The sequence below is a fragment of the Hyla sarda genome, chromosome 7, assembly GCF_029499605.1.
Source record: "Hyla sarda isolate aHylSar1 chromosome 7, aHylSar1.hap1, whole genome shotgun sequence".
Taxonomy (NCBI): domain Eukaryota; kingdom Metazoa; phylum Chordata; class Amphibia; order Anura; family Hylidae; genus Hyla; species Hyla sarda.
In genome coordinates this window covers 84,675,444-84,819,622 of record NC_079195.1, presented here as the reverse complement: position 1 = coordinate 84,819,622, position 144,179 = coordinate 84,675,444, and the positions used below count along the sequence as shown (strand labels likewise).

Genomic DNA, 144,179 nt, shown 5'->3' with positions numbered 1-144,179 from the left:
ATTAAACTTTGGTGTAATGCTTATCACTATGACTAAAGGCTATGACTTACACAAGGAAGAAGTGAGACAACATTCAATTTACCATTAAATACCAGTTAGTGGATTTTATTGATAACCAAGCAATGAGCCATTGACATAGAAACCAATGTATCTCTTCTGATGAGCAACGCTTTTGTGTTTCTCTGGCTGTCCACCTCTCGCCCGAAGAGGAACAGGAAATAAAGTTATTATGTTGCTACTTATAGTTATTTTTATGTATCATGTAATTTTTAGCACTTACTATAAACTTAGCAGTTTATTTCCTAGTAAGACTTAATAAAGACAATCATTTATTGTGTTCAAACAGTATTATTCCTGTAATGTTAATCCTGAAGAAGGAAAAACAACCTCTATAAGGTAATAATCATTATGATTTTGGGGGAAAAAAATTCTAAATATGGGCTTTAAAAATCTAAATCACTGGAATAATGAATACAACAGTGAGTTAGTTATTTTACATCTTTGTCTTAGTAAACAAGTTTCATACCAAAGAAAGAATGCACGAAATAAAGCACATCACATAGTCAAAAGGTATCAACACAGGGTATTAGGGACAATGCAATGATTTATATGAAGAAAATGAAAGCCTTAGTTGTGTGGTGAAGACATCAGAACCCCTCACGAGCATCCCATATAATGGATCAATTTGTATTAATACCTTAATTTATGTCATAAACCACCTGCACCCTTTCACTGGTGGACATAACAGAGTCTGAAGATAAAGATAAGAAAGCCGATTGGGGTAGAAAATCAACTACTTCTTCAACTTAGGGTAGTATTAAGAAAGGGAAACCAATGCCTGATGCGACTAAATAGATTGTCAATTGTTTAGGAAGCCAGGGCAGGGCTGCATCAATGTTTACTGGATTGTTAATGCAGCCGTTTACTAACATTATTGTCAGCCACATATACCCTATTACATGGGAGATAAACGGCTGAAGAGCGATGGTTTGTAATCCTTCTTAAAAGATGTGATCAGTTGACGAACAAGCTTGTTTGCTCATCAACTGGGCGTATTATACAGGACAATTTTGGCCTGTTCAGACAACAATCACAATGTGTAATATGTAACTTTATGACAATTGTCAAACATATGGCCCAAAAATAAGTGTGACCGTGAGCATCTTTATACTACATGAAGACATCTCCACTCATTATTAAAGGAGCCCCAGCACATGTCAAGGACAGATTCAGCGACTGGACACCCATATACTGTAATTTGGTCAATACTTTGACCACATTATTCAGAGAGAGCATGGGATATCTTAAGCTGATTGTGTGGTCAAAGGGCCAAGCTTATAGGACAGTGACCATTTCTGCAGGATGTGTTCCAAAAGTTGAAATAAACGGGGGAAAAGGAAGCATAGTCTGGTTGTGATAAGCCTGATGCCAGGGTGTGCCAAGGGAGTAAGCATAGGCAATAAGGATATTTATTACCTTGTACATCTCAGCTACTTAAAACAGATATCTTTACTTTATTGGTGTTGTAAGGACTATTGTTTTTCTTCTCTTTTACATAAGTTTATCAAAAGTAAAGGTTTACTTTTTGTTCGACAAACTCCTATTCAGTTTGCTAATTGTTAATACCAGGAGGTCAGGGTCATTTTCTAGAATTAATGGTATAATAACTCTTATCAAGAAGAAAGGATACACTCCAGCTCACCCCAATGGATGCCCAGTTGCGTGACAGACAGGAGCAGACCTCTCCGTAAACAATATAGAAGAGAAAGTGGAGTCCAGCGCAGTAGGTCTGGTAAAATTGCTTGATTCTATATTTAGATACACAAGGGTACAGGTGACGCGTTTCGGATGTCACGCAGCCTTAGTCATATAATTATTGTACAAAAAATGAACCCTTATATAGGGAGCGGAAGGGGAGGAAGCCTCCCTGATGCAAACAGGTGCATCAAACAGTATATTCTCCACCCCCTTTACCCTCCCCACTGTTATAAACACACATGTATAAAAATTTTATACAAACATCTAAAGCTGTGAATATAAAACAAAACACGCATCCACATGATCAAATCAAACCATGTATATATACACAAAGTCACATGAAGAAATAGATAGAGAATGTAGGCGAAACATCCTATAATCTCTCCATCACAGCGTCTTGGAGTATATTGTCAACACACCATATATTGCATACCAACCCATGGCTCCATTGCTCTTACACTTCTTATCATGCATAATTCCCTACATTTAAAATAATTTGGTGTGCCTGTGCCCAATGTTATCAATAGTTGAGGCTTAAGTCCTGCCTCCTATTCAAACCAAACGGGTGTCTGGTATCTAATTTCATGATCCAATAGACATCACGGTCTAGGATATTCTGCCTGACATCTCCGCCCCAAGTTGGTGGGATAACACATTTGTTCCCCTGAACAGTGAGTGATGCCCAACTCCCGCCATGCATGTCAATGCAATGTTTTGTAACCATGGATACTTAGTGGGAGTTAAAATGTGGCACATCGGACAGATGTTTCCTTATCCTCACCTTCAGGGGACCTGACGTGCATCCCACATATTGCACGCGGCAGGGTTCACAAGAGAACATATATATAACCCCAACTGTATTACAGTTAATCAACTGCTTCATCTGATACCGATCTCCTATACTGAAAGAAAAAAACTCAGAACCATTTTTCATTAGTGTGCAACAAGTACATCGGCTGTGCCCACATTTAAAAGATCCATGCGTGCCCAACCAAGTAGGTGTTGAAGGCTTTTTCTCCCTAAAAAGACTGGGTGATAACATCTGACCCAGTATTTTTGCCCATCTAGCAACACATTTATGGCCATTCTTAAAGACTTCCCTGTATGCTCTATAACCACTAATCATAGGTAAATATCTGTTGATGATATCACATACTTGTCTACATTATTGACTATACTGAGTTGAAAAGACTATGGGTTTCTGTGTTTCTTTAACCTTAGGACAATTATGTATAAGACGCTGTCTGTCCCTACCCTCTGCCCTCCTAATCGCTCGATCTATGCTCCACTTCGGGTACCCTCTCTTCACCAAACGTTCGCCAATATTTTTAGATTATCAAAATCACTTTTAGATTATCAATTCCTTCTATACTTAACCATTTCTCCCACAGGGAGATTATAAACCCCTTAAGGACCATGGACGTACACGTATGTCTAAGCACCCTGGTAGTTAAGTACCAAGGATGTACGCGTCCGTCCGTGGGAATTTCGGTCCCTGCCGTGTGTCGGGCGGGGACCGAACCGGGGTGACTGCTGATATCGATCAGCAGTCACCCCGCGCAAATGCCCAGGGGGGTCATCAAACCCCCCCCCCCCATGTCGGCGATCGCCGCAAAATGCAAGTGAATTCACACTTGCGATTTGTGGCGATTCCGGTGACCTGCTGACCCGGAGATACATGGTGATCACCTCCTGTATCTATGGAGAGGTGGCGATTTCGTCCCCCCTCCCCAGGATCGCTGCTATTGGCCGGACCAATAGTTCGGCCAATAGTAGCCGGCAGGGGAGGGGTTAATGGCATCTTCCCGCAGCTCCCACGGCTGGCTGAGTTCAGTTAGCGGTCAGAGCTGCTGGAGGAAGCCAGGGACCCCCTTTGCCGAGATCGGAGCCCCCTCAGAAGAAAAGAAGCTCCCATTGAGCAGGGACAGAATAAAACCCAGGGAAAGGTAGGATAAAAAAAGTGAAAGTAAAAAGAAAGTTAAAAATTTTTTCCCTCGAAGCGGACGCAGTATGGCGTGAAGCTCTACAAACTTTGTGAGAGTACCTCCGGGTACACTTACAAGTTTAGAGTATATGAGGGACGAGATTCCCGTATTGAACCCCCAGATTGTTCCCCCACTCTGGGTGTTAGCGGGAAAATCGTTTGGGACCTTGTGCACCCATTGCTGGATAAGGGTTACCCCGTGTACGTGGACAACTTTTATACCAACATCCCTTGCCAGATCCACGTCCGCTTGTGGGACCGTGCGGAAAAACCAGAGAGGCCTCCCTCTAAATTTGATCCAGACACCTATGCCCAAGGGTGAGTCCTGTGCCCTTACCAATGAAAACCTGTTGCTGGTCAGGTATAAGGATAAGAGGGATGTCCTTATGCTGACCACTATTCATGGTAACGGCAGCTCACCCGTCCCTGTGCGAGGTACCACAACAACAGTCCTCAAGCCCTATTGTTTTCTGGACTACAATCGGTATATGGGGGGAGTTGATCTTTCTGATCAAGTCCTCAAGCCATACATGGCCATGCGGAAAACACGTGTATGGTGCAAGAAAGTTGCGGTCTACTTGGTACAGGCTGCCATGTACAACTATTTTGCACTGTACCAGAATGCTGGCAACACAGGGACATACCTTCAGTTCCAAGAAAAAGTCCTAAAGGTCCTGATCTTTGGCGACCAGGAAAGAGCAGGCCGGACTTCCCAAGGAACTGAAGTAATAGGTTCCAGGATCGTCCCAGGCCAACACTTTCCAGGTGAGGTCCCCCACACTGGAAAGAAGGGATGAACCCAGAAAAGATGCAGAGTGTGTTACAAGAGGGGGATTCGGAAGGATACCACCACTCAATGTGACACTTGCCCCGATCATCCGGGCCTCTGCATTGAGGATTGCTTCAGGGAGTATCACACTTCAATGGAGTACTAAATTTTCCCTCTTCATTTTAATTTTCCATAATTTGACCCCTATGTATCAAGTCCAGAGTACATTCCAAGTTTTAACACCACTAAATTGCCCCAAAAACTCTTTTATAAAAAAAAAAACATGATAAGACCTCTGGGGGTATTTTTTCCAAAAATGGACCATTAGTCACTGAGTCACTATCATCGGGGACTTTTTATGTTGCCTCAAATGTGCAGCACTCTCTCTCTCCACCTGAGCGGGGTTCGCATTTGAGTCAACAGGTTAGGGACAGCCACACACATCACATTCCCAGAATGATGATTCAGAGCATAGGGTTTGGGGTGGGCATATTTTTTTTTGTTTTGGTTATGCTCTGGGTCATCATTCTGGGAACATAATCTGTTTTATAATTTTATGTCCCACTGTACCCCATTTTAGTTATTTAGTGTACCCCAGTTATTTACCCCATGTAATGCCCCTTGAGGGGGGGTCCCACTGTTCTGGCTCCATAGGCAGCAATGCAACAGCTCAAAGACCCTGACTGTGATCACATGATAAACTGACCAAATAAGCATAAAAAGAGATTCTCTGAATTTTTATGTTATTTTTAAAGGTAAATACTTAGAGTCATGGCCTTTTTATACCTTAAAGATCACGAATAGCTCCTATAAATACCTTTAAAGATAATTGCACCTTAAGCCTTAAGACAAATGAATGGTTACTGAGAAGTCTGGCTGTGCCCAAATGTCTTACATGTTGCTAGTGATAGATGTGATTAATACCTTAAAACTGTTCTACATTTTTATTGCAGTACTACTAATAAACACTGGCCATTAGACATTAAAATGACATGTCTTTCAATGCTTTCTTCTTTGGATTTTTTCTGGGACTTAGAGGGTAAACTAAAAAGTGCCAAGTCAGAGGGTTTATTGTGTTTCTCATTATCATGAAGAACACCAGATAATTCTTCAGCTATGTATTTGCATCAGCAGAGTTGGGAACTTTTGTAATTCATTAGTGCAGTTTTAACTTAACAAGATAAGAAGTTAAGAAACGAATGTAAATATTGGACAAAAGCTTAGCCCACATTTCATTACAACTATTGACTAGGGTGTGAGTGGATCAAGAATTAACAATATCTGTGGGTTAAGTGAAGGAGACTGATATGGATTGTTAAATTTTTAAAGTAGTTATATAAATAATCATTTTAATTTAGTATGGTTTATCACTATAGGGGAAATGAAGTGCAAGAATGCCAGCATTATCTAACCTAATTGTTTAATACCTTATCTTGCCATGCCCTGTATAGAAAGATTTGCTCTTGGCAGGTGACCCCCTAACTGGCTAAAAGAGGGAAATCCCAAGCATAGAACCACCCTTCTGTACATCTATATGTCATATTAAAGTGGTTGGTGCCAGAAAGTTAAACAGATTTGTAAATTACTTCTATTTAAAAATCTTATTCCGGTACTTATCAGCTGCTGTATACTACAGAGGAAGTTCTTTTCTTTTTGAATTTCTTTTCTGTCTGACCACAGTGCTCTCTGCTGACACCTCTGTCCATGTCAGGAACTGCATAGGTTTGCTATGGGGAATTGTTCCTGCTCTGGACAATTCCTGACACGGACAGAGCTGTCTGCAGAGAGCACGGTGGTCAGACAGAAAAGAACTACACAACTTCCTGTAGAGCATACAGCAGCTGATAAGTACTAGAATGATTAAAGGGGTACTCCGCCCCTAGACATCTTATCCCCTATCCAAAGGATAGGGGAAAAGATGTCAGATCGCCGGGGTCACGCTGCTGGGGACCCCGGGGATCGCTGCTGCAGCACCCCGCTATCATTACTGCGCAGAGCGAGATCGCTCTGCACGTAATGACGGGCAATACAGGGGCCGGAGCATCGTTACGTCACGGCTCAGCCCCTTGTGACATCATGGCCCGACCCTGTCAATACAAGTCTATGGGAGGGGGCGTTTCGCCCCCTGCCATAGACTTGCATTAAGGGGATGGGCCGTGATGTCATGAGGGGCGGAGCCATGACATCACGCTGCTCTGGCCCCTGTATCGCCCGTCATTACGCACAGAGCGAACTCGCTCTGTGCAGTAATGATGGCAGGGTGCCGCAGCGGCGATCCCCGGGGTCTCCAGCAGCGGGACTGCGGCGATGTAACATCTTATCCCCTATCCTTTGGATAGGGGATCAGATGCCAGGGGCATCTTTTTGGTACCAGTTGATTAAAAAAAAAAAAAATTCCATCGGAGTACCCCTTTAACACAACCCCTTTAAACATCAGTTAATTTTTTTTTTAGGAAAGAGCAATTTTGTTCATTAGATATTTAGATCCTTATTTGCAGTCACCATCCATGTAGATTGTAAGCCCTTGCGAGCATGGCCCTCTTTTTCTCCATATCAGTCTGTGTCATATCCACTGTACACGTGTCTGGTTTATGTATGTTTACCCCTTAACATATGTAGAGTGCCCTGTAACCAAGGGTGCAATAAAAATAAATAATAATAATAATAATAACAACAATAATTAAATAATAATTAGTAATATTGTATAGATACGGTTTCTCACATTCTTTAAGGTCCAGATTTGAAGTCACAATGCTTCACTTTCAGCACAGATTAAAACAAATCTTCTGAAATTTCTTTATGACAGTCGATTTGGATTTGGCCATACAGTACATATTTGCTGTACCAGGTGTAGAGCACATACGGCATTGCCACTCATCTGAGGACCACTCAATGTACAGCATAGGGCACCATGGACAATATGTGCAGGGACTCAAAGGTAGGACTCCCGGCTCTTGTACACTCACTTTACAGCAAAGCATACATTGTATGCCTCGCCAATCACATATACTCATATACATTGAGTGGATGCACACATTCCTAATGCCGGGTATTCTGTGACTGGACCAGCAACTGCTAACTGGGCATTGAGGTAAACAGTATTTTCTTTGCCACTCATCGTATAGGACTCATGCCTCCTGCAGTTTGCCAGAAATACATATTAAATTATTTTAGAAATTTTGGAACAAATTTTAGTAGTTAAGAATTAATATGCTCATCTCTAGTCCAGATTTATGACCTATAATGATATTTTCCTACCATCGCCCTCAATATTCTGTGTTTGTGTTTACATGGTGATATGTTTTTATGCCTTACTTTACAATAAACAAGACAATACCTATCCATGAGGCATTTTTTCAAGTAAAAAAGTTTATGTGAAAAGTGCTCAACTAAACTGATAAAATACATCTGGGGACATTTATCAACGTTGCTTTGGTAAGCAAGTTCTGTAGGCATTTTTTTTCTTGCTTTTGGTTTTGCTTATAAATTTGGTTTACATAAGCAAAAACCAATAAATCGCTTTTGAACACCATTTTTTTTTTTACCACACATAAATAAAAAATAATAAATGACTTCAGAACACCAATTTGCAGCTTTGAAAAAATTTGCGATCGATATATATATATATATATATATATATATATCTATATATATATATATATTTATATGTGTGTGTGTGTGTGTTCTTTACATTTTTGTTATCACTTTTTTTCCCCTAAATGTACTAACTAATTTTTTTATATTTTTTTTACTTCTCATTTCAAATCCCTGTGTGGTGTATCCTGTGGATTACTTTAGTTTCAGAGGAGTACGGTGACCAGTGTTTTTTTTTTTGTTTAATGTTAATAAAATGGTTAACAAGGGCTTTTGGCGTTTAATTTTTTTTTTGGAATAAATTTTTTTTATGTGTTGTGTTTTTTTTTTTCCCACAGTGGAAGGGATTCCTTACTAAGCCGGGCTTAATGTTAGCCACAAAAACAGCTAGCACTACCCCAGTACCCACCGCCACAGGAGTTCAGGGAGGAGCTAGTACCAACAGGCCCGGTGCGTCAAAATTGCGCTCCTGGGATTAGGTGGTAACAGGCTGGCGTTATTTAGGCTGGGGAGGGCCAGTAACAATGGTCCTCGCCCACCCAGGTAATGTCAGGCTGTTGCTGCTTGGTTGGTATTTGGCTGAGAATAAAAATAGGGGGAACCTTATGCTTTTTTTTGCATAAATAATTAAATATATATATATATATATATATATATAAACACATAGGGTTGCCCCTATTTTTATTTTTAGCCAAATACCAACCAAGCAGCAACAGCCTGACATTACCAGGGTGGGCGAGGACCATTGTTACTGGCCCGCCCCAGCCTAAATAATGCCAGCCTGTAACTGCCTATTCCCAGGAGCACCATTTTTTACGCTCCAGGTATGTTGGTACCGACTCTTCACAACACCCCTGTGGCGGTGGGTAGCGGGGTAATAATTGGGGGTTAGCACTAACTGTTTTTGGGGCTAACACTAAGCCCAGGCTTAGTAATGGACCCCGTCTATAAGACAGCTTCCACTACTAAGCCTGTCAACTAAATAAAAAAAACACAACACATTTAAAAAAAAAATAATTCCAAAAAAACACTCCCCCACAAGCCCCTGTTAACCATTTTATTAACATTAAACAGAATGAAAAAAAAAAAAAAACACTTGTCATCGGCGCAGTACACCGAATCCTAAGTAGTCCACAGGATACACAGATCTGAAATGAGAGAAGAAAAAAAAAAAGAAAAATAGGTTAAATGGGGAACTCCGGTGGAAAACTTTTTTTTTTTTTTTTGTTAATCAACTGGTGCCAGAAAATTAAACAGATTTGTAAATTGCTTCTATTCAAAAATCTTAATCCTTCCAGTACTTATTAGCTGCTGAATACTACAGAAGAAATTATTTTCTTTTTGGAACACAGTGCTCTCTGCTGACATCATGATCACAGTGCTCTCTGCTGACATCTCTGTCCATTTTAGGAACTGCCCAGAGCAGCATATGTTTTCTATGGGGATTTTCTCCTACTCTGGACAGTTCTTAAAATGGACAGAGGTGTCAGCAGAGAGCACTGTGATCATGATGTCCGCAGAGAGCTCTGTGTTTCAAGAAAGTAAAAAATGTCCTCTGTAGTGTTCAGCAGCTAATAAGTACTGGAAGGATTAAGATTTTTTAATAAAAGTAATTTACAAATCTGTTTAACTTTCTGGCACAAGTTGATAAAAAAAAAAGTACCCCTTTAATACATGTATTGTCATCTGCCCGCGCATCTCCCGTGACGCACGACCACAACTCCTAGCATGCCCTTACAGGAAGGACATGCTGGGAGTTGTAGCCATGTGGTGTGGGAGATGTGCGGGCTTTTTTTTTCTCATTTCAGATCTGTGTATCCTGTGGACTACTTCGGATTCGATGGACTGTGATGATGACTAGCGTAGTTGTCACCCGCCCCACAACTACAACTCCCAGCATGCACTTACAGTAAGGGCATGCTGGGAGTTGTAGTTGTGCAGCAGAGGACAGGTGACAAGCTTGTCACCCACCCCCGCTGCACAACTACAACTACCAGCATGTCCTTACTGTTAATCAGTGTCCCCGTCATTAAGTTAGGGTAGTGGGGATAGAATCAGATGGAACCTGGGTGGCTGCAGAGTGATGCCAGCCCGGTCTCCTTTGTACAGTTGTTAAATCATATTTCCCGCTGGAGCTGTGATCAAGGCTGCCAGTGGAAAATATAAAAATTTGCTCTCCAAAGCCATTTTGTAAGCCAGCTCCGAGCTGGCTTACATTTACCCTGTTTTGGAGGGGTTGCGACTTTTTGTACAAGTTTTGCACTTGATAAATCCCTGACCACTGCAAAGTGAAAAATAAAATGTACTTTCATAGGCTTTTGTAGCTTTTTGCTTACAGCCAAAAGTTGCACAAAAATTTGCTTAGGTGCTAATGAGACTTTTTGTGCTTTTGTAAGCAAAAAAAGAGCTCTAAATCCCTTGATAAATGTCCCCCATTATTCATATATAACATGTGAGTGTAAGTTGAGCTTTTAGGTATTTATGAAAGCTTACTGCTCTTTAGTAGTATACAAGAATATATCTAAAAAAAAAAACTGACGTAACATTGCAGATAGATAGCTTTGTGCCTCCAGTTTTTATGAAAAACGGTGTCTCTATAATAACAGACCTATAAAAAAGCCTTGTGTGTAGCCTGAACCTGCAGGTCTATCCATCTATCCACTACTGCTATCCACTATGCTTTCCTACCTAAGTGTGTGTTAGTACACATAGAAGGGAGAATGACTGCCAGGCCAGACTACAGAGAGTTTGCTTGTAGTCTGTTACCATGGAAACACGTAGGTCTGTACAGGGTCTGTAGATACAAAATGATTATGGCCCTCATTTACTAAGAAAATCGGGTTGTAAGTCTATCTTGCTTTCTTACCCGACTGCTTTTTTCCCCTGGTATTTATTATTATGTCGCATCCTGTTTGTCGCACGTGGGTTTTGTTGGTTTTGGTTTCCAACTCCTCTGAGCTGTCGGGAAAAAATCCACAACAATTCAACAAATTCAGGTTGGGAACCTTAATAAATACGTGGGAAAGCTCAGAAATGTCGGGTAACGCCCCTTTTTCGGGTTTGGGAGAATCCACATCGGGTCCGTCGGGAAAAAATGTCGCATCGTGTCGCAGACTGGCGCACGATGTCTGCGACATGGCGCAGACAAAGATGCGACAAAAAAAACCGACAAAAGAGGTCGGGTTTAGAATAGTAAATGAGGGCCTATGTGTTTTCAGTTTAATTATTTTCAGGTTTGCTTCATTTTTTATTTAGATATTTTAGAACAACAACAATTAAATGCAACTATATTTCTAATTGGCTCTTACTTTATGTAATTGGGCCTCAAACATCAGTATGTTCACAGTCCTGTTCACACTTGTGGGATAATCTCATGAAAAATTCTATGGCCCAGATTTATCAAACTGTGTGAGAGAAAAAGTGGAGTGATTTCCCCACAGCAACCAATCACAGTTCAGGTTTCACTTTACCTCAGATCGTTAGCTGAGATGTGATTGGTTGCTGTGGGAAAATCACTCCACTTTTTCTCTCATGCAGTTTGATAAATCTGGGCCTATGTGTATTTACAAGTGGATTTATGACGGATGTGCAGTGGATATGTTGAATTGGGTTATGGCTGTGTTCAGACCAGGATAATATGGTCTTTATTTCTGTAGACCCTTTACTGTTCAGATTTTTTCAAGACATGTGAACAGGATTAGAAAACCCCCATTTACTTGTGTAGATATAGAATGTTAGCAGATTTGATGATGATTTGTGTGAAGAATTATTGCCTAAATCAATATTAAATACTGATGGCTGAATACTTAGATGCATGAAGTGCCCCCTGGCAGTCGAAAGGCAGCACTTTGGCTTATCACATGGTTACAGCAATAGGTGAACTTCTCATGACTTGCATAGTTGTGTAATTGGATTATTTCTTTTTTGAAACCTTCTGCCTCTTACTAAGTTTCTTAGGATAAACTTCTTCTGCCAAGTTTTTACAGAGACCCTTGTTGCACTGTGTCAAAGAAGAGGGTTGTCCAGCATAACAGTATAGAATGCTAAATGTCTTTATTCGGAAACCAACATATCAAGGAGGGCATGTACAGGAGCAGTAAACACCTGACGTGTTTCACACTAAATACTCTTAATCATAGAGTGCACTCTGTGATTAACGGGGTACTCCACCCCTAGACATCTTTTCCTTTATAAAAAGGATAGGGGATAAGATGTCTGATCGTGGGGGGTCCTGCCACTGGGACCCCCACAATCACAGCTGTGGCACCCCAGACATCCACTGCATGGAGCAAACTTCGCTCCATGCCAGATGACTGGCAATGTGGGTGGAGGCTTGTGACAGTTGTCATGCCCCCTCCCATAGACTTGCATTGAGGGAGCGTGGCCGTGACATCACAAGCGGGGCGCGGCCGTGACGTCACAAGCCTCCTGCGCTGCACCCGCTGCAACAGGGAGATCCAGGGGTCCCCAGCGGCGGTACCCCCACGATCAGGCATCTTATCCCCTATGTTTTGGATAGGGGATAAGATTTCTAGGGGCGGAGTACCCCTTTAAGGGCATCTAGCGAGAAACCCGTCAGGTGTTTACTGCTCCTGTACATGGCCTCCTTGATATATTGATTCCTGAATAAAAAAAAAAACATTTAGCATTCTACACTGTGGTGCTTGACAATGCTCTTTTTTGACATTTGTTGCTGCACCGGATCGGACCAGGTGAGCTGTTTTTCCATTCAAGTTTGACTTTTTTTCTCGGTGGCCCTGATTTACTATTATGATCCCTACCTGCTTTGTCGGGTTGTGAGCCAATATGTGGCACAAATTGTGCATATTCCAGAATTTGTGGCACAATGTGTCAAAATAAGTCTACAAACCAAAAGGCGCATGGCCGGCCAGAAAGTGGGCATGATTGCAAGAAAAAGGGGCATGTTCTCACAATCTGACTTATTTACTATTGTATTCACACAAAATCCTATGACTAAATGGTTGGAAATTCCATTCAAGAAAAAACTAGTCAGAAATGTCCTGACCTCTGTGCCCCATAGTAAATAGAGTGGAAACATGCAAGTCTGAAACAACATTTTACACTAATAAAAACCCCACTCTAAGTAAAGCTAGCCACATATAGAGCCTGTAACTAATGCAATGCATTGCCTTTATGGGCGCACTCTAATTGGAAACAGTAGTGTCACTTACTGCGGTCACATACACTAGTATAGTATTTGGCCAGTAAATAAACATAGGTTGATCAAAATGAAACTGCAATTTAAAGGGGTTCTCCCACCCTAGACATCTTATCCCCTATCCAAAGGATAGGGGATAAGATGTCTGATCGCGGGGGTGCCGCTGCTGGGCACCCCCGCAATGTTGCATGCGGCACCCACCTGTTTCTTGTCCGGAAGTGCTGGAGGGTCTCGGTCGCGACCACGGGAACGGAAGTCCGTTAGGACTCCGCCCCCGTGGGACGTCAAGCCCCGTCACCTCAATGCAAGTCTATGAGAGGGGGCGTGATGGCTGTCACGCCCCCTCCCATTGACTTGCATTGTGGTGACGGGGCGTGACGTCACACGGGGGGCGGAGTCCTGATGTCACAGACTTCTGTTCCCGTGCTCGCGACCCCAGCGGCAGGACCCCCTTTGGATAGGGGATAAGATGTCTAGGGTGGGAGAACCCCCTTTAAACTACTAAAAACCTGAAAACAATGAATTCTAGAAACTTATGGAGTCCTATAGTATAACTAAGGAATCATTTTCTCAAACAAGGTATAAATCACTGCATCTTCTAAAGCATTTAAAATACGTTAAAACTTTTAGGAAGTTTCAGGCTTTCTGATTTATTTCACTAGAGCAGAAGTGAGTGCATTTATTTCTGGTTGTCACTGCATAATCTATGGAAATCTCATTTCCTAGAAGACAAAAACTAATATACTGCTTACATGAATTTTTACTTTAGCTTTACAAAATAAATCATTCCTTATTCTCTGATAAGAGAAATACTGGCCCAAGTCTAAAATTCTCCCACAAACACATTTATAAATGGGTACAGAAGAGTTATGCCAAAGGCAAGAAAAAACTTATAGCAGGGAAGCCAGGTCCATTATTCAAATTTCTCCAGGTATAGCCCATAAGTCACCTGATCATCTTCTGTGGTCCTATACATAACAGCTAGTGAATAAAGAGAACAGATAGTACAGGGACGGCCATTTGTTTTCTTATACTATGCTGATTGTTACAGATGGCATAGGGCAGGGATTTGCATAAGACCTTCATATACCAGGATATTACATTCAGGTTTTTCACTTGTTTATCTGAGAATTTGTTTATTTTGCACGTGATAAGCCTTTGTCAATAGGTAAAGTAGAAAGCTCTGGTGGGGCTCAGTGTGAATACAACAATGGCAATGGAGCATATCACAAGGGTAAGTATCTTTTTTTGTGACACACCTACCAACAGGTCCAGATTTCATGACTATTTTATTATTATTATTATTCATCCCCAAAGACAAGTGCAGTGTCCTATTGCATGTGCTGCAGGACTTATGTATTGATTTTCAGACTTTTTTATGTCTTATTTCGATGTTTATTTTTATTGCTTCATTGTTCTTGTGATATCTTGTACTCTGCATATATAATATTTACTGCATCAGAGTGAGGGAGCCCTATTCACTTACATAGGACCATAGCTTAAAGGGGTACTCTGGCGCTTAGACATCATATCCCCTATCCAAAGGATAGGGGATAAGATGCCTGATCGCGGGGGTCCCACCGCTGGAGGCCAACCATGTGACACAGGTTGTAATGGTATTGTATTCACTTACAGTATATGATCTGCAAAGCCTGGTTAATAACCGATTAGGATGCACCTGTGCTGTTGCATGTAGATTCCATATATATGTACAGTTACTTTATTATATAGATGGATATGTGCAATGTTATTAAACAAGCAATTATATTTTAAGCAACACAGTAATGGTTTGAAAGAATAAAGTCATATTTGAAAGAAATGATGAAATAGTGAACATTCTCCAGGTTATATAAGGCAACATGCTAGATTTGCCGTCTTACCAGTTGAGTACATGAAGATAATATGTAAACAAGCTCATTCTTGGTCAATGTTTCTATCCTCACATGGTCTTTTGCGGAGTCTGAACCTTAGAGCTTGGCTATTTTTTTCACTTCTAGTTACTGGTGGGTATATAGATTACCTGCTTAATGTTTACCACATTGACCTCAATATAGCCTCAGTATTGCTGACTTGGTATCTGTCTGGGCTATATAAAGTGATCCTGTTTGCACTGATAGTGAGAAGACAAGTTAAATAGGAAGGTTTCAGTGTTTGCCCTTCTCACGGCTCCACTGACATTATAAGCAGGAACGTTTAATGTATCCAATCCTTTATAAATAGAAGGCTGATGCCATGTGTGCCGATAGTACACTGTCATATCCTTACAATGGCAAAGGAATAGAGAGGGCGCTACCTAGCGCATTACCACTAAAAGCCAGGGTGAACAGAGGTAATTACAATGCTCACCCAGATTGTTACACTCGCCAAGTGTAACAATGGAAAAAAACTTGTGTGTAAGTATGCCGGCAGCCGGTCCACCTTCAGATAGATGAACAAAGAACACAAGGAGCCTCCAAGGAGGTGGCGGACATCAGGAGGCGCTGGACACACTCGGAGGGTAGAAACAACTTTAAGTTGTTTCTACCCTCCGAGTGTGTCCAGCGCCTCCTGATGTCCGCCACCTCCTTGGAGGCTCCTTGTGTTCTTTGTGCATATATCCTTACAATGAGGATACAGGTGCCATGATGCCTGTCTTCTGGGCTTTTTATATACACACTATCATTAGCTCCTTCGTTGAAGATTTAGGCCCTGATTTACTAGGAGTGGAGTATAGTTTTCTTTGTGGGTTTTAATTCTCTACAATTTTTTTTCCACGGTATTTACTAAGGTTTGCTTTTTTTTTACACATGCTCTGATCTGTCTGGTTTTCCTCAGCTCAAATTCAGAACATTTGCTGTGGAAACCTTAGTAAATATGTAGGGTTTTTGTGAAAATGTCGGTGACCACGCCCCTTTTCCTAATGGCCATGCCCCCTTTTCAGGTTTTCTTAGTAAAATAGAGAGTTAGTTGGGTATTTTCAATTCTGCAGCAAATTCTGTCACAGGCAGAATTTCTGGCGCACAACCCGACAAAACATGTTGGTTTTGCAATAGTAAATGAGGGCCTTAGTCTACATCTGGTGTGTGTCCTGTTAGTAACATTTGTTTCTTGTGCTTTATTAAATACAAAAATCACCCATAAAGATTACCAGTCATTATTTTTGAAGTTGCTGAGATAAAAACTATTCTATTTAATGTTCTCTGTATTAAGAAGAAATGATAGACAATAGGAAAACTTTTTATATTCAAGTCAATGTTCCCAGCCTTGCATCTTAAAGGGGTAGTCCGGTGAAAAACTTTTTTTTTAATCAACTGGTGCCAGAAAGTTAAACAGATTTGTAAATTACTTCTATTAAAAAAATCTTAATCCTTCCTGTACTTATTAGCTGCTGAATACTACAGCGGAAATTATTTTCTTTTTGAAACACAGAGCTGTCTGCTGACATCATGAGGACAGTGCTCTCTGCTGACATCTCTGTCCATTTTAGGAACTGTCCAGAACAGCATATGTTTGCTATGGGGATTTCCTTTTACTCTGGACAGTTCCTAAAATGGACAGAGATGTCAACAGACAGCTCTGTGTTTCAAACGGAAAAGAGACAAATTATACATACCATGCTGCTTCTTCATGGCTTGTGATTCTGCACAGTGATTCCTCTTTCCTAGTAACTTCAATTACATACGGTAACTGGAGTCATACTGCTCTTCTCTAATCATTTTTGCTTATGATACAGATATGGTGGAGAAGATATTAAGCACAGTCAGAACCAGAGGAGAAGATCGAGCTCAAGTTTGGACACAAAATGCATTTCAAAATTGGATGAATGTCTTCTTTAGTTTTATAGAAAGGAATTATGGGGTTGTCTAATACTGGCGTTTATATTATCTAAAAAGTCAGACTGGTTGACTAAAATAAAACAAGCTTTCCTTACCTCCCCACAGAGTCAAAGGTTTATTCCAGCTTTATACATCTTATCTCCTATTAAAAGGATAGGGGATAAGATGTATGATAGCAGGGGACCCGCCGCAGTCACGCCCCCTCCCATAGACATGAATAGAGGGGGTGTGACATGACATCACTAGGGGCGTGGCCATTATGTCACATCCCCGTCTCAGAGGCAGTTCCCAGCACAGAATGTAGGGGGCTGCACCGAGATCACGGGGGTCCTCAGCGGTGGGACCCCTGCGATCATACATCTTATCCCTTATCCTTTGGACAGGGGATAAGATGTATAAAGCCGAAATATCCCTTTAAAAGGACAGGTCTCAGCTTCTTTTTATCACTGTCACACCATTAGACAGATTAAATCTTTTTGGGCCATATCTCAGGAAAACTGTGTAACATAACCACCAACAACAAAAGGGCAGATTAGCTGATAGAAAATGTCAGTTTGATGTAGGGTAAATTTTTCTGGAAAGAAATTACAATAGGGAACAAAAGTGGCTTCTTGGAAAGAACCCAGCACAAACTGGCTAACTTACACAGTGGAGACGTCACTATTTGGAGACGTCATATCAATCAACTAAGGGAACCGAATACAGAAAAAAGTTTTGTACCTGCCTAATATTCTGTTCCACTTTCCATCCATACCAGTATCTTGTCTGAAAAATTGCCTGTTGTATCAGGTACTGAATCTACCTTCTCATCACAGATATAAGTTTCTCATTCTGAGAGTCCTTTAGGTGTTTTTTATGTAAACTCTAGGTAGGTTTCTATGTGTCTTTTACTGAGGAGACAATAATTATGAAAGAAAAAACAGAAAGGAGGATAGGAGGAGTGCAGCTATAGGTCCCGTTCTCAGCTGGCATAGACGGTCTAAGGAAATAGTAGATCAGGGAGTGGAATTCTCCCAAAAGAATAGGTGTCTTTGGTGGCGCTCTCCTCCGAGAGGTAGGCGTCTGAATTGGGGCAATAAACCGACCAAAACGGACGGAAAAAAAAGTCAGTTTTGGTCGGTTTATTGCCCCAATTCAGACACCTACCTCTTGTAGGAGAGCGCCACCAAAGACACCTATTCTTTTGGGAGAATTCCTCACCCTGATCTACTATTTTACTGAGGAGAGGCTTCTTTCTAGCCACCCTGCCATTAGGCCAAGATTGTGGAGTGAATCCAAAAGCCCCATATCAATCAGTCATCTTCCCCACCATATTCCAACATCTGGATATTAGAACTGTTGTTGGTAGTTTTGCTACATGTCCATATTTCAAAGTCTCTAAGATGGTGTTATCATCATGACCTTTAGCATTCTTCTTTTTTTTTTTTTGTTATCAAATATTGCACAAAACCATTATTATCACCTTTCTGAATATAACTCAATTGGGTTGCAAGGAAGTATATACTAATATTTGCAAGAGACATTTCCCTTTTTTCTTTGGAAATACATAGGGTATCTAGTATAATTCACAGCCTTTTCCTCCCACATATTCGATCATTAATGGGCGCTGTCCCATATCAAAGCTTTTAAATTTGTAAAGGAGCAACAAAAAACTTTTACAATTCACATGTATTAAAAAATAAATGCATTTTTTAAATATACATTAAATATACAAACCTATAGGTATGTATATAAAATCCAGGACGTTTGAGAGGGACAAGCAGAAGAAGCAGTGATCTGATTGGTAGTGTTGCTCGCGAATATTCGCAATTCGAATTTTATTCGCGAATATCGCATATTCGCGAATTCGCGAATATTCGCGAATATAGCACTATATATTCGCAATTGTTTTTTTTTGTTTTCTTCCCAGCACACATCACAGTGATCATCCCTCTCTGCTTCCAGCTTGGGTGGTGTATAGAAGGCTCTAATACAGGGGTCCTCAAACTTTTTAAACGGGGGCAAGTTCACGGTCCCTCAGACTATAGATAACAAAACATGAATAAATTCCTATGCACACTTACATATCTTATTAGTGGACTACCACTTTAAGTACGCAGCACGGTTCACCCCACATTAGGTTGGCAGTATAGATCCCCCACATTAGGTTGTAGTTCCCACACATTAGGGTTGGCAGTACAGTTCCCCCACATTAGGGTTGGCAGTACAGTTCCCCCACATTAGGATTGGCAGTACAGTTCCCCCACATTAGGGTTGGCAGTACAGTTCCCCCACATTAGGGTTGGCAGTACAGTTCCCCCACATTAGGTGCAGTACAGTTCCCCCACATTAGGTGCAGTACAGTTCCCCCACATTAGGTGCAGTACAGTTCCCCCACATTAGGTGCAGTACAATTCCCCCACATTAGGTGCAGTACAATTCCCCCACATTAGGTGCAGTACAATTCTCCCACACTAGGTGCAGTACAATTCCCCCACATTAGGTGCAGTACAATTCCCCCACATTGGGTACAGTACAGTTCCCCCACATTAGGTGCAGTACAGTTCCCCCACATTAGGTGCAGTATAATGTTCCCCCACATTAGGTGCAGTATAATGTTCCCCAACATTAGGTGCAGTATAATGTTCCCCAACATTAGGTGCAGTGTATTGTTTCCCCACATTAGGTGCAGTTTAATGTTCCCCAACATTAGGTGCAGTATAATGTTCCCCAACATTAAGTGCAGTTTAATGTTCCCCCACATTAGGTGCAGTATAGCTCCCCACATTAGGTGCAGTATAATGTTCCCCCACATTAGGTGCAGTATAATGTTCCCCCACATTAGGTGCAGTATAATGTTCCCCCACATTAGGTGCAGTATAATGTTCCCCCAAATTAGGTGCAGTATAGTTCCCACACATTAGGTGCAGTATAGATCCCCCAAATTAGGTGCAGTATAGTCCCCCACATTAGGTGCAGTATAGTTCCCCCACATTAGGTGCAGTATAGTTCCCCCACATTAGGTGCAGTATAGATCCCCCAAATTAGGTGCAGTATAGTCCCCCACATTAGGTGCAGTATAGCTCCCCACATTAGGTGCAGTATAGTCCCCCACATTAGGTGCAGTATAGTTCCCCACATAAGGTGCAGTATAGCTCCCCAAAATAGGTGTAGTATAGATCCCCCAAATTAGGTGCAGTATAGATCCCCCAAATTAGGTGCAGTATAGCTCCCCACATTAGGTGGTGTTCCCCCACATTAGGTGCAGTATGTTCCCCCACAGACATACAGCCTCCAGCCATACAGTGTATGGCTGGAGGCTGTATGCCTGTGTTCTGCCCCACTTCAGTGCTCCGACGACCGCTCCTCCGGTCCGGACATAGCAGTAAGTCCCGGGACGGAAGGAGTCGTGGTCGGAGCACCGAAGCTGACGTGCCGCTGATAACACTTACCTAGCTGGCCAGCGCACGTCTTCATCGCTGCCCCGCTCCTCTGCGCTCCGTTGCTATGGGCGCACGTACGGCGTCAGTGACGCCCCCTTCCCGGCGGCCCCTGCATTTTTAAAGTAAACGCGGGGTCTCTGAGAGCGCATCCCTGTGTCCCGAAAACATCTTTCGGGACACAGGGATGTCCCAGGCAGTAGCGGGCCGGATAAATGTCCTCGGCGGGCCGCATGTGGCCCGCGGGCCGTAGTTTGAGGACCCCTGCTCTAATACTACTGTGTGAGACTGGTGTGCAAATTTTCGCGAAAATCCGTATATGCAAATTTTCGCATTTACGAATTTTCGCATATGCAAATTTTCGCAGGTGTGCAAATTTTTTGTATATGCTAATTTCCGCATGTGCAAATTTTTAGTATATGCTAATTTTTGCATATGCGAAAATAAAACGCGAACATTACGAATATGCTAATTTAGCGAATATATGACGAATATTCGTCCATATATTCGCAAAATATTGCGAATTCGAATATAGCCTATGCCGCTCATCACTACTGATTGGTGCTCCTGGTTGTCAAGCAGCCTGCCCATAAAGCACACCTCAGAGCCCTGCTTATTTTGCATTAAAGGGGTACTCCGCTGCTCAGCATTTGGAACAAACTGTTCCGAACGCTGGAGCCGGCGCTGGGAGCTTTTGACATCATAGCCCCGCCCCCTCATGATGTCACGCCCCACTCTCTCAATGCAAGTCTATGGGAGGGGGCATGACAGCTATGTGGAAGTGTTCCTGCTCTGGACATTCCTGACATGGACAGAGGTGTCAGCAGAGAGCACAGTGGACAGGCAGAAAAAACATTTAAAAAGAAATGAACTTTCTCTGTATTACACAGCAGCTGATATGTACTGGAAGGATTACGATTTTTAAATAGAAGTCATTTGCAAATCTGTTTATCTTTTTGGCACCTGTTGATTTAAGAAAAATGTTTTCCACCGGAGTACCCTTTTAGGTTTTGGCTATGTTTGCTGTGAGATTCAGCTAAGAGTCATAGGGGGGTATTTATGAAAAGTGGGATACATGAATGTCTTTACTCCATTAAGTCATGTAGTGGAAACTGTGTACCTGCACCAAATTTATTACATGGTGCAGGACATGTGATAAATCTGGTACTGTTCACATTTCTTACATCAGTACTCCACTTTGTATGATGTTTTCTCTACGACTTTTTGTGCCTGTGCGACTATTATGCGACTTTTTAATAAAGCTGTCCACAGTTAGTTTGTAAGCTCTTTTTTATTTGGTAGCAATTTGCACCCTTTTTGGTGGGTTGCGTCAAAGTATGCACATTTTTAAAAATGTTGCAGTTTCATAAATCCCTGACCACTGCAAAAAATCAACCAAAAACACATCTACCACCGAAACAATCCAAAACAGGGTTAAAAGAATAAATAAACATTTAAATAGTACCTGTTATGATCTTGTTAAATTTTATAATCCTCCCAGTTCTCTGCCCCCATCATGATTAACCACCCCTGCCTTTATTTTTTTTATTTGTTAGTTTTCTACCTTGATATTGCTCTGTATTTTCTGCTCAGTCTCAGTCAGATTCACAGACTGAGAAGGGGTGTTCCCCAGCAGGCTATGACATCATCTGAAGCCATACAGGGAAGAACTTCCTCCCTCACTCTGCTACACACAGCCCAGAGCAGTTCAGTGTGAGATGAGCTATGATTGGCTAAGGCTGCACACACACCCCTCAGCACTCCAGACTGCATTTCCTGATTTTGGACTACTGCCAGGCCAACAGGAGTCCAAAGTCTGTCCAAGAGATAGGGGAAAATGTGTTTTGGACAAGTAGGGAGACACCTAGTGGCAGCTTTTTTAAACACAAATAAAACAGAAGACTTCATTTTTTTTAAACAAAGTACATTAGAAAGATATTTTATTTACCATAAAAGTGCAATAATTTGTTTTAATGACAGTGCCAATTTAAACTTGGTCTTTGCATTACAGGAGTTGCCTTGTTATGTAAATATATTTTTGAACATAGGTTTCCTTATTAAAATGATGTGATCAACCAACAAATGTGTGACTCCTTTGGATGATCGTTTGCCCTCTTTGACTGATCGTTGGCCCTTTTACACAGGCCAATTATCAGGAATGAAAATGTAGAAGAAAAAAGACAAATAGAATGGTGCTATATAGTGTAGTTATCCTTGTGGAGTATGATTCCCAAGGTGAAAAGTACAGAACGTGCTCACCTTATTGTGTTGCACTATACTGTTTATAGCTTTTATTATAGACATGGGTTCTTGTGTCCGGGACCTAGGAGCTGCCAGCCATCGGTACTGGGTCCATCATGAAGTGGTGGAAGACTTTTAGTAAGAAGATAAGGTGTTCCTGATAGGAAAATCCCCCTCCCCCCCCCCCTTGAGATCTCACTTTTGGTACAGAGCGCTTACCGACCGAGTATAGACCTAGACCTGACGAAGGGAGGAGTAGTGCTCCTGAAATGCCTTGTCCCTACTTGTATCTCCAAATAAACACTTTTATTTCTTCACCATCTCTGATGCCCCTCATCATCTATACTCGGTGAGTGTTCTTACTTAAGATCATCAGGAATGAACATATTTAAATAATAATTTGTGAATTTTGGAGGTACAGATGCTGGCACTGGTGAAATGCTGTGTGTAGTGTTCAAAGGGTCACTCGGCTGGGGCCGCCATAGGACAGCAACTCCTGTAGCTTTAAACTTCTCCCAGTGCACGACCCACCCCTGAGGAAGTGCCGGGATCGGCACTAAATAGCTATAGTCCCACTCGCTCACTCCTGGCGCCCCGCCAGAACATGTGTTCAGCTGCTACCTGAATAAAGAAGACTGCATTGAACGAAGTACCGTGAGTGCCCCTGTGTTTTCTTTCTTCTGGTTAAAAAATAATTGGTCCTTTAGACTGCATTATCGTTGCCCATGCAAGTTTTTTTTTGCAGTACTGTCACGGTATTTTTTCTGCAGTACTGTGACAATAATGTAATAGTACTGCATTGAAACTACAATGCAACTGCAACATATGAACACAGCCTAAAGGTCCTTTAGTAGTGAGTTCATCCACACATATGAGCTGATTGCCGAGGGTTCCTTCAGTAGGCCCTCCTGTGATCACCTTATCATTGAAGTGCACCTGTAACCGAAAAAGATTACCTGAAAGAGATGATCCATTTTAAGATTTTGCACTATTGAAGACCTGTGGACTGGCCCATTTTACAGGACAGGGTACTCAGGTAATGATCTTAAAATGTATTCTGGCTGTATAGTATGTTATTTAGATATTTTTCTAGGTTGTTTACAGGGATGATATTTATTTTCCTAAATCTACGACACTGTATGTCTCATCTTCTGTTCTTGATACATTTCTTTCAAGGAATGGATAAAATGAGATTTGATACTGTAATTTTATATAGAGATTTGTATCATGTCGGCCTGTTTAAATACGTCAGTTTACTACTTCTAGGAAGCTCAGTGTATTAAAGTACATCCTGCTTCATGTGACATACTGTACAGTGTCTGTCAGTCACTGTCTTTCTGGGGTATATTTTGATTGTGGCTGAGGGGGAATTTGTAACAGAAAACTAAATAAAGTTATTTTGTATTTACTACAATATTTAAATGAGCACTTTCATTAAAACTATGCTATTGCATAAAAAAATCTTTCTAATGCACTTTGTTTAAAAAAAAAAGTTTTCTATGTTTTATCTGTTTAAAAAAGCTGCCACTAGGTGCCTCCCTACTTGTCCAGAGCACATTTCCCTCATCTCTTGCACAGACTTTGGACTCCTGTTGGCCTGGCAGAAGTCCCAAATCAGGAAATGCTGAGGGTGGGGTTGGGGTGGGGGGGACCCCCCCTCCCCCCCCCATCCACCCTCATCATTTCCTGATTTTGGACTTCTGCCAGGCACACAGGAGTCCAAAGTCTGTGCAAGCCTTATCCAATTAGAGCTCATCTCACAAACTGAACTGCCATGGTCTGTGTGTAGTAGAGTGAGGGAGGAAGTTCTCCCCTGTATGGCTTCAGAGGATGTCATGCCTGCTGGGGAACGCCCCTTCCCAGTCTGTGAATCTGACTGAGAAAATACAGAGCAATATCAAGGGAGAGAACTAAAAAATAATAAAAATAAAGGCAGTGAATGTTTTGTCATCTTGTGGGGGCAGTGAACTGGGAAGATTGTAAAATTTAACAAGATCATGAGGTACCTTTTAACATAGCAACTCCAAATAATCATTCAAATTATAAAAGCCAATGAATGGACCTCACCACTCACACAGCATTATGGGAATTGGGCAATAATGATACACAACCACATCTTTTTTTTTTTTTTTAACACAAAAGCTAATGTTAGGTGTTGAAATAGAATTGTGAAAACAAGTGTTAATTAATTATGATCAGGTGGACAATAATACATTGACCTAAATTAAGCAACAATAGTATCTACCGTGAATACACTACAGGTGGTTTCGACTCAGCACATAACTCTAATGCTAACAGCTTTGTTATTATTGCTGATGATTCATGATCACCTCATATCCACCTTATATGACTCTTCCTTGCATAGAGAGATGTATATAAAATTGGCAGCATTACATTAAGTGAAAGAATAATTGATAGGTGTGCCAATCTGTTCAAAAGGATAAAATGATAACTATACAATTAGAAGCCTAACTACGTGTAAATCATAGTCCGTGTACATTATCATTTAACCATTATACAAGACCAGGATGCACATTAGCCTTTGTTGGTATTGCAGTAAGCAACATGGTTGATCCTGCACATAATTGTTGGTCTCTTTTAACACAATTCCAGTATTCCAGACCTCAACCCCCTCCCCCACACACATACTGCTCCTGAATGCCAAATAAATTATTTTATTGTAATGGCATTGAAAAATATAAGCATCATTAAGTTACAAAGAGGCAACACATTCCGGTTACGTTACTTAATGGGGTACTCCGGTGCTCCAGCGTTCTGAACATTTTGTCCAGAACGCTCGAAGCTGGAGGTCATGATCATGACGTCATGGCCACACCCCCTCCGATAGAGATGAATGGAGGGGTCATGGAGTGACGTCACGACCACCTTCACAGGAACCCGGTATTTGTTTTGAACGCCAGGTACTGCGGGAGGTCGTGTGTGGGGGGGGGCAGCAGAGGAACCCCTGCGATCAGATATCTAAGATGTCTAGCTGCAGAGTACCCCTTTAACCCCTTAAGGACTGAGCCCTTTTTCGCAATTCTGACCACCGTCGCTTTACGAATTAATAACGCGAAAACGCTTTTACCGAATATTCTGATTCTGAGATAGTTTTCGGCATTAATTGCATCCTTTTTTGGTGAAAAATCCCCAAATTTCATGAAAATTTTTGCATTTTTCTAACTTTGAAGCTCTCTATTTGTAAAGAAATTGCTGAGTCCTTAAGGCGTTTAAGCTGCAGATTTTATGCTGCAAATTTTTATGTAAACTAATAGACTGAACACAGCATCAAATCTGCAGCTTCAAATCCTACGCATCAGATATGCGCAGGATACTGTGCACGTACATACACTCAGGGGGTATTTTCAATTAAAATTATTTATCCCTTATCGCATAGGACCCTATGCGATCTGCAGAAGGAGTTTGTTATGGATGGAGTGGCGCATGGACGACACCACTATTCATTCTTTATTGAGCTATAGCAATAACGGCAATAACGGCTACAGTGCTCGGTTACTTTTGGCAGCTCTCATAATACCCCTTTAATTAATATTTAACAGAAAGGTATATGAAAACTGTTTTTGCCTAGTTATTCTATTCCTTTTAAATATATTGGTATCATAGATGTTAGCAGGAGCGCCTACAGACAGTTGAAGAAAGCAAGTCCCAAAGATGTTCTATGCCTCTTGGCAAAAGACATTGAAATGATATAAAATTTTGTTATACAGGGAATTTCAACTGTCGTCCTTCCAGATATATCCTGGGGTTAATCATGTAACAATACTGCAAGTGGTAAACATCAAAGAGTCATCAGAGCAGCGCTGTAATACTGTGGAAATCAGCTTTGCTATTTATAAACTCAGACGTTCTTGCAGACTGGCTTACATGTGCGGCAGTATGATGCCTACGGACGGTTAATATTCTAGTAACTGCTCGGTGCTCATTGTTTGTGAACGCTGATGAGATTCACTGTAACACTCTAATAGATTTAGCAGTCTGCCTGGCTTACGTCTGCAGCCTTGCTTACCTCTACAGCCTACCTCATCGGGTTCAGATCCAGCCAGGCGTATTGACATTCAACTGATGTAACATACTGAACATAGCATTTTCATTTCATATCTTACATTTGCACTCGGTACATTCACGTTTTATAACATGTTTCTCAAACCATCTCCGCTCTACAGTTTTAATCATCTAAACAGTCGCAGCATTACGCTGGTAATAACCATTGTCAATTGCACTTGTACGGTATTTGTATGGTAATTTTATGTTTTCATGTGCCCTACTTAATTTTACCGTTTCATTACAATGACAGAAGCCAATAAAGAATACAACATGCTACATCATCTCATTCATTTTCCATTTATTTCTATTATAAATGTTTCAAATTCTAACAAACAGTTATTTCAAACAGTGTATTGGAGTAATACAGATTAATATAAAGCCCCCTGGAGCCACTGAAGGGGGTTGTCCAGGAGTCTTGCTATAAAAACACGTATGAATGTTCTACTAATAGTTTCTTATTCAAAGCTGCGGCTCTACGTAAACAATATGTTTTCCTATCTGGCATTGCGTCCAAAGGTCGTTTGGCATAGTCACATGACAGCACTGGCTTTTGGATATAGCACCATACACTTGGAGAGCTGTCTTAGCTGTAATACAATGTTATCATCAATATTTACAAATATAGGCCTAGATTTATTAATCTGCCTGAAACCAAAACTGTCTAGTGTTGCCCACAGCAACCAATCACAGCTCAGTTTTAATTTTATCAGAGATTGTAAAGATGTGAAAACTGAGCTGTGATTTGTTATGGGCAAAACCAGAAATTCATACCTTTTCGTCATTAACCCCTTAAGGACTCAGCCCATTTGAACCTTAAGGACTCAATTTTATTTTTAAGTTTTCGTTTTTTCCTCCTCACCTTCAAAAAATCATAACTCTTTTATATTTTCATCCACAGGGCTTGTTTTTTGAGCAACCAGTTGTCCGTTGTAATGCGATCACTCACTTTACCATAAAATGTATGGCGCAACCAAAAAAAATATTATTTGTGTGGGGAAATTAAAAAGAAAACCGCAATTTTGCAAATCTTGGAAGGTTTCATTTTCACACCGCGCAATTTACTGTAAAAATGACATGTGTTCTTTATTCTTTGGGTCAATACAATTAAAATTATACCCATGATAACATACTTTTCTATTACTGTTGCGCTTAAAAAAAATCGCAAACTGTTTAACTAAATTAGTATGTTCAATATCCTCCTATTTTGAATACCTATAACTTTTTCATTTTTCCGTATAAGCGGCGGTATGAGGGCTCATTTTTTGTGCCGTGATCTGCACTTTTTATTGATGCCATATTTGCTTATATAAAACTTTTAATACATTTTTTTATAATTTTTTTTTAAATAAAATTTTTATAAAAAAGCAGCTATTTGGTTATTGGTTGCAATGGCTTTTGATAAATCCCCCCCGCCCCCGCATTGTGTGAATTTTTAATACTAGCAGTGATCTGACAACAAACAGAGATACTTTGTGCAACTTTATTTAAATGTTAAAAATCATAAAAATGTTGGTAGCGCAGTGTATTTTTAAGCAAGCTGTCAGTCACCATGGGTTACCGCATGTCACCATAACTTTGACATTATCTTAGCCTTAATACCACTTACTACTTTACTAATACTTAATACTAATACTTACTAATACTACCTGAATATATTCCTAGGTGACCTATCAGTGTTTTACACAAGTTCTGAGTGTTATTAAATTGTGGGTTTGGTTAGAACTTATTTGCTGTGAACCAAACCTTTATAAAAAGTTATGTGAGCCCAGCGAACCAAACTTTTCAATTAAAGTGTACCTGTCATTAGCAAAACCGTTTTATATAATGTAGAAAATTATATATATTTGTAATATACATTGGTTAAAAATGTGTATATTTTGTCCCTACAGCTATTGCTTGTGTGTCTCTGTGAGGAGACCAAATACAGAAAGTGTGGGTGGACAAGCAGGGCTCTGTGCAGTGAAGACAAGCAGGGCTCTGTGCGGTGAAGACAAGCAGGGCTCTGCATACTAAGGATAAGCAGGGCTCTGTACACTGAGGACAAGCAGGGCTCTGTACACTGAGGATAAACAGGGCTCTGTGCAGTGAAAGCAAGCATGGCTTTGTGCACTGAGGATAAGCAGGGCTCTGTACACTGAGGACAAGCAGGGCTCTGTACACTGAGGACATGCAGGGCTCTGTGCACTGAGGACAAGCAGGGCTCTGTACACTGAGGACAAGCAGGGCTCTGTACACTGAGGATAAGCAGGGCTCTGTGCAGTGAAAACAAGCATGGCTTTGTGCACTGAGGATAAGCAGGGCTCTGTACACTGAGGACAAGCAGGACTCTGTACACTGAGGACAAGCAGGGCTCTGTACACTGAGGACAAGCAGGGCTCTGTACACTAAGGACAAGCAGGGCTCTGTGCACTGTGGACAAGCAGGGCTCTGTACACTGAGGACAAGCAGGGCTCTGTACACTGAGGACAAGCAGGGCTCTGTACACTGAGGACAAGCAGGGCTCTGTACACTGAGGACAAGCAGGGCTCTTTGCACTGTGGACAAGCAGGGCTCTGTACACTGAGGACAAGCAGGGCTCTGTACACTGAGGACAAGCAGGGCTCTGTGCAGTGAGGACAAGCAGGGCTCTGTGCAGTGAGGACAAGCAGGGCTCTGTGCAGTGAGGACAAGCAGGGCTCTGTGCAGTGAGGACAAGCAGGGCTCTGTACACTGAGGACAAGCAGGGCTCTGTACACTAAGGACAAGCAGGGCTCTGTACACTGAGGACAAGCAGGGCTCTGTACACTGAGGACAAGCAGGGCTCTATACACTGAGGACAAGCAGGGCTCTGTACACTGAGGACAAGCAGGGCTCTGTACACTGAGGACAAGCAGGGCTCTGTACACTGAGGACAAGCAGGGCTCTGTGCAGTGAGGACAAGCAGGGCTCTGTGCATTGAGGACAAGCAGGGCTCTGTGCACTAAGAACAAGCAGGGCTCTGTGCAGTGATGCTCTATGACATGCTCTTGGCTCACACAGCAGGCTGATTGACAAGCCAGAAGCATGCGTAGAGCCCTGTCTGTCCTGCCTTCACTTCCTGTACTTTGTCTCCTCGCAGAGGCAATAGCTGCAAGGAAAGCATTTTTTCATCCAAAAATACAGTGACCCCCCGATCTACGATGGCCCCGATATATGATCAAATCGACATACGATGGCCTCTCAGAGGCCATCGCATGTCGATGTCAGCATCGACATACGATGCTTTTTTTATGTCGGGGCCATCGCATTAAGTGCTATCCGGATAGCAGCTTAATGTTCCCCGTGTGGTGCGGTAAGTATTACTTACCCCTCCACGATGCTCCGGGGTGCCCTCCGGGTCCAGCGCTGGTCTTCTGGTGTCTTCTCGGCCCTCTCCGATGACGTCAATACGGTGCTGCGCACGTCATCCAATAGGAATGGCGTACGCAGCGGCGTAATGACGTCGCTACGCAGGCCCAGTAAGGCCTTGCGGAAGACAGCAGAGGACCGGAGAAGACAGCAGAGGACCGGAGAAGACAGCGGAGGACCGGAGAAGACCAGGAGAGCCCAGCGGAGGCCCGGGGTCACCATCGGGAGCGTCGGGGACACCATCGCGAGCGGCGGGAACAGGTGAGTACAGCTTCCTATACTTAACTGCACGAATCCCTCAACATACAATGGATTCGACAAACGATGGCTCGTTTGGAACGAATTACCATAGTATGTTGAGGGACCACTGTATATACATTTTTAACCAATGTATATTACACATATACATATAATGGTATACTCTACATATATATAATGGTATTATCTACATTATATAAAAAGTTCTTGCTAACATCAGGTACACTTTAATTACCCATTATGCCTAATGCATGTTCAACATTAAATCTCAACAGGATGTTCATAGGACAGGATGTTCACCAGTGAGATGTGCACACTGCACAGAAGAATGACATTTTCTCTGCTCTAAAGCTTTAGGTTATATTCACACAACGGAATTTCTGCACGGAGAATCTACGTGTGGACATTCCAGACAATGCATAGCCATCTCATAGATGGTATGCATTCCATGCTGACTCTGCACAAAGAATGAGCATGGAAAATTGAATTTCTGTGCCGGAAACATCTGGAAATTCTGCCATGTGCACATTGAATTCAACGGGACTCTGCTGTAGAGGAATTTCCGTGCAGAAATTGGTCTGTTACACATGTAACATTTGTGATGGATGACAGCCTTAGGCTAAGTTTCTACTTGGTTTTTTGGCCTGTGTTTTTTGGGTTGAAAAAAACGCAAGAAAAAACACCTGAAAAAAAAATGCCAGTGCAATTTCCTGGTTCTGGTGTGTTTTCTGCCATTTTTTCATTTGTGTGGAAATTGCATTTTTGGCACCTTTGGCGTTTTTTTTTTTTTTTGGTACCCAAAATTTATTGGGTACCAAAAAAAAAAGGATGTAGTAGTGATGGAAAAAAATGTATTTAACAAAATATAAATTTTTTATATCTACATTTTAATAAATTTTTAATAAAGTGTGTGTGTTTCACTTTTTTTCTCTATTTTTTTTTTTTAGGTAGTACTACTACTCCCAACATGGAACAGACTGTTCCATGCTGTGATTAGTAGCACCTGTACTAATAGACATATCGCCCCGGGTGTCAGTCGTGACACCCGGTGCGATCGTCCATAATATAGCTGAGATGCAGAGCAGCTCTATACAGTGCTCGCATCTCTGCACTATACTCCGGCCAGTGATGTGAATAGAACATCACTCATTCATATTTTTCACCCAGAATGGTGATTGGCCGGATGGTTGCAGCCAATCATAGCTCTGAGGGAAATATGAATGAGTGAGTGGCCGGAGTATAGTGCAGAGATGCCAGCGCAGGAGAAAGCCGCTCCATCTCTGAAATAGAAAGGACGATCGCAGCGGGTATCAGGAGTGATACCCGCTGGGATCTGTTCAGGTAATAGTACTCCCAACATGGAGCACACTCTGCTCCAGGCTGGGAGCTGTAGTATCTGCATTAATAAACAGATCGCAGCGTGTGTAACTTCTGACACCTGTTGTCATCTTTCTATTAATGCAGGTAATACAGCTCCCAGCATAGAGCAGAGTGTGCTCCATGTTGGGAGTAGTAGTACCTGCAGTTAAGGAAAGATCACAGCGGATGTCACTCCTGACAGCCACTATGATCCTCCTGTATAATGTATAGATGCGGCCGGCCGCTCTTCCAAGTGAAAAACATGCACACACTACATTTTTATTATTGCCGGCTACATTTTTAGGTCCCCGCCCACCCACATAAATTGATCCCTGTTTAAAAATGTATAAAAATGTTGTTATAAAAAAAGAAAAATTTCGCTAGATACAAATTTTTTCCTTCACTACTGAATCTCTTTTTTTTTAATGGTACCCTAAGAAATTTTATTAAAAAGGTATCTCCATCACTTTATTGGATCGCTAAAGTCCAAAAAAGAATAAAAACCGCCTGCAAAAATGGCAAAGTTAAAACCCACATATCGTTTTTCTTGGCTTTTTTTCACTCCCATAGACTTCTTTGGGAGAAAAAAGCCCGGATTTTGACTAAAAAATCGCCATTGGCTCAACATGCTGCGATTTTTGGAAAACTGCCAAGGAGCTGAAAAACGCCAAAAAAAGAGTGAAAAAACGCCAAAAGGATTAAAAAAATGCCGAAGTGAAAAACGCCAAGTGGAATAAGAATTTAGCGATTTCTATTTGATTTACAGTTAACATCTGGCCGCAGCATTTTTTGACCGAAAAAAACGCCATGCGGCAGAATTGGCATTTAAAAAAAACAAAAAAACAAAAAAAAAAACAAGTAGAAACTTAGCCTCAAAAGTATCCAGTAGGTTGTCACCAGTTTTCCACCTAATTGCTTTGTGAATTATTAGTTTCCAGGAGTCTATGCAATATTTAACCAATGGAAGACTAGAGGGGGTCTGACCCCCCAATAGGGCAGACAATCAGCAGAGAGAAAGTGTTGGTGTTGTGGCACTTTATACAGGCACATTGCTTTCTTTGTACAGGCAGCTTTACCTAGTAGTGAACTTAAATGGGACAGAGTAGTTGAACTGAACACAGATGCCTGTGCAGATGGAATGCTGTACCTGTATATCCATGATCCCCCAAAAAAGGGATATGTTTTTGGATTTTCATATGAAAGCTATTTCTTCTTCACTATTTTGAGACACCAATCCTGTTGCAACTCCCAAAAAAGTAACATTTTTAATCATATTTTTCAATCAAGCTAAGGCTAAGTTTCCACATAGATTATTTTCTGAAATTTTTGGGAAAACTGCCACTGTAGTTTTTGAACCAAAGCCAGAAGTGTATTTAAAAGGAGTAGGAAGTATAAAGGATGGACTTATACTTCTCCTTTCTACTTGATTCACCTTTGACTTTGGCTTAAAAACTGCAGTGGCAGTTTTCTATAAAAAAAAACAAAAAAAAACAAAAAAACACCAGAAGAAAACTGTGTGGAAACCTAGCCTTAGGGTGGTATTAGGCTGATGATTGCCTGATGCGAGTACCAAGTCACTTGATATGGCTCAGTTATCATGTGGGCAGGGCGCTGCACTTTATTTCCATCACTTGTTGGCTGCACATACACTATTACACAAGGTGATGAGAGCCTGACGATTTTTTTTTTACCTTGTCAAAACTAAGCGATTTTGAAAAGGGAAAACAACTTTGCTCATTCATTAGCTGATGGCCTAGCCTATTACCCTACACAGGGCGATTTCATCCTGTCTAGCTGATAATTGCCCCATGTAATAGGACCCTAAGGGTGCCCCTTTAATGTTTATCTCAGAGAGAGAAGTCATCTATTTCATAACAATGCAGATGCTAAACAAATTATACTGGTTTTTGTTATAATTTTTTTTATCAGCAACTTGTAAAAAAAAAAAAGAAGAGAAAAGAATAATAAGCATTTTTTTTCTGGGGTCACACATTTTGTGTAACCATCCCCTGGGCACAGGAAGGAGATACCAAGTTAGGAGAAAGACTTTAAATTAGACCATTCTTTACCAGTCAGTTGGGGCAGAATGACACATTTCTGAGATGCCGGCTTATTACAATAAATTTCCATATTCATATTATCCTGCTGCGATCCCCAGGAGGAAGAAATATCACCATGTTTTTTCAGGTGCTTTCTAAGCTGCTTAACAGACCGGCAAAATCGTCTGTTTATTTACGTAGTATCGCTCATCAACAGCATCACTACCGCTGCACCAAACAACATTACCCTCATCTCTTGGTAGAAAATGCTTTCGGAGTAGCTTTAAATGTGATTATTCTTTACTTTTAGATGGACAAGGAATGACAGTCTGAAGCATCAAATGGCCTATAAAGACAGAAAAAGGAAAAAAATTTAGGGAAACTGCAGGACACTGGAGTTTTAGTATGTAAGGATTGATTATGGAGTCCTTCACACTTCCTGTAAAAAAAAGTATTTTGCCCCGGTGTGGCAGTCTGAACATTTTTGTTGTTTGCAGAGAGGATGTGGATGTTCTACCTAGCTTCCTTTAAAGGAATATTGACAGGCTGTTCACCTGCACTAAACCCAATATACAGGGTTATAGTGCAGGTGAACAGCTTTAAAAAGTGTGTTTACTTGCTTTAATTGGTCTAGTATGCCAGAGTTATGTCCGTTAACCCTTGTATTGCTATTATGCTGCTTTGTGCAATGGAGGCGGAAAGCCGGCTCACCTAGCTCCCCTGCCTCCACAATATTCTCATATCTGCCTGCCCCTGTAATAAATATGCAAATGTATTCACTCTCACACCTCAAGGAAGTGAGAGCCTGCCAGTACATGAGCCGGTGAAGTTAGACAGCAGCACCTTTAGGGTATGTTCACACTACGGAATTCCCCGCGGAGTGAACTTAACATTAGTGTGAATGGGTTTCCGCGAGACCCGTTCACACTGCAGAATTTCAGTGGCGGACAATTCCGCTGCTGAAATTGTTCCACACAGAGAATGAACATGTTCATTCTTTGCGCGGAAGTCCGCGAGCACTGCATAGCCGTCAATGGTGATGGCTCAGTGCCGCGCGGTCCTGCCACGCTGAATTTCTGCTCGCTGAAATCAGTAGTGTGTCACTGTAGTGTGAACATACCCTTACTCTGCTCAGAGAGCAAGTGACAGTGGCATTAGCATATTCATGACAAGGGGGAGTGAGAGCTCTGCTCTCTGAGCAGAGCGCAGGTGTCGGCAGAATCTCATGTCCTAGAGACGTCCTAGATAACTCTGGTAATTCTGGACCTATTAAAGAAAGCAAACTTTTTTTTATTGTTATTCTGGTATATTGGGTTTAGTACGTGGTAGCCTGTTAGTTTCCCTCTAAGATGATGCTTTATTGATGCACATCACTAGCATTTAAATATAAGAGAAAGGGCTAAATGTTCCTCACTCTGACTATTAAAAATATCTATATTTTCGAAAAACTTTTGCATACATTTTGATTAGTACTGAGACAAAGTGCTGCACCCCTTCTCAGCTATGTGCAGAGCTGTAGAGGTATGCTATGGGGATTTGCTCCTGCTCTGGACAGTTCCTGACATGGACAGAGGTGTCAGCAGAGAGCACTGTGGTCAGACAGAAACAAAATTCAAAAAGTAAAGAACTTCCTTTGTAGTATACAGCAGCTGATAAGTACTGGAAGGATTAAGATTTTTAAACAGAAGTCATTAATAAATCTGTTTAACTTTCTGGCACCAGTTGATTTAAAAAAAATAAATAAATATATATATATATATATATATATATATATATATATATGTTTTCCACCGGAGTACCCCTTCAATCCATATCTAATCACCTTACAGAATGATTTACCATATTCAGTGGCAGTCGTTGTATCAATGATCATACAGTAAAGAAATAGTAAAGTGCTGGCACTATGTTATAATCCAGGAAGCAATCCCGATAGGTGAATGACCAGGATGCACGTACACAGTTCAATGCATGGGTGTTGCACAGTTAAATAGTAGAGGTGCACGATAAATCTAGCAAGATAGATACAGTTCAGGCACTCACCCTCTGTGTAGTACAAAAACAGGATTCTCTATTCAAGTGCTTTAAAAATCCATCACAGTACAGAAACTTTCATGGACAAGCGCAGACGCCCGTTAACGGGCGTCTGTGCTTGTCCATGAAAGTTTCTGTACTGTGATGGATTTTTAAAGCACTTGAATAGAGAATCCTGTTTTTGTACTACACAGAGGCTGAGTGCCTGAACTGTATCTATCTTGCTAGATTTGTTGCTACAATGAGGGTGTATATTCAAACAGAAAAAGTCATAGAAATAAAAGTACAAAGAAAGAGCAATGGACCTCTAAGGTAAATTATATCTAAAATGTAAAGCTATTGTATGTGTACAGCTTCATATAAGCTTTTATAACTATTAAGGGTCATTAGGATCGGCAGATCTTCTCATTGAGTGTCACATAGTTACTGTATAATTGAATTGTGAAATACCAGACCTTTCGGTTGACATCTCGAGGAAGCAATTTCACATTTCGTGAAATAGTTAGCAGGAGACATAGCCTTTATATCAGAGTCATGCTATGGCTTTATACACTCATTGAAGCAGTGGTCATTTTTTTTTTTAAAGCCATCATTTAACTTCACACATTAGACTCAACACAGACTATTTAACAATCACGAAATGGCTGTCTATAGGTCACGGGTATTATTAACTACACACCAAATGTCACTGCAAGGAGAAGGCTCAGCAGGGCACCTGAACGAGCTTCCAAGCTTGATAAATGTTATATAAGATGTAAAAGCACGACGGAACCGAAGTTTATGGAGAAAAACCGAGCACATTACAGAGATGCCTTCATTGTTTGTCACTTGCCAAAGTGTCCATTTATGACAGGGCAGATCATTTAGTAAGTGCTGCAGGAGATCCTTTTTAAAGATTGAGAACATAGTAGACTTGTTTTTCATACAGGTGTCTCGCCAAACCAGACATACAGGTTTATCCCAGTGATTGGAAAAATACTAGGTAGCACATGATATGGGTCATTACAGTCCTGTGCACTGGTTAGATGCAAATGGTGCATTTTATATGACACTTGTAATGGGGAAATCTTCAAGCAAAATATACTGTGTATATAAAGTGTATAGAATCGGTATGTAGAAAAGGGTTCAGAGCAAGAAAACATATAATTTACTATGAATTCTTACTGTAAAATTATCAAATATATATATATATCTTTTAGTATCCGTTGCCAATGTTTCAGGGAAAATGTTCAGACTTATAGAGCTAAGATAAATGATACATACAATAACTATAATCAGAGTTGTCAGACAAAGAGTAATAAATCTAGAAACAGAAAATAGCAGCTGTGATAAATGTTTTTAGGTATAGATATTTTACTCTATATACTGTATAAGTATCTGATTTTGCAACTGCAGCATAATCATTCCTTTCTGGCAGCCAATGGTATTAAAGGGGTACTCTGGTGGAAAACAATTTTTGTTTTTCAAATGAACTGGTTCCAGAAAGTTATACAGATTTGTAAATTACTTCTATTTAAAAATCCTCATCCTTCCAGTACTTATCAGCTGCTGTATGCTCCACAGGAAGTTGTATGGTCCTTTTCTGTCTGACCACAGTGCAACTGTCCAGAGCAGAATAGGTTTGCTATGGGGAGTAGCTTGTATTCTGGACAGTTTCTGACATGGACAGAGGTGTCAGTAGAGAGCACTGTGGTCAGACAGAAAAGAACCATACAACTTCCTCTGTTGTGCACAGCTGCTGATAAATACTGGAAGGGTAAAGATTTTTTTTATAGAAGTAATTTACAAATCTGTTTAACTCTCTGGCACCAGTGGATTTGAAAACAATTTTTTTTCCACCGGAGTACCCCTTTAATATGAGTGGGCAACATCACTTAATCCGAGGCTGGATTACTACCAAAACTGGGATATACTATTAGCTATATCCAGACATTCCAGACTATAATAGACAAGCATTTGCCAAGAGGGTGTGCTTTTGAAATGTTTTGGCCAGGATACATTGGGATCCTCAGCTTCAATTACATCAGAAAGGGCAGTCGACTGTGAATCTAGTCTTATTTTACCCTAAATATTCTAGATTATTGGGAAATCTCTCAGTTGCCCATAAAGTGAACAAAGCCAATGGAACAAACCAGACGGAACTACACTCAACACGTAAGGATTACAAGATAACCAACAGGGGATTGCAAAACTCCGTAGGGGTCATGCAATAAACTCACTTTTGGATTAAAATGCTGTCCTGGCACTGGTATTTCGTGCACTACATGTACTATGCTAGATTTTCCAACAAAAATGCTTCAAAAGTATACAGAGCTATGCCCGACAAGTGCATATGGCCTACAGTGCAAATCTGTGCGCTGCAGACGATCCAGGCAGGAATTGGCCACCGTATTGTCCAGATTACAACATTAATATGATCAGTATCAGATATCAATGTTCTAATATACAACCAAGCCAAATATACAACCATTTTATTTCTAGCACATGTTACATTTCTCAGTAGCTTGATGCTGCTGTCCCAGGGTAACCGTCTACTTGAGTGACAAGGGTAAAGAAGATGCAAAGAAGCCCAAATTCTTTCTTTTTTTACCCTTATCATTAAATACTATAATCAAACGCAAAGTGCTTTAATACCTAAGCCTACCCAAAAAGAATGGGCAATTTAATTTCCAAATGCAGGGTTAGGAGTACTAGAGCAAAGATCAAACTTTACACTTCATTTTGGTGTTGGGTTTGCTACTCAGGATAAAAGGGCCTGAAGTTTCCTCCTCTATATTACCGTATTTTTTGCACCCTTGGGCCAGTCCTCCCTTTATTGTTGACAAAAACCAACAACCCCTTTAGGGTGCATTCCCACGTGGCGTATTTTGCTGCGTATTTGCTGCGTATTTGGTGCTGCGTATTTTCCTACCCATTGACTTCAACAGGGAAAATAAAATACGCAGCAGCAAATACGCAGCAAATACGCCGTGTGGGAACGTACCCTTAAGATGTGTCATTGCAGCTCCTTGCTAATATGGGACATGTCTGCAGCCATAAGATGATTTCATGTCTTTAATCTTGATATCCGTAAGCAGAGATCAGCGCTAGAAAGAGTTGCTTGCACAGAATGAGTTGTCATCTCTCACTTGCTGGACATCTGTGTTGGAGAATAGCTTACTCTCTTGGGGGTCTTAGGGCGGGGGGGGGGGGGTCCTTTTATGAAAGGTCCTACTAACCTTTAGATATCTAATGCCTGCAAGATGTAAACAACATAATCATTGAGATAGTTGGTTGTATTTTGTAGTATTTTACATTACATAATCGGTGATCATAGTCTCATAATTAAAGTATGGCTATTTAAATATCTCACATGGTGTTAGTCTGTCTACTCTCCTTGTAACAAGGTGACCTCCTTAACTTTCGCTAGACATGGAAGCAGTTAAGATCTCATTTTTCTCAGTCATGCATGCATACTGTCTCTGCATTTTAAATTGCTCTCTTCTCTTTTGGTTCCCTTCCAAACCTTGCCCTCCGACCCCTAAATCATTACGATATGTCACAAACTACTGTTTTCAAAACATTATTCAATAGAGTTAAAAAACAAATCCATGGAAATAATGAAGGTTGTTTTTCAAATTAATGCATATTGTATTTTACATTTAATATACAACAGCAACATACAACATACAAAGCTTTGCTACCCCCAAAAGGTTTTTTCCCCACATAGTTTGCACCAGGAAACGTTGCTCCAGAAACCTTATTGGACTCAAAAGTTTTATATGCCTAGATAGATAGACCTGTGCCCCAAGTGTGATAGTTGGATTCTCTCTTATATAGTTTGTCTTGGACCCAGGAGTCTGTCTTGATGTCCTTCCTTTCAGTAAAGGTATTTCTAAAACATGACATACCATAGTTCTTGTACCTTTCATTATGTATGTTATTTAATATGTAACATAAGAGGCATTAGCATTAGTGTTGAGCGGCATAGGCCATATTCGAATTCGCAAATATTCGCGAATATATGGATGAATATTCGTCATATATTCGCGAATATTCGCATATTCGTAATATTCCTGTTTTATTTTCGCATACGCGAAAATTACCACATGCAAAAATTAGCATATACAAAATTTGCATATGTGAAAATTCGCACATGCGAAAATTAGCATATGCAAATTTCCGTATATGCGAAAATTCGCACACCAGTCTCACACAGTAGTATTAGAGCCTTCTTTACACCACACAAGCTGGAAGCAGAGAGGGGTTATCACTGTGATTTTTACTGTGGAAAAAAAAACAAAAAAACGAATATTCGTAATTACGAATATATAGCGCTATATTCGCGAATTCGCGAATATGCGATATTCGCGAATAAAATTTGCATTGTGAATATTCGCGAGCAACACTAATTAGCATGTGCCAGTTTGTACCCCCAAAGCAGCTGGCAGTACATTTGTCATGTATTTAATGCATTATTTAATGGCCCTTTACCCCAGCAGCTGATTTGATATGTTATATGTTGGAGTAACACATTTTGAAATTGATTATAAATGGGTATCAAGTCAATGAATCATTGAAAATGTATTTATAATCTGAGGCCAAATTCATTATATCCTCTGAACAGTGAAATTGTTTGTTAATTAAAGGTTGCTGGTTCATTGAGCCATTGGCAACCAGTAGTTTTATTACAGAATCGAGATGCAGTAAATGACTGGTACTATGTACAAGACCTTCACACTTTATACTGTACCATTGGATAAGACAAATTTTCTAAAGAATGTTTACAGATTTCTTTAAGTTTCTTCAGGCTTTAAGCTACCGTATTTATCGGGGTATACCACGCACCGGCCTATAACACGCACCCTCATTTTACCAAGGATATTTGGGTAAAAAAAGTTTTTTACCCAAATATCCATGATAAAATGAGGGTGCGTGTGTGCGCGTGTATAGCCCGATATACCCCCAGGAAAGGCAGGGGGAGAGAGGCCGTTGCTGCCCGCTTCTCTCCCCCTGCCTTTCCTGGGGTCTAGAGCGCTGCTGTCGGCCCTTTTCACCCCCTGGTTATCGGCGCCGCTGCCCGTTCTGTCCCCCTAACTATCGGTGCCGGAGAGAGAAGCGGCGCCGACAGCCAGGGGGAGAGAAGGGGCAGCGGCACCCATTGCCGGCGCCGCTGCCCCATTGCCTCCCCCCATCCCCGGTGGTATAATTACCTGAGTCGGGTCCGCGCTGCTCCAGGCCTCCGTCGTGCGTCCCCAGCGTCGTTGCTATGCACGGCGCGGCGCTCTGACGTCATGCGCCGCGCCGTTCAGCGCATAGCAATGACGCCAGGGACGCACGACGGAGGCCTGGAGCAGCGCAGACCGGACTCAGGTAATTATGCCACCGGGGATGGGGGGAGGCAACGGGGCAGCGGCGCCGGCAATGGGTGCCGCTGCCCCTTCTCTCCCCCTGGCTGTCGGCGCCGCTTCTCTCCCCCTGGCTATCGGCGCCGGCACCGATAGTCAGGGGGACAGAACGGGCAGCGGCGCCGATAACCAGGGGGTGAAAAGGGCCGACAGCAGCGCTCTAGACCCCAGGAAAGGCAGGGGGAAAGAAGCGGGCAGCGACGGCCTCTCTCCCCCTGCCTTTCCTGGGGGTGTATCGGCGTATAACACGCACACAGACTTTAGGCTAAAAATTTTAGCCTAAAAAGTGCGTGTTATACGCCGATAAATACGGTATATTGTAATAAATTAAATATAGTTACCCCACATTAGGTTGTAGTTCTCCCACATTAGGTAGGCAGTATAGTTCCCCCACATTAGGTTGTAGTTCCCCTACATTAGGTGCAGTATAGTTCCCCCACATTAGGTTGAAAGTATAGTTCCCCCACATTAGGTTGTAGTTCCCCCACATTAGGTTGAAAGTATAGTTCCCCCCACATTAGGTTGTAGTTCCCCCACATTAGGTTGGCAGTATAGTTCCCCCACATTAGGTTGGCAGTACAGTTCCCCCATATTAGGTGCAGTACAGTTCCCCCACATTAGGTGCAGTACAGTTCCCCCACATTAGGTACAGAACAGTTCCCCCACATTAGGTGCAGTACAGTTCCCCCACATTAGGTGCAGTACAGTTCACCCACATTAGGTGCAGTACAGTTCCCCCACATTAGGTGCAGTATAGTTCCCCCAAATTAGGTGCAGTACAGTTCCCCCACATTAGGTGCAGTATAGCTCCCCACATTAGGTGCAATATAGTTCAACCACAGACATACAGCCTTCAGCCATATACAGTGTATGGCTGGAGGCTGTATGTCTGTGTACTGCCCCACTTCAGTGTTCCGATCACCAGTCCTACGGTCCGGGGTCACGATCTACTGCTATGGCCTATAGACCATAGCAGTAGGTCCCGGGACCGGAGGAGCAGTGGTAGGAGCACCGAAGATGAAGTGCTGCCAGCTGGTGGTGGTGACTAACCATTCTGTCCGGCGCGCGTCCTCCTCCACAATGCGCCGCTCCTCCGTTGCGATGCGCAACGTGACGTCCCTGTGTGCGCTACCTCCAGGCGGCCCCTGCATTTTTAAAGTTAATGCGGGGGCCGCCGCAGAAAGGTAACCAAGACATCCTTGTGTCCCGAAAAGATCTTTCGGGACACAGGGATGTCCACAATGTGACGGGGCCCCTTGCGGACTGCTCAGTGGCTGCTGCGGATCCCCCCCCTGGGCTTGATAAGGCACACCCAGCAGGCAGAAGCAACATGTGTATCACTGTGTGTAGGGGGAAAAGCAGGACTCACAACATTTTTCTGGCCTAGTATGGAATTGGCACAGAGATCCACACTGTTTTTGCATAGTCTTTTAGGTCAAGAAAACAGTCATGAGTTATATGGAGACATAAGAGGCACAATTTGGCCAAAAAAACTGGCATACATGACTTGCACGACACGTATGATCTGTTTTAAACACCTTTTGCCTTACTCACCAAAAGGGCATACTGTAACTAATTGGTAAGAGTATGGGCTTAGTTGAAAAGGGGTGTGACTTACTTGTGACACTGGGCAATTTCGGGGGAAAGTAAGCCAATAAATAGATGGTATAAGCTTAGACTAGACAGCCTGAGCCACTGTTATAAAGTTGACACATTTTGAGACTAAGTTTACACTGTCTCAGTATTAGAAAGCTTTTTATTTATCTTCTCCACTGGCTCTCATCCCTAGGAAATATAAAGGATATTGATATTAGGTAGATTGATAGAAATTGTTTAAAAATACTACTAGTATCATACTACTATGTAAAAATACTACTTGTATCATGCATTACATGGCTCACACACGCTAATCTAATAATTCCCAGACCGTTGTATATTATATTAGGTGTTACACCATGCCCCCAAACCCCATATTATGCACCATCTGGCTGGTATTTAGGGGTGTTAATGGTGACAACCTTGATTTTACCAATGCATCAACTTAGATTCTAGTTATTATTATGCAAATCGGTATGCGGCTATAGTTTAACCTTGTATTAGATTTTATACATGATCCTGTCACCTTGAAACTAAGATGGTTGCGGCAATTGTACTTAATAAAATGAGCTGAATAAGCAGCACCCACGTGTCTCGATCAGAAATAATTGGTATATTACTTTCCAACTAATCCTTTTATCTCAGAATAGCAATGCTTCAGAATATGTCTTTATGTAATTATGTTTCACAGAGTTACTTTTTTCTTGAGTTTCTGTTGTAGGAAAATAATTTAAGTCTCATGTATAAGATGCTAATGCATTTATATTAGGCATTTCAATGAATCACACTAAGGGGCATTTCAGGAAAGTACAGAGTCACAGAAATCCATGATGTGTTGCCAATGCTTATGCTTGCCAATGCTTGTATATATTATGGGACACACATAAGATTTACTTAATGGGAGTTATAGTTACATACAAGAGCATCTTTGTTGTCAATACACTTATATTTTACCATCAAATGCAGTGCCTCATTACTTTTGGTGTAATCATCCTTCAGCGCAGCATAGAGCCAAGGCTAGACTCAATACAACTCTGAAACACAGGTTAACTCTTTAACTGCCTTAAAAGGGTACTCTGAAGGAAAACAAAACATATTTTCAAATCAATTGGTGCCAAAAAGTTAAACAGATTTCTAAATTACTAATATGTAAAAATCTTAATCCTTCCAGTACTTATCAGCTGCTGAATGTTCAAGAGGAAATTGTGTAGTTCTTTTCAGTCAGACCACAGTGCTCTCTGCTGACAAATCTGTCAGTGTCAGGAGCTGTCCAAAGCAGGAGAGGTTTGCTATGGGGGTTTGCAATGGGCAACTAAAATATCTCACTTTTGAAGATATTTCTGCTTTATTGGACTTTTCATGCAAACTGTTCCACCCACCCAGTTTGGCTGCGTTGTCTAGGTTACCCTTTCAGCAGGGATCAAGTCCTGGGGAAAAAAGTGTGGGAACTCACCCAAGATTTCCCCTCAAGGACTCGTCCTGCAAGACTCCTGCTAATGAAAACAGTGTCCTGCTGTGGAAAAAGTGCAGGAACTCCATATCCATGTATTCCTTCAGAATTTGAGCCCTGGTTTTCACCCTTTATCACTCTCCTATGAGGATATGGTCGTTGCTTTTAGGGACAGACAAAGAGGTCAGAAGCACAGGTTTGTGGTAAACAATCTGGGTCATACACAGAAGAAAATATATGGTACAGAGGATGAGGCAAAACCATAGTCAGGATAGTGGCTGAAACAATCCCCATGCAGAGATTCACCTTCACTGGAACACAATAGAACCTTTAATCAGGCATGATGGAGTGGATATGGCTCCTGGATATAGTAGATGATGACAGGTAATTTAAAGGGAAAGACTTTGGATGTGAGTACTGGCCCTATAAGAATCAAAACATACACATACCCTACAGGCAGAGCAGAGCCATGGTTGGCAGTGACAGGATCAGTAACAGAGAGGAACATGGACCAGGAAGCATGGGTTAAAGGTGCTCCGGCGGCTGTGTAGATTGGGAGCAGCAGAGGTGGGCCACCAGTGTTATACTCTAGTGTGGGGTTTTTGACTGCTAACACAGTATTACAACAGACAACTTGCTTAACTTTCCAAAGAGTAGTACATGACTCTATTGGCTCTCCACAGATGTGCTTTGGCTGCTCATAAATGGCTTTTTTGTTTTTCATATGTATCTTATTCTTCTACTGAGCTAAATGACTAGAACTGAAACTAAATGCAGCCAAGAAATTCACAGCTGGCCTAACCATTCCCCATAAACTGTGCGGTTTAGACTTAATGAATTTGTTTTCACATATGGCATCTGTCCAATTACACACAACTGAAATTATATATACCGTATATATATACCGTATATATATATATATATATATATATATATATATATATATACCGTATATATATATATATATACCGTATATATATATATATATATATATATATATATTTGCTTCAACTGATCAAAGACATGTACAAAACTGTATCCATTTAGGGTATTATTTCAGCTGGGGATGCATTAGATTTCCTTAACATTTTTTAGACAACTTTTCTCAGATTTTAGCTGATCAATTTATGAATTCATGTGGAACTGACTTCAGAAGCCCCTACTGCTTAGTTGTTGCCTCACAGGAGAGCTGCAGCCAAACTGTAGTGTGGACTTCATTACAATATATTAAGATCCTTGTGACAGCAACAAATGCCGACCTATCAAATGTAAGTCCTTGTAATATATAAGTGGTAGGGCCATATATAAAGTCACACATGCCCAGGAAAAATTGTAGACACCAATATCGATATCTAAAATTTCTATATTTATATACGTTACTTATTACAGTGCAGTTGCATCCGGTGACTCACAGATTGAAGGTGTAACTCATTAGTCATTCCCTTTCCCATCCAGCCTATTCTGTCATGACAACATCTTCTAGCCATATCTTGTCTCTGCAGAAATTACTACACAAACATATTTGGTTCCTCATCTTTCTTGTCCTGACATTTTTTTTTAAATCTATAGTGCCCAAAATAGTAATATTTACCCCCCCTAATGTCCCACTCAATCATACCCCTTTAGACCTGCACACAGTAATATAGCCCCCTTTGTTCCCCACACTTTATTATGGTTTCATTTGTGCCCCATACAGTATTTTAGCCCCACCAAGCATTCTGGTCCCCTTTGTTCCCCCACTCAGTAATAATGCCCCATTTATGATTTCACTCAGTAACTTGCCCACTTTTTTTGCCTTCATATATGGCCTGCTGATAAATTAGCCAAGTCTGTCAGAGCCAATCTTTGATACTTTCCTGGCTTTCCTTTCTGGCTCCCAACAGATATCTATAGGGCACAATGTAATGGATAGTCTTTTTCCATACCATTGCATACAATAGCCCTTTTGAAAAACATGCAATTTATTGTTGGGCAATAAATAAATGTATTGTTCACCATTAAATCCCATACAAGGATCTGGACTTTTCTGTAGTAACCCAGGTTGCTACCTTTAGAGAAGTCTCCATTATCAACAGTAAATCCAAGCATGATACTAAAGGATTAGACAAAAAGAATAATCAGAAAGGCAGAAGACAGGACTTGCAAAATTCCCTCAATATGGGGGACTGGCAGAGGTAAGATCAGGCTGAAGTCACTGGAGTGCAATGGAGGCTGAGTGCTGACTCCCTGCATCCATTGCGCTAGAAAATTCCCTCAATATGGTGGACTGGCAAAGGTTAAATCAGGATAAAATCACTGGAGCTCAATGGGGGCTGGGAGCCAGTTCACCCAGCTCCCCTGCCTCCTCCATATTCTACATCTGCCCCTGCCATTAATATGCTAATGAATGCCGCAGGTAAGTACACAGAGAGCTGAGTGTTCACCCCTGGCATTCATTAGCATATTAATAATTGGAGTGAGGCGGAGAATATAGAGGAGGCAGGGGAGCTGGGTGAGGCGGCTCCCTGCCTCCATTGCACACTAGAGCGCAATGCAGCAGGAAGATTACAGTGCCATAAGTCAGAAAATACTTAACAGATTTAAGTAGGTAACCGCTCGTTGTAAAGCTGTTCACCCGCACTATAACCCATTATATCAGGTGTGGGTGAACAGGGTGTCACAGTCTCTTTAATTTGGAATTGTGTTTAGACATATCTCAATAATCAGATATCTCAATAAAATCTTGTACTGGATACATTAATCATCAAGCACAAGATATGACAAAATATGACAGATTTTTTGGCTTGTGGTGGTGTTTTGGTAACTTCCATTAATGATAATTGCAGTATGTTGTAAGAAAGCCTTAAAATAAATAGTCTACAGTAAGTCTAATGAGTGGGTGTTCATAGTCTATACTGAAACCAATGTAATTAATGCTTGGGTGTGGATATGACATTACTGAATGTTTGAAAGTATGAGTTTACTATTACACACATAATTGTGAGCTTACATCATCTTTGTCGTGGGTGACTTCCGATCACAAGGTGTTTTGATGATATTATAACTTCTCCTTCTGCATTCCATTACCTGGATTAGTGCAAGGTAAAGCACTCATGCAAAGATACACATTTACAGGAAGCAGATTTAGTCAGGATTTACCTTGTTAGCAGACAATAACCATATATGGCAATAAGCGTTTTCAATAGGATAAGAATTTATAGGTGCAAACATAGCTGTTCAAACAGAAGCAAGAAAGCAACTAAAACTGTCAGCTCGAAAAGACAAGAAAAACAGATAGACGATCTGGTCAATTGTGGATAATGTTTGAATTCAATTTGCATCATAAAACGTTGCAGGTGAGCATAGTAAGTAATCATAGTTAAAATTATAGTAGGTACTACACAAACATCTAAAATAGTTTGGAATGTTGATGTAAAGGAGGAACTTAAAGAACTTCATGAAATGTTCTTAAAGGGGTATACCGGGCATAAACATTTTATCCCCTATCCAAAGGATAGGGGATAAGATGTCTGATTGCAGGGGGCCGGCTGCTGAGACCCCCCCCATCCCTCCCCCCCCCCCCCCGCCATCTCCCTGCAGCACCCACATTCTATGCGGGGACTGCGTCTCTAGTTTCGGAACCGGGTTTCCAGGACTGGGGACATGACGTCATGCCACTCCCCCTCCATTCATGTCTATGGGAGGGGGCATGACAGCTGCCACGCCCCCTCCAATAGACATGAATGGAAGGGGCGTGGCGTGACACCACATCCCCAGTCCCGGAAACCTGGAGGTGTCGGGCCCCCTGCAATCAGACATCTTATAAAATATTTTTGCCTAGAATACCCCTTTAAAGTAAAACAGTCATCAGTGTCACCTACGCAACCTGTCAGTACAGGCTTGTAGTGCAGGTGACACTGATTAAAATGATACTCATCCCCGCCAGATTGGCCACTCCAATCGGCTGTTATGCATCTTATTCGGTTGCAGACGTGGGGCACGGGCAGAGCTCCAGGAGCGCACTGGTGCCATGGCTGCTGCTTTTTCCCTCCATTGGTGTTTTGAAGATTCTTGCGCCCTGAAGAATTCTGCATCCACTCAGCCCTGCAGCTTGCAGCTCCTCCCTGATTGACTAAGGCCGCATACACCTTCCTCCGCTCTCAGCCCTGAAGGGAGTGCAAGAAATTTCAGAACACCGGCGGCATGAGAAAGCAGCAGCCTTGACATCAGCAGCCTTGACATAAGTAGTAACAGAGCATTTGTGTATGGCATGGTGCGTTAAGGCTCAGGCATCCGTGTTGTACATTTCTGCCAGATGTTGTTGTGAGTTTAAAAAACATTATTCTATGGTGCACTTTAAAAGCATACTCTGCCCCTAGACATCTGATCTGATCACTGGGGGACCAGCTGCTAGGACCCTTCACGATCTGTGGCCCGGCACCTGGGCGTACTGAACATTTATGTTTAGAATGCCGGCTGTGCTAGGCTGCGGGTGGCCGTGTATATCTATGGAGAGGGGACGAGATGGCTGGGGTAGCTCATAATCTTTCAAATGGATTACTAGGTGCTGGGCCAGAGATTGCAAGGGTCCCAGCGGTCAGAATCCCCATGATCAGACATTTTATCCCCTATCTTTTGGATAGCGGATAAGATGTCTAGGGGCGAATTACTGCTTTAACTAGTTATGGTTCGGGGTATTTTGTGCTTTTAGACACTGTTTAGCCCCTTCAGATGGTAGTTTACTCTGAGTTTTATATTCTTGAACTAACAACATGTTTTGGGTTTTTAATAATATGTAATACGTATATTTTGTTTAATATAATATAACTGTAATTTTCTCAGGTTCCTTTCCTTCTTCTCTCCTCTAAACTCATCATTCACTTATGTAATTAAATTAGCTCAAGGGAGAAGTGAAGAGGGCTAGACGAAGGAGTAGCTATAAAGAGACAAAAGCAAACAGGGAGACCCAATGATATATTGTAGTACATTAGACTGCTTAGTAGTGCTCTATAATGTACTCCACACTGCTGCTACTTTTAAGGATGTGCTATAGAGACATAGTGGAGCACTGTATTGACCATTTTTATAAATAGCTTTTGAAAATATATTTTATAATTATACCTACCTTTTTGGTAAGCACTGTAATCCTAAAATAGATTTTAGATCTGTGTTCACTATGGCCTACAGTTAATGTTTTTTGTATTTTATATCCACAATTGGTTTATGGCTTTAGGAAAAGGTTTTACATATATGTAATTTTTTATTTTCTTTTTAATAGTCTGTTCTTAACTTGTTAACCCCTTAAGGACCGTTTTTTTTTCCTTTTTTGCATTTTCGTTTTTTGCTCCTTGCCTTCAAAAAATCATAACTCTTTCAATTTTGCACCTAAAAATCCATATGATGGCTTATTTTTTGCGCCACCAATTCTACTTTGTAATGACATCAGTCATTTTGCCCAAAAATCTACGGTGAAGCGGAAAAAAAATCATTGCGCGACAAAATTGAAAAAAAAAAAAACACTGTTTTGTAACTTTTGGGGGCTTCCGTTTCTACGTAGTACATTTTTAGGTAAAAATGACACCTTAGCTTTATTCTGTAGGTCCATACGATTAAAATGATACCCTACTTATATAGGTCTGATTTTGTCGGACTTCTGGAAAAAATCATAACTACATGCAGGAAAATTTATACGTTTAAAATTGTAATATTCTGACCCCTATAACTTTTTTATTTTTCCGTGTATGGGGCGGTATGAGGGCTCATTTTTTGCGCCGTAATCTGAAGTTTTTAACGGTACCATTTTTGCATTGATAGGACTCATTTTTAAATGATATAAAAAGTGACCAAAAATGCACTATTTTGGACGTTGGAATTTTTTTGCGCGCACGCCATTGACCGAGCGGTTTAATTAATTATATATTTTTATAATTCGGACATTTCCACATGCGGTGATACCATATATGTTTATTTTTATTTACACTGTGTTTTTTTTTATGGGAAAAGGGGGGTGATTCAAACTTTTAATAGGGGAGGAGTTAAATGATATTTATTCACTTTTTTTTTCCACTTTTTTTTTGCAGTGTTATAGCTCCCATAGGGACCTATAACACTGCACACACTGATCTTCATCATTGATCACTGGTTTCTCATAGGAAACCAGTGATCGACGATTCTGCCGCATGACTGCTCATGCCTGGATCTCAGGCACTGAGCAGTCATTCGGCGATCGAACAGTGAGGAGGCAGGTAGGGGCCCTCCCGCTGTCGTGTAAGCTGTTCGGGATGCCGCGATTTCGCCGCGGCTATCCCGAACAGCCCACTGAGTTAACCGGCAGTTTTCACTTTCGGTTTTAGCCGCGATCGGCGCTGCGCGCTATTAGCGGCGGGTCCCGGCTTCACTATGACGCCGGGCCCGCCGTGATATGATGCGGGGTTACCGTGTAACCCCACGTTATATCAGGAGAGCAGGACCAAGGACGTACTGGTACGTCCTTGGTCCTTAAGGGGTTAAGGATCAAGGGTGCACCTGTACGTCCTAGGTCCTTTCCCTTTTTATAACGCAGGGCCACAGCTCTAACAACGGCCAGGGCCCGTGGCTAATAGCACGTGACACTGATGGCGGTGCCATTTGCTATTAACCCTTTAGATGCGACGTTCAAAGTTGATTGCCGCATCTAAAGTGAAACTAAACTACCCCGGCTATCTCAGGGGGCTGTTCGGGGCCGCCGTGTGGTGAAATAGCGGCCCCTCAAACAGCTGTAGGACACGAGGAGGGTGTCCGATCGCCGAATGATTGCTCAGTGCCTGAGATCAGGGCATGAGCAGTCAAGTAGCAGAATCATAGATCAATGGTTTCCTATGAGAAACCATTGATCAATGTAAAAGATCAGTGTGTGCAGTGTTATAGCCCCCTATGGGAGCTATAACATTGCGAGAAAAAAAAGTGGGAAAAAAAAGTCAATAGAGATCATTTAACCCCTTCCCTAGTAAAAGTTTTAATCACCCCCCTTTTCCCATAAAAAAAACAAACAGTGTAAATAAAAATAAACACATGTGGTATCGCCGCGTGCGGAAATGTCCAAATTATAAAAATATATCATTAATTAAACCGCACGGTCAATGGCGTACACGCAGAAAAATTCCAAAGTCCAAAATAACATATTTTTGGTCACTTTTTATATAATGAAAAAAATGAATAAAATGCGATCAAAAAGTACAATCAATACAAACATGGTACCATTAAAAACTTCAGATCACGGTTCAAAAAATGAGCCCTCATACCGGCCCATATGCAAAAAAATTAAAAAGGTATAGGGGTCAGAAGATGACCATTTTAAACTTATACATTTTCCTGCATGTAGTTATGATTTTTCCAGAAGTACGACAAAATCAAACCTATATAAGTAGGGTATCATTTTAATTGTAATTAAAATGTACTGCGTAGAAATGGAAGCCCCCAAAAATGACAAAATTGAGTTTTTTCTACAATTTTGTCATACAATGATTTTTTTTCTGTTTCATCGTAGATTTTTGGGTAAAATGACTGATGTCATTACAAAGGAGACTTAGTGGCAAAAAAATAAGCCATCTTATTTATTTCTAGGTGCAAAATTTAAAGAGTTATGATCTTTTAAAGGTAAGGAGGAAAAAATGAAAGTGCAAAAATGGAAAAAACCCTGGTCCTCAAGGGGTTAAAATTACCATTACATTTTTATATGCTATAGTTTCCGCCTATAACTATAGCTGGCACAGCAGACCTAGATTCAGTAAAACTAAAGCCATATGTTTTATACGTGTGAGAAAGAACAATTTATATTTGATGGATGAATCACGTACTAAAATCATTTAATTTTCACTCACACCAAAATCAGAAAAGGCTGATATGCTTCTACAACAAAGGCAGGGATTGCATTCCGACATACACTCCAGTACAGTCTGGCTTCTAACAAAGCCATGCAGATTTTTTTCCCTTCAGAATAATCCCGCCAACTCAAGTAACGCTACTTTTTAATGCCCAGTACTCCTGAGGCTTTATTCTTCCTTCTCCTGTCAAATCGTGTTTATTACTGATGCCAATCCTGCTGTAACTGAATCACCACTAAGTGAACCAGCAGATGTCGAAGACCTGAGAGGAGACTGAGTAAGATGAGAAAGCTTGGTATTATTTTATTATGCAGAATTCATTGGCTCCTGGTGAAATTGGTCATAGGCTCCCCTTAGAGACTAAAATGGAAAGAATCCAGAACATTTTTGCATTAGAAATATGATCTTCAATAACATTAGGAGATTGATAAATGAAAGAACAAGATGATATCATGATTTCTGTATTTATGGTAATCATTCATGGGGCAAGTGAACTGTAACAACAAGAAAACATTTCATTAGTTCAAAACATAGTCAAAGGCATTCCAAATGGTGGAAGAGACTACATTCCCACCTTCATCTGTTAAAGGGGTACTTCGGTGAAAACCTTTTTTCTTTTAAATCAACTGGTGGCAGAAAGTTAAACATATTTGTAAATTACTTCTATTAAAAAATCTTAATCCTTCCTGTACTTATTAGTTGCTGAATACTACAGAGGAAATTCTTTTCTTTTTGGAATGCTCTCTGATGACATCACGAGCACAGTTCTCACGCTAACGTCATTATAATAATAATAATGCTTTATTTATTGTTGTCCTTAGTGGGATTTGAACCCAAGGCAGCAATGCTAACCACTGAGCCACCATGCTGCCCTTAGCATACATCTGCTATGCATGGTTGCTAAAATGGACAGAGATGTCAGCATAGAGAACTGTGCTCGTGATGTCATCAGTGTTCCAAAAAGAAAGGAATCTCCTCTGTAGCATTCAGCAGCTAATAAGTACTGGAAGGATTAAGATTTTTTAATAGAAGTAATTTACAAATATGTTTAACTTTCTGCCACCAGTTGATTTAAAAGAAAAAAGGTTATCACCGGAGTACCCCTTTAAACTGTCTGCCTGGAGATTTGTATCAGGGGAACAATTACTGCATAAACTGTGCAGGTAAATGGCTTATTTTCCTGCTACTTGCTAATTTTAGGGGGGGGGGGGAATCTAAATATTTTACAATATAACATTCTAAATTAATAGTTTAATAATTTTGTAAGTAGGTATCTTGCTTGATTTTAAGTGATTTTTTTTCTCCCACGTCATCTCTTTCAGCTTGCTACTTGTGAGGACTTATGCAATGAGTCTGTTTTCATTTTATTTACAGTTTTAGGACTGAGGAGGTGGCGCATCTCCACCAATCTGGCATATGAGGGTTTATAGAAGTAGATGGAGTCGGCACACGTGTCCCAGTCGGTGCACGCAGACCAGAAGTCAAAATAAATCAATAGAAATGAAGTCTTGGCACTCACAGGTTATCTTGCAAATTCTTTTGTTATTTATTCACATGGGTGAAATATAACAGGACGCGTTTCGGCCACACACCGTTATCAACCGCAATTGCTGTATTGGTTTGCACCACTGGGGGACAAATTGTGGGTGCCTCTTCCTAACCCTCTTCCCCAGCAGGAGTATGCCGAAGCACTTTGGTTGGTGCCTGTTGTTTTGGCCAAACCCCCTCAACTCCAGGAGTAGGCAAGGGCACATCTGTAGACAACTTCTGCTTGGTACCAGATACATATTTGGGTGCCAGGACAGGCATCTCTGGCAGGAGCTCTTCTTCTTTAACTTGACCCTTTACTTTTAGGGACAACAGGCCAAACGGATCAGAATTCCAGTACTCTGATGGGAAGCACATGAAGGGGAGCTGTGTAGGATGCTTGGGTTGGGTCACAGCTGCCGCCCATTTCCCTCGTGCAATTTGGACTGGGGTGTATTCTACTATCTCTCCGGGGAGTGTGAGTTGGAGGGTAGTCCCTCTTGACTGCACACCTGTTAACTAAGACTGTGCCACCGTGGTAGAAGTCCATCAAGGTGCCAAATCCCCTGACCCGGTCAAAATTTGATTACAGTGACTCTTCACCTTTCTAGGTGTGGCTCTCTTTCTCTGGGATGGTACAGTATACGGATATACAACCCTTGCCTACCGAGCTGCGAGAACTGGGAGGGTGCTCCTTTCCTAGCAGGGGCAGGAGGTATTAATGCATATATCAAATGACTTACGGCTCATCGCTGAACACCCACCAGGGCAGCGAGGGTGACTGGGGACATACTGTGGGCTTCTGGACCTGGGGGTTGGACTAGAAGTGGATGAAGGGGTAGAAAATGCGTCTGCCGCCGGGCACTCACTTCTGACTCGTCAGTGCGGATCTCCGCCCAGGATCCCCTGGTCCAATGTCCAATGTGGTGAAAGTTTTTCCAGCGATGCTCTGCTTGATGATGATGCTGGCGTTCTGTCCTCAGGTTTCGCTGGCCAGTCGTCAGACCTTTCCGGCAATGGCAGCGGTCCTCCAGCAGCGGTCCTCTAAGGAGATTTTCTGCTAGCTCCTGGAAGACTTGGGCAGCCGCGGCGGCAACTTCTTGGAAGATGGGCACCATCTTGTGACTCACAGACCTCTTGGGTCCTTGCGCCTCCACCATCTTTCTTCTCTCGCTGACTTCCGGTAGACTGAAGAGGCCCAGCTGCGCTCCGCTCTTTATACTGGTCTCTGGCAATATGGCTGCCGGACGGAAGTTCGTCAGTGGTGCACCCTCTTCAGTCGCCCCCCCGGCATCAGGGAGCAGACCCTTTTGGATCCACTTCGGATTAGTGATGGAGACTTGACTTCCACGCCCAGGGGCGGGACGCTGACTTTCGTATGCTTCCTTTGCTTGCTTTTCTCTGACTCCATTAGCCCCTTCAGGTACAGCAGACATTTTACAACGCAGCATAAGTCCTGTTCAGTACTTGTATATGCACAACAGGGTAACCACCACAAACTTGATTCTTTCACAATGGCGGGCACAACCTTAACACTTTTACAGTAGACAGAATAAACTTTTCTTCTGCCCCTCTTTTCACAAGCGCCTTTCAACGCAGACAAAGTCCCGTGCAATTTTGGCACAGTTTCTGTCGCATGGACGTGCAGTTTTCTTCAATACTGGACAAAATTCTAATTGTTTTGTTTTTTTCTCTGCATAAAGCACACACCTGTATCCTGTTCATGACTCCAAAAGTTGTGGTCTTGGATGGGGTAATGTCTAATTAACCTTATCATGATGCCAGGGTGTGGTTGACCTATACACCACCCGAGGTAGGCCAGCTTCACCTGTGCCAGGCACAGGGCAAATAATCACTCCAATGCAAGGCTATGGTTAACTGGCTTGCTTTACTGAGGTTGGAAAGGTGGTACAATCAGTTACAGCTCAGATTAGCGTGAAGGAGTTGCAGGGTGAACTTAGGGAAATTTATATGCTTGCTGGGGCTTATAGTTGATTTTGCTGTATATGACTGTGTTACACTCTGCGCTCCGGCCGTGAACGCAGTGTCCTTGTGTCCCCGTCTGCCGGCGGGGCTGGATTTCGCATGGCAGGACGCACCCGCATGCGAATCCCAGCCCGTCACTCACCACACTCCGCTGCCACCTCTTCCTGTGTGTCTCAGCTCCGACGTGCGCATCCCGGTCTCCTAGGGCGTGTGCCGGAGCTCTGAAATTTAAAGGGCAAGTGCGCCCATAATTAGTTGTTGCACCTGACAATACATTATAAAGTCCCTGCACTTCCCACACTTCCTTGCTGGATCTTCAGTGCCCCTAGCCTGAGATTAAGCATTCCATATTGCCTGTTTTCCTTACCCAAGTATCCAGACCTTCCCGCTACGTTATTTGACTTTGCACCATTGCCGCCTGCCTTGACCTTCTGCTACATTTGACTACGCTACTGCCTTATACTTTGGTACCTTGCATTTCCCAGCTACCTGTGTGGTCGAGCTGTGTCAGGGGTAGCGACCTGGATGTCGCCTGTGGCAGCAAGCCCATCCTGCCTTGCGGGGGGTTCTGGTGAAGACCAGCAGCACCTTAGACTCCGCTCCCCGATACAGTCCGAGTCATCAGCTACACAGGTTAGAGGATCCACATCCAGCTCCGTAACAGCAAGATCCAGATATTGATCCCGCTGGGGTTCCTCTGCCAGATAATCCGGATCTCGCTTCTATTGTGGTGCTCCAGTCACAGCAGTTGGCCCAGCAGGCACAGCAGTTGAGCCAGTTATCCGCCATGATGGAGCAGTTGCAAACTGCTCAGCAGCAACCGCCACAACCACAGCCTCCTCCTGCTCCAGTGCTGCCTCCCGCTGCTGCAGTCTCCTCCGGAACGAAACTCCGCTTGTCTCTTCCTAATAAGGGGGGGGGGGGAACCCAAGTTCTGTTGTGGTTTTGTGACGCAGTGCTCCATGCACATTGAACTCATGGTGGAACAGTTCCCTACGGAACAAGCAAAGGTGGCCTTCATTATCAGTTTCTTAACTGGAAGGGTTTTGGCCTGGGCAACTCCGCTTTGGGATCGCAGTGATGCTATCACAACCAATCTCCAGACTTTTCTTATGGAATTTCAGGGTGTCTTTGAGGAACCAGCCCAAGCCTCCTCCGCTGAGACAGCATTACTGAGTCTTTCGCAGGGCAACTCCTCTGTGGGTGAGTATGCAATTCAGTTTCGTACCCTGGCATCGGAGTTATCATGGAACAATGAAGCTCTTTGCGCCACCTTCAAGAGAGGACTATCTAATCATATCAAGTATGCCCTTGCTGCCCAGGTATTGCCATCTAACGTGAATGAACTTATACACTTGGCATCCCGGATTGATATTCGTTTCTCTGAGCGACGTGAGGAACTTCGCCAAGAAAGGGAATCTGCATGACCATGGCGCTTTCCTCGTCTGGCACCTGTCTTCCAGCAACCACCGCAATCATCTACATTGCCTCCCGCAGTGGAGGCTATGCAGGTGGATCGGTCTCGCCTGACCCTGCAGGAAAGAACTCGCCGACGAACTGAGAATCTATGCCTTTACTGCGCCAGTGCGGATCATTTCCTAAAAGATTGTCCTCTATGTCCACAGCCACAGGGAAACACTCGCACCTAGGTTTTGTGGGAGAGGCCTCCCTAGGTGTGGTCCAGATTTTTCTACCCTCCAAAGAGATTGTCTCTGTTCTTGCCTTCTTGGACTCTGGTTCCGCAGGAAATTTTATTGATGCCTCCCTACTACATAGATATCATCTTCCTGTATTTTGCCTGTTAAAGCCATTATACATCTCTACAGTCAATGGAGAAAGACTGGACTTGACTGTGCTTGTTCACCTCCATGCAGCGCCCCGGTCAGACCCGCTGACCGGGAGCGCTGCACTAGTGTCACCGGGCGGATGCGACCCGCGTAGCGGGACGTGCCCACCTGCGGCTCGCATCCCAATCTCCTCAACTGCCCCGTCCTCCATTTTCTCAGTCCCGGCGTGTGCGGCCCCGCCCCCTAGGGCGTGCTCGCGCCGACTCTCTGAGATTTAAAGGGCCAGTGTGCCATTGATTGGCACCTGGCCAAATCAGTACCTGAAGCTGTGCCCTCCTTATAAAAACACACTTCCCCTTCCTGTCATCGCCGGATCTTGTTGCCTAGTGCACAGTGCAAGCGTTTTCTGTGTTCCCAAGCCTGTGTTCCAGACCTTCTGCTGTTGCCCCTGACTACAACCCTTGCTGCCTGCCCTGACCTTCTGCTATGTCCGACCTTACTCTTGTCTTGTCCTTCTGTACCGCGCCTGTCTCAACTGTCAGCTGGGCTTGAGTCGCTATCGGGTGGAACGACCTGGGGGTTACCTGCCGCTGCAAGTCCATCCCGCTTTGCGGCGGGCTCTGGTGAAAACCAGTAACCCCTTAGACTCTGTTCTCCTGGTACGGCCCACGTCATCACCCCACTGACACAGAGGATCCACCACCAGTGTCCTTGCTGCATACCTATCCGGATCCTGACAGTGCTATACCGCACTGAACGGTTTTCTATGCAGATCAGAGCCTTGCATAAGGAGAACTTGACTTTTTATGTACTCCCTCGTTGTACTTCTTCTCTCCTGCTTGGCCTACCGTGGTTGCTACTCCATGCCCCGCAGTTGGATTGGAAAAATGGAGAACTTCTTCGTTGGGGACCGCATTGCATCAACCACTGTATTCAAATATGTTTGGCTTAGTTGGAATCATCTTCTTGTCCTCTTCGCGGTTTGCCTTCGTTCCTTCAGGACTTTGCTGATGTCTTCAGTGAAAAACGAGCTGAAGTCCTACCACCACATCGTCCCTATGACTGTCCTATTGATTTACTTCCCGGCTCCACACCTCCCCGGGCAGAATCGACCCTTTGTTGGTCCCTGAAACTCAGGCTATGTCTAATTACATCCAGGAGAATCTTCAGAAGGGATTTATCAGAAAGTCCTCTTCCCCTGCTGGAGCTTGATTCTTCTTCGTGGAAAAGAAAGGCGGGTCTTTGCGACCTAGCATCGACTACCGAGGCTTGAATAAAATTACAATTAAGAACCACTACCCACTTCCTTTAATCTCTGAATTATTTGATCGTCTGTGGGGTGCCAGGATCTTATCTAAACTAGACCTTAGTGGGGACTAGATTTTGATTCGTATACAAGAAGGGGACGAGTGGAAGACTGCGTTTAATATTTGTGATGGACATTTCGAGTATCTGGTGACGCCATTCGGACTCTGTAATGCTTCAGCAGTCTTCCAAGAGTTTGTCAATGACATTTTTCATGACCACCTATACTCATGTGGATGACATTCTCATCTACTCGCCCAATCTCCACACTCATCGTTCTCATCTCCGTCAAGTTTTACAGCGCCTCCGAGACAATCATCTCTATGCAAAACTGGAAAAGTGTACTTTTGAAAAGACGAGCCTTCCGTTTCTGGGGTATATTGTTACCAGTCAAGGTCTACAAATGGATCCTAACAAGTTGTCCGCTGTACTGGATTGGCCTCGATCTTCTGGCTTGAAAGCGATTCAGCGCTCCCTCAGCTTTGCCAATTATTATCGGAAATTTATTCCACACTACTCCACCCTGGTTGCCCCCATCGTCTCTCTTACCAAGAAAACTGCTAATCTGAAGGTCTGGACTCCTGATGCCGACGAAGCGTTCAAACAGTTAAAATCCGCCTTTGCTTCTGCTCCTGTGTTGTCAAGACCAGATCCAGGCAAGCCATTTATTTTGGAAGTGGATGCTTCATCAGTTGGTGCAGGTGCAGTTTTGACACAAAAATCATCCAAAGGAAGAACTGTAACCTGCAGTTTCTTCTCTAAGACTTTCTCTCCTGAGGAGAGAAATTATACAATTGGAGATCGCAAGCTTTTGGCTACTAAGTTGGCCTTGGAAGTGTGGCGTCATCTCTTGGAGGGCTCTGTACATCCGCTTACTATTTATACTGACCACAAGAACCTGCTATATCTACAGACTGCCCATCGTCTCAACCCTCGACAGGCTCGCTGGTCTCTGTTGTTCACCAGATTTGACTTTTTTATTCCCTTTCGTCCAGCAAAGAAGAATCTAGATCTAGAATCTAGAATCTAGATCTTCTGTTATACAAGACCAAGAATCTCACCCTTAACATATTGGGGGAGATAAATCAAAACCTGTGCAGAGGCAAAGTTGCTGAGTTTCCCATAGCAACCAATCAAATTGCTTCTTACATTTTGCAGATGCCTTGTTAAAAATGAAAGAAGCAATCTGATTTGTTGCTATGGGCAATTGGGCAACTTTTCCTCTGAACAGGTTTTGATAAATATCCTCCATAATTCCTCCTGATCGTCTCATTTCTGCAGCACCAGCAAGTCTTCAGCACCTGCCTCCTGGAAAGACCTACATTACTCCCCGCCTAAGACTCTGAGTCTTGAAATGGGGTCATTCCTCTCTGTTGGCCGGTCATGCCGGTATTCGTAAGTCCTTGCAACTCATCTCCTGACAGTATTGGTGGCCAACTCTAAAATAAGATGTCATTGACTTTGTTCGTTCCTGTTCAGTCTGTGCCCGGGACAAGACCCCCTCGTGCTAAGCCTGCTGGTCTACTGCATACTTTGCCAGTTCCTGAGCGTCCCTGGACCGACATAGCAATGGTCTTTATTACTGACCTTCCTTCTTCTGGCAGCAATATGGTCATCTGGGCTGTTGTGGACCTATTTTCTAAAATGGTTCATTTTTGTGCCCTTGCCAGGTTTACCATCTACACCGCAGCTTGCCAAGCTATTCCTTGGTCATATCTTCCGTCTACATGGATTGCCTACTCAAATTGTCTCACACCGGGGAGTCCAGTTCGTCTCCAAGTTCTGGAGGGCCCTCTGCTCTCTTCTCCAAGTTAAATTGGACTTCTCCTCGGCTTACCTTCCTCAATCCAATGGTCAAGTTAAAAGGGTGAACCAGATCCTGGGGGACTATCTTCTCCATTTTGTCTCTGCTCGCCAAGATGACTGGGCCGATTTCCTACCCTGGGCCGAATTTTCTTACAACCATAGGGATTCAGAATCCACTGGGACTTCACCCTTCTTTGTGATCTATGGACTTCATCATCGTCCTCCTCTTCCCTTATCTTCTTCTTCTTCTGGAGTACCTATGGCTGACTAACTGATGTGGAATTTCCCCTCCATCTGGCAGAAGACTCGATACTCCCTTCTTCATGCCACGACCCGTATGAAGTCGCAAGCGGACAGGAAAAGACACCCTCCTCCCGAATTCTCTCCTCGAGACAAAGTGTGGTTATCCTCCAAATATTATATAGAAATGAAAAATTGTGTAGCTCACTCTGCCACTGACCCGAGGTTAACTGGGTAGATCTATATCCCAAAGACCTAAGGATATGTGGGAGAATTTATATATAATACTTATATATAAGAACCAGTCCTCAAGAGACAGTAAAATAGAAAAGAAAAGGATACGTATATGTATACATATCTTGAAACGCATATAGTCTTGCCTGTTACCACTAACTACACATTATCAGCACCTTTATGACCTTCTAAAGCCTATGGTTCCGTACTTGGCAGCGCTGCAGTACCTCTCACCTTGGACCACTAAAATCGCGCGCGTGATCCAGCACGAGGACGCCAGCTCATACACAAACTCAGTTACCATCTCCAGAGACCTATTTGGCCGGACGCATATTCGTGCCCGCCTGCACCTTGCTGGGACCACCGAACAACTTATCCCAAGGCCGGACGCCACACCATGCCAGTTCCGATTACTACTTTTGCCGCGACTATTGAGAAAATGCCGGCAACTCTAATCATGAGTAACTCACTATTGCGGACTGCAGGTATTAGCATATACTACTATTCCAGCATCTCCACATTGTCTCTTTAATAACTGGGAATACCCTGACAATATCATCCCCTGCACCATCAATGGGATACAAGAAAGATACTTTCTTAGATGATTGATAGACATTTGCTGTACGGACATCACTTTATTGGAACCATAGACTTATCATTCCCATATGCACCAACAGACTTTGTTTTTGTTAATTAGTTGCTGATAATATTTTCTTAACCATTTTTATCTCTATTGTATTTTATCACATCTTGTACAGATGTGAATTGCACCACTCAATTAAATGTCATTTTAACAATTTATGCTCCCATCCTAATTTGGTTATGTTTTCAGTACTAGACATCTATCTTCTCTCACTTACATCTTTTTTATCTTACTCTATTCTCATTCCATTTCCCACATTTTTCTTAGTTTTTTTTCTGTCCGTTCTTTTCTTTGCTTTCATCTTTTTTTCCATTTTTTTTCCCTTTTCTTTTCTATTTCACTGTCTCTTGAGGACTGGTTCTTATATGTAAGTATTATGTATAAATTCTCCCACATATCCTCCAAATATATCCACTTTAAGGTACCCTCTTGAAAACTTGGTCCACGTTTTTGGTCCCTATAACGTCAAAAAACGACTTAATCCTGTGGTTTATTCCCTCCATCTTCCATCCTCTCTCTGGATCCCAAATTCCTTCCATGTCTCCCTCTTGAAGCCTGTCATCCACAATTGTTTTTCTCTAAAGGACATCTCGCCTTCCTCTATCTCTGGTACCTCTGATGTTTTTGCGGTTAAGGAAATCTTAGACTCCAAGCTTGTCAGAGGAAAATGCTTCTTTTTTGTGAATTGGGAAGGATTCAGTCCGGAGGAGAGGTCTTGGGAACCACAGGACAATATCTTGGACCAGGACCTTCCTCAAAAATTTCTGAACCACTAGAGGAGGGGGAGACCAAAGGGGGGTACTGTTACACGCTCTGGCAATGAGCGCAGTGTCCCTGTGTCCCCTCTGCCGGCGGGCTGGGATGCGCATCGCGAGACGCGTCCGCGAATCCCAGCCTGTCACTCACCACGCCCCGCTGCAGTCTCTTCCTCTGTGTCTCAGCTCCGGCGTGCGCGTCCCCGTCTCCTAGGGCGCATGCGCACCGGAGCTCTGAAATTTAAAGGGCCAGTGTGCCCATAATTATTTGTTGCACCTGACACTACATTATAAAGTCCCTTCACCTCCCATACTTCCCTGCCAGATCTTCAGTGCCCCTAGCCTGAGATTAAGCATTCCATATTGCCTGTTTGCTTTACTCGTATATCCAGACCTTCCTGCTATGTTATTTGACTTTGCACCGCCTGCCTTGACCTTCTGCTAAATTTGACTACGCTACTGCCTTATCTTTCGGTACCTTGACTTGCCCAGTTACCTGTGTGGTCAAGCCGTGTCGGGGTAGCAAACTGGGTGTTGCCTGCTGCAGCAAGCCCATCCTACCTTGCGGTGGGCTCTGGTGAAGAACAGCGTCACCTTAGACTCCACTCCAAGATACGATCCGAGTCATCAGCCACACAGGTTAGAGGATCCACATCCAGCTCCGTAACAGACTGATTCAGCCCACGCTATACTTCAGGGACTTGGACTAAGACTGTAGGCTTACCGCAAGGCTTTGACTTTCACCTCGGTAGTGGGGCTAACTAGTAGAGTTGAGGTACTTTTGTGCCTCAGGAGTGGTGACTCTAAGGAGCCAAAACTCACTGGGAGAATGAGACCCACTGAGTTGAAGCACTGCACCATTTACTCTTCACCTTGGCACTCACCCTTGGTATCCCGGCCTTCTGGCTAGGATCAGGGAAATTTTTATAGATCCGGCGGAGTAACTCGCTGCATCATCCACTTATTTATTTGTATGTCCCCTTTTTTTTCACTGTGCCATGTTTGTTGTGACTATGTTCACTAGAATGATCAGGGTGTGGTAGCCCTTCTGTGTGTCCCCCCTGACAGTGTAGGGGACGTGTGTGTGGCCTTCTGATTTCTCAACTCCTTGCAACCCTAGGTGTCTCGGCTTCGGTTGAGATGCTATCTGGATACTGCTCCTTAGCTTACCTAAGCTAAGGGCAGGTTTGTTGGGGGTCCTCTCTCCTTTCGGAAAAAGGCTTGCAATGGACCCCCATCCTTGTGCATGTTTTTTTTTTGTGACGTGTTTGCATTTTTTCTTGCACTTGGGTGATAAAGAGCACGTGCTTCAGCTTTAAAAAAATAAATAAAGAAATGTCACCCTTTAAACAATGCTGCCTTATGCACCTTCCCACAGGTGCCTAGTGTCATGTATAACCCTTTAGATTTATAGGGGTTTGCTCACCTCCCTTTCCTTCTTCACTTTGTAATCCTAGGAATCACTAGTTAGGACACACAGTATGCATGTTACGCCGAGCGCTCCGGGTCCCCGCTCCTCCCCGGAGCGCTCGCTTCTCTCTCGCTACCGCAGCGCTCCGGGCAGCTCCACTGACCCGGTGCGCTGCGATACCGTCTCCAGCCGGGATGCGATTCGCGATGCGGGTAGCGCCCGCTCGCGATGCGCATCCCGGCTCCCGTACCTGACTCGCTCTCCGTCTGTCCTGTCCCGGCGCGCGCGGACCCGCTCCCTAGGGCGCGCGCGCGCCGGGTCTCTGCGATTTAAAGGGCCACTGCGCCGCTGATTGGCGCAGTGGTTCCAATTAGTGTGTTCACCTGTGCACTCCCTATTTATACCTCACTTCCCCTTCACTCCCTCGCCGGATCTTGTTGCCATTGTGCCAGTGAAAGCGTTTCCTTGTGTGTTCCTAGCCTGTGTTCCAGACCTCCTGCCGTTGCCCCCGACTACGATCCTTGCTGCCTGCCCCGACCTTCTGCTACGTCCGACCTTGCTTCTGTCTACTCCCTTGTACCGCGCCTATCTTCAGCAGTCAGAGAGGTTGAGCCGTTGCTAGTGGATACGACCTGGTCACTACCGCCGCAGCAAGACCATCCCGCTTTGCGGCGGGCTCTGGTGAAAACCAGTAGTGACTTAGAACCGATCCACTAGCACGGTCCACGCCAATCCCTCTCTGGCACAGAGGATCCACTACCTGCCAGCCGGCATCGTGACAGTAGATCCGGCCATGGATCCTGCTGAAGTTCCTCTGCCAGTTGTCGCCGACCTCACCACGGTGGTCGCCCAGCAGTCACAACAGATAGCGCAACAAGGCCAACAGCTGTCTCAACTGACCGTGATGCTACAGCAGCTACTACCACAGCTTCAGCAATCATCTCCTCCGCCAGCTCCTGCACCTCCTCCGCAGCGAGTGGCCGCTTCTGGTCTACGACTATCCTTGCCGGATAAATTTGATGGGGACTCTAAATTCTGCCGTGGCTTTCTTTCCCAATGTTCCCTGCACTTGGAGATGATGTCTGACCAGTTTCCTACTGAAAGGTCTAAGGTGGCTTTCGTAGTCAGCCTTCTGTCTGGAAAAGCTCTGTCATGGGCCACACCGCTCTGGGACCGCAATGACCCCGTCACTGCCTCTATACACTCCTTCTTCTCGGAAATTCGAAGTGTCTTTGAGGAACCTGCCCGAGCCTCTTCTGCTGAGACTGCCCTGTTGAACCTGGTCCAGGGTAATTCTTCCGTTGGCGAGTACGCCGTACAATTCCGTACTCTTGCTTCAGAATTATCCTGGAATAATGAGGCCCTCTGCGCGACCTTTAAAAAAGGCCTATCCAGCAACATTAAAGATGTTCTGGCCGCACGAGAAATCCCTGCTAACCTACATGAACTCATCCATCTTGCCACTCGCATTGACATGCGTTTTTCCGAAAGGCGTCAGGAGCTCCGCCAGGATATGGACTTTGTTCGCACAAGGCGTTTTTTCTCCCCGGCTCCTCTCTCCTCTGGTCCCCTGCAATCCGTTCCTGTGCCTCCCGCCGTGGAGGCTATGCAGGTCGACCGGTCTCGCCTGACACCTCAAGAGAGGACACGACGCCGCATGGAGAATCTCTGCCTGTACTGTGCCAGTACCGAACACTTCCTGAAGGATTGTCCTATCCGTCCTCCCCGCCTGGAAAGACGTACGCTGACTCCGCACAAAGGTGAGACAGTCCTTGATGTCTACTCTGCTTCTCCACGTCTTACTGTGCCTGTGCGGATATCTGCCTCTGCCTTCTCCTTCTCTACTATGGCCTTCTTGGATTCTGGATCTGCAGGAAATTTTATTTTGGCCTCTCTCGTCAACAGGTTCAACATCCCAGTGACCAGTCTCGCCAGACCCCTCTACATCAATTGTGTAAACAATGAAAGATTGGACTGTACCATACGTTTCCGCACGGAGCCCCTTCTAATGTGCATCGGACCTCATCACGAGAAGATTGAATTTTTGGTCCTCCCCAATTGCACTTCCGAAATCCTCCTTGGACTACCCTGGCTTCAACTCCATTCCCCAACCCTGGATTGGTCCACTGGGGAGATCAAGAGTTGGGGGCCCTCTTGTTTCAAGGACTGCCTAAAACCGGTTCCCAGTACCCCTTGCCGTGACTCTGTGGTTCCCCCTGTAACCGGTCTCCCTAAGGCCTATATGGACTTTGCGGATGTTTTTTGCAAAAAACAAGCTGAGACTCTACCTCCTCACAGGCCTTATGATTGTCCTATTGACCTCCTCCCGGGCACTACTCCACCCCGGGGCAGAATCTATCCTCTGTCCGCCCCAGAGACTCTTGCTATGTCGGAGTACATCCAGGAAAATTTAAAAAAAGGCTTTATCCGTAAATCCTCCTCTCCTGCCGGAGCCGGATTTTTCTTTGTGTCCAAAAAAGATGGCTCTCTACGTCCTTGCATTGACTACCGCGGTCTTAATAAAATCACGGTAAAGAACCGCTACCCCCTACCCCTCATCTCTGAACTCTTTGATCGCCTCCAAGGTGCCCACATCTTTACCAAACTGGACTTAAGAGGTGCTTATAATCTCATCCGCATCAGAGAGGGGGATGAATGGAAAACGGCATTTAACACTAGAGATGGACACTTTGAGTATCTGGTCATGCCCTTTGGCCTGTGCAACGCCCCTGCCGTCTTCCAAGACTTTGTTAATGAAATTTTTCGTGATCTCTTATACTCCTGTGTTGTTGTATATCTGGACGATATCCTGATTTTTTCTGCCAATCTAGAAGAACACCGCCAGCATGTCCGTATGGTTCTTCAGAGACTTCGTGACAATCAACTTTATGCCAAGATAGAGAAATGTCTGTTTGAATGCCAATCTCTTCCTTTCCTAGGATACTTGGTCTCTGGCCAGGGACTACAAATGGATCCAGACAAACTCTCTGCCGTCTTAGATTGGCCACGCCCCTCCGGACTCCGTGCTATCCAACGTTTTTTGGGGTTCGCCAATTATTACAGGCAATTTATTCCACATTTTTCTACCGTTGTGGCCCCTATCGTGGCTTTAACCAAAAAAAATGCCAATCCCAAGTCTTGGCCTCCTCAAGCGGAAGACGCCTTTAAACGGCTCAAGTCTGCCTTTTCTTCGGCTCCCGTGCTCTCCAGACCTGACCCATCTAAACCCTTCCTATTGGAGGTTGATGCCTCCTCTGTAGGAGCTGGAGCGGTCCTTCTACAAAAAAATTCTTCCGGGCATGCTGTTACTTGTGGTTTTTTTTCTAGGACCTTCTCTCCGGCGGAGAGGAACTACTCCATCGGGGATCGAGAGCTTCTAGCCATTAAATTAGCACTTGAGGAATGGAGGCATCTGCTGGAGGGATCAAGATTTCCAGTTATTATTTACACCGATCACAAGAACCTCTCCTATCTCCAGTCTGCCCAACGGCTGAATCCTCGCCAGGCCAGGTGGTCTCTGTTCTTTGCCCGATTTAATTTTGAAATTCACTTTCGGCCTGCCGATAAGAACATTAGGGCCGATGCTCTCTCTCGTTCCTCGGATGCCTCGGAAGTTGAACTCTCTCCGCAACACATCATTCCTCCTGACTGCCTGATTTCCACTTCTCCAGCCTCCATCAGGCAAACTCCTCCAGGAAAGACCTTCGTCTCTCCACGCCAACGCCTCGGAATCCTCAAATGGGGTCACTCCTCCCATCTCGCAGGTCATGCAGGCATCAAGAAATCTGTGCAACTCATCTCTCGCTTCTATTGGTGGCCGACTCTGGAGACGGATGTCGTGGACTTTGTGCGAGCCTGCACTGTCTGTGCCCGGGATAAGACTCCTCGCCAGAAGCCCGCTGGTTTTCTTCATCCTCTGCCTGTCCCCGAACAGCCTTGGTCTCTGATTGGTATGGATTTTATTACAGACCTACCCCCATCCCGTGGCAACACTGTTGTTTGGGTGGTCGTTGATCGATTCTCCAAGATGGCACATTTCATCCCTCTTCCTGGTCTTCCTTCAGCGCCTCAGTTGGCTAAACAATTTTTTGTACACATTTTTCGTCTTCACGGGTTGCCCACACAGATAGTCTCGGATAGAGGCGTCCAATTCGTGTCAAAATTCTGGAGGGCTCTCTGTAAACAACTCAAGATTAAATTAAACTTTTCTTCTGCATATCATCCTCAATCCAATGGACAAGTAGAAAGAATTAACCAGGTCTTGGGTGATTATTTACGACATTTTGTTTCCTCCCGCCAGGATGATTGGGCAGATCTTCTACCATGGGCCAAATTCTCGTATAACTTTAGAGTCTCTGAATCTTCCTCCAAATCCCCATTTTTCGTGGTGTACGGCCGTCACCCTCTTCCCCCCCTCCCTACTCCCTTGCCCTCTGGTTTGCCCGCTGTAGATGAAGTGACTCGTGATCTTTCCACCATATGGAAAGAGACCCAAGATTCTCTTTTACAGGCTTCATCTCGCATGAAAAAGTTTGCCGATAAGAAAAGAAGAGCTCCCCCCATTTTTGCTCCCGGAGACAAGGTATGGCTCTCCGCTAAATATGTCCGCTTTCGTGTCCCCAGTTACAAACTGGGTCCACGCTATCTTGGTCCTTTCAAAGTCTTGTGCCAAATTAATCCTGTCTCTTACAAACTTCTTCTTCCTCCTTCTCTCCGTATTCCTAATGCCTTTCATGTCTCTCTTCTTAAACCACTCATCATCAACCGTTTCTCTCCCAAGTTAGTTTCTCCCACTCCTGTCTCCGGTTCTTCTGACGTCTTCTCAGTGAAAGAGATACTGGCCTCCAAGACGGTCAGAGGAAAAAGGTTCTTTTTGGTGGATTGGGAGGGCTGTGGACCTGAAGAGAGATCCTGGGAACCTGAGGACAACATCCTAGACAAAAGTCTGCTCCTCAGGTTCTCAGGCTCTAAGAAGAGGGGGAGACCCAAGGGGGGGGGTACTGTTACGCCGAGCGCTCCGGGTCCCCGCTCCTCCCCGGAGCGCTCGCTTCTCTCTCGCTACCGCAGCGCTCCGGGCAGCTCCACTGACCCGGTGCGCTGCGATACCGTCTCCAGCCGGGATGCGATTCGCGATGCGGGTAGCGCCCGCTCGCGATGCGCATCCCGGCTCCCGTACCTGACTGGCTCTCCGTCTGTCCTGTCCCGGCGCGCGCGGACCCGCTCCCTAGGGCGCGCGCGCGCCGGGTCTCTGCGATTTAAAGGGCCACTGCGCCGCTGATTGGCGCAGTGGTTCCAATTAGTGTGTTCACCTGTGCACTCCCTATTTATACCTCACTTCCCCTTCACTCCCTCGCCGGATCTTGTTGCCATTGTGCCAGTGAAAGCGTTTCCTTGTGTGTTCCTAGCCTGTGTTCCAGACCTCCTGCCGTTGCCCCCGACTACGATCCTTGCTGCCTGCCCCGACCTTCTGCTACGTCCGACCTTGCTTCTGTCTACTCCCTTGTACCGCGCCTATCTTCAGCAGTCAGAGAGGTTGAGCCGTTGCTAGTGGATACGACCTGGTCACTACCGCCGCAGCAAGACCATCCCGCTTTGCGGCGGGCTCTGGTGAAAACCAGTAGTGACTTAGAACCGATCCACTAGCACGGTCCACGCCAATCCCTCTCTGGCACAGAGGATCCACTACCTGCCAGCCGGCATCGTGACAATGCATTGCTTTTGCAGCTGCTATTCTATTCATAGGAGTTTACAATCTGAGCTGACTGGTTAGTGTTTATAGGCTGTCTATAACAAATCATCATACATTCATAGAGCAGAAGTATAAAAATTGGTCCTAGACCAGAGGTTCTCAACCTGTGGTAAGCGTATCCCTAGGGGTATGCCACGGGTTGAGTGGGGGTACGCCAAAGTGCTGACAAATACCGGCCATGCATTGGCCAGTATCTGTCAGCACATTGCCGCGGCAGCTCACTGTGCAGTAGCGAGGCCTGAGCTGCGGGCGCGGCTACTGTATGGAAGCTGCGTGGTTGCCGAGGAGATGTGCGACCTCCCCTGACATTGCACGGAGGTGCCGCTCAGAGCAGGAGGACGTCACATGTCAGTGCGGCCCCACTGAACGGGACTCGCCGCGTGAAGGAACAGGCAACAGGTGACCGCAGGATGCCCAGTAAAGTAAAAAAAAAAAAAAAAAATCTAAAAATAAGTGTAAGGGACGCAGGGAGGACATTAAGATGGAGGAGAGGGTGATGTATGGGACGGAGCAGAAGGCATTAAGAGGGAGAGGGAGAGGGATAATGGTGGAGGAGGGATGAGAGAAATGAAGCACAAGGCATTAAGATGGAGGGGGAGAGGGATAATGGTGGAGGGGAATGGGGAAAAATAAAGCACAAGGCATTAAGATGGAGGGGAGAGGGATAATGGCAAAATGGGATCAGAGGGGGGGGGGGATAATGGCACAAGGGGATTAATATGGAGGGGGGGGGGTGATGATTAATCCTCCCTCCTTCACATTAATCCCCTTGGGCCATTATCCCCCCCTCCCTCTGATCCCCTTTTGCCATATCCGATAATAAGATGGAGGGGGGAGAGGGATAATGGTAAAAGATCAGAGGGAGATGGAAATATTGGCACAAGGGGATTAATATGGAGGTGGGGGGGAGTGATGATTAATCCCCCCCCCCATCCTAATGCCCTTGCACCATTTCCCCTTCCTCTGATCCCCTTTTGCCATATTGGATAATAATGGCACAAGAGGATTAATATGGAGGGGGGAATAATGGCACAAGGGGATTAATATAGAGTGGAGTTACCCCCCCCCCCCTCCATTTTAATCCCCTTGTGCCATTATTCCCCTTCCATCTTAATCCTCTTGTGCTATTATTCCCCCTCCATCTTAATCCCCTTGTGCTATTATTCCCCCTCCATTTTAATCCCCCTGTGCCATTATTCCCCCTCCATCTTAATCCCCTTGTGTTATTATTCCCCCTCCATCTTTATCCCCTTGTGCCATTATTCCCCCTCCATCTTAATCCCCTTGTGCTATTATTATTCCTCCTCCATCTTAATCCCCTTGTGCTATCATTCCCCCCCTCCCTATGATTCCCTTTTGCCATATCGGATAATCATAGCACAAGGAGATAAAGATGGAGGGGGAATAATGGCAAACGGGGATCAGAGGGAGGGGGAATAATGGCACAAGGGGATTAAGATGGAGGGGGAATAATGGGACAAGGGGATTAAGATGGAGGTGGAATAATAGCACAAGGGGATTAAGTATCTCATAAGTATAAAGGTAAGAACACGCCTTTTGTCCGCAGGTACCCCTCGCGCGTAAATTCCGAGTGAATTTCCGCGCGAGGGGGTCCCTGGGGACATACTTTCAGCCTTTGGGGGTACAGTCACCAAAAAGGTTGAGAACCACTGTCCTAGACCATCATATCCTCCATGTGATTAAAGCTAGAGTACAGACAGTCCTGTAATCCACTGTTCCAAAATAGTCCTCAACATGCCAACATCTGCCTAGCTGTCAGTAGGTCCCTTGTGTAGATTCTGGAAATTTTTTTGAGCACTTCCTTTTTGAGGGTGAACTTACTGATTTAATGAACTTTTATAGCATTATAATACACATCTAGCTCAGGTGAAGGGTCAGTATAAACTTCCAAGGCTTTGCCTTTAAACCCTGGAGTAATGTACTGGGTAGATGAGTCCCCATACTTCTCCTTCACAGGAAGGTTTTCCAAACAACTTCTTGGTATTTTTGCATCCTATAATTATTAAAAAAAATTCTAGGATGTAGTGTATCAAGTGTCTATGAATCTATGGGATAAGTACTGTCCCACTTGTTCTCATTTTCATGTATCAACCCCCCATATGGCCCTTGATAGTAGTAGTTTTCTGGTAGTTTCCTGGCACAGTCCCCTGTGAGGCCTTGGTGCGCTTATACTGTAGGTGTAAGCAGTAATTTCCTTTGCTGGCCTCTAAGCATAATTTCTGCAGTCACTGCAGTGTGGATTTTGCAATCTCCCATTCATAAAGAAAAAGGAAGACAAATAATAATTGGTCTCTATGTGAGTTGAGATACCTGACATACTAAAAAGATCTGCCGATTAATCAGTTCTAATCTTTGTATGTAGCGGCTCTGGCTCTTTCATTGGAAATAAATAAAATTAAGTAATTCTACTTGAAACATAGTCTTCTCCAGTATGCACTCTGAGATTTAGAAAAGTGGTATAAAGCTGACATTGCTTATTCATTGTTTAACCCCTACATGTAAATCATGGAATTCCTTGTTATAAGGCACCATGCTGTTTCTGTTTGCTGTGCTCACAAGCCCACAGAAGTCATTCTTATGATTCTGGATGCTTAAAGTGGAGATTTGGGCATCTAATTGGCTTTACAGAGAGATTCCAAGTCATTATACATATAATCAACTGATTGCAACTTCAGGTCTACTATTGGGGCAAAGAAAAAAAGCTAAATTAAAGTGTAAAAACTTTTGTCACAGAGAAATGTCAAGCATTTTGATCAGGTTGGGTCTCAGTTCTATGACCCCTAGCAATTGTTAAACAGAGCCAGAAGAAAATGAATCTGAGCCCTTGCTGCAGTAGTCCAACTCCTACAAGAAGTTGGATAGTGCAGTGAGTCTGGGAGTGAAGCGCTCAGCTGTGTGCTTCTCCATGCTCTATCTGGTGATCAGAAAGGGTGTCACCCCCAAGACCCTGACCGATCAAAACTTTTAACATGCCTGTGTGGCATGTCAAATATATTTTTTATTTGGCAGTAAAGCTTAATTAATTTTCATAAGTATAATTGAAAGACTTCCCCCTCAACTTTAGGGGAATCAGACAGCAAGATTAGAATTTCTAACCTGCTGATAGGTGCAAATAGTGGCCATTACCATAAACATTATAGCAGCTTTAAAGGAGAACTCCAGCCAGATGAAATTACCTTGACATAGCTGCACAAGTTAAAGTTAAATAACTTTGTACTGTACAAGTGTAATCTTTGCAGAGCACATTACATGTTTTTCTCTCCTTTTCTCCAGGCAGGAAGTCCAGTAGTTCTTATCCCACATGATGAATGTCAAGCACCAGTTTGCTGGGCCTGACACATCCCTAAAGTAAGGTCACACTCCCGTCTACTCAGCCAAGAGAGCTTCGAATTTGTGTGATTGCCCCTGATTGGCGGAGGCCCACACCTCCCTCATATATATTTTCACTGCTTCTCTAACCATGTGTCCTGCTTAGCAATCTCAAGGCAGCTGCTCCAGCAAGAAACAAGCGCAGGGGCTGATGGTCTGTGTAGTTAATTTGTAGCTTTCATCTGGATTTTCAAGGGCTGTTTATGGGGGGCTATGTGGGGGATTTTGAAACAAATCAAATGGGATGCCTTGTGAAGTTGTGGTGAGTATATATATCAATTTCTAATGTTTTTTTTTTTTTTTTTACCTCTTCTGGCTAGATATCTCCTTTAATTTGGCACTCCAGCGTGCCATTCAATATCTATTTTATGGGTATGCAAATGAGGATGTTCGGTGCACTACCCCTCTGCAGTGGCCTTGAGATAAACATTGATATTACAGATAAACAGCGCACCAGTGCTCCATATTAACCTCTTCAGGACATAGGGCGTATGGATACGCCCTGAATCCCGAGTCCTTAAGGACCGAGGGCGTATCCATACGCCCGTGGGAATTCCGGCCCCCACCGCTAGCCGGTTGGGGACCGGAGCCGGATGCCTGCTGAAATCGTTCAGCAGGCATCCCGGCATATCGCCCAGGGGGGTCATTATGCCCCCCCATGTCGGCGATCGCCACAGATCGCTGGACAATTCAGTTCAGCGATCTGCGGCGATTCCGGGTCAATCGGGTCTCCGGTGACCCGGTGACCCGGAATTACTGGCTGTTCGGGGCCGTCTTTGACGGCCCCGAACAGCCAGAGCCTGCAGGGGTGAGGTGGCACTGGTGCCACCTCACGATCGCCCTGATTCGTCGGCCGGATTACCGGCCGACCAATCAGGGCGCCTGCTGCGGGTGTCACTCCCGCACCCGCTCCGCCCCTCTTCTGGAGGACGTGAGCGGGTGCGGGAAGACGACCCCCGATGCTGGGGACCCCGATCCCCGGCGCCCCTGTTGGGATCGGGGCCCCAGGAGCAGCTGCGGCGGCGGGACTGACCTGCAGCGTCTGGATCGTTGGAGGTGAGTGACAGCCTCCTGCTGTTGCTTAGCAACAGCTCCCAGCATGCAAAAAGGGCATGCTGGGAGCTGTAGTTATGCAACAGCAGGAGGCAGACCACCACAACTCCCAGCATTCCCTTATGGGCATGCTGGGACTTATGGTTTTGCAACAGCTGGAGGCACATTCTTTCTATGGAAAAGTGTACCTTCAGTTGTTGTCTAACTACAACTCCCAGCTTGCACAAACAGCTAAAGTGCATGCTGGGAGTTGTAGTGGTGCATCTGCTGGTTGCATAACTACAACTCCCAGCATGCCCGTTGGCTGTCGGTGACTGCTGAGAGTTGTAGTTTTGCAACAGCTGAAGGCACACTGGTTGTTAAACTCAGAGTTTTTTTTTACCTAACTCAGTGTTTCACGACCGGTGTGCCTCCAGCTGTTGCAAACTACAACTCTCAGCAGTCAACGTACACCATGCACCGTACATGCTGGGAGTTGTAGTTTTGCAACAGCTGGAGGCACACTGGTTGTGAAACACTGAGTTAGGTCACAAACTCAGTGATACATAACCAGTGTGCCTACAGTTGTTGCAAAACTGCAACTCTCAGCAGTCACCGACAGCCAACGGGCATGCTGGGAGTTGTAGTTATGCAACAGCTGGATGTCCCCCCCCCCCCCAATGTGAACGTACAGGGTACACTCACATGGGCGGAGGATTACAGTAAGTATCTGGCTGCAAATTTGAGCTGCCGCAAACTTTCTGCTGCAGCTCAAATTGCCAGCGAGAAACTACTGTGAACCCCCGCCCGTGCAACTGTACCCTAAAAACACTACACTACACTAACACAAAAAATAAAATAAAAAGAAAAAAACACTACATATACACATACCCCTACACAGCCCCCCTCCCCTCCCCAATAAAATTGAAAAACGTCTGGTACGCCACTGTTTCCAGAACGGAGCCTCCAGCTGTTGCAAAACAACTCCCAGTATTGTCGGACAGCCGTTGACTGTCCAGGCATGCTGGGAGTTTTGCAACAGCTGGAGGCACCCTGTTTGGGAATCACTGGCGTAGAATTCCCCTATGTCCACCCCTATGCAATCCCTAATTTAGGCCTCAAATGCGCATGGCGCTCTCACTTTGGAGCCCTGTCGTATTTCAAGGCAACAGTTTAGGGTCACATATGGGGTATCGCCGTACTCGGGAGAAATTGTGTTACAAATTTTGGGGGTATTTTCTGCTTTTACCCTTTTTAAAAATGTAAAATTTTTGGGAAAACAAGCATTTTAGGTAAAAAAAAATAAAATTTTTTACATATGCAAAAGTCGTGAAACACCTGTGGGGTATAAAGGTTCACTTAACCCCTTGTTACGTTCCCCGAGGGGTCTAGTTTCCAAAATGGTATGCCATGTGTTTTTTTTTTGCCATCCTGGCACCATAGGGGCTTCCTAAATGCGGCATGCCCCCAGAGAAAAATTTGCGTTCAAAAAGCCAAATGTGACTCCTTCTCTTCTGAGACCTGTAGTGCGCCAGCAGAGCACTTTTCACCCCCATATGGGGTGTTTTCTGAATCGGGAGAAATTGGGCTTCAAATTTTTAGGGGTATTTTCTGCTATTACCCTTTTTAAAAATAAAAATTTTTTGGGAAAACAAGCATTTTAGGTAAAATTTTTTATTATTTTTTTACATTTGCAAAAGTCGTGAAACACCTGTGGGGTATTAAGGTTCACTTTATCCCATGTTACATTCCCCGAGGGGTCTGGTTTCCAAAATGGTATGCCATGTGTTTTTTTTTTGCTGTTCTGGCACCATAAGGGCTTCCTAAAGGTAACATGCCCCCCAAAAACCATTTCAGAAAAACGTACTCTCCAAAATCCCCTTGTCGCTCCTTCCCTTCTGAGCCCTCTACTGCGCCCGCCGAACACTTTACATAGACATATGAGGTATGTGCTTACTCGAGAGAAATTGGGCTACAAATACAAGTAAAAATTTTGTCCTTTTACCCCTTGTAAAAATTCAAAAATTGGGTCTACAAGAACATGTGAGTGTAAAAAATGAAGATTGTGAATTTTCTCCTTCACTTTGCTGCTATTCGTGTGAAACACCTAAAGGGTTAAAACGCTGACTGAATGTCATTTTGAATACTTTGGGGGGTGCAGTTTTTATAATGGGTTCATTTGTGGGGTATTTCTAATATGAAGACCCTTCAAATCCACTTCAAACCTGAACTGGTCCCTGAAAAATACTGAGTTTGAAAATTTTGTGAAAAATCGGAAAATTGCTGCTGACCGTTGAAGCCCTCTGGTGTCTTCCAAAAGTAAAAACACGTCAATTTTATGATGCAAACATAAAGTAGACATATTGTATATGTGAACCAAAAAAAAATGTATTCGTAATATCCATTTTCCTTACAAGCAGAAAGCTTCAAAGTTAGAAAAATGCTAAATTTTCAAATTTTTCATCAAATTTACGGATTTTTCACCAAGAAAGGATGCAAGTATCGACAAAAATTTACCACTATGTTAAAGTAGAATATGTCACGAAAAAACAATCTCGGAATCAGAATGATAACTAAAAGCATTCCAGAGTTATTAATGTTTAAAGTGACAGTGGTCAGATGTGCAAAAAACGCTCCGGTCCTTAAGGCCAAAATGGGCTCCGTCCTGAAGGGGTTAAAGATACTATAATGGTCATGGTAATGGCCCCTATTAGCATCTATCAGCAGTATAGGATACACTCATCTGTCAGATTCCTTTTAAAGCAATGTTTTCCAAACAGTTTGCCTCCAGCTGTTGCAAAACTGCAACTTCCAACCTTTGCCTGTCCGGGCATGCTGAGAGTTGAACTTTCGCAACAGCTGGAGACACACTGTTTGGAAAACACTATTTGAAAAAGACAACCTTGAAGTGGACACTTTCTATGCATAGTAATAAGGAACAAATCACTTTACAGTTATTAAGCCTTGTACATGAATCACATATAATGAATGAATGTATATAATGAATAGCAGACAGGAGAATCACAGCATTTTGTGCAATACAGGCACGCTTTCTAAGTTCCTTTTCCTCTATGAGGAAATCTTAGAATGATTCAGAAGACCAATGGTGCATGCAATAAGTATCGTTGAGGATGGAGCTCTTTCTTGTAGAACAAAGACATCCCCTTTTCCTGTCAAGAAGTTATCATGATCTGTTGGTGATCTGATCTGTCTTAAAGGAGAAGTCTCATACCTGGAAGCGCAGAAAAATGTATCCCCTATCTGCAGGATAGGGGATAAGTTTTAGATTGCAGGGGGTCTGACCGATGGGGCCCCTGCCATCTCCTATATGGAGCCCCATGCTCTCCCCCAGAGCGGCACCCAAAGCAGGGACCAACATGCCCCCTCCATATATCTCTATGGGAGAGCCAAAGATTGCAAACAGCTCTCCCATAGAGATATATGGAGGGGGCGTGGTGGCCCCAGCTTCGAGTGGGGGTCATTACGCACTGCTCTGAGGGAGAGCTGGGGCCCTGTACAGGAGATTGGACCCCCCACGATCTAAAACCTATCCCCACCCTGCGGATAGGGGATACGTTTTTCCGTACTTCCAGGTATGAGAATTCTCCTTTAATCTCATTGATCAGCTGTTATTGCCAGGAAGAGTGATGTCTGGCTATACATTTCTCCATCAAGAGCTGCTACACTGGAAATGTATCACTACATGGGGATCATTCAAATAGTAACATAGTTTGTATGGCTTAAAAAAGACATATGTCGATCCAGTCAAGCCTTTTACCTTATAGTGTTGTTCCAGAGAAAGGCAGAAAAAAAAACATGAGGTAGAAGCTAAATATATAGCCATCCATGTTATGTATGAATGCTCCAGATCCACCAGAGCAGAAGCTGCTCTTACAACTCCCAATTATTTGTTAAAGATTATATTTTCCTTACATGTAGTAAACTTTCTTTTGTACTAAGCTTTATGTGTTGTACTCAGGGCTTGCCATCAGTTGTCGCAAGGCCGAGCAAATGATGGGCACTACTGGAGTACAAAAGGCCCCCTGCTGGTTTCTCTTATACAAGCAGGGCTCAAGTCCTGCAGGAAGGCATGGGAACAGAGTTTTCACAGCAGGAACACTGTTCCCATTAGCAGGAGCCCTACAGGATCAGCCCTTGGTGAAAATCTTGGGTAAGTTCCCACACCTTTCTCCAAAGACTTGACCCCTGTTTAAAAGACAGTAGAAACATTACACAGGACACTGCTATCCCCATATTATCAGTGTATTTTTTGTTATTAGAAGGGGTGTAAGACTTCGAATTACATCATGATTATATATGACCATAGGGGAACAGGGAGGGATTCTCCTAAAGTGGGAGTCAGAAGACCTCAGCTGAATGCATAGGAGGTAAGAGTAGCCTGAAGAGCTATTCGGACGCTCTCCCTCCGACTTTCAGCATTATCTGTGCTCCTATCACTCTAGGAGGGATGGGAATGGCGACAGTGTTGCTGCCAGGTGTGAAAGGTAGTTTAGGGTACAATATTACTGCTAGTGGGTGAGGGGCTAAAATAATACTGTGGTGGGGAGGTGTAGTGTTTGACAGTGGGGAAGAGGAAAAAATAGGCAATATAGCTGCCATTAGCAAAAAATTAAGACAATGCTGTCAGAACTGCATCTATATGTGGTTGTAGGGAGGGGGGAGAAGAAAGGATGAGAGGGGGCATAATGCTGCTCACTGTTGGGAAAAGGAGAACAATGCAGCTGTGGTGTGGAAGGTACAGGAATGGGTATGAACGCTGCTGTCAGTGGGGTGTAGTAGGGGATTAAATGTTGCTTCTTGTTGGCAATGGATGTGTAAGGAATGCTGCTGATAGTGGTGGAGAGCCTAGGAAAAAGGTGTTTTCAGCGGTAAAGATACTACTGCTACCAGTGGGAGCGTTGTGGGTAAGGGGATAATGTTCCTGCCAGTTGGAGTGACATAGAAAGGGTACGGTGGAAAGGGGAGACAATGCTGCTACCAGTGGGGCAGAAGTAAGTAGAGGAACATTGTTTCCTCCAGTGAGGTGGGTCTGAATAATTTAACCCCTTGGGGACTGAGCCCATTTTGACCCTAAGGAACAGAGCATTTTTTGCAATTGTCACGATTCGGCTACGGGTTGTGGATCCGCTGTGTCAGCGAGGGATTGGCGTGGACCGTGCTAGTGGACCGGTTCTAAGAGGCTACTGGTTTTCACCAGAGCCCGCCGCAAAGCGGGATGGTCTTGCTGCGGCAGTAGCAACCAGGTCGTATCCACTAGCAACGGCTCAACCTCGCTGACTGCTGAGAAGGCGTGGGACAGAAGGACTAGGCAGAGGCAAGGTCAGACGTAGCAGAAGGTCGGGGGCAGGCGGCAAGGTTCGTAGTCAGGATGGATAGCAGAAGTTCAGGTACACAGGCTTTGGACACACTAAACGCTTTCACTGGCACAAGGCAACAAGATCCGGCAAGGGAGTGCAAGGGAGGAGATCAGATATAGCCAGGGAGCAGGTGGGAGCCAATTAAGCTAATTGGGCCAGGCACCAATCATTGGTGCGCTGGCCCTTTAAGTCGCAGAGAGCTGGCGCGCGCGCGCCCTAGAGAGCGGAGCCGCGCGCGCCAGCACATGACAGCAGGGGACCGGGACGGGTAAGTGACCTGGGATGCGATTCGCGAGCGGGCGCGTCCCGCTGTGCGAATCGCATCCCCGACGGCCATGACAGTGCAGCGCTCCCGGTCAGCGGGACTGACCGGGGCGCTGCGGGGAGAGAGACGCCGTGAGCGCTCCGGGGAGGAGCGGGGACCCGGAGCGCTAGGCGTAACAGTACCCCCCCCCTTAGGTCTCCCCTTTTCTTTGACCGGTAACTGCCTCCCCTGAGATGAGGACACCGGGAAAGAATGGAGGGTTTCCTCAACGGCAGGCAGTACAGCAGGAGTGGGAATGGGGAGGGAGGGCAGAGGGCGAAGCCTGGCACGGGGCAGTGTGACACCAGGACGGGGGCCATGAGGAGGCACTGAGGTTTGCCTGACGGGACTGGGAGGGGGGGAGAGGCACTTCCTATGGCAGGCAGAGTCCCAGTTCTTGATCTCCCCGGTGGTCCAATCAAGGGTGGGAGAATGAAGCCGGAGCCACGGCAGACGAGGAGGACCTCAGAGGTACAGTTGGGGAGAACGAAGAGCTCAATCCTTTCGTGGTGGGGTCCAATACACATCAGGAGGGGTTCTGTGCGGTAACGCACGGTGCAATCCAGTCTGACTCCATTGACCGCGGAAATGTAGAGCGGCTTGACGAGACGGGTCACCGGGATGCGGAATTTATTAACAAACGACTCCAAAATAAAATTTCCAGAGGCACCGGAGTCCAAGCAGGCCACGGCTGAGAGGGAGGAGTTGGCTGAAGGAGAAATCCGCACGGGCACCGTGAGACGTGGAGAAGCATACTTGGAACCAAGAGACGCCACACCCACGTGAGCTGGGTGCGTGCGTGCGTTTCCCAGACGTGGAGGACGGATAGGGCAATCCACCAAGAAATGCTCGGTACTGGCACAGTAAAGACAGAGATTTTCTTCCCTACGGCGATTCCTCTCTTCCTGGGTCAGGCGAGACCGATCCACTTGCATGGCCTCCTCGGCGGGAGGCCCAGGCGTAGACTGCAAAGGATGCTGTGGGAGAGGTGCCCAGAGATCTAAGTCTTTTTCCTGGCGGAGCTCTTGGTGTCGCTCAGAAAAACGCATGTCAATGCGGGTAGCCAAATGGATGAGTTCTTGGAGGTTGGCAGGAATCTCTCGTGCGGCCAGCACATCCTTGATGCGACTGGATAGGCCTTTTTTAAAGGTCGCGCAGAGAGCCTCGTTATTCCATGATAACTCGGAAGCAAGAGTACGAAATTGGATGGCGTACTCGCCCACTGAAGAATTACCCTGGACCAGGTTCAACAGGGCAGTCTCGGCAGAAGAAGCTCGGGCTGGCTCCTCGAAGACACTCCGGACTTCAGCGAAGAAGGCCTGGACTGAGGCTGTGGCAGGATCATTGCGGTCCCAGAGCGGTGTGGCCCAAGACAAGGCCTTTCCTGAAAGAAGGCTTACTACAAACGCCACCTTAGACCGTTCTGTAGGAAACAAGTCCGACAACATCTCCATACGCAGGGAACACTGAGACAAAAATCCACGGCAGAGTTTAGAGTCCCCATCAAATTTGTCCGGCAGGGACAAGCGGAGGCTAGGAGCGGCCACTCGCTGCGGAGGAGGTGCAGGAGCTGGCGGAGGAGATGGTTGCTGCTGTAGCAGAGGCAGAAGTTGCTGTAACATGGCGGTCAACTGCGACAGCTGCTGTCCTTGTTGGGCAATCTGCTGCGATTGCTGAGCGACCACCGTGGGAAGATCAGCGAGACTTGGCAGCGGCACCTCAGCGGGATCCATGGCCGGATCTACTGTCACGATTCGGCTACAGGTTGTGGATCCGCTGTGTCAGCGAGGGATTGGCGTGGACCGTGCTAGTGGACCGGTTCTAAGAGGCTACTGGTTTTCACCAGAGCCCGCCGCAAAGCGGGATGGTCTTGCTGCGGCAGTAGCAACCAGGTCGTATCCACTAGCAACGGCTCAACCTCGCTGACTGCTGAGAAGGCGTGGGACAGAAGGACTAGGCAGAGGCAAGGTCAGACGTAGCAGAAGGTCGGGGGCAGGCGGCAAGGTTCGTAGTCAGGATGGATAGCAGAAGTTCAGGTACACAGGCTTTGGACACACTAAACGCTTTCACTGGCACAAGGCAACAAGATCCGGCAAGGGAGTGCAAGGGAGGAGATCAGATATAGCCAAGGAGCAGGTGGGAGCCAATTAAGCTAATTGGGCCAGGCACCAATCATTGGTGCGCTGGCCCTTTAAGTCGCAGAGAGCTGGCGTGTGCGCGCCCTAGAGAGCGGAGCCGCGCGCGCCAGCACATGACAGCAGGGGACCGGGACGGGTAAGTGACCTGGGATGCGATTCGCGAGCGGGCGCGTCCCGCTGTGCGAATCGCATCCCCGACGGCCATGACAGTGCAGCGCTCCCGGTCAGCGGGACTGACCGGGGCGCTGCGGGGAGAGAGACGCCGTGAGCGCTCCGGGGAGGAGCGGGGACCCGGAGCGCTAGGCGTAACAGCAATTCTGACCACTGTCACTTTAAGCATTAATAACTCTGGGATGCTTGCACTCATGAATTTGATTCCGAGATTGTTTTTTCATGACATATTCTACTTTATGTAAGTGGTAAATTTCCGTCGATACTTGCATCATTTCTTGGTGAAAAATGTGAAAATTTCATGAAAAATTTGAAAATGTAGCATTTTTATAAATTTGAAGCTCTCTGCTTGTAAGGAAAATAGACATACCAAATAAATTATATATTGATTCACATATACAATATGTCTACTTTATGTTTGCATCATAAAGTTGACATGTTTTTACTTTTTGAAGACATCAGAGGGCTTCAGCAATTTTCCAATTTTTCAAGTAAATTTCAAAATCTGAATTTTTCAGGGACCAGTTCAGTTTTGAAGTGAATTTGAGGGTCTTTGTTAGAAATACCCCATAATGAACCCCATTATGAAAACTGCACCCCTCAACGTATTCAAAATGACATTCAGAAAGTTTGTTAACCCTTTAGGTGTTTCACAGGAAACAAAAGGGGGACACTTTAACTGTATAGCCCCATGGCTCATGTAAATCCGGATCTGGACATGGATGTACTATAAATAGTGACTACCAGTTATGTCCACCCAGGTTAGATGGAACTACTTGTCCTTCCCTCCTAGCATTCTCAGCATGCACAGAATATGAAGACGAAGTAATCCTTAAAGGGGTACTCCATTGCTCAGCGTTTGGAACAAACTGTTCCGAAGCCCCAGGAGCTTGTGACGTCATAGCCCCGCCCCCTAAAAGCAAGTCTATAGGAGGCGGCGTGCCAGCCATCATGCCCCCTCCCATAGACTTGCACTGAGGGGGGAGGGCGTGATGTCATGAGGGGGTGGGGCTATGACACCACGAGCTCCCGTCGCCAGCTCCAGTGTTCGGACCAGTTTGTTCCAAATGCTGAGCAGCGGAGTACCCCTTTGATGCTTTTCTGGTCTGAACAAAAAATGTATTTTATTCTGTAGGCCTGGCAAGTACTGTATCTACCTGGCTCACTGTGTAAATAATGCGTTTACAAGATTCTTTCTGATATGACTTTTACAATAATTTTTTTAATACATTGCCCAAAAATTATATTGCTATTACATACCTGTTATAGCACCAAGCAGCTATGTCTAAAGAAAAACAAAAGAGTAAAAGAGTTATGGCTCTTGAAATTCTTTTTTTTATAAATTGCCTCATTAACCCCTTAAGGGCACTCATTAACCCCTTAAGCAGAGGCGTAATTTGTAGCTCCTGGGCCCTGATGCAAAATCTGCACCAGAGCACCATGTGCCATTTATATGACTGGTGTCTTATGGTGCAGATTTGCTTTGGGGACCCCTTAGGCACCAGGGCCCTGATTCAACTGCCACATTTGCACCCCCTATAGCTATGCCAAAGCCCATTTAGGCCTTGAGGACACAGAAAATTTTCCTTTTTTTTACGTTTTCGTCTCCTCACCTCCTAAGACCTATAATTCAATTCACAGACCCATATGAAGGCTTGTTTTTTTTTAAGACCAACTTTAATTTGTAATGACACCTTTCATTTTACCATAAAATTTACAATGCAACCAAAAAATATTTATGGGTGGAAATTGATGTTGATGAATAGCTGTCTCTTCTACCCCCTCAAAAAATAAGAATTGTTATACAATAGTGTGTTACACCAGTGTGATGTCATTAAAGGGGTAATCTGGCAAAAAACGACATATCCCATATCCACAGTGTTTGATTGCAGGGGCCCAATCACTGGGACCCCTGCATTCTCCTTAACGCATTCTCCTGGTTTCTCTGAAAGGATTGCGAGCCGTCTGTTACATTTTTATGGGAGCGCCGGAGATGTACAGCACTAAGGTCTCTTCGGAGCTTCCATAGAGAATAAATGGTGCGTATATAGCACGAGCTTCTTTAAGAGAGCTGGGATGCCAGGAAGGAGATTACAAGGTGTTCCAGTGGTAGGACCCCCCCCCCCAATCAGTCACTTAGTTGTTTTTTGCCAGAATACCCCTTTAAAACAGTTAATTGCACACAAAAAACAAGCCCTATGTTAATGAAAAAAATTGCAAATAAGTGGCTTTTAAAATGTTGACATAAAAAAATAAAAACATCCTTAAAGAGAACCTGTCAGGTTCTTGGTGCCCCCATCATTGACCCTAGGTGTTGACAGATCAGGAGAATGGCATTCTGACACTGTTCTTATATGTTCCTTGCAATACTGTATAGAACAAAAAAAAACAAAACAAAAAAAAAACAACAACTCTGAATAGCTCTCCTGTAGTATGCAAATGACTGTTATCTAGTTATGATGGACTTCCCTTCACTCAGATGTCAATCAAGCATGACTGGGTGGGGGAGGACACCGCAAGTGTGACTAAAGCCGCCATGTCTACTCCTCTCCTCTACCGTTTGCATGTTTTAAAGTTAAATTTTTTTTTAGATCTTTGGAACATCATAAAGAGTCTGTTCTTACCTGAGGTCCTGGAGCCAGTGTCTGCGGGATCTGACAGGTTTTCTTTAAGTACAAAGCATTATCGTGCCCCTGGTGGATTTAACAGTTCCTAAATAGTCCAGTCACCAATCAGATTGTATTAAGGGTTAAACATGCAGCTTGATAATACAGTGCAGATGTTTCCTACAACATGAACACAAAATTTATGCTTCAGCTGAAGCACACAAGATAGGAAAGATTACTGCCAGTGAAGTAAAGCCAACCTTACATCTGCATAGTAGCGGAGATAAACTATTGAACTGTGCAGAAAGTAGAGAATCTCCTGAAGGGATTAAATATGTCTCTTTGAATTAAAACATATCTAGTTTAGTTTTTTTTTCTTTTAGTCAAGTCTTCCTTTTTTATGTGTATACTAAAGTATAATGAGTATTTATATCTGCATTAAAGTGGTATAAATTATAAGGAAAGAACAATCCTGATTTTCCATTACTGCCTCCACATATAAAGTCATCCACTAGAAGACTTTAGACACTGAAATTTTTCACCTTATAGTATGTAGTGACCCAATAAAAAACATCAATCTGCACTTATTGAGATGTGAAAGTGATTTTTTTTTTCAAACTTATTTATGAGAAAAAAACTACCACTTTGCATGGGCATTTTTCTTGATCATCTCTGAGATGTTTCTACACCTGGTTTGGAGTCACCTGTGGTAAATTCAGGTGATTGGACAGAATTTGGAAATACACAGCCCTGTATATATAAGAATTTACAGCTGACAATGTATATCAGAGCTTAATTACTTAAGGACACAGGGCGTACAATTATTCAGCAGGCACCCCGTGCAAACCCCTGGGGGAGTCCTGAGAACCCCCATGTCGGCGATGGCTGCAAATTGCTGGTCAATTCAGACCAGCAATCTGGAGTGAGGTGGCAGGGGTGAAACCCTCCTATCCCTGCGACCGACCAATAGCAGATCGGGGGTGAGGGGGTTAAAGTTCCTTTCCCTGCTCTGCCCACCCACTGTATTCTGGGCAGAGCCGGGGAACTGGCGGTGACCAGCGCCGGAGATCGGCGGCGGGCGACGATGACGTGCGGCTCCCTGGTGTGGCGATCCTATGGAAGCTGGTGAGTTGTTGCCTAGCAACATCTTGAGGGCTACAGTCTGGAGACCACTATACAGATGTTGCAAAACTGCAACTCCAATCATGCCCTGACAGCTGTTTGGGCATGCTGGGATTTATAGTTTTGCAAGATTTAGTGGGGTACAGTTTGGAGATCACTGTGCTGTAGTCTCTAAACTGTGGCCCTCTAAATCTTGCAAACCTACAACTCCCAGCATGCATGAACGGCAAACGGATGTCTCGCCATACTGGGAGTTATAGTTGCGTACCTCCAGCTGTTGCATTACTACATCTCCCAGCATGCCCTTCGGCGATCAGTACATGATGCGAGTTGTAGTTTTGCAACAGCTGGAGGCACACTGGTTAAAAAATACAGAGTTAGGTAACAGAACCTAAGTGAAGGTTTTCCAACCTGTGTGCCTCCAGCTATTGCAAAAGTGCAACTCCCAGCATGCACGGACTGTCAGTACATGCTGGGAGTTGTAGTTTTGCAACAGCTGGAGGTTTGCCCCCCCATGTGAATGTCAGGGTACATATACACGGGTGGGTTTACAGTGAGTTTCCTGCTTCAAGTTTGAGCTGTGGCAAATTTTCCGCCGCAGTGCAAACTCCTATCGGGATACTCACCGTAAACCCCTGCCTGTGTGAATGTACCCTAAAAACACTACACTACACTAACACATAATAATGGGTAAAACACTACATATACACCCCCTTACACTGCCCCCCCCCAAATAAAAATGAAAAACGTGTCGTACAACAGTGTTTCCAAAACGGAGCCTCCAGCTGTTGCAAAACAACAACTCTTAGCATTTCTGGACACCCACTGACTGTCCAGGCATGCTGGGAGTTTATCAACAGCTTGAGGCACCCTGTTTGAGAATTACTTGCGTAGAATACCCCTATGTCCACCCCTATGCAATCCCTAACTTAGACCTCAAATGCGCATGGCGCTCTCTCACTTTGGAGCCCTGTCACATTTCAATTAAACAGTTTAGGGCCATATATGGGGTATTTCCGTACTCAGGAGAAATTGCGTTACAAATTTTGGGGGGCATTTTCTCCTTTTACCCCTTATGAAAAGGAAAAGTTTGGGTCTACACCAGCCTGTTAGTGTAAAAAATATATTAATTTTTACACTAACATGCTGGTGTTGCCCCCTACATTTTCACAAGAGGTAAAAGGAAAAAAAGACCCCCAAAATTTGTAACGTAATTTCTCCTACGGAGTACGGAGATACCCCATATGTGGGTGTAAAAAGCTCTGCGGACGCACAACAAGGCTCAGGAGTGAGAGCGCACTATGTACATTTTAGGCCTAAATTGGTGATTTGCACAGGGGTGGCTGATTTTACAGTGGTTCTGACCTAAACGCAAAAAAATAAATACCCACATGTGACCCCATTTTGGAAATTACACCCCTCACAGAACGTAACAAGGGGTATAGTGAGCCTTGACACCCCACAGGTGCTTGACAATTTTTTTTAAAGTTGATGGAAAAATGAAAAAATATATATATTTTTTAACAAAAATGCTGGTGTTACCCTACATTTTTCCTTTTCACAAGGGAAAATAGAAAAAAAGCCCCACAAAATGTGTAACCCCATTTCTTCTGAGTAAGAATATACCCCATATGTGGATGTAAAGTGCTCTGAAGGCGAACTACAATACAAAGAAGAGAAGGAGCGCCATTGGGCTTTTGGAGAGAAAATTTGTCTAGAATTGAAGGCCATGTGTGTTTGCACAGCCCCCATAGTGCCAAAACAATGCCCCCCCCCCCACATATGACCCCATTTTTTAAATTACACCCCTCACGGAATATACTAAGGGGTGCAATGAGCATTTACACCTCACAGGTGTTTGACAGATTTTTGGAACAGTGGTTCATGAAAATAAAAAAAATAATTTTTCATTTGCACAGCCCACTGTTCCAAAGATCTGTCAAACTCCAGTGGAGTGTAAATGCTCACTGCCCCTTTTATTAAATTCTGTAAGGGATGTAGTTTCCAAAATGGGGTAACATATTGGGGGTCCACTGTTCTTGCACCACGGGGGGGGGGGGCTTTGTAAGTATACATGGCCCCCGACTTCCATTCCAAACAAATCCTCTCACCAAAAGCTCAATGGCACTCCTGCTCTGAGCATTGTAGTGCGCCAGCAGAGCATTTGACGTCCACACATAGGGTATTTCCAAAGCTCAATGGCGCTCCTTCTGCTCTGAGCATTGAATTGCGCCAGCAGAGCATTTGACGTCCACACATAGGGTATTTCCATACTCAGAAGGAATGGGGTTACACATTACAAGTCATCTATTACCCCTTGTAAAAAATGTAAAATTTAACGGGGGAAAATTCATTTTAGTGAAAAAAAAAAAAGGTTCATTTACACATCTGACTTTAACAAAAAGTCATCAAACACCTGTGGGGTGTTGAGGCCCACTGGACCCCTTGTTACGTGCCTTGAGGGGTGTAGTTTCAAAAATAGAATGCCATGGGGCAGTTTTTTTGCGTTTCTGACATCATAGGTGCTTCCTAAATGTTACATGCTCCCCAAAAACCATTTCAGAAAAACTCACTCTCCAAAATCCCATTGTCGCTCCTTCCCTTCTGAGCCCTCTACTGCGCCCACCAAACTCTTTATGTTCACATATGAGGTATTTCCTTACCGAAGAGAAATGGGGTTACACATTTTGTGGGGCTTTTTCTACTTTTACCCCTTGTAAAAATTCAAAAACTGGGTCTACAAGAAAATGCAAGTGTAAAAAATGAAGATTTTGAATTTTCTCCTTCACTTTGCTGCTATTTCAGTGAAACACCTAAGGGTTAACAAACTTTCTGAATGTCAATTTGAATACTTTGAGAGGTATAGTCTTTATAATGGGGTAATTCATGGGTTATTTCTAATATGAAGGCCCTTCAAATCCACTTCAAAACTTAACTGGTCCCTGAAAAATTCCGATTTGGAGAAAACGGCTGCAAAAACATTTCTGCTACAGTGAAAATATCCAAGAGCACAGTAGCCTCTATAATTCTAAAATGAAAGATGTTTGGAACAAACTGGACTTTTGCTAGAGCTGACCGCCACCACCAAACTAAGTAAGGCTGGGTTCACACTACGTTTTCTCCCATACGGGAGCGCATACGGCAGGGGGGAGCTAAAACCTCGCACTCCCGTATGCCTTCGTATGCGCTCCCGTATGTCATTCATTTCAATGAGCCGGCCGGAGTGAAACGTTCGGTCCGGTCGGCTCATTTTTGCGCCGTATGCGCTTTTACAACCGGACCTAAAACTGTGGTCAACCACGGTTTTAGGTCCGGTTGTAAAAGCGCATACGGCGCAAAAATGAGCCGACCGGACCGAACGTTTCACTCCGGTCGGCTCATTGAAATGAATGACATATGGGAGCGCATACGGTGACATACGGGAGTGCGAGGTTTTAGCTCCCCCCTGCCGTATGCGCTCCCGTATGGGAGAAAACGTGGTGTGAACCCAGCCTAATCGGAGAAGTAGGGTCTTGCTAGGAGTGGTGACCAAGAACCCAATGGTCACTCTGCCTGAGCTCCAGAGATCCTGTGTGCAGATGGGAGAAACTTCCAGAAGGTCAACTATGAGTGTAGCACTCCACCAATCTAGACTTTATGGCAGAGTGGCCTGAAAGACTACTCTCCTCAGCAAGGCCTCTTCATACTGCCATAAGGCTCCATTAGGTGGAGCTCCATTAGCAGTTCTATCAAGTTTAACGGAGAAAAAGTGGTGCAAGCACTATTGTTTTCTCTGCTACATTCCTGTAAAATTACCGGTTCACTGATGGGCCCCATACAAGAGAAGGGGGGGCATTGGGTCCTGACACTAGCCGTTTGCATCCGACCTGTTTCAGGGTCCGATTGACTCAACAAGAAAAAATAAAGAGCCAATTGGCCCCTTAACCTTGTCGGATGCAAATGGCAATGTGAACCTAGCCTTGACCCCTTGGGGATGGAACCCTTTATGACCCTAAGGACGGGAGCATTTTTTTCAAATCTGACCTCTATCACTTTAAGCATTAATAACTCTGGGATGCTTTTACTTATAAATTTGATTCCAAGATAGTTTTTTCGTGACATATGCTACTTTATGTTAGTGGTAAATTTTCGTTAATACTTGCATCATTTCTTGGTGAAAAATGTGAAAATTTCAGGATAAATTTGAAAATGTTGCATTTTTCTAACTTTGAAGCACTCTGCTTGTAGGGAAAGGGGACATGTCAAATAAATTATATATTGATTCACATATACAATATGTCTACTTCATGTTGGCATCATAAAGTTGACATGTTTTTACTTTTGAAGACATCAGAGGGCTTCAAAGTATAGCAGCAATTTTCCAATTTTTCACGAAAATTTCAAAATCTGAATTTTTCAGGGACCAGTTACATTTTGAAGTGAATATGAGGGTCTTTATATTGGAAATCCCTTATATCGGACCCCATTATGAAAACTGCACCCCTCAAAGTATTCAAAATGACATTCAAAAAGTTTTTTTTACCCTTTAGGTGTCTAGAATCTCCTTCTGCTATATCTTTTTCTCTCTGCCTAAATCCCATTTGATGTGCTAACTATATGTTTTTCATCATTTTAGCTTAATTAAAATATACCAGTACTTCTATCGTTTCATATACATATCCTCCAGATATACTTCATGTGTTTTTCTTTCAGTATGTTTTTACAAGTCCGCTAGGTATATCACGGTTCATGATCACAATATATCATTGTTATATACCGTTTTCACCGAATGATTTAGCTAACAGGGCTATTGGCTCTGGTACTGATCGCTTTTGAGAGGCATATATTTTATATTTGTTTTTAATTCTGAATAAAATTAAAGTTAGTTCCTGAGGAAGTTATTTCACCTCTCATGTATGCTTTCATATACGGCTAAGATGTTCCATTGTATATATATATACATGCTATGTAATCCCATGTTTCGTGAGGTTTTGTAATGGCTGTTCATTTATCAGTCCATTCTTACCTGTGCGAACGGGGAGGACGGGCTGCACCTGGTGCCTCCCCCTTTCTCATTAGGGGGGCGGGCCAGGCACATCTGGTCCTGCATAAAAGGCTTGTGCTTACCTGTATTGTTTGTAGGACTAAGGCCCATTAGGTGGGCCGAAACGCATCACTTGTTCTACTCTGTCCATGTACTTAGGTTTTATCTTAATACATTTCTCCTGTGATCCTGAATTGCGCAGGACAATCCACTCTTTTCATCCACATTTGGCTTTTGGAAAGCAAATTTTGCTGAAATGGTTTTTGGGGGGCATGTCCCATTTAGGAAGCCCCTATGGTGCCAGCACAGCAAAAAAAAAACAGAAAAAAAAAAACACATGGCATACTATTTTGGAAACTACACCCCTCAAGGAACATAGCAAGGGGTACAGTGAGCCTTAACACCCCACAGATGTTTGACGACTTTTTGTTAAAGTTGGACGTGTAAACTACATTTTTTATTAACAAAAATGCAGTTTTTCCCCCAAATTTAACTTTTTTACAAGGGGTAATAGGAGAAAATGCTCCCCAAAATTTTTAACACCATCTCTTCTGAGTATATAAATACCCCATGTGTGGATGTCAAGTGCACTGCGGGTGCACTACAATGCTCAGAAGAGAAGGAGTCACATTTGGCTTTTGGAAAGCAAATTTAGCTGAAATGGTTTTTGGGGGCATGTCACATTTGGTGCCAGAACACCAAAAAACTAATCCCACATGGCATACTAATTTGGAAACTGCACCTCTCAAGGAACGTAATAAGGGGTACAGTGAGCCTTAACACCCCACAGGTGTTTGATAAATGCTCATTAAAGTGGGATGTGAAAGGGAAAAATTAGATTTTTTATGCAAAAATGCTGGGGTTACCCAAATTTTTCATTTTCACAAGTGGTAATAGGAGAAAATTTCACCGTAAACTTGTAAATACATTTCTTTGGAGTAAGGACATACCTCATATCTTCACAAAAACTGCTCTGCGGGTGCACACCAGGTTCTCGGAAGAGCAGGAGCGCAGTCAGGGGCCTTGAGAATTACTGAGCTTCTATGGAGCCAGAACAGCGGGACCTCCCTCAAGGAACAAGTTACATGGGGTACACTAAGTAACTAAAGTGGGGTACAGTGGGCCGTAAATTGACAAAATAGGTTATGTTCCCAGAATGATGACCCAGAGCATAGCCAAAACTAAAAATATGCCCACCCCAAACCCTATACTCTGAATCATCAATCTGAAAATGTGATGTGTGTGGCCGTCCCTAACCTGTTGCTTCAAATGTGCACCCCGCTCAGGTAGAGAAAGAGCGCTGTGCATATAAGGCAACATAAAAAAGTCCCCGATGATAGTGACTCAGTGACCCATGACCCATTTTTGGAAAAAAATACCCCCAGAGGTCTTATCAGATTTTTTAAAATTTTATAAAAGAGTTTTTTGGGCAATTTAGTGGTTTATGGGGTTAAAATTTGGAATGTACGCTGGACTTGGTACATTGGGTCAAATTATGGGAAACTAAAATGAAAAAGGAAAATTTAGTACTCCATGGAAGTGTGATACTCCCTGAAGCAGTTTTTGAGGAAGAGGCCCGGAAGATCAGGGCAAGTGTCACACTGAGTGGTGTTGTCCTTCCGTATCCCCCTCTTGTGACTTGTGACACACTGCATTTTTTCTGGGATCTTCCCTGGACAGGGGGACTTCACCTGGAAAGTGCTGGCCTGGGACAATCCTGGCACTTATATTACTAGTTCCTTGGGAACTCCGGCCTGCTCTTTCCCAGTCGCCAAAGATTAGGGCCCTTAGGACTTCTTTTTGGAACTGGAGGATGGAGGAATATCCCTGTGTTGCCAGCGTGCTGGGACAGTACAAAAGAGTTGTACATGGCAATCTGTACCAAGTAGACCGCAACTTTTTTGTACCATACCTGGGTCTTCCACATGGCCATGTATGGCGTGAAGACTTGATCGGAGAGATCAACTCTCCCCATATACTGATTTAAGTACAGAATACAATCGGGCTTCAGGACGGGGCTTGTGTGTGTGTGTGGGGGGGGGGAGGAGAAGTGTGTAGTGTATGTGCTTTGTGTATACTATATATAACGGTGTGTGATCACAAATCACACACCGTTATAATAATAAAAAAAAGAAGGATGGCAAATCGCAGTGCCCTGAAACCCTAATAGGGCCTAGGCCATGCTGCAAAATCTGCGGCAGACCCTTGAGGACCATTCTTTTTTTACTTTTATTTTATTACTCCTACCTTTCCCTAACAAAAAAACTCCCCCTGACTACAGGTGACAGGATGCCACTTCTTCTGCCCTGGGGGGGTGAAGATCTTGACAGAGTGGGGGTCTGCACGCTGACTGAGCTCGGTGGGTGAGCAGAGCTGAGAGAAGGGGACATTAACCCCTCCTCTGCCAGCTGCTATTGGTCGGACGATCATCCGATCAATAGCAGCGCTCCTGGGGGGGGGGGGGGGGGGTGACTGGATCGCCACCGCTCCCCAGCAACTGGAGGTGATTGGAGTTGTATAGTACACCGCTGATCACCTTCTAATTCCAGGTCATCAGGTCCCGTAGGACCCGTATGACCGGAATCGCGTTGTCACGGGATGCCTGCTGAATGATTTCAGCAGGCATCCCGGTCTGGTCCACCGTCCTTGGTCCCTAAGTACCAAGGCGTCAGGGCGTACCCCTATGTCCGCGGTCCTTAACCCCTTAAGGACTAAGCCCTTTTTCACCTTAAGGACTCAGCCCTTTTTTGCAATTCTGACCACTGTCACTTTATGCATTAATAACTCTGGGATACTTTTACCGATTTTTCTGATTCCGAGATAGTTTTTTGTGACATATTCTACTTTAACACAGTGGTAAATTTTCATCATTTTGAAAATTTAGCATTTTTCTAAATTTTAAATGCTCTGCTTGTAAGGAAAATGGATATTGCAAATAAATTATATATTGATTCTCATATACAATATGTCTAGTTTATAGTCGCATCATGAAGTTGACATGTTTTAACTTTTGGAAGACATCAGAGGGCTTCAAAGTTCAGCAGAAATTTTCCACAAAATTTTCAAAATCAGAATTTTCAGTGACCAGTTCAGTTTTGAAGTGGATTTGAGGGGTCTTCTTATTAGATATACCCCATAAATGACCCCATTATAAAAACTGCACCCCACAAAGTATTCAAAATGACATTCAGAAAGTGTGTTAACCCTTTAGGTGTTTAACAGGAATAGCAGCAAGGTAAAGGAGAAAATTCCAAATCTTCATTTTTTACACTCGCATGTTCTTGTAGACCCAGTAAAAGGGATAAAAGGAGAAAAAGCCCCCCAAAATTTGTAACCCAACTTCTCTCGAGTAAGGAAATACCTCATATGTGTCAAGTGCTCAGTAGGTGCACTACAATGCTCAGAAGGGAAGGAGCAACAATGGGATTTTGGAGAGTGAGTTTTCCTGAAATGGTTTTTGGGGGGTATGTCACATTTAGGAAGCCCCTATCGTGCCAAAACAGCCGAAACCCCCCCCCACATGGCATACTATTTTGGAAACTACACACCCAAGGAACGTAACAAGGGGTCTGCTGAGCCTTAACACTCCACAGGTGTTTCACGACTTTTCGTTAAAGTCGGATGGGTAAATGAATTTATTTATTTTTTCACTAAAATGCTGGTTTTCCCCCAAATGTTAGAATTTTTACAAGGAGTTATAGGAGAAAATGCCCCCCAAAATTTGTAACCCCATCTCTTCTGAGTATGGAAATACCCCATGTGTGGACGTCAAGTGCTCTGCTGGCGCACTACAATGCTCAGAAGAGAAGAAGTCACATTTGGCTTTTGGAAAGCAAATTTTGCTGAAATGGTTTTTGGGGGGCATGTCGCATTTAGGAAGCCCCTATGGTGCCAGAACAGCAAAAAAACACATGACATATTATTTTGGAAACTACACCCCTCAAGGAACGTAACAAGGGGTACAGTGAGCCTTCACACCCCACAGGTGCTTGACAAATTTCTGCTAAAGTTGGACATGAAAATGAAAAATTAGATTTTTTTCACTAAAATGCTGGTGTTACCCCAAATTTTTCATTTTCACAAGGGGTAATTGGAGAAAAAGTCTCACAAAATTTGTAAACCCATTTCTTCTGAGTATGGAAATACCCCATATGTGGATGTAAAGTGCTCTTCGGGCGAACTACAATGCTTAGAAGAGGAGGAGCCCCATTTGGCTTTTGGTGAGAGAATTTGGTTGGAATAGAAGTGGGAGGCCATGTGTGTTTACAAAGCCCCCCATGGTGCCAGAACAGTAGACCCCCCACATGTGACCCCATTTTGGAAACTATACCCCTCACAGAATTTAATAAGGGGTGCAGTGAACATTTACACCCCACAGGCATTTGACAGATCTTTGTAACAGTGGGCTGTGCAAATGACATTTTTTTTTTAATTTTCACGGACCACTGTTCCAAAAATCTGTTAGACATCCCATTTTTGGGGCTCATGGTTTGTTTATGAGTAGACCTTAGAGTGAGACGATTGTCACAACTCTACGCGGGCCTCATCAGCCAATCCCTGTTGATGCTGGGGCCTCACTAACAAACACATACTACCTTGTAATGCCAAATACCACTATGCAGTGCACATAAAATCCCCTAGCAGTACTAAACCAACACCACAGTACAGCACAGCTCTGAACAGCACCAAAACAACATCACAGTGCAACAATAATAACCTCTATACCAGCAACAGACCAACACCATAGTGCAGTAATAAATACTTCTCCACTAGCAACAAACTAACAGTACAACACAGCAGTATTCCCAACCTTCAGCCCAATTAAATGTTTTCACCTTTACCTACCATCCGCCACTAATAGCAGCACTGGCCCATTCTCCACTTTTAACCTGCCCTCTCCCCTTATTCATTTGTTCTCTCTCCCTTCCCACCTGTCCTCCTTCCCTCCTTACCTATCTTCGTCCCTTCCTTAGCTGTCCTTTCCCCCTTCACACCCTTCTCACCTGTCCATTTCCCTTCACACCTGTCCTCTCCCCCTCTTCACCTTTCCTTTACCTTTCTCACATGTCCTTTACTCCTTCTTGTTAGTTCTCTTCCTTATCACCTGTCCCCTTCACTTCCCACCTGTGTTCTCCCCCACCTCACCTGTCCCCTATCCCTTATCATCTGTCTTCTCTCCTTCTTACCTGTACTCTTTCCTTTCTCATCAGTCATTTCCTCCCTTCTCACTTGTCCTCTCTTCTCTTCTGTCCTTTTTTTCCCTTCTCACCTGTCTTCTCCCCCTTCTCATCTGTTCTCTTTCCCTTCTCACTTGTCTTCTCCCTCCTTCTCACTTGTTCTCTTTCCCTTCTCATCTGTCTTCTTCCCCCTTCTAACATGTCCTCTTTCCCATCTCACCTGTCCTCTCTTCTCACCTGTCTTCGCCCCTCTTCTCATCTGTCTTCTTCCCCCTTCTCACCTGTCATCTCTTCTCACCTGTCCTTTTTCCCTTCTCACCTGTCATCTCTTCTCACCGGTCTTCTCTCCTCATCTGTTCTCTTTCCCTTCTCACCTGTCTTCTCCCTCCTTCTAATCTGTCCCCTTTCCCTTCTCACCTGTCCTCTCTTCTCACCTGTCCTTTTTTCCTTCTCACCTGTCTTCTCCACCTTCTCATCTGTTCTCTTTCCCTTCTCACTTGTCTTCTCCCTCCTCACTTGTTTTCTCTCGCTTCTCACCTGTTCTCTCTTCTCACCTGTCTTCTCCCCCTTTCTCACCTGTCCTCTCTTCTCACCTGTCTTCACCCCTCTTCTCACCTGTCCTCTCTTCTCATCGTTCTTCTCCCCCTTCTCACCTGTCCTCTTTCCCTTCTCACCTGTCCTCTCTTCTCACCTGTCTTCTCCCCCCTTCTCACCTGTCCTCTCTTCTCACCTGTCCTCTTTCCCTTCTCACATGTCTTCTTCCCCCTTCTCATCTGTTCTCTTTCCCTTCTCACCTGTCTTCTCCCTCCTTACTTGTTCTCTTTCCCTTCTCACCTATCTTCTCCCCCTTCTAATCTATCCCCTTTCCCTTCTCACCTGTCCTCTCTTTTTACCTGTCCTCTCTTTTCACCTGTTCTCTCTTCTCACCTGTCTTCTCCCCCTTTCTCACCTGTCCTCTCTTCTCACCTGTCTTCACCCCTCTTCTCACCTGTCCTCTCTTCTCATCTTTCTTCTCCCCTTCTCACCTGTCCTCTTTCCCTTCTCACCTGTCCTCTCTTCTCACCTGTCTTCTCCCCCCTTCTCACCTGTCCTCTCTTCTCACCTATCCTCTTTCCCTTCTCACATGTCTTCTTCCCCCTTCTCATCTGTTCTCTTTCCCTTCTCACCTGTCTTCTCCCTCCTTACTTGTTCTCTTTCCCTTCTCACCTGTCTTCTCCCTCCTTACTTGTTCTCTTTCCCTTCTCACCTATCTTCTCCCCCTTCTAATCTATCCCCTTTCCCTTCTCACCTGTCCTCTCTTTTTACCTGTCCTCTCTTTTCACCTGTTCTCTCTTCTCACCTGTTCTCTCTTTTCACCTGTTCTCTTTCCCTTCTCACCTGTCCTCTCTTCTGACCTGTCCTCTCTCCTCACCTGTTCTCTTCCCCTTCTCATCTGTCCTCTCCCCTCCTCATCTGTCCTCTCTCCCTTCTCACCCGTCCTCTCCCCTCCTCATCTGTCCTCTCTCCTCCTCATCTGTCCTCTCTCTCACCTCTCTTCTCCCCTTCTAATCTATCCCCTTTCCCTTCTCACCTGTCCTCTTTCTCTTTCACTTCTCACCTGTCCTCTCCCCTCCTCACCTGTCCTCTCTCCCTTCTCACCTATCGTCTCCCCTCCTCATCTGTCCTCTCTCTCTTCTCACCTGTCCTCTTTCGCTTCTCACCAGTCCTCTTTCCCTCCTAACCTTTCCTCTCCCCTCCTCATCTGCCATCCCTACCTTCACCCTAGTTTATTTTTAATCTAATTAGGGTTAGAACTATTGCTTATGTGTTAATTTGTTAATATATATATATATATATATATATATATATAAAATATATATATATATATATATATATATATATATATATATATATATATATAGTAGTTGAGGCTATAGAGAACATGGAGCTCTGTGAAGAGTTTTATACATAAAAGACAAGATGATAAAAGGTGGAGATGCATTGTAAGGTTTTGCCAGCAGGAAGCATGTACATTCTGACAGTAATTCAAAGGACTGAATTTATGGAGTTCTATATTCTCGAACGTGGAACTGCAGGAACACTCTTTGGAGATCTAGATATTCTTGTATCTGTTCACATTAATTTTATTAATCTGTCATCCTCCGACCTTGATGGATAAAAATACTGATCATGATGGATCATGTAAAAAATTAGAAGGAACCATCATGCTTGATGTTTTATTTGTGCCAACATGTTGGAATGCCACCTATTTTGTTTATTGATCTCTTAGGCTACTTTCACACTGTCGCTGGGCACCGCCACAAACAGCTGTTAAGGTTCTCTTTTAATTTTTTTCCTGCCTTTAACGGCTGTTAGTTTAACGGAGCTCAACGAGAGTCGCAAGCACAAATTTTTCTCCCGCTATCTTCTAACGGCCGTCACACTACCAGACACTAACAGCAGTGTGAAAGGAGCATTACATGTTGCACATTATCACTTATTATTCCTAGAGATTGTAATGTGCATTACTGTATATAAATGTCTGGTACTGACCCAAAGACATACAATATTTTTGATCATACTATATTCATACAAAATTGTATCACATGCTCGATTTCTAAATAAGCATGTTAGACTGAAAACACATATGCTCGCAAAGATAATACAGATTAGGCTCTGTCCAGTTGTAATTTTTTTTCCACATTCAGCTGTGACACTGTGACAAGGGAAGGGTGTATTTCCCTAGCTAACCCTGGAGAAACCTCCACCTGTGGCCTAATTAATGAGGTAGCAGAAAGGGGAAGTGTGTTTAAAAGGAAATCAGACAGAATAGTTTGATGCTCTCCCCAGAAGACAGCAAGGAGGCTGGAGGGGGGAGGCAGGGGTCCTGGTGAGGAACACACAGCCTGAGCAGTGAGTGGTCCCAAGTGTGGACGAGACACACAGCAAGACGTTGTAAATGCTGTGTGTGAACAGTGAGTAGAAGGTTTCAGGAGGCATACGTTTAACTTGCCGGGAAAAGCCCACCAGTTGATAGTCAGGGCACGCTGGATTGTGTAGGGTTTTGTTTGTTCCTGTTTAATGTTTTTATTTATCCTGCAACCTGTCTAATAGAGCTGGCAAGGGGCCGGACTTGCATAAAGTACTGTTGTATGATGGTTGATTGAAGTGGAAACGTGTCCTGTTGTGGTGTCAAGGACGATCCTAGAGCTATCCCCAGGGAGAAATCCTTACACAGCATACATGACGGGAAGTGCTCCTAACACAAAGCCAAACATATGGCCAAGACATATGCAAAAATACACCACAAAAACTAAAAACATGTCTATATCTTTGTGCTGCTGAAATTCTGTGCAGCAGAATCCCATTAACAGCGATAGGATTCTGCTGTACCACAATTTTTAAGCACAATCACATTTGGAAATTCCACAGTGTGAACCTAGCCTATCTATCCTTGGACAAAGGATGATAAATTAGGTTTATTACAGGTAATGTAAGGTGAATAGAATAAAAAAAAACACTGGGTAAAACTGACATGGAAAAGGACCGATGAATTTTTAGTTACAGTGAAATAAGGCATTACTGTCATTTAACCCCTTAAGGACCCATGACGTACCGGTACGTCCTAAGTCCGCTCCCGTTCTATAAATAAAAATAAACATATGTGGTATCGCCGCCTGTGGAAATGTCCGAATTATAAAAATATATCATTAATTAAACCGCGCGGTCAATGGTGTATGCGCAAAACAAATCCAAAGTCCAAAATAGTGTATTTTTGGTCACTTTTTATAGCATAAAAAAATGAGTAAAAAGTGATCAAAAAGTCCAATCAATACAAAAATGGTATTGCTAAAAACTTCAGATCACGGCGCAAAAAATGAGCCCTCATACCATCCCATACGCGGAAAAATAAAAAAGTTATAGGGGTCAGAAGATGACAATTTTAAACCTATAAATTTTCCTGCATGTAGTTATGATTTTTTCCAGAAGTACGAAAAAATCAAACCTACATAAGTAGGGTATCATTTTAATCATATGGATTTACAGAATAAAGAGAAGGTGTAATTTTTACCAAAAAATGTACTCTGTAGAAATGGAAGCCCCAAAATTTACAAAATGGCGGGTTTTTTTTCAATTTTGTCTCACAATGATAGTTTTTTTCCATTTTGCCGTAGATTTTTGGGTAAAATGACTGACATCATTACAAAGTAGAATTGGTGGCGCAAAAAATAAGCCATGATATGGATTTTTAGGTGCAAAATTGAAAGAGTTATGATTTTTTAAAAGTAAGGAGGAAAAAATGAAAATGCAAAAACAGAAAAACCCCGGGTCCTTAAGGAGTTAAAAAATGTTCTATCCCCTTAAGGACTCAGCCCATTTGGGCCTTAAGGATTCAGACAATTTTATTTTTACATTTTCATTTTTTCCTCCTCGCCTTCAAAAAATCATAACTCTTTTATATTTTCATCCACAGACTAGTACGCGGGCTTGTTTCTTGCGCGACCAGTTGTCCGTTGTAATGGCATCACTACTTTACCATAAAATGTATGGCGCAACCAAAAAAATACTATTCGTGTGGGGAAATTAAAAAGAAAACCGCAATTTTGCTAATTTTGGAAGGTTTCGTTTTCATGGCATACAATTTACGGTAATAATGACATGTGTTCTTTATTCTTTGGGTAAATACGATTAAAATGGTACCCATGATTACATACTTTTCTATTACTGTTGCGCTTAAAAAAATCGCAAACTGTTTAACCAAATTAGTACGTTTAAAATCCCCCTATTTTGAAGACCTATAACTTTTTCATTTTTCCGTATAAGCAACTGTATGAGGGCTAATTTTTTGCGCTGTGATCAGTACTTTTTATTGATACCTTATTTGCTTTTAATACATTTTTATAAATTTTTTTAATAAAATGATATAAAAAAGCAGCTATTTTGGACTTTTTTTTTACGTTCACGCTGTTCACCGTACAGTATCATTAACATTTTGCGCATGTGGCGATACCAAATATGTATATAAAATATATATATATTTTTTGGGGGTGAAATAGGGAAAATGGGACAATTTACGTTTTTATTGGGGGGTTTTTCACATTTTTTTTACTTTAATTTTTTACTTTTTTTACTTTGATTTTTACACTTTAATGGTCCCCATAGGGGACTATTTATAGCAATCATTCGATTGCTAATACTGTTCAGTGCTATGCATAGGACATAGCACTGATCAGTATTATCGGTCATCTTCTGCTCTGGTCTGCTCGATCGCAGACCAGAACAGAAGGCCCGTGGAAGGCAGCGGAGGCAGGTGAGGGGACCTCTGGCTGCCATGCTGGATGATCGGATCAAAGTACCGTGATGCTGCAGATGCCGTGATCTGTATTGATCACGGCATCTGAGGGGTTAATGGCGGATGTCCGCCATTACAGGCGGGTACTTTGCTGCTATCAGCAGCCGGGATCTGCCGCGCATGACGCGAGCATCGCTCCGATGCTCGCGGTTATGCATAGGGCGTAAATGTATGTCCTGGTGCGTTAAATACAAGCTTACCAGGACGTTCATTTACGTCCTGCGTCGTTAAGGGGTTAACAAGTTTTAGTCACTCAGTGTGATCGCTAGATAGAAAAAGTACGGCTGAGAGCTTCACTCGGCTTGCCACTTGACTGACTTGCAGCAGGAGAAGGGCTTTATTGTAAGTCTATGGAACCAAACTGGATCGAGTGGCTAGCTGGGGCGAGAAGCGTACAGGCGCACTTCTCCCTAGTGGAGCTGAAGAGGCTTCAAAGATGAGCAACCAGAGTAATAAAGGGAATGGGAGGACTACAGTACCCAGAAAGATTATCAGAATTGGGGTTATTTAATTTAGAAAAAATACGGCTTAGAGGGGACCTAATAACTATGTATGAATATATTAGAGGACAGTACAGATGTCGCTCCCATGATCAATTTGTACTCAGGACTGTATCTATAACAAGGGGGCATCCTCTACGTCTGGAGGAAAGGAGGTCTCAACAACAGCACAGATGGGGGTTCTTTACTGTCATGGTGAACACAATAAAAGAGTTCAAAAGCGGCCAGGATGCATTTCTGGAGAGTAATACTACAGGTTATATAGTCTGGAGAAGGGTTGATGATTCAGAGATTTATTCTGAATATATAGAAACCCATTGGCATAATACAATTTAATTTGTGTATTGGTTTTCCTTACTTTATTATTGTCAAAAGTAAACATTACTGTGCACAAAAGATTTCTAAAACATTTTGGGATAATTGCCCTGCATTGGCTATGATAGATGAAGAAGGCATGATCATTGAAAGGCCAGGGGGATGTGATGTAAGGTGGCCATACTTACAAGAACAAATTCAAGAGAAGGGGGACCGAGTACGTGCTGCACTCTGGCACCCCTATTTATTATTGGAAAAACACTGCCTCAAACAATCACAAAACTGGAACTTTTTTTCAGATTTTGGAGTCTGTAACAATCTTTTTCACCTAAGATAAGATAAAATTGTTACGCCTAGCGCTCCGGGCCCCCGCTCCTCCCCGGAGCGCTCACGGCGTCTTTCTCCCTGCAGCTCCCCGGTCAGTCCCGCTGACCGGGAGCGCTGCTCTGTCATGGCCGTTGGGGATGCGATTCGCACAGCGGGACGCGCCCGCTCGCGAATCGCATCCCAGGTCACTTACCCGTTCCCGTCCCCTGCTGTCATGTGCTGGCGCGCGCGGCTCCGCTCTCTAGGGCGCGCGCGCGCCAGCTCCCTGAGACTTAAAGGGCCAGTGCACCAATGATTGGTGCCTGGCCCAATTAGCTTAATTGGCTCCCACCTGCTCCCTGGCTATATCTGGTCTCCTCCCTTGCACTCCCTTGCCGGATCTTGTTGCCCTTGTGCCTAGTGAAAGCGTTTTGTGTGTTTAAAGCCTGTGTACCAGAACTTCTGCTATCTCCCCTGACTACGAACCTTGCCGCCTGCCCCCGACCTTCTGCTACGTCCGACTTTGCTTCTGCCTACTCCCTTGTACCTCGCCTATCTTCAGCAGTCAGAGAGGTGAGCCGTTGCTAGTGGATACGACCTGGTCACTACCGCCGCAGCAAGACCATCCCGCTTTGCGGCGGGCTCTGGTGAAAACCTGTAGTGGCTTAGAACCGGTCCACTAGCGCGGTCCTCGCCATCCCTCTCTGGCACAGAGGATCCACTACCTGCCAGCCGGCATCGTGACAGTAGATCCGGCCATGGATCCCGCTGAGGTTCCCCTGCCAGTTGTCTCTGACCTCCCTACGCTGGTCGCCCAGCAAGCTCGTCAGATCGCCCAACAAGATCACCAGCTGTCGTACTTGACCACCATGACACAGCAACTCCAGTCACAACTACAGCAAGTACAGTCACAGCTACAGCAGCAACAACCATCTCCTCCGCCAGCTCCTGCACCCCTTCCGCAGCGAGTGGCCACTCCTAGCCTCCGCCTGTCCTTGCCGGACAAATTTAATGGGGACTCTAAGTTTTGCCGTGGCTTTCTTTCGCAATGTTCCCTGCACTTGGAGATGATGTCGGACCAGTTTCCTACTGAAAGGTCTAAGGTGGCTTTCGTAGTCAGCCTTCTGTCTGGAAAAGCCCTGTCATGGGCCACACCGCTCTGGGACCGCAATGACCCCGTCACTGCCTCTGTACACTCCTTCTTCTCGGAAATTCGAAGTGTCTTTGAGGAACCTGCCCGAGCCTCTTCTGCTGAGACTGCCCTGCTGAACCTGGTCCAGGGTAATTCCTCCGTTGGCGAGTACGCCATACAATTCCGTACTCTTGCTTCTGAACTATCCTGGAATAATGAGGCTCTCTGCGCGACCTTTAAAAAAGGCCTATCCAGCAACATTAAAGATGTTCTGGCCGCACGAGAGACTTCTGCTAACCTGCATGAACTCATTCATCTAGCCACTCGCATTGACATGCGTTTTTCTGAGAGGCATCAAGAGCTCCGCCAGGAAAAAGACTTAGATCTCTGGACACCTCTCCCACAGTCTCCACTGCAATCTGCGCCTAGGCCTCCCGCCGAGGAGGCCATGCAAGTGGATCGGTCTCGCCTGACCCTGGAAGAGAGGAATCGCCGTAAGGAAGAGAATCTTTGTCTGTACTGTGCCAGTACTGAACATTTTTTGGTGGATTGCCCAATCCGTCCTCCACGTCTGGGAAACGCACGCTCGCACCCAGCTCTCGTGGGTGTGGCGTCTCTTGTTGCTAAGTCGGCTTCTCCACGTCTCACGGTGCCTGTTCGGATTTCTACTTCAGCCAGCTCTCCCCTCTCAGCCGTGGCCTGCCTGGACTCTGGAGCTTCTGGGAATTTTATTCGGGAGTCCTTAGTGAATAAATTCCGCATTCCGGTGACCCGTCTTGTCAAGCCACTCCACATTTCCGCGGTCAACGGAGCCAGGTTGGATTGCACCGTGCGTTACCGCACGGAGCCCCTCCTAATGTGCATCGGACCTCATCACGAGGAAATTGTATTTTTTGTCCTTCCTAATTGCACTTCCGAAATTCTCCTTGGACTACCCTGGCTTCAACACCATTCCCCAACCCTGGATTGGTCCACTGGGGAGATCAAGAGTTGGGGTCCCTCTTGTTCCAAGGACTGCCTTCAACCGGTTCCCAGTACTCCCTGCCGTGACCCTGTGGTTCCTCCTGTATCTGGTCCCCCTAAGGTCATTAAGGACTCTGCCTGCCACAGGAAATGCCTCTCCCCCCCTCCCAGTCCCATCAGGCAAGCCTCTGTGTCCCCTCATGGCCCTCGTCCTGGTGTCACACTGCCCCGTGCCAGGTCTCGCCCTCTGCCCTCTCTCCCCATTTCTACTCCTGCTGTTCTGCCTGCCGTTGAGGAATCCCTCCATCCTTTCCCGGTGTCCTCATCCCAGGGGAGGCAGTTACCGGACAAAGAGAAGGGGAGACCTAAGGGGGGGGGTACTGTTACGCCTAGCGCTCCGGGCCCCCGCTCCTCCCCGGAGCGCTCACGGCGTCTTTCTCCCTGCAGCTCCCCGGTCAGTCCCGCTGACCGGGAGCGCTGCTCTGTCATGGCCGTTGGGGATGCGATTCGCACAGCGGGACGCGCCCGCTCGCGAATCGCATCCCAGGTCACTTACCCGTTCCCGTCCCCTGCTGTCATGTGCTGGCGCGCGCGGCTCCGCTCTCTAGGGCGCGCGCGCGCCAGCTCCCTGAGACTTAAAGGGCCAGTGCACCAATGATTGGTGCCTGGCCCAATTAGCTTAATTGGCTCCCACCTGCTCCCTGGCTATATCTGGTCTCCTCCCTTGCACTCCCTTGCCGGATCTTGTTGCCCTTGTGCCTAGTGAAAGCGTTTTGTGTGTTTAAAGCCTGTGTACCAGAACTTCTGCTATCTCCCCTGACTACGAACCTTGCCGCCTGCCCCCGACCTTCTGCTACGTCCGACTTTGCTTCTGCCTACTCCCTTGTACCTCGCCTATCTTCAGCAGTCAGAGAGGTGAGCCGTTGCTAGTGGATACGACCTGGTCACTACCGCCGCAGCAAGACCATCCCGCTTTGCGGCGGGCTCTGGTGAAAACCTGTAGTGGCTTAGAACCGGTCCACTAGCGCGGTCCTCGCCATCCCTCTCTGGCACAGAGGATCCACTACCTGCCAGCCGGCATCGTGACAAAAATGGCTTTTAACTCATGTTTTTTTCCCTTCTAGAACTGAAATACCGTATATACTCGAGTATAAGCTGACCCGAATATAAGCCGAGGCCCCTAATTTCACTCCAAAAACCCAGGAAAAGTTATTGACTCGACTATAAGCCTAGGGTGGGAAATACATACCGCGTCATCATCCAGACCCCCGTCATTAACACCCCCTTCTTCATCACCCTGTCATCATCACCCTGTCATCATCCCCCTCATCAGTGCTCTTCAACCTGTGGACCTCCAGATGTTGCCATCGGCTGTCCGGGCATGCTGGGATTTGTAGTTTTGAAACATCTGGAGGTCCGCAGGTTGAAGACCACTGCTGCCTTCATCATCATCCAGACCCCCCTTTAGTTTTCTACTCACCTCCCCACGGTGGGAAGGAAGGGTGAGCTGGTCCGGGCCATCCATGCTGCAGGGACCGTCCGGTGGGGAAGGTTAGTCGTTCCGGGCTGTCCATCTTCACTGGGAGGCCCTCTTCTCCAGTCCGGCGTGGCCCTGGACTAGTGACATTGTCTTGATGATGATGCACAGGCACGTTCATGCGCAGGGACGCCACAGACGTTTATACGGTATGTCTGAACTGTAAATATTTCCTTTTTGTAACCTTTACAAACATGTTACAATGTTACCTTACTGGCTTAATTGGCTGGAATTGAGGATAACTCAATTTTTTTTTAACCCCTTAAGGACGCAGCCCTTTTTCACCTTAAGGACTGAGCCCTTTTTCACAATTCTGACCACCATCGCTTTACGAATTAATAACTCGAAAATGCTTTTACAGAATATTCTGATTCTGAGATTGTTTTTTCCTGACATATTCTACTTTATTTTGGGGGTAAATTTCCGGCGTTACTTGCATCCTTTTTTGGTGAAAAATCCCCAAATGTCATGAAAATTTTGAAAATTTTGCATTTTTCTAACTTTGAAGCTCTCTACTTGTAAGGAAAATGGATATTCCCAATAAATTTTATTTTTATTCACAAATACAATATGTCCACTTTATGTTGGCATCATAAAATGGACATATTTTTGCTTTTTGAAAAAATTAGAGGGCTTAAAAGTAGAGCAGCAATTTTCAAAAATTTCATGAAAATTGCAAAATGTGAAGGGACAGATGTTACAGAACTACAACTCCCAGCATGCCTGGGCAGTATCGGCATGCTGAGAGTTGCAGTTTGGCAACATCTGGAGGGCTACCATTTGGGTACCACTGTAACAGTGGTCTCCAAACTGTGACCCTCCAGATGTTGTAAAACTACAACTCCCAGCATGCCCAGACAGCCTTTGGCTGTCTGGGCATGCTGGGAGTTGCAGTTTGGCCTTCCTAGTGGTTGCCACAGTAATGATCACTTTACTGTCACTTTCATTCCCCCCCCAACGTGGTTTCCCTACCTGTGCCTGTCTCCAGCGACGATCAGGGGTCCCCAGGCATCTTCTCCTCCAGGTACCGGCCTCCATCTTCTCCCCACGTTCCCCACGACATCCAGGGGTGGGCAGAATGGGGGGTTGCCATGGCAACCCACTGTCCTGCGCTGCCATTGGTCAGAATCAGTTCTGACCAATGGCAGGGGACAGGAGGAGATCGCAGCACTGCGACCTCGCTCCTAGCCCTCAGGATGAGCGGGCTGTCACTGACAGCTCCGATCATCCCTATTTTCTGGGTGATCGGGTCACCAGAGACGCAATCAGCCCGGAATAGCAGAAAATCGCATGTCTGAATTGACATGTGATTTTCTGCGATCGCCGACATGGGGGGGGTTCTCAGGACCCCCTTGGGCGATGTGCCGGGATGCCTGCTGAATGATTTCAGCAGGCATCCCGGTCCGGTCCCCAACCGGCTAGCGGCAGGGACCGGAATTTCCACTGGCGTATGCATACACCCCACGTCCTTAAGGACTCAGGATGCAGGGCGTATGCATACGCCCGGCGTCCTGAAGAGGTTAACCAATTGTTTTCTAAATTCTAAATACAATAGTTTGTATTGTGTAAAAGGAGAAAGAAAAATAGTAAAGAAAAAAAAAAGAAAAAGGGAGCTGCAGGACTTTAAAAGATTGTGTGTGAAAAGAATGCCTAATTTATTTACTTATGTATAGTGAACCATAAATTGGGCCGAAACATTTCACTGAATGTGAAAGCATAAATTAATGTTTTTTTTCCACCAGATCTTATAGAATGCTGCAATTTCTATGTTTTTCTATTGAAACGGACTGTGGATGAATATAGTAAAGATTATGTGTAGTGTAAAGGCAGGGGAGGTAGGAGAGATATAGAAGGCACTGAACTATTGAGATGTGGCTTTGTGTTACAAGCATTACAAGCTATTATTAGAAAGACAAGGATATATTGATTAAAGGCAACTTTCTAAAATTCGCAATGTATGTCTGCTCGATTATTGATCTGAAAATGACAAAGCTTAAGTAACTGGACACCTATTTACGCTCCATTTGATTTCCAAGTTCCCTTTGTCCCATAATTGTGTTCACATGTCAGTGTATTTATACAGTTTCTTGTCAGATTCTGTATGGATGTGAAGGCACAGATTGAATGAGGAATGACTGTACGGTCATGAAATATGCCTATGAGCGGTGCATCGTCTAAGAGCTGGTTGAAATGTCAGAACATTATAAAAGGTAACAGATTAGTTATTACACAAAACAAATGTGACATTTTCATTCTATGAATGAATGCAAAGTAGTACATGGAAAGCTTACCACTCGAATGATCGTCATATAAAGTATGTACTGTAATCCAGTTATCTACAAAGTGATCTAGATTCATTACAACATAATAACATAAAATAATTAGTTTTTTTATTATCTATTACTAATCAATATTTAGCAGAGGTGTTGATGATATTAAATACGAAATAACCGAACCGAATGACTAGTTTTATGCATCTCTTCCCATAGACAATTATTTAATACCTACTTTAGGGTAATTTTTTGTTTTTCATTTTACAATGTGTGAACCCGACCTTATACTTAATCCTGTGGTGATTCATGGAATATCTGAAGGGTCAGTATTTTTCACAAAAAAATTTTCAGTCTCTTCGGCTGTAAGTGACACATCAGAGCACTCAAAACCACATATTTCCTTGGCTGCCCTAATCTCATCTACCTGACCCAGCCAACCAACTCTTTCATAGTTTTGGGAGCACCATTTTTTTTTCTTGGTTAAAAATAAATAGGGGCAGGGCCAGCCTATGCAAAACTAGGTTTTATCCACCTGAAAGTTGATGCTGTGGTGTGCTGTTTTTGACAGTGCTAAAAATGTACGTACCATGTTTCTCCGAAAATAAGACAGGGTCTTATATTAATTTTAGTCTCAAAAAAACACACTAGGGCTTATTTTCAGGGTTGAGGATTTTGGGCTGTGGGAGGATGGGGGGCTGTAGCAGTGTGGAGGATGCCACACCCCACCCCCATCTTCCACACTGCTACAGCCCCCCCATCCTCCACACTGCTACAGCCCTTCATCCTCCCACAACCCCCCATCCTCCACACTCCTACAGCCCCCCATCCTCCTCACTGCTACAGCCCCCCATCCTCCACACTGCTACAGCCCCCATCCTCCTCACTGCTACAGCCCCCATCCTCCACACTGCTACAGCCCCCCATCCTCCCCTTCCCCCATCATCCTCCACACTGCTACAGTGCCCCCCACCCCTCTGCCATAATAAACTACAGTAACTTACACCTACATACCGTACGGAAGCTTCAGCTCTCGGCGGCGGCGGCGGGACCTCCTTCTGTTGCATAGCAGCTGGGGCAGGGACACGCCGTGACGTTTGCCTTGCATACGCGCCGATGTTTTAAAGTTAAAGTTTTAACGTCCCTTCCCCGGCTGCTAAGCAACAGAAGGAGGTCCCGCTGCAGCTTCCGTACGGTATAAAGGTGTAAGATAGATAGATAGATATGGGACCAGCCAAAGGAGGGCGGGGGTGGGGGTTACCGGGGGCAGGGGGTCGGGTCTGCGGGCATTATTGGTGGCCACGGTCAACATTTGGACCGCGGTCCACCAGTTGATTACCCCTGGCCTAGGTCTTATTTTCGGGGTAGGGCTTACATTGCAGCCCACTCTGATAATACTGCTAGGATTTACTTTTGGGGTAGGGTTTATTTTCGGGGAAACACGGTAGGTGGAAAGCTGAATGGCTTTGTATTTTTATATATATCACACTTTTCATCTGTCACTTATTTGAATTTTTTGTGTGGGTAGATCAAATCAACTTTGTAGGTAGTATTTCTAAGGAGAAATGGTGTGTGGAGTGTCAAAGGTCATTACCACTCCACTGAGGATTCTGTGAAGGGGGCATATGGATACTCTTTATTTCTGGAGAGATCTCTGGCTTGGCATTAAATCCCAATCATTTTCTAAAACTCTGTAGTTGGAGCAAAAAACTAATGTTTAGGGAAAACTACCTGAAAAGGGGGGGGGGGGGGGGTGAGTGAGCTGCTTTAAATATTCAATCTTCCAAGAAATCCAGTGGAGGTGTAATGGCTTTTGAAGTTTCAAACTCCAATACGTCTTCTACTACTACAACCACTAATAATAATAATAATTTTTATTAGTGACCTGCTGTAACCTATGGACAAGGACATATCATGGAGGCAACACCTTAAGGGATGACTGCTGCCCTCTTCACTTAAAAGCGATAGTTAAGGAAAGACAACAAGCTTAATGCTGTCCTAACCCTAGATAGTAGGGTGTTTTGACATTCAAGAGAGAAAGGAAGGCTAATTTAGAATTTTGCATCTTCTCATCTACAACACATCAGGAAAGGTGAACTGAAATTAGAAATATTGTCTCCTCCAGCATTCTGGGATGTCTCAGTACAGGACATGGTCCTGTACTACCTTTAGGCCCTGTCAGGTTGAGTCCCTCAGTGACCTGGGGGCTCCCCTGCAGGGACTCCCCCTGTTGGTTTTATAAAGGTGTGTGTGTCACTTTAATGCTTAGACAGGATGCCTATGTATAGATAGTCTCAAGGACCTGTGGGAGGTCTCAAGGACCTGTGGGAGGTCTCAAGGACCTGTGTGTAAGCCTGTCACATGTTATGTTATGCAGTTACATGATTTGTTGTCACATGTTCTCCCAGAGAGCACCAGCTTAACCTATGACCCACAGCTTGACAAATGGGCTTTAGTCCAGCCCCCTACTATATAAAGGGGCGGCCATTAAAATTCTGTCTCTCTTTGCTACCAGATCTGCTGCTGCAAGCATCAAGTCTTTGCTGAGCACAGCAACCACCAGAGATCTCAGGGCAAGTGATCAGCATCTGGAAGGCCACAACAGCTACAGTATCTCCAGTAAGTCTCAAGTCTATGTCTGCTGTAGCTGAAACTAGTCAAGTCCTTTAAATAGTCAAGTCTAATTACAAGTCAAGTTAATTACAAGTATATTGGTCCAGCAAGCTGCAAGGTCCTCTGGGTCCTGGCCACCACTCTGGGAATTCTGGCCTTAGCTGTGAAGATAATTACACCTGTCTTCTACTCAGTAAAGCCTCCGTTTAAGCATAACATGTTGCGGGCTCTCATTTCACTGCTAGCCATTGGGAAAGCGGAGAATCCGGGCGTGTGGTGTTAGGGATCCCGAAAACCACACTGGCGTCACGAACACTACGGGTTAATACCATCCAGCCCCCGGGGTTAATACCATCTGAACCCACCACACCAGCATTCATGGAATACTTTATTTTGTAGTTTATGCAACAAATATTCAACCTTAAGCTTATGGAATCTGTTTTTAAGTGATCATATGACACCAAGGAATGTAAATCAACATGATAATGCAAACAGCTCAGCAGTCACACTTGAAAGCATGCCAGAATTATTACATGTACAGAATGAAAACAACATTAATGTAAACATCACGCTGAGCAGTAATTAAATGTAATGTATCAAGAAACAATAGGAATGCTATGTGTACATTATGATGATGTGTATCATATCAAACATGTGCATCCAGATTAATATCAACACTGTCAAACTGCTTTCTTATGAGTTAGGGGTTTAATTTTTAAGGCCTTTCATTGAGTTGCAAAAAACATAAAATTTCTATTTTTTATTAACTACAACACAACCAAAAACAACTAGGATGGTCATAAACGGGCGGACTGACAACACTCAGGGTCCCCGGACCAACAAAGCAATGACCCCCAGTCGGCCCCTGGCCACACCTCTGCCCCAGCCCTATTCGGACATCAGCCTAATTGGTGATGTCTGGCATTAGCCTAGGGAGTGGGAGAAGGCACTGTGCGTACATGTATGCCTTGTGTCCTTAGGGCTCATTTACATAGACGGATCTGCAGCATATTATACGGTGCGGATCCGCCAACAATGGACCCTACAGTGCAGCCTCCCTCCATCTGTGTTTGCTCATAGCGGCAATCCACTGCTACAGAACAAGCATGCTTTGATTTGCATGTTCGCCGCACGCATGCTCAGTATTCTCGCGCAGTTTTTGCCGCAATTTTACCAAAAAATTCTTCTGGTAATGTGACCTGTCGGTGACCTGTGGACAATGGAGGAGGGAAAGTGACCCCACTGGGCTGCTACTTTACACCCAGCTCAAGGTTTTACTCAGGGGGGGAGAGAGGCAGTACACAGGGACATCACTAACCCTCACATAAAGCGGCCGCTCTGTGTTCCTGGGAGGCCTGTCAGCTCTCGGCCCCATCCTCCTCCTGTGGTGGTGGTGGAGCCATCAATCAGGTGCTCTTCATCCCTGCGCTGCTGCCGGTCTCTGCTAATGATATGCAGACCAGGAGCAGAGCAGGGATATTTACATAGAGAAAGACATTAACTGAAAGTAGTGCTTGTCTGACTGGGGATCCGGGACAAGTGTCCTGAATCCTCAGCAGCTGCAGCGGGCCGGCCGGTCAGTCCGCCCCTGGTCATAAATTAATTCTGAAATAAAATATGTATCTTTTTGAGCAGGATAATTTCTCAAGGTACCATTATGGTGCAGAACCTAATCAGACTATCATTAAAAGTGATCAGTCAGTTGATTAGCCCAGCTGACTTTTAAAAACATTTGCATCACAAGACACCCTCTTAAATAATAAAACACTGTGCAACTTGCAATAAACTAACCCTTGTGGTTCCAGCAGGCTGCCAAGATTTACATAACTCTGCTCTATGTCAAAAAAATTGAGCTTTTATCTCTACAGGGCTAAATAAACAATTGAATCAGGATAAAATGTTGGTCCTTAAAATAATATGGTACATAAATGGGCACTGTCAGCTTTTAAGGTGTTGGAGTTTGGATGTTCAGACTCCCACTGATCACTAGAATGAGCTGGGAGAAGTGCTTTGCTGAACACTTTTCTCCCTGACATGCTGCATTCCACTTGCTCCATAGACTTACTATAGAATCTTTCTTCTGTAGTGAGACAAGAAGCCCAGCAAACCAGAAAAAGAAGCGCCTTGCCTAGAACTTATCCCCGAGCATGCCCATGGGACCGTGATTTGCGGGCTCTAGTGTTGCTCGCGAATATTCGCAATGCGAATTTTATTCGCGAATATCGCATATTCGCGAATATTCGCGAATATAGCACTATATATTCGTAATTACGAAAAAAAAAAAATTTCACAGTACACATCACAGTGATCATCCCTCTCTGCTTCCAGCTTGTGTGGTGTAAAGAAGGCTGTAATACTACTGTGTGAGACTGGCATGCAAATTTTCGCATATGTGAAAATTTGCATATGCTAATTTTTGCATATGCAAATTTTCGCGTATGCTAATTTAGGTTTATGCTAATTTTTGCATATGCGAAATTTAAAATATTACGAATATGCGAATTTAGCGAATATATGACGAATATTCGTCCATATATTCGCGAAATATCGCGAATTCGAATATGGCCTATGCCGCTCAACACTAGCGGGCTCACCTCCAAACCTCACCCTTAACACAGGGCACCTGAGTATAGAAGAATACGCAGTGTGAAATACGCTGTATGTACGCTACATGTGACCCTACCCTAAAAGTGTTTATAGGGAACGTGAAATACGATTTTTACACCAAGTTAAGTGTATTTTCTGTGTTTAATAAAACATATAGTATTTCTACATCTGCTTAACATAAATACGCATTAAAAGTTGACAGTTAAAGTTGACTTCAGTTTCTCAGCTACTTGATTACTTGGTGATTGCCAAATCCCCAGTGGTGCCTGATGGTAGTAGTAGCAGTAGCAGCAGTAAGGAAAAGTTGTCACTGTCTTCCTGGGGTTGTGTGGTTTCGGAGGATGAAAATGTCTCTGTGGACTGGTTGACTCGTTCTCAGTCATCTCAAAAGGAGCAAGAAGAGTCTGAAGATATGACATTGAACTTGGTATCAGTTGATTCATCATCATCTACAATTACATGGCATGGCATGCTAAGCAAAAGGACAGCATTATCCTTGAGAAGGAGTTGTATGAGGACACGCTCTGTGTTGCAAAGGTGATGGAGGTGGATGCAGTGGCCGAGCATAGCACTAGTGGGACTGATGGTTTTAGGTGTGGTAGGGAAATTGTAAGGGATCATGCTGAATATGCTGATGGGGAAACAAGATGCCCATGATTGGACATCAGAAGTTCATGCTGAGAGGAGTGGTGAGGATGATGATGAGGAGTTTGATAAAGGCAATATAATGTTGGGCAGGATGTGGGAACCAGGGGAGGAGGAGAATGTGTGTTCAGAGTAGGAATTTAGTGGTACTGTCAGCGAAAGTGGAGCCAAGTTAGCGCCAGAACACCTTTCAAACATACCGGACATAGTCCAGATGGTCTGATCAGCTCAGGAGCAGGTGACAGCATTGCTGCTCCAACTGTAGACCTGAGAAAAAAAACTTCCAGAGGAGGGGCCCAGTAAGGTGTTGGTATACTTGTATTATGCCATGTGGAGATTATTTTCTACTCCCTGCTTTACACAATTGTGGTAGCTTGGGGGTGTAGGGTTGAACAGGGGTGTTGGAATGTAGTGTTGCTGGGTATAGGATTAACTCTTGATTGTCGTGACGCCAGGGTGAGGGCTTCCTCTAGCTATATATGTCCTACCGCCACCTGTCCCAAGAGCGATAGGGAGGAATATAGGATTGTCCACAGCCGGAATTGTAATAAACTTGAAATAACTTTACTGCAGATTTTATGCAGGATGCTATTAACAACAGTCTTTACAAGAGGACCAGGATTTAGGCTCCTCACAGGTTGGCTGGGACTTTGTAGGAAATAAACTTTGATTCCTTTTGTACGCTGTTCCACTGAATTTAGGGGTATGTTTAGGTTCAATAGTCAAGTAGGATTTGGTAGGATGGAGTTGGATTAACTCACGGTTTAGAATGCGGCTGAAGTAGAAGGCTTCAGGCCTAGATTGTCTTGTCACTGTGATAACAGATCTGCTTACTTGGAGATCCCAAGGGAAAAGATATACAGAAGGGGCAGGATCAAAGCTTATTGGTTCCCCAAACCTGTCAGTCCTAGTACAAAGCATTGACGTGCATTACATGACCTATCACATGACCCAAAGGTCCTTAACCTTAGCATAACATAATCATTAAATATCACATGCCCTAAGGTCCTGTACATTAATTACACTATAATAAAATATTAAATATATACAGTTAATGACATTAGGAGGTGACTAGGGGTTAACCTACCAAGAGAGCCCTATCAGCACGGAGGAACTCTGACTATGGGGACCCACAACTAAGGTACGGGACCAGGTCCAGTACCGGGACACCACGGGACACCACGGTAAATACTTGGAGTAGTAGCTATTACCAGTGCCAATACATGCAACATCTTGCAGTACAAGGCTTCACTGCAATGAAGACTTTCATTATTAAGTGACTTGCTAAGGTTGGGTAAGAACCGCGGTGTTGATGCCCTGCCTGCAGCAGAAAGCACTGGCTCTCTACTCATAATCTGAGATTGGGAAATGTGCTGTCTAGAGAAGAGCAAACTTTTGAAAAGTTTAAATAGCTGGGCTCGCCAAACTTTTCCAAAATTGTGGTTTGGTTTGGCTCGGCTACACGCAAATCGGCAATGAAAAAAAAAATTACACATTTATAACACTGCCTAAAGCCCTGTATAACACTGCTTGGAATGTATTCAAATAGTTTAAAAGTGCTTTTAAGGCTCAGTTATGCTGACATGTGGTAACCCATGGTAATTAACAGCTTCTTCAATGTGCTTGCAGATTTTTTAGGCTTATTCACACTAAAATAAAGCTGCATAAAGTATCTGTGTTTTTTGTTAGATGCCTGTCGGTGTGAAAATGCACATGGATTTTTTCAGGCGTTACAAAAATTATCACTTTTTGGGAGTAGCAACAGGTTTTGAGTCTAGCAAGTGAAGAAGACGGCATGGATTTTTCCAGGTGTTCCAAAAATTATCAATTTTTGGGAGTAGCAACAGGTTTTGAGTCTGGCAGAAAAGAAGATGGCATGGATTTTTCGAAGCATACCAAAAATTATCCATTTGTAGCAGCAGAATTGGTGTCCCAAAGCAGTAAAGAAGAAATAGCTTTTGTATAAAACGCATTAAAAAAATATTCCTTTTTTGGGGGATGATGGGTTGTGTATGTGTAGGCCTGGCTGGAAGGTGGCTAGTTGTTTGTAGTATCCAGCATACAGCAGGAGGTGGCTGACTTAAATTACAAGCATACAGGAGGAGGCAGACTGGTAAGAGCTGCAGCATCCTGCGTACAGCAGCAGGTTCAAAAAAATTATTTGCTTAACATTTTTCCAGGTGGCCTAGGCCTAGAAGTAGTAGTAGCAAGGGTGATGGCAAAGGATCCTGTAGTAGCCAACGGACAGCAGGAGGATCAAAACTTGATTTTATTAAAATTTTGCAAGCCAGGCAAATTTTGCACTGCATGCACTGTGCTGCACACTGACAACTGCATGACTTTGAATCACATGGAAGATGCAGCCTATCAGCAGCCAGTCACCCCTGTGATGTCACAGCCCTATATATTCGGCAGCCATTTTGCGGCTCATCATATCATTCATTACACTGCATAGAGATAGGACGGACATCGATGTGTGTGTTACACAGAAAAGCTAATTCCAGCAGTGTTTCACATCCTAGTCACATCAGCCTTCTGGTGGACAGAGAACAGTGTTTTTTTCAATGAAAAGGATTTTTACTGCAGCCATTAACCTCCCAGTCACTTTCTTCAGCATTGTATTACAGAGAGGGGCAGAGAGCTGTGTGTTGCCTCATACATTTCAACAAGCTGCCTTAACTTCATAAACCTCAGCAAAGGAGGCAGGGCCTAGATACTCTGAAATTCTAGGCAAAAGTAATCACCGGCTTGTGTTTTACAATAATACAGAGTTTTTAAGTGTACTGTAGCACATTTTTCTGCCATCATAAGTGCATACTACATTCCTACATCTAAGTAGTGTACTTTTTTGTACCTGTTAATCTGTCAAGGGTCTATATACTGTGAAAGGACAGCCAATAGTACACACCTACTGCTGTTCTAGACAAGTGCTGTTTTAAGCGTAGGGAAGCGTATTGGACTCCCCTCATATACGCAATAAGTATGTCAGGCAGAGTAGTGCCAGGACATGCACAGTGGAGTGGCAAAGGCCTAAATTCATCAGGGCAGGCAGAGGTCGAAGCAGAGTAGGGGCATGTGGCAGCTGGAGTCGCAGCTAGAGGTCTGAGCTCCCTGTGTCAGCTAGCAGTCCTGTCTCAACCAGCAACCCAGCAGCCATGATTGATCAGTTCACTCGGTCATCCACTTCATCCCAAGTGACATCCGATACCTCCAGTCAACAGTCGGTGGGTTCCTCAGACTCAACCCTCAGTTGGCATTGCCCTCATGCTGCTGCTGCCACCTCAAGGCTCTCTCATTGTGCTACCATGTGACATGTGACAATATCTGCGTGCCTGGCAGGTATCTGCGAAGAGTCACGTGTAGTTCCCTAGAGACCCACGGCAGTGCAGCGTGTGTCAAGGCAGCTATGGAGCCAGGGGGCAACCAGGGGAAGGTAAGTATTTCGGACATGGTACCGGCCAGCTCGAGGTCCACCCATCTCTTGGTGGTGCGGCCGTGGAGGAAATCCAGGAACCTAGCCAATGTGGCCGCTAAATAATATGCCCTGCAGTTGGGAACCGCCAGACCGCCCACGCATTTGCGTCTGACCAGTATGTCTCTGGAAAGCCTGATGAACCTCCCAAACAATTTGGTGAGTCTATGGAAGTAGGAAGTAGGGATGTTCACGGGGATCGTCAGGAAAAAGTATAGGAGTCTGGGGAGAGCGTTCATCTTGAGAATATTGGCCCTGCCAAACCATGAAAACATGCCGGAGGACCATTTCGTGAGGTCCCTCTCCAAAGTAGACAGGAGGGGGAGAAAATTGAGAGAGTATGCTATAGACGGGTCGGCTGGGACCTGTATGCCCAAATATTTAATAGATTTTGAGGCCCATTGAAAGGGGTGTTCCCTTTGTAACTGAGAGACCCCCGACCCAGGGAGCGTGACATTTAAGGCTACGCTCTTTGTCATATTGACCTTATGATTAATAAAGTGAGAGTAATGTTGGAGTGTACGGTTCCCAGCAGGAAGGGAAGTGGGAGGGGCCGATAAATAAAGAAGTAGGTCGTCTGCGAATGCCGAACACAAATGCGTATCACCATGCACAGAGAACCCTTCTATCAACGGGTCGTTCCTGAGGGCGTTAAGTAGATGTTCCATACATAGTATATAGAGGAGGGGGGAAAGGGGGCAACCCTGGCGAGTACCGTTGCGTATGTGTATAGGGGCGGAGAGGGAACCGTTAATTTTTACTCGAGCTTGGGATTCCAGTATAGTGCCGTGATATGCCCCAACATCGAGGGGCCTAGTCCGATCTGCGCAAGGGAGGCCTCCATGAACCTCCAGTCCACCCAATCAGAAGCCTTTTCAGCGTCAAGCGAGAGGAGCATAAGTGGCACTCGGCCAGAGATGGCCTTGTGGATCACAGAGAATGCACGTACAGTATTGTCTCTGGCTTCACCGGAGGGGAGGAATCCAAACTGATCGGGGTGAACCAGAGGTCCAAGGACGGCGGCCAACCGAACCGCTAAAAGATTTGCAAACAGTTTTGTGTCAACATTAAGCAGTGAAATGGGGCGATAGCTGGCACATAAATTAGGATCACGGAATGACAACAATGTGAGCACTAAGAGCCGCCGTAGGAAAGCCCACTTCAGGGGATATGCTATTGAACATTTGACACAAAATAGGGAGTAGCTCTGGTTTCAGAATTTTATAAAATTTGGCGGTGTAACCGTCGGGACCCGGGCTCTTGTCCGAGGGTAGGCTGGTGATGGCAAGGGCTATTTCCTCTTCCATGAAGGGGGCTTCAAGAGCAGTTTTGTCACTGTCCGATAGGTTGGGGAGTGCGGTCTGTGCAATGTAATCCATCAGGGAGACCCTAGGCCAGTGGGAAGGGGGATTCGTAGTAGGTGAGGGTAAGTTGTAAACAGGGCTCAAGTCCTGCAGGAACTCATGGGAACTGAGTTCCTGCACTTTTTCCACAGCAGGAACGCAGTTCCCATTAGCAAGAGTCCTGCAGGACCAGCGCCAGGGGCCACTGGGGCTACTGGGGACCCCAGCAATCTTGGCTGCAGCACATCAGACATCCGATACACGGAGTGAACTTTGCTCCATGTCGAATGACTGGCGAAGGGGGGCAGAAGCTTGTGATGTCTATGGGAGTGGGCATGATGGCCGTCATGCCCCATCCTATAGACTTGTATTGTGGGGCTGTGGCCGTGACATCACAAGCCTCCGGCCCTGCACCCAACGCTCTAAACGAATGTCGGGTGCAGCAGGAAGAACGCGGGGTCCCCAGTGCCGGGACCACTGCAATCAGACATCTTATCCCCTAGCCTTTGGATAGGGGATAAGATGTCTAGGGTCGGAGTACCCCTTTAAGTGGAAATCTTGGGTGAGTTCCCACATATTAACATATTAACATATGAGTTTGGAAATAACAAACAAGCTAATGATTAAAGGTGTTATATTTTAGTAATACATATTGTCATAGTGCACCTTATATCAATCTAGTATCTATAAGCTGTAATATGATATTTTTCAAGAAAAACATCCAGCCCCCCCGTCTTAAGCTTGTTTATTGAGTCAGACATCATTACATCATGTGGTAGAGAGTTCCATAGTCTCACTGCTCTTACAGCAAGGAATCTCGGTCTGCGATGATGGCGAAACTTTCTTTCCTCTTTCTTTCTTTAGAGGATGCCTCCTTGTCATGGTTACCTAGGCATAAAAAGATCAATAGAAAGATCTCTGTACTGTCCATTCATACCCCTTTTTTGAATAGGGGCTCCACATTTTCAGCTAAGTCCTGGAAGGATTGAGATTCTTAAATAGAAGTAATTTACAAATCTGTTTAACTTTCTGGCACCAGTTGATTTAAAAAAAAAAAAAAAAATGTCCCAGCAGTAGTCCCAGTTGTTTATTACAAATATCTTTTCTTTTTTTTATCGTTTCACAACCTGCATCATGAATATATAACACTTATTATAGATAATTTTATAGCTATTCCATGCATTAGAAGGGACTTTCCACAATGTTCGTCTTACTCCTAATTTAATTTCTGACATTGCATGCCACCGTTTAAGGACATGAGGCCCAAATAGGATCATTTGTACAAGTTAGCTTATAACATTTACATTGGCCTTTACCACATCTCATTATAGCCTATAAACCTGAGACCACCAGCTGTAGTGAACAAACTGAGAACCATTACCATCTGTAGCAGAGTTTTTATTTTTAACGTCACAACGTGAAATAATTGAATTGACAGTAATTCAATTCTGGATATAGTTACGGCATAAACAAAGCTATACAAAGAATAATTGCACCAAGGTTAACTTTAGAACATCATTTTCCTGGTAAAATTACTTTGGGCTGTATGAAATAGATAAGTAACAATAAACATGATTTAAAGGAGCACTTAGTGGCTGACTTACTACATGCCACCATCTAGTGGAGCATTTAAAACTTAACCACTTTTTCTTTTGATGTGTATAAGGAAAAAGTGTGTTTATAGTTATTGCACAAATATATTAAAAACAGGGAAGTATTATTAATAGTATTCTTAACAAAATATTTAACTATACACTGTATTGAATTATACAGGGGAGATTTTATGTATGTCACATTGCTCTTCAACACCATTGCTGTATGGACTAGGGATAGACATATCATATATCAGGATTTTTGAAAAGGGGGAAGGGTTTAAAAATAATAATTCCATCACACCATGAATACATATTATTGCTATACTGTTACTAAATAAAAAACAATATCCCCACTCTTTGTACAGTGCCCATACGATGGCGGATACAGGTTAATGCACTTTCTTAAGAAAGTATAAGGGATTACAGTGCAGTTACATCCAGTGACTCATTGATGAAATCTTCTCTGATCAGAATCAGTCACATTCAGAAGATGCCAGACAAGCATCTTAGACTTCACATTTACAGAATCCTTCTTAGCTTTTCCCCATCTGTAGTGCCCTCTATGTGTCCTACACAGTAAGGTTTGCAGGTAAGTGGATTGGGTGGAAAGGTTAGGAAGGTTTCCCCTATACTGTGTAGGATGCTATAGTAGGTAGACAGGTCCCCCCGGAATGTAGGTTCCACCAGTATGTATTTTCCTCAGTATATAGGTTCCCCAGTAGGTAGTTTCCCCAATATATAAGCCCATAATAAGTTGTTTTCTTCTGAGTATAGGCCCCCAGTAAGTAGTTTCATCAGTATATAGGATCCTGCCTCCCGCCACAAGAGATCTTGGAGTGTCTCTTCCACAAACAAATTTAGAATTTGGATAAGAAGATATGCTCCAGACCTTTATTGGCTAAAGGTCTAAAGCTGCCTCCAGCCTAGAAGAGAAGCACTTCTGGGCGAAAGGGAGGAGGGTCATAAATTCCCATCACAGCCAAGGACCCCATGTTTCCAAGTATATATTGTTACATAAAATAACTTCCCTTTAGTGATAGTTTAAGATATTGCTCCAAGGTAAACTTACTGGTCTAAGAATAACATTTTTAGATAACTCCCTATCGTTACTTTTTTCCACAAGCTACTTAAATGCTACATCATTCCAACATGTTTCTCCATTAACATCAATGTGAGGTCAACACTTTCCTTATCCTATATCTGCACTGCAGAAAGAATGCTTAGAAGTGCACATGTTTGCAGATATTGGCAGGCCTCCTAAAATAATCTAAGGAAGTTTTGTATATGTATATCTTTAACAAAGAATTCAACTCTGCTGTTTTGAGAAGCAGAAATTGTTATCAAACTTAGAATCTCTAAAATCCATTCTGGTGGAGCATTTCTCCCCTGTATATTATTCAATAATTCAATTTTGCATTGTTTACAACACACTTTTTAGCTTTTACCCATAATCACCGGGGAAATTTGACCTTCGGAGAAGCCTCAGGAGACCAGAAGATCCTCGGGAGCCTTAAAGGGGTACTCTGCCCCTAGACATCTTATCTCCTATCCAAAGCATAGGGGATAAGATGTCTGATCAATGTCTGATAAGATGTCGGATTTCTGATTGCCGCTGGGGACCCCCACGATCTCGGCTGCGGCACCTCAGACATCCTGTGCACGGAGCAAACTTCACTCTGGGCCACATGACTGGCGATGCGGAGGCTTGTGACGTCACGATCACACCCCGCTTGTGACGGCACGGCCATGCCCACTCAATGCAAGTCTATGGGAGGGGGCGTGACAGCAATCACGCCCCCTCCCATAGACTTGCATTGAGGGTGTGTGGCCGTGACATCACGAGCGGGGTGCAGCCGTGACATCACGAGCTTCCGGTGCTGCACCCGATGCTCTAAATGAAGGCTGGGTGCAGTAGGGAGATCACAGGGGTCCCCAGTGGCGGGAACCCCACGATCAGACATCTTATGCCCTATCCTTTGGACAGGGGATAAGATGTCTAGGGGCGGAATACCCCTTTAAAAAATAGATGGACATCCAGAAATTATACTCCTTGCTGCAAAATCCAAATCTATAGATATGTATTTTGCTTTTGCAGCCAGAGGCTTCTTCGAGGGTCTATTCCTTTAAATATAATCGGTTTTTGCTGTGCAATTTGGGGTGAGTGGCTCCCTCTGTAGCCGTGCATCCCCTCCCCTATTTTACAGGAGGTGGTTTGGATTCATAGTGGAGCCAACATGTCACCCAGTCAGAGGCTGCATGCCCAGCAGAGGTGAGTGAGTGTTAGGGACCCATCCGATATGAGGCCACCCCAGCGTGGTGGATGGGGGGGGACATGTTTTGAGCAAAAAGTGCGCTAAGAGCCCCCATTTTGTTGACCAAGTGTGCCGCTGCCATTTTCTTTTTTTTTTTTCTTACATGTTTTGTACTTGCCACAGCAGCATGCACCCATGTATTGGCTATAGGTGCTGGCTACATTTTAGTTTTTTTTGTTTTTGCTTTGCAATTGGGGGGAAGTGGCTCCCTTTGTAGCCGTGCATCCCCTCCCCTATTTCACAGGAGGTGGTTTGGATTCATAGTGGATCCAACATGTCACCCAGTCAGAGCCTGCATGCCCAGCAGAGGTGAGTGAGTGTTAGGGTCCCATCCGATATGAGGCCACCTCCACATGGTGGATGGGGGACACGTTTTGATCCATTTTGTTGACCTAGTGTGCTGCTGCCATTTTCATTTTTTTTTAACATGTTTTGTACTAGCCACAGCAGCGTGCACCCGTGTATAGGTATAGGTGCTGGCTACATTTTTGTTTTTTTGTTTTTGCTTTAAATATAACAGCCTATGAGCAATATAGGGAGATTCTTTGCAGCATACAAGAAAATTAGACAGACTATGTACTCATCAGGCTATACATGTTTTTGCTGCTTGCCTCTCCTTTTTGGTGAGAGCTGCTCTGGAGTCCATGTTGGAGGTCCCTTGGTGATGTCACTGTGCACTATGCAGCCAATCACTGGCCTCAGCAGTTATATGCACTTACTCCTTACAACGTGGGTAAAAGTGAATTTGTATTCTTGGCTGGGTAATAATGCACCTTGTGAAGTGCATGATTTTCTTTGGTTTGGATAGTGTGCACAAAGCCAACATCAGGTTTTGATCTGTGCCGTTCAGGTGAACAAGGTATGTGGTTAAAGGGGTATTCCAGAAGTTTTTTAATTTGACTATGCTACAGAGGCTGTAAAGTTAGTTCTTAATACAGTCATGGCCGTAAATGGTGGCACCCCTGAAATGTTTCAAGAAAATTAAGTATTTCTCACAGAAAAGTATTGCAGTAACACATGTTTCACTATACACATGTTTATTCCCTTTGTGTGTATTGGAACTAAACCAAAAAAGGGAGGAATAAAAGCAAATTGGACATAATGTCACACCAAACTCCAAAAATGGGCTGGACAAAATTATTGGCACCCTTTCAAAATTGTGGAAAAATAAGATTGTTTCAAGCATGTGATGCTCCTTTAAACTCACCTGGGGCAAGTAACAGGTGAGACCTGGAGCAGTTTGCAATGGAAGAGTGGTCCAACATTCCGGCTGAGAGATGTAAGAAGCTTATTGATGGTTATAGAAAGCAACTGATTTTAGTTATTTTTTCCAAAGAGTTTGGTGTGACATTATGTCCAATTTACTTTTTTTCCTCCCTTTTTTGGTTTAGTTCCAATACACACAAAGGAAATAAACGTGTATAGCAAAACATATGTTACTGCTATTATTTTCTGTGAGAAATACCTCATTTTCTAGAAAAAGTTCAGGGGTGCCAACATTTACAGCCATGACTGTATAGCAGGGATCCTCAAACTACGGCTGCGGGCCACATGCGGCCCGCCGAGGACATTTGTCCGGCCTGCCAGGAGGTACTACTTACTCCTGCACGACTGCTGCACATTGATCAGTGATGTGGAAATTGTATCGCCCGATGCCCAGGACATGCAGTTACGGGGGCCGGACAGGTGAATTCTTCAGGCATTTAGCCCTGCTTCGGGCAAGCAGGGCTAAATACCTGAGGAATTCACATATAACGGGGCCCCGTCACTTAACTTTAATAGACTGCAGCTGTATGCTGCAGCCTATAGTGAGCCGCGCAGGACGTCGGCGTCCCAGTGTAGGCAAGTGTGATGCAGGGGCGGATCCAGAGTCGAGTCTCGGGAGGGACACTATTAGAGTATTTTGTGTTGGCAGACAGAAAATAAGATGTTGCTCACGGAACTTACAATATTATTAAATGTATCATACAGTCCTAACCTTGTTTATAACTCTTAGGCCATGCTCATATGTCAGAATAATAATCAAATATACCTATTGCCACAGAATGGGAAAGTGCTAAAGAGGTTTTTACCATTTTAAAACTACAGCTCCCAGTATGACCTAAGCAGTGGTAAGGGGATGCTGGGAGTTGTTGTTTCACCCATCATTACTGCAGAACTTACAAGTGACTCCAGCTCTGATAGGACACAGTAAGGAGAATACAGAATGATATCAGTGACTACAGGTGACGTCTTCTCTATAGTCTTTCCTTATTTAATTCAGATGTACATACCGCCAGGACTTGTTCCAGCTAAATGTTCTCCCTGCAGAACTTGACGCCCAGATGGCTCCTCACTATGTCAGCGGATTCTGATCCTCTATATGAAAACAATAATTATTATAATACTGCTAAACACTGTATTGTTCTAATACAATACCGCCACGCACCCTCTGAATATAATTCTGACACACGGTACCTCCTGAATATACAACACACTGTACCCTCTGAATATAATACCGCCACACACCATACCCTCTGAATATAATACTACCACACACTGCACCCTCTGAATATACTACCACAAACTGTGCCCTCTAAATATAATGCTACCACACACTGCACTCTCTGAATATAATACTATCACACACCGTACCCTTTGTATATAATACTATCACACACTGCACTCTCTGAATATAATACTACCACACACCGTACCCTCTGTATATAATACTACCACACACTGCACCCTCTGAATATACTACCACAAACTGTGCCCTCTAAATATAATACTACCACACACTGCACTCTCTGAATATAATACTACCACACACCGTACCCTTTGTATATAATACTATCACACACTGCACTCTCTGAATATAATACTACCACACACCGTACCCTCTGTATATAATACTATCACACACTGCACTCTCTGAATATAATACTACCACACACCGTACCCTCTGTATATAATACTACCACACACTGCACTTTCTGATTAGAATACTACCACACACTGTACCCTCTAAATTTAATACTACCACACACACTGCATTCTCTGAATATAACTTGCTGTGCAGGGCACCCTCTGAATAAAATACCCAAATGTTTTGTGGGCCATAAAAAACGTACCACCCCAGAAATTCCTCATAATCTACACTATACTTCTGAAATACAAAACACTCTGTGCCTTCACATATAGTAATAATGCCCCATCGTGTGCCCCTACATATAATGATTATGACCCGTCCTGTTCCCCCCACATAATAATATTGCCCTGTGCCCCTAACATATATTGCCCCCTGTGGTGTGCCCTTCACATATAATGCCCCCGTTCTTTGCCCCTCACATATAATGCCCCCATCATGCGCCCCTCATATATAATGCCCCCATCATGTTCCCCTCATATATAAGGCCCCCATCATGTGCCCCTCATATATAAGGCCCCCATCATGTGCCCTTCACAGATAATGCCCCCATTTTTTGCCCCTCACATATAATGCCCCCATCATGTGCCCCTCCCATATAATGCCCCCGTTTTTTGCCCTTCACATATAATGCCCCCATCATGCGCCCCTCACTGTGCTGTGCCCCTCACATATAATGCCCCCATCCTGTCCCCTCAGGGGGCATTATATGTGAGGGGCACAGCACAGGGGGCATTTTATTTTTGGGGCACATGACAGGATCATTATTTGTGAGGGGCACAGCACAGGGGGCATTTTATGTTTGGGGCACATGACAGGAGCATTATTTGTGAGGGGCACATGACGGGGGCATTATATGTGAAGGGCGCATGATGGGGGCATTATATATGAGGGGCGCATGATGGGGCATTATATATGAGGGGTGCATGATGGGGGCATTATATATGATGGGCACAGCACAGGGGGCATTATATGTGTGGGGCAAAGCACGGGGCATTATATGTGTGGGGCACAGCACAGGTGGCATTATATGTCTGGAGCACAGCACAGGGGACATTATATGTGTGGGGCAAAGCACGGGGCATTATATGTGTGGGGCACAGCACAGGTGGCATTATATGTGTGGAGCACAGCACAGGGGGCATTATATGAAATAATGCCTTCTGTGCTGTGCCCCTCACATATAATGCCCCCAGTCCAGCCCCATAGGAGGGCATTATACGTAAGGGGCACAATATATGTGAGGGGCACAGCACAGGGGGCATTATATGTGAGAGACACATGACAGGGGTCAGTGCTCTTAGCATATATGCCCCCTGTCATAGGCCGCTCACATTAATTTCTCCTTTCCTGTGCCACATAATTGCCACCTACCCCAGTGTCATGTAGTTGACTCTTTTAAACAGAAAAAAAAAATGTGCACTTAGATTTTGTTCCCCTGCCGAAAATCTTCTTACTTGCAGGCAGCGTCACACAGGCAGCTCAGTGTACACTGCAGACGAGCCGGGCGACGTGCCGCGGGACGAGCCGCGGGGACGGGATCTTCCGGCGCCGGCGCGATAATGTGATGTCATCGCGCCGGCCTGTCAGCACTTGGTCCTCGCGGCCGTGCCGAGTCGGCAAAAAGGTTAATAAACAGTGTGAGGGAGCGGTAGCTGATAGCTCCCGCTCCGCTATGCTATTTTAGTAGTATTATACGGGGGGGGGGACAATTGCCCCGTTGCCCCCACCCCCCTGGATCCGCCACTGGTGTGATGACGTCACTCTTTGCGCGCACCTCCGTCAGGACCGAGGATGTGGTCCAGCAACATAAACAACCACCGAGCCCCTGAGCCTGCCGGAACGCACATGGGACGGAGGACAAGTAATAGCAGGGGATCAGAGGGGAAGGGGGGTTTGGTGAATGAGTAAATGATGTGGCACAGGAGGGGAGGTGGGCTGAAATATAAGGGCACAGAGTGGAGGGGGGCTGAAATATAATGGCACAGGGTGGAGGGTGGCTGAAATATAATGGCACAGGGGGTGGGGGGCTGAAATATAATGGCACAGGGGGAGAGGGGGCTGAAATATAATGGCACAGGGGGAGCGGGGGCTGAAATATAATGGCACAGTGGGGAGGGGGGTTGAAATATATTGGCACAGGGGGGCTGAAATATTATGGTACAGGGGGAGGGGGGCTGAAATATAATGGCACAGGGGGAGAGGGGGCTGGAATATAATGGCACCGGGGGAGGGGGGCTTAAATATAATGGCACGGGGGAGGGGGACTGAAATATAATGGCACAGGCTGGAGGGAGGCTGAAATATAACGGTACAAGGGGGGGATGAAATATAATGGCACAGGGGGAGGGGGGCTGAAATATAATGGCACAGGGGGAGGGGTCTGAAATATAATAGCACAGGGGGAGGGGGGCTTAAATATAATGGCACAGGGGGAGGGGGACTGAAATATAATGGCACAGGCTGGAGGGAGGCTGAAATATAATGGCACAAGGGGGGATGAAATATAATTGCACAGGGGGAGGGGGGCTGAAATACAATGACACAGGGGGAGGTGGGCTGAAATATAATGGCACAGGGGGAGGTGGGCTGAAATATAATGGCACAGGGGGAGGTGGGCTGAAATATAATGGCACAGGGGGAGGGGGGCTGAAATATAATAGTAAGTTTGTTGATTTAACTCTACTTGTTCTTCATTTTAAATATTGTATTTGTTCCCGTTTTGTTTCTTCACTTCAAAATAAGATATATGCAGTGTGCATAGGAATTTGTTCATAGTTTTTTATTTTACAATAGTCCGGCCCTCCAACGGTCTGAGGAACAGGGAACTGGCCCCTTGTTTAAAAAGTTTGAGGACCCCTTCTATATAGCTTCTGTACCTGTGTTTGATCTTTGCCCTGATGTTTATTTTTAACAGCATACAAAATGACTGTTGTCTCTTTTCCTGGTTTTCACAAGTTGCAGTGCACCTGCATAGTTATAACAGTTGTTTTGGATGTATACTTACATACATAAATGTCTATAGTGGGAACAACCCTTTCAAATTGTAGTGTTTTTTTTTTGTTTGTTTTTTACCCAAAGCTTTTAAGTATAGTTGTCAAGTTGGCCTGCTATAAAGAGTGACGTATGCTCCAACCAGACATGCAGACACCTGGGACCAGGCTGCAGAGTTTATGTTATTGATATTTACAGCGTCAACATAATGAGAGCAAATGAAGACTGTTTACAGTACAGATGTGATTAAGATGTAAACATGACACATGATGTACAGGCAGAGTGTGCTAAATAAGATGTGCTGAATAATAATAGCAAATAACGTCATATGCTGCCATCTAGTGTAAATACATGATATGACATCATCAAAAACTTTATCTGAATTATCACTACTTTATTTTATATTTTTTTTGTCTTGTAAAGTATTATATTGTAAACTGTTTCATAAATGAAACTAAGTTGAAGTGTTTTTTATTTTTATATTTATATCTTTACCTTCTTTTCCATTCCTAGTACATGCCCATGTTGTTTTCTTAGTTAGCGTATTAGTTTGATGTTCCAGCAAGCAACCCTGTAGGAGCAGTCTTCACACCACACTCTTCTCCCACAATGTCCTCTTTTTTTTTTGTGCTGTGATATTCTTATAAGGTTGGCACATGCACAGAAAACTATATTTGCGCGAATCTGCATAAAAAACAATCACTATATGGAAGGAGAATATATGAACATGGCCAGAGTGTACGTTTCCCTATATGTTTGATGAGGTCCTGTTCTTTAAGATGGAGCTTACAGAAGCTCATATGGAAAACATTATATACAACCATTAAATCCATACGTTTCCCATCAAATGAACTGCTGGACAGTGACATTTATTTTATTCAATATGGTAGCAATAACTTGCTATAGTTGAGCTAACTCTCTGTTTAAAGGGGTACTCCACCCCAGACATCTTATCCCCTATCCAAAGGACCCCCCGATTCGGGCAGCCGTGTTTGTGATGTTACGCTACGCCCCCTCCATTCATGTCTATGGGAGGGGTCTTGATGGCTTTCACAGCTTTCATGGCCCCTTGTATAGAAATGAATGGAAAGAGCGTGGCATGACAGAGATCACAGGGGGTCTATATAAGAGGCAGAGTACCCCTTTAACCTATTAAAGTTTATCTGTCACATGGGAAACACATGTGAAGCTGCTGTCACATTGCATTAGAGTTTCACATGGATAATCTAGTGATACCTCCAGTGGGATTTAAGAGAGATTTAGACATGAATGGAGGGGTTTGTGGCGTGATGTCATGAACACGGAAGCTCCATGCTTCCATGTTTCGAACGCCGCTGATGCCGGCCCAGAAATCATGGGAATCACAGGGGATAAGATGTTTTCTGGCGGAGTACCCCTTTAACTCTTGGTGTATTTTCTTTTGGGTACATGCAAGTGTTATTTGATGTGTTTCAAATTGCTGCATGTTCCAGGTTTATTTTTATTTTTATTTTTTTTTAAAGATAGGCTCCTTTATAAGATTTGAAAAATTCCTGAGAAAAACGCTTCTAAAATATTGTGTGAATTAAAAAAAATGGCATCCAAAAAACACTGAAAAATTTTTTTTGTTTACTTAGCATGGAAAAAGAAACAAAAAAAAAAAAAAACAAGAATAATATAATAAGCATCAAGGAAGCCTTAGACTAAGTAATGGAAATCTGGATGTTTCTGTCCAACTTTCTAGATGGAAAATCCACAGAGACATACAATAGCATTTAATTCCCCCTGGCACTCCCATGGCGATGCTTCTCTGGTCCTCTGCCAGCAATTCCACTACATGATAACATACCCAGATAGAGAAAGAATGTATTCATCCAACTGCTGCAAAGTGCCGAGAGAAAAGTCCGAGCTACTTTTACATTTACATCTGTGAACACATTTATCCTTGGATTTGAGAGTGTACAGTATATTCTGATTTAAGATCAGCATTTAGTACTGCATATATTTCATGTATTACAAGTCAGCTAGTAAGTTTCCAATTGAGTAAAATGGTAAAAAATTTGAAAATAAATGGTCTAGCATATACCTGGTATACACAACGCCTGAATTAATTTGTTCTTGAATAAATACTGCGGAAATGGTTTCTCCATGAAGAGCAATGAGTTGTTCATAATGACTATATAAAATAGCAGTTTTGGCATCGGAAGAGCCATGTATATTTGTTCTGTTTTTATCAGATAATTGAATGACAGTGATATCATGAAATGTTATTGACTTTAAAATCGTCTTCACAGAACATAAATGTTGAGTTTCACCATTTAGGGAAATTATAAGTGTGAAAGAATATGCTGGCTCCTAGCATATTGAATAAAAGGTATTTGCATGGTAAACATCAGCCTCTGGTGAATTTAAACTGTTCAAAGACACATGAACAACTACTGGTAAAAAAATAAAAAAATATATATCTTATATAAGTAAATGAAGCATGCAGATATTCACACTTCGGTATTGCATTGACTTCTTCTCCATTATTGGTAATATGTACCTGATAATGGAATTCACTGATTGCATAAAAAGAATTGATTCTATCTATTAGAGATGAGCACATTTTTTAAAAATTCGATTTGCCAGTTTGAATTTATTTGCGGCGAATCGCTATTAAAAACGGCTATGTCTTACCTACAGAGAGACTCAATAGGAGTGTAGAAAACTTTGCCTTGTCCTAGCATGCAAAGGGAGTGTGCTGTGTTAGTGAAATTATATTGTTATTCAGTATAACATGCAGATTACAGGCATTGCTATTAGAATCACTGCCGTAGAGCATCTGGATAATAATTTTTTGATTACCCATTCTGGTGAGCACCGAGCTGGCAGTCAGCCGCGAGGTGAGCTACCACCTGTTCCAGCCCCTGCCTCTCAGCGCATACTCTGAGTGTCCACTTGAAAAGGGAGGGACTGCAGTAACTTGGACAGGAGATCATTCAGCTTCTGTGCCATTGGATAAGTGGGCGCTTAAAGCTAGAAGTGGCTGCAGTGAAAAAGCTTGTACTTGTATCTTAAAATCGAGCTGGCGGTCCGCCAGGCGAGATACCACCTGTTCCAGCTCCTGCCTCTAAGCGCCCCCCTGACTGTGAAAGTGTGAATGTTTCATTTAATCAGTTATGGTTCATTGTTATCGCTCTATCCATTTTTTTTTAATTGAAATTCAAGATTTAATAATAAAATGTGTGGTTACAAAAGTCCAACAAGGAGTCACATATCACATGGCGACACAATGACAGAGCCTAGAGGTGACAGCAGCACAAGGAGACTATAATCTGTCAGAATGACACAGCCTGGAATTGGCGGCAGCAAGAGGAGACCATATGTGGTGGATTGACACAGCCTGGAGTTGGCGGCAGCATGAGGTGACCATAGGGACTCACAATCCCTAAGATAAAAAGATATATTTTCTAATTTAAATTGGAGATTTATGGTAGATAGTGCTACCATAAAAATGTTTAGGTAATGTCCCAGCAGAATGAGGAGACCATATAGTGGCTGAATGAAACAGCCTGGAGTTGACAGCAGCATGAGGAGACCATAGGGCCTCACAATCCCTCAGATTAAAAGATACATTTTCAAGTTTAAATTTAAAATTAATGATAGCTAGTGCTACCATAAAATGTTTAGGTAATGTCCCAGCAGCATAAGGAGACCATAGGGCCTCACAGTCCCTAAGAGTAAAAGATGAATTTTCAAATTTAAATTGAAGATTTATGGTAGCTAGTGCTACCATAAAAATGTTTAGGTAATGTCTCAGCAGCATGAGGAGACCATATAGTGGCTGAATGACACAGCCTGGAGTTGGCTGCAGCATGAGGAGACCATAGGGCCTCACTAATCCTAACATTAAAAGATACATTTTCAAATTTAAATTGTAGATTTATGGTAGCTAGTGCTACCATAAAAATGTTTAGGTAATGTCCCAGCAATGGCACAGCCTGGTGTTGGCAGCAGCAAGAGGAGACCATATAGTGGCTGAATGAGAGAGCCTGGAGTTTACAGCAGCAAAAGGAGACCATATAGTGGCTGAATGACACAGCCTGGAGTTGGCAGCAGTATGAGGAGACCATAGGACCTCACAATCCCTAAGATTAAAAGATGAATTTTCTATTTTAAATTGAAGTTTTATGGTAGCTAGTGCTACCTTAAAACATTTTAAGTAATGTACAAGCAGCATGAGGAGACCATATAGTGGCAGAATGGCACAGCCTGGAGTTGATGGCAGCAAGAGGAGACCACATAGTGGCTGAATGACACAGCCTGGAGGTGGCAGAAGCATGTATAGACCATATAGTTGCTGAATGGCACAGCCTGCAGTTGGTGGCAGCAAAACAAGACCATATAGTTGCTGAATGACACAGCCTGGAGTTGGCGGCAGCATGAGGAGACAATATAGTGGCTAAATGACACAGCCAGGAGCTGGAGGCAGCATGAGGAGAACACATAGTGGCAGAATGAGACAGCCTGGAGGTGGCAGAAGAAGCATCAGGAGTCCTGAAAGTGACACAGTGACAGAGTAGTGCGGTGATGAAGGTGGGTGAAAAAAGTTCTGGTGTGGAGGAATGTTTGTATCATATTTGTGAAGTGTTGGTGTGGCACCATGGTCAATCTACTCTTAAGAAATCAGGCATTGGTGGGTGGAAATACTGGCTGATCGATGCCTGATTCATCTTCACAAAGGTCATTCTTTGACTTTTTCATGGTCATTTTTCGTGGACAGACGAGTTCTCCTTGGGGTGACAATGGCCTCCACTGCACTTAACATCCGCTCTGATGGCACACTACTGGTTGGGCAGGACAGCTTTTCCAGGGCAAACTCTGCTAGTTGCGGCCACAAATCAAGTTTGGCTGCCCAGAAGTCCAGCAAATTTTCAAGATGTGTTTGTATGGGCATGTAAAGGTATGCCACCACCTTCTGGTTCAGGTCCTGCTCCAGGTCTACCTGCTGCTGATGAGTTGCTTCACTATGTGGGTCAAGAAAGGTACTCATCAGCAACTGTAGATTCAGGCTGCTGCTGATGGAGCTGGTAATGCTCTTGCCACCTCACCCCTCCCCAGCAGCCATGGCAGTGGAAGGTTAGCACAGCGGGCCCCCGGAGTCAGACCTACGAGAGGATGGACGATGGTGCCAATAGGCATCGGCCAACTCACTACGTAGGATGTCTTTGTAGTAGATCAGTTTGTCCTCCCTCTCAATGGGTGTAGAAAAGGCCCCAATTGTGTGCCAGAAGCGAAGGTTCAATGAGGGGGAGAGCCAGAAGTCATCCAGCTGCCGAATAGTGACAATCTTTCCTTCCCTTTGTTAGGATGTCTTGCAAATGGGGGGGGGGGGGAACACTTCAGGAACCGCTTGACAACCAGATTAAACACGTGTGCCATGCAGGGCTCATGGCTCAGCCTTCCTTATCACAGCGTAGACAAGCTGTCCTTCCCATTGTCGGTCACCATGGTTCCCATTTCCAGTTTTCATGGAGTAAGCCATGCTCCTATTTCTTTATGAATGACTTTTAGCAGTTCCTCCCCTGTGTGACTCTGTTAGCCAACGCAAACCATGTGAAGAACAGCGTGACACTGCCATGCCCTGCACACATGGTATGCTGATGTGGCACTGAGACTTGTCTTTGCAGTGGAGGCTGGGGACACGGTGGAGGATGAGGAGGAGGAGTCGCACAACGTCACAGGACCAACGGCCTGAGAGCGTTGGAGAGGAAGCAGCATGACCTGTACATTCAGCTTCTGCGCTGTTGGATGAGTGGGCGCATTCTGTTGTCTCTTGGACATGGCTTCGCCGATGGATTGCTGGCGAAATGACTGACAAAGTAGGAGGAGCAGGAGCATCTGGAGCTACAGAAGGAGGGTATGACACACAGCTCCCATTCGGCTGAGGTGGTGGAGCCTTGGCTGGCAGAAACATGGAGCGGCGTGCCACTGGGTGATGCAGCAGGCTGGACCACAACATCAGAGCCACGGTTCTCCCAGGCCTCTTTATGGTGGCGCAGCATATGTTGACGCAGGGCCATGGTTCCAATGTAGGGACCCTGGCCATGCTTTACCTTCTGCCGATGCATCTTGCATGTGGCTATGTTAACCTCCACCAGATGCTTAATGAAAAACTGCCACACCATTGAGTAGCTGATTTTCCCACCAACAGACTGCACTAATTGACTGCTGCTGCCGTCGTCTCCATGAACCCCTGTTCCACTACCTCCCGGAAAGGTAGGCTGCTGCGAAACAGATGGTCTCCCCTGGGCACGATTGTCTCTAGAATTTCCACTTCTACCACCATGCTGAATGCCAACCATGCTACCACCTTGCTGGCTCAGCTTCTGCCTCACGGGCAACCTGCAACTCTCTTCTCCTGATTATGAGGAAGCCCCTTCTGCACCCAGCTCCCAATTGTGATCACCTTCATCATCATCAACAAGTGTCTGCACATCACTGATGTCCTCCTCAGGTTCCTCAACAGTGTCTGCTTCAGGACCCTGAACGCTGGCAGCACCACCTACCATGTCACTCTCCTCATCACTACTTGTCCGCCTAGCAGAGGAAGCGGCGGATGTCTCCTCCACTTCTTTGCTGGATAGTAGCTGCTGCCTGTCCAGCTCCTCACTGAATAGTGGAGCTGAACCCATAGCATAAGATACTTCTGTAGGGGAGGGAACAGCATAGGACAGAGGCAATGGGAGGACAGGGACTGCTCCCGGGCCATGCCAACTGAGGTTTGTGTCTGAGGAATCCACCCACTCTTGACTGGAGGTGTCAGATGTCACTTGTAATGAAGTGGATGAAGGTGTTAACCAATCGATGATGGCAGTTGGCTTGCTGCTCTAGACATGACCGCTAACTGATATCGGGAGATCGGGCCTCTCATTGCGACTCCTGCTGCCACTCGCCCTAGTCTGCGACCTCTGCCTGCGCCTGATGAATTTTGGCCTCTCCCACTCCTTTGTGCACGTTCTGGATCTTCTCTGCCTTACATACTTAGTGAATTTATGAAGGGAGTACAATACACTTCACTATGCTTAAAACAGTATTTGTCTAGAACAGCAGCAGGTGAGTACTTTTGGCTGGCCTTTTACAGTAACTAGGTCCTTAAGACTTTATTAGAAACAAAATGGTACAACACTTAGATGTACGTATGTGGCATGCATTTATGAGGGCAGTAGAATGCGCTCCACTACGCTTAAAAGTATTTGTCTAGAACAGCAGCAGGCATGTACTTTTGGCTGTCCTTTGGTCTGCCACTCCTCCGTTCATGTCCTGGCACTTCTCTGCCTGACATACTTAATACTTATATGAGGGGAGTACAATACACTCCACTACACTTAAAACAGTATTTGTGTACAACACCAGCAGGCTTTTTCGTGGCCTTTCACAGTATCTAGGCCTTTAAGACTTTAACAGGAACAAAATAGTACACCACTTAGATGTATGTATGTTGTATGCACTTATGAGGGGAGGACAATGCGCTCCAATATTAAAAAAAAAGTATTTGTGTACAACACCAGCAAGTGTGTACTTTTGTATGGCCTTTCACAGTATTTAGGCCCCTGAGACTTTAACAGGAACAAAATAGTAAACCACCTAGATGTACTTATGTGCTTTGCACTTATGAGAGGGAGAAAAATGCACTACAGTACGCTCAAAAAAGTATTTGTGTATAACACCAGCCGATGAGTACTTTTGCCTGGCCTTTACAGTATCTAGGCTCTTGAGACTTCAACAGGAACAAAATTGTACACCATTAAGTTGTACATATGTTGTATGCACTTAAGAGGGCAGAAAAATGTGCTACAGTATTCTTTAACCCCTTAAGGACCAAGGACATAGAGGTATGCCTTTGCTCCCTGATACTTAAGGACCAAGGGCGTACCTGTACACACGTGGGAATTTTGGTCCCCGCCGCTCGTCAGGGGGGACCGGGGGGACTGCTGATATCGATCAGCAGGCACCCCGCGCCAATGCCCAGGGGGTTCATCAGACCCCCATGTAGGCGATCGCCGAAAATCGCAAGTGAATTCACACTTGCGATTTCTGGCTATTCTGGTGATGCGGGTCACGTCGTGTGACCCACTGACCCGGAGATACATGGCGATGGAGGGTGTAGGATACACCCCCTATCACCCACTGTATCTATGGGGAGATGGCGATTTCGTCACTCCCCCTGGATCGCTGTTATTGGCCAGACGATCGTCCAGCCAATAGCAGCCGGCAGGGGAGGGGTTAACGGCCCCTTCTCGCGGCTCTGATTGCCCCCTGAGTTCATTCATTCATCCAAATCTTGGTGGATCTTCATCGTACCACGTGTGTAGGGCACAGCGGTGTCAAGCCGTCCTTCACATGGTTTGCCTTGGCGAACGGAGTCACACAGGGGAGGAACTGCTGAAGTTCATTAGGGAAGAAATCCGAGTATGGCTTACTCCACAAAATCTGGAAATGGGAACCATGGTGACCGACAATGGGAAGAACATTGTGGCCGCGCTGCGACAAGGAAGTGTGAACCATTCGCCCTGCATGGCACACGTGTTGAATCTGGTTGTCAAGAAGTTCATCAAGTCTTCACCCCATTTGCAAGACGTCCTGACAATGGCAAGGAAACTTTGCATGCACTTCAGCCACTCATACACCGCCAAGCACACTTTGCTTGAGCTGCAGCGTCAGAACAGTATCCCACAACATAGTCTCATTTGTGATGTTGCCACACGTTGGAATTCCACCCTGCATATGTTGGACAGACTATACGAACAAAGAAAAGCCATCACAGATTTTTTGATGATACAAGCAGATAGGAGTACTCCCCTGTGTAACTTCAATGTGAACGAGTGGCAGCTCATACGTGACACCTGCCGTTTGCTGAGGCCCTTTGAGGAAGCCACAATTTTTGTTAGTCGCTCGAATTATGCCATAAACGACGTAATTCCACTCCTACATTTACTCCAAAAAATTATTGAAAACATGGCTGGTCACGGCAATGGAGACATTGCGCCTACATCAGAAGGCTACATGAGTCCTGTGGGGGATGAACTGGAGGAGGATGATGAGGGGTAGAGCTGAGCACAGTTTACGGTGGATGAGATGGCCGGTGTTTCTGGTCATTGGACAGGAGAGGAGGAGCAGGAGCAGCCAGAGGAGCTGTAGGGTTATTACGAGGGAGGCGAGACAGAGGACCCAGACACACTGTGGCAGTATGCAGTGGAGATGGAGGCAGGTAGTCCCAGCGAGTCACTGTCACAAATGGCACGATGCATGCTGAGTTGCTTGCGTAGTGACCCCCGAATTGTCAAAATTCGTCAGTGCGATGACTTCTGGATCTCCACCTTATTAGACCCTCGCTACCGGCCCAGAAAGGGGGCCTTTTTTACACCCACTGAGAGGGAGGACAAACTGACCTACTTCAGGGAGCTTCTACCTAGTCGATGGTCCATCCACTCGCAGGTCTGACTCGGGGGGCCCTCTGCGCTCACCTTCCACTGCCAAGGCTGCTGGGGAGGAGAGGGGTGGCAGGAGAAGTACCGGCTCAATCAGCAGCAGCCTGAGTCTACAGTCGCTGATGAGTAGCTTCCTTCAGCCGCATAGTGAAGCTACTCATCAGCAGCAGGTGGACATGGAGCAGGACCTGAACCAGCAGGTGGTGGCTTACCTCGACATGACCCTGCCAACAACCGTTGAAGATCCGCTGGACTTCTGCGCAGCCAAACTCGATTTATGGCCGCAACTAGCGGAGTTTGCCCTGGAAAAGCTGTCCTGCCTGGCCAGTAGTGTGTTTAGTGCAGCCGGGGCCATAGTCACCCCAAGGCGAACTTGTCTGTCCACAAAAAATGTGGAGAGACTGACGTTTGTCAAGATGAATCAGGGATGGATCAGCCAGGATTTCCAGCCACCAATGACAGATGGGTCTGAGTAGATTGACCATGCTCCTACAACAAAATTTTCTCTATTGTGGTTGGTTATGAAACCCTCTGGGGCAGACCTGGGCATCGTACAGCCTGCTTGCCACATACAGCCCTTTGATTGGCTCTGACCGGCCCACGCTGATTGGGGGACAACTATGCTGCCTAATCTAGGGGACAACTATGCTCCTATTCTGGGGGACATCTATGCTGCCTAATCTGGGGGACAACTATGCTCCTTATCTGGGGGACAACTATGCTCCTAATCTGGGGGACAACTAAGCTCCTAATCTGGTGGACATCTATGCTGCCTAATCTGGGGGACAAGTATGTTCCTAATCTGGGGGACATCTATGCTGCCTACTCTGGGGGACAAGTATGCTCCTAATATGGGGGACATCTATGCTGCCTAATCTGGGTGACATCTATGCTGCCTAATCTGGGGGACATCTATGCTGCCTAATCTGGGTGACATCTATGCTGCCTAATCTGGGGGACAAGTATGCTCCTAATCTGGGGGACATCTATGCTGCCTTCTCTGGGGGACAAGTATGCTCTTAATCTGGGGGACATCTATGCTGCCTAATCAGGGGAACATCTACGCTGCCTACTCTGGGGGACAACTATGCTCCTAATCTGGGGGACATGTATGCTGCCTAATCTGGGGGCCAACTATGCTCCTAATCTGGGGGACATCTATGCTGCCTAATCTGAGGGACAACTATGCTCCTAATCTGGGGGACATCTATACTGCCTACCCTGGGGGACAACTATGCTCCTAATCTGGGGGACATCTATGCTTCCTACTCTGGGGGACAACTATGCTCCTAATCTGGGGAACATCTATGCTGCCTAATCTGGGGGACAACTATGCTCCTAATCTGGGTGACATCTATGCTGCCTAATCTGGGGGACATCTATGCTGCCTAATCTGGGGGACAACAATGCTCCTAATATAGGGAAAACTGATGATTCTGGCCTTGGGCCTATAATTTTTTGAAGTTTAGCAGTAGCTAAATACATGCTTAATGCAAATGTCAACATGGATCTTTAAATGTAAGAGGTTATAAAACCCTCTTGGGTACTGCGATGACTGCTCCAGACTCATTCTGTGCCTTTCACAAACTACTTGCCTCCCTGGTGCCTCAGGCCTTGTGCCTATAATTTTTTGAAGTTTAGCAGTAGCTAAATACATGCTTAATGCAAATTTAACAATGATCGTTAAATTCTCGGCGCTCTACCAGGGCCTTCTCCTACCCCGCCTGGGCCTATCCGAGGACTTCACTAACCAACTCACTAACTAATCCAATCGCTTATAGCGACGGGCGGTGTGTACAAAGGGCAGTGACTTAATCAACGCCAACTTATGACCCTCACTTACTGGTTATTCCTCGTTTTAAGGTTAAATAATTGCAATCCCAGATCCCTATCACGAACTGGTTTCAGCGTGCAACACGCACCTGTCCTTGAAAGATAGAGACACGCTAATCCGTTCAGTGGAGCGCTAGTACGGCCCAGGACATCTGAGGCCATAACGCACCTGTTATTGCTCGATCTCGCAATTGATCGGGCAAGGTAAGGGGTTATTAAAGCCTCTTGGGTACTGCTGAGGTCTACTCCTGACTGCTCCTGGTGCAAATTATGGGGTAATTAAACACTCTTGGGTAGTGTTATTGTTAAATTTACTGATATTTTATCAGTAATAAAATTGAAATTTGCAGAATGCTAACCGTTACACAACGGAACGCTTGTTGCGTGTGATTTTTTTAATGAAAAAAATAATATATATATATATATATATATATATATATATATATATATGGAGAGGGATTAACTCTGCTTAATAATTTTTGGCGATTAGAATCCTTTTGTGATCTGATCTTTTGGAGACAGATGCGTTTACACACATGTAATAAATTTTTTTAACCAAATTGCAAACATTGTGTGGTTTATTATTTTTGAGAAGAATGTATTTTGGTGGTCCACCGTCCTGCATTATAGAGTCTTCTGAACTGCTGTATATGCGCTTGTTTTTAAAAAACAGGTATTTTGTCAGACAATTTCAATAAAATTTTGCATTTTTTTGGGGCGGATTGTGAAGCCCTGTGTGTACTGGTGCATCAGCCAACTCCAGGCTGTGTCTTTCAGGCAATCTAGGGGTTCCTGATGCCGCAGAGGTGGGGCCTGGGTCTGGGAATTAAAAATTTTTGGATTGCGGGTGCTACCAAAAAAGATGGACACACCCTTATCCGTTCAGTGGAGCGCGCCTGCGGCCCCGGACATCTGAGGGCATAACACACCTGTTATTGCTCGATCTCAGGAGAAGGGGGGTTCATCATCGGGAGAAGAGAGTTGCAGGTTGCCCTTGAGTCAGCAAGGCGGTAGCACGGTTGGCAGTCAGCGTGGTGTGGCAGTAGTGGAAATTCTGGAGCCAAATGTGCCCGGGAGAGACCACCTGCTTCGCGGCAGCTTACCTTTCCGTGAGTTAGCGGGTTACCAGCACCGGTCGATGAAAGATAGAGACACGCTAATCCATTCAGTGGAGCGCGCCTGCGGCCCCGGAAATCTGAGGGCATAACACACCTTGTATTGCTCGATCTCGCAATTGATCGTGCAAAGGTAGGAGGTTATTAAAGCCTCTTGGGTACTGCTGAGGCCTACTCCTGACTGCTCCTGGTGTAATGTATGGGGTAATTAAACACTCTTGGGTAGTGTTTTTTTTTTTTATTTATTGATAATTTTATCGGTAATAAAATTGAATTTTCCAGAATGCTAATCATTACACAACGGAACGCTTGTTGCGTGTGATTTTTTAATGAAAATGAAAAAAAAAATAATAATACGGACAGGGATTAACTCTGCTTCGTCATTTTGGGCGAAAAAAGTCCTTTGGTGATCTGATCTTTTGGAGACAGATGCGCTTACACACATATTGACTTAGTTTTTGTAAAAAAATTTCAAACATTGTGTGGTTTATAATTTTTGAGAAGAATGTCTTTGGGTGGTCCTACATTATAGAGTCTTGTGAACTGTTGGATATGCACTTGTTCTTACACAAAGGTATTTCTTTAAAACATTTCTAAAATGTTGTTTTTTGGAGGGGATTGTGAAGCCTGGGTGTGTACTGGTGCATCAGCCAACTCCAGGCTGTGTCCTTCAGGCAATATATGGGTTCCTGATGCCGCAGAGGTGGGGCCTGGGTCTGGAAATCTCAAATTTTTGGATAGCGGGTGCTACCTATGAGAAATCTTTGTCAAAAATTTCATATATTGTGTTGTTTTTTTTGCGGGGGGGGGGGGGGGGGGGGGGGAATTGTGAAGCCCTGGTGTGTAGTGTACTAGTGCATCAGCCAACTCCACGCTGTGCCATTCAGCCACTAAATGGTCTCCTCTTGCTGCCAACATGTCCACGCTGTGTCATTCAGCCACTATATGGTGTCCTCATGCTGCCAACACCTCCACGCTGTGCCATTCAGCCACTATATGGTGTCCTCATGCTGCCAACACCTCCACGCTGTGCCATTCAGCCACTATATGGTGTCTTCATGCTGCCACCATGGTGCCACCCCTCCTACACCTGCTATTGGTCGGCCGAGCGTCCGGCCAATAGCAGACCGGCGGAGGGGGGGTTAAAGTTCGGTTCCCCCGCTTTGCACACCTGTCCGAAGGTCCCTTACCTGGATCCCGGATCCCGGAGCGCGATCCTCCATGCGGGGATCCCCCACGTGCGGCGGCGGCAGCAATTCATCCGGGTCCTGCCACGTGAGTTGTTGCCTAGCAACATCTGGAGGGCCACAGTTTACAGTGGTCTCTAAACCGTGGCCTTCAGATGTTGCAAAACTACAACTCCCAGCATGCCCAGACAGCTGTTTGCTGTGTTGGCATACTGGGACTTGTAGTTTTGCAATATTTAGAGGGGTTCAGGTTGTAGATCACTATGCAATGGTCTCAAACTGTAGCCCTCCAGATGTGGCAAAACTACAACTCTCAGCATGTCCAGACAGCAGTTTGCTGTCTGGGCATGCTGCCAGTCGTAGTTTTGCAACATCTGGAGGGTTACAGTTTAGAGACCACTGGACTGTGATTTACAACCTGAACCCCTCTAAATCTTGCAAAACTACAACTCCCAGCATTCAGGAACAGCATAAGGCTGTCTTGGTATGCTGGGAGTTGTACTTGTGGGCCTCCAGCCTTTGCATCACTACATCTCCCAGCTTGCCCTTCTGCAATCAGTACATGCTGGGAGTTGTAGTTTTGCAACAGCTGGAGGCACACTGGTTGGAAAATACTGAGTTAGGTCATAGAACCTAACAAGGTTTTCCAACCAGTGTGCCTCCAGCTGTTGCAAAACTACAACTCCCAGCATGCATGGTCTGTCAGTGTATGCTGGGAGTTGTAGTTTTGACCCCCCTCCCATGTGACTGTACAGGCTACATTCACACTGACGGTAGATTACAGTGAGTTCCCCGCTTCAAGTTTGAGCTGCGGCAAATTTTCCGCCACAGCTCAAACTCCTAGCAGGAGACTCAGTGTAATCTGCCTCCAGTGTGAATGTAACCTAAAAACACTACACTACACTAACATAAAATAAAGAGTAAAACACTACATATACACACGTACACTGCCCCCCCTAACACCCCCCTTCCCCAATAAAAATGAAAAACCTATTGTACGGCAGTGTTTCTAAGATGGAGCCTCCAGCTGTTGCAAAACAAAAACTCCCAGCATTTCTGGACAGCAATTGACTGTCTAAGCATGCTGGGAGTTTTACAACAGCTGGAGGCACCCTGTTTGGGAATCACTGGCATAGAATACCCCTATGTCCACCACATGCAAGTCCCTAATTCAGGCCTCAAATGCGCATGGCGCTCTCACTTTGGAGCCCTGTCGTATTTCAAGGCAACAGTATAGGGTCACATATGGGGTATCGCCGTACTCAGGAGAAATTGCCTAACAAATTTTGGGGGCTTTGTCTCCTTTTACCCCTTATGAAAAGGAACAGTTGGGGTCTACACCAGCATGTTAGTGTAAAAAAATAAACATGCTGGTGTTGCCCTATACTTTTCATTTTCACAAGAGGTAAAAGGGAAAAATGCCCCCCAAAATTTGTAACGCAATTTCTCCCGAGTACGGAGATACCCCATATGTGGGCGCAAAGTGCTCTGGGGGCGCACAACAAGGCTCAGAAGGGAGAGTGCGCCATGTACATTTGAGGTAATTTGCACAGTGGTGGCTGATTGTTACAGCGGTTCTGACAAACGCAAAAAAAAACACACCCACATGTGACCCCATTTTGGAAACTAAACCCCTCACGGAATGTAATGAGGGGTACAGTGAGAATTTACACCCCACAGGTGTCTGACGGATCTTTGGAACAGTGGTCCGTGAAAATGAAAAATTTTGCATAGCCCACTGTTCCAAAGATCTGTCAGACACCAGTGGGGGGGGAATGGTCACTGTACCCCTCATTACATTCTGTGAGGGGTC

General features: G+C 44.4%; 1 long non-coding RNA gene across 1 annotated transcript; it reads right to left on the bottom strand.

Annotated features, from left to right (window-relative positions):
* Positions 1 to 33,793: 33,793 nt before the first annotated feature.
* On the bottom strand, positions 33,794 to 127,283 carry LOC130282420 (uncharacterized). The gene is made up of 4 exons (XR_008846373.1): positions 127,160 to 127,283; positions 125,151 to 125,235; positions 83,268 to 83,292; positions 33,794 to 34,192 (listed from the first exon to the last, which is right to left on the bottom strand). It is a non-coding gene; the product is annotated as an uncharacterized LOC130282420 (long non-coding RNA).
* Positions 127,284 to 144,179: the final 16,896 nt, after the last annotated feature.